The sequence below is a fragment of the Sylvia atricapilla genome, chromosome 6, assembly GCF_009819655.1.
Source record: "Sylvia atricapilla isolate bSylAtr1 chromosome 6, bSylAtr1.pri, whole genome shotgun sequence".
In the NCBI taxonomy this organism is placed as follows: domain Eukaryota; kingdom Metazoa; phylum Chordata; class Aves; order Passeriformes; family Sylviidae; genus Sylvia; species Sylvia atricapilla.
Genome location: NC_089145.1, coordinates 9,477,701 through 9,583,791, shown reverse-complemented (window position 1 = coordinate 9,583,791; position 106,091 = coordinate 9,477,701). Strand labels below are relative to the sequence as shown.

The following is a 106,091-nucleotide window of genomic DNA, read 5'->3' as shown; positions in this document are numbered from 1 at the left end:
GCCAGAAAATAGCTGAAAGCTTTTCTCTGCATAGATAATGGGTTATAGATTCCATCTAAATGGGTGATTTAATCCTGCTTTGTATCTGCTGGATGTGAGCAAGGGGAATCTCCACTCCCCAGCTGGGACTTGGAGCATTCACACAAATGGAGAATGGGAGAAGCAAGGTGCAAATTCACAAAGCTCCTTTCAATGGATATTGTTAAGCAGGATTTTTTATTACTCCTATTTCCATAATGTCTCCTGATGAGTTTGATGTAAATTCTGGTTAAGGAGAATCAGATGTTGTTTAGGGGCTGAGGAGTTGTTTTGGGTGCTGGTTTATTCAGTTATAAATTTCAGCTTGAAGATGCTTTTGAGTTCTCTTCATGGCCCTGAATTTCCTCATCATTCCTGAATTTTCCAGAGCTGCACTGGAGCTCAAGCCCATGTTTGTCACCTGCATTAAGTTGCATCAGTGCTGGGCATGGTCACACCATTTTCTACCCCATCACCTTTTCACCCTGCCCCTGCTGCTGGAGGCAAACCCCATTTTTTTTTTGTTGCAGAGTAGTTAATCAGGTTACTTATTTCATATTCTTCCAGTCCCCAGAACCTTTCAGTGTCCTGTTAAACACCCTCTGCTGCCATCGTGGGGCCACTTTGTCATTCCAACCTCTTCTCTGTTCTCATCCAGAGTCTCAAGGCAACCTGAGCTTCCCCAGAGCTTGGAGGCATTTCAGACCCACTGAGGTTGTTTGAAAAAGAAGAGAAATCACGTTAGTAATTTTTACCTCCCTACATGTTGTTCAGTCTCTTTTGTAAACCTGAACCTGCCACCACCACTGCGGGCAGAAGCAGAAGGCTGCAGCTGGAGAAAGCAGGTACAGAGAGGAGAGAAAAGTGGTTGGGAAATGCCTGGACCAGAGCAGGTCCCAGAGGAGGAAATGGGCTCCCCTGTCCCGGCTCTGACCATGGCATATCTTGGTGCTCCAGCGCTGGAATGGAACCTGGAGTGTCCCTGCTGTTTTCCCCTGTCCCTGTTACAGGGCTCTGGCTACAGCCTGCACTCACAGGCTGGAGGGCTGAGGTTCTGCTCATCAGGCCCTTGGGCATTTTTCCAAGGGAAAGATGATGGGGAAAATATTGTCTCTCCCAGTCTTCTAGTCTTGGGGTCACCTTGTGCTTTTCCAAGGAAGAAGAAAGATAGGTAGTAATACAGCTCCCATTTCTCCACTTGGAAGATTAAAAAAAATATTTATGGTGCTTATTTCTTCCAAGGTACGTTATACCATATAAAGAAGGAGAGAAAGGCTAATCGTATTTTCTTCCTCTGTTTCCATGTCACTTTTAGCTGCAGTATTTGAGACCAAACAAACCCCAGCAATAGCAGGGAATAGATTCAGGATGTTTTCCATGCATGTATAAATATGCTGGGCTCTAGATGCTGTAACAGAATTTGTACTTGGCAGTCCTTTCCCAGTTGAAACCACAGTTCAAAAGGTATTGTCTCCTCATGGAAAAGTCATCCCTGATCCTACTGATCAGGCAATCCTTGCCCTAAAAAAGTGACATGTCGTTCAGCCAAATCAGTGGTACACACAGCGACTCACTGACAGATCCTGGCAATTGCAAACATAGCCCAAGCCAGGATGAAATTACAAGAACAGAAGATTAAGCTCCTATCAAGAGGTAATTAAAGCCAGGAAATAATGATGACAATCATAGTGAATCAATTGCTACAAGGATGTTTGCCCAACAAATGTCATTATAGGCAGAAGCAGGAATTATTATCCATCAGCAGAAATATTCCATCAAATTACTGTGAATGACCCGATCAGGTGATTAAAAGGACATTCCAACCCCGCTGCATTATTTGCTGTTAATCATGATTGCTCATATCCATATCTTTACCCAAATAATTGCTTCTGATAAGGCTGCAGATTTATAGGGGTCCCCAGGAGGAGCAGGCAGTGAAGCATCAGCTGCGAGCTGGGAGCAACCAGGGTTGGTGAGTCCAGCAGGGGTGAGTGGGCTGCACGGGCTGCCTTTGCCCTTCTCTCACTTTTGGGGGTGGATTTCAGACCTCTGTGATGCCTCGCTGAGCTGTTGCTATGAGGCCATCCATGTCCTGAGCAGCAGTGCTGGAATATGGGGGGGTTTCTTACTTAGGGCTCCCAGGCTGGCTCAGAGCATAGTTCTTTCAGCTAAAGGTCCCAGCTGGCCAAAGAGTTTGCAGTCATTTAAAGCCAGCATCAGTGGGGAGGAAATTAAAAGTTTGGAAGTATCCTAAGAAGGTTAAGCAGCCCTTCAGTGATGACACTGGAGATCTACCCACTCCTTGTGGTCTGGCTAATTTAAAAAAACAATGCAATTATTATTGATAGGCAGGAGAAGTTCCTCAACAGCTATCACTGCTCCTGGGAACTTCAGCAAGCAAATATGGTCTACCCAGGGGTGACAAAATTATGTCCAGAAAGAGAAGTTGATCACAGATTAGCAGCTAGAAAGGTTATGAAGAGAGGAGAAACTTTGGAGCCAGGGATGGGGTTTAAAATGGTCTTTTAAATATGGTGCTCCCAGAGAAATGCCAGTCCAGGGGAGGCCAGATGCTGAGGTGAGATCCTGGGATCAAGGGACTGTGTGACAGCTGTTGGGCAGATGGAAGAACTGGCTCAGGATTCAGGTTCCTCTTGCCCAAGGATGCTCTGGGTTTGGTGGCTGTTTTCAGTTCCTCCTGCATCCCAGGACTGTGGAGTCTGCCTTGTTTGGACTCCAGTAAGATGCTAATCTTTGAAATGTCCTTGTTTTACTATTCCATCACCTCAAAGCTGAATCAGGCAGGAAAACACAACACTAAAGCTCAAAGTGTGTGTGAGATTAGGCTTATAGTTCCTTCATCCTCTCATCTGTTTGCCCTGCAACCCCCATTAAATATTTGCCCTGTGGTTTACAGTGAATAAGTTTCTGTATTAATCCCTCACCCTTGTCCTTTCTCCTTGTGCCTCTTTTCATCTTGCAGCACCTTCAGAGCACCAAACAGTCCCAGAAGGGTGGCTAGAAAGTGTTCAGAATTCTTGGACAGTCCTTTCATGTTCTTTGTACTGTTTAGCTTCAGAATAAAGTAAAAACCAAGTGGGAGGACTTTGATTTGGGATTAGCAAAATGCCATCTTGAGAGATTGCAGGACAGCAACGAAGGTTTGTTTCTTTTCAGGAGGAAGGCAAAAATTAAAGGAGTGTATAATAAATTACAGGTAGAGCTGCCGTGGGATCCTTGAGGAAAGGTGAGCACCTGGGAATAAAGGGGGAAACAACCTGGGAATAAAGAGGGGGAAACATGCCGTGCATCTTGATAAACAAAATGTACTTTTCTTTTTATTTCAGTAAGAAAACAAAATAGGAGGGCCTGCTGTGACTGCAAATCTATGTTATTTCATTTTTCCTTCTTGAAGGACAGGTGGATAGGTGGATACGCGCACACACATGAGCCCTTCCTCTTATATGAGAATGAATTTTATTTAGCCCATGTAATTCTTTTTGTCTGAAAGTCCCTTGCAGTTGTCTCCAGGTGTTTATCTCTGCTGGCAGGAAATCCCGCCTTTTTTAGTTACAGTGATGGAGTTTCCACAGCCCTGTATCTGTGAGGCATGTGAACTGCACCAGTCACACACCAAGGTCACTTGTCCTGCTGCTCACAAAACTTCATGCTTTGTTTCAGGATAGAACATGGTTTCCATAATGACAACTCTGTGGCAAGTAATTATTCCCATGATTGTCCTGTCCCACTTCTCAGCATCTTTGCCATCCTGGGAGAGGTAAGCATTTCTTGGGACTCAACTTTCTTTTTCTCCATGGCTTTTGTTCAAAGAGCCTGCTAGCTGAAAATCCAGCCTTTTAGCTGCCTTCCTGAACTTGCATCTGCTTGCTTGTGGATCTCCTTCTTCCCTAAACAGATTTACTTAAATGAATGCAAATACTGTAAATGTTTTTTCTTGTTTAAGAATGGGAATGTTAATTTTATTTAATTCAGGAGAAAATTTGTAGCCCCCAAACAAAACACAGTTACAAAGACACTTCTGAGTCTGTTTTTCTCCTGTGCACTTACACTGGCTGGTAAAGGTGAGAGTTTCTATTTCCAATAGCCTGGTCCCATGAAAACATAATCAGAAATAGCCAACCCTGTAAGTTCACCGAGTTCACCAAGGGAGTCACCTGCAAGGGCTGGTCATTGCTGCTCTTATCTAAGTGTTCTTAAGCTTTGTGTCTCTGCATCTTTGTTTATTACTTCTCCAGCCTCTTCTCCTACTCTTTTGTGCTTAATCAGCAATAACCTCACATTCTCACATCCTTGTGGCAAGGTGCTGACACCAGTAAAAACAAGGGCAGGTCGCTTTCCTGTGTGATGTTTAACAAAGATATTTTTAAAATTCCCTTTCCCCCTCCATTTTTTCTGTGAAACTTTGCCAAAATAGCACGAATTCTTGCCCGTGTGTGTTCAGGACTCTCTTGCCATGAGGCAGCAGCGTTTAATGCCTGTTCTTGTGTGTTTTTCACCCATTCCTTTTGACCCCCTCTTCGCTGTTACAACATGCAGAGTGGAGCGCCATGCAGACGGGCTCTTCCACAGCGAGCTCAGCAAGATGAACGGCAATGCCTACGTGCAGCAGTTGGTCAAAAACCTGGTGGGCCTCAAGGACAGGTGAGGACCAGCCACACCCACCCTCCTGGGGCAGGCAAGTCTCCAGCTGGGACATGGCATCCCCGCCCTAAGGGGCTCCTATGGAGCTGAGCTCTCCAGCTGCAGAGCCAGCCCCAGCACTGCCTGCCCAGGATGATGAGGGGAAGGGGAGAGGTACAGGGAGGAGATGCATGGCTGTGCCTCGTGGTCAGTCCTGCCTGCTGTGGCTGGGAGGTGCAGCTACTGTCCCCTGTTGTCCCCACACAGGACCCAGAGGCACTCGGATGGGCTGTTCACCAGTGAGTACAGCAAGATGAGAGGCAACGCCCAGGTTCAGAAATTCATCCAAAGCCTCATGGGCCGCAAGCGCAGGTGAGAGGAAACCTCTGGTGTCCCAGTCCCCACCCAGGGCGCTCACTGCCACACTGGGCCAGCAGCCCCACTGCGGCCATGACTGTGAGCACAGCAGCAGATACAACACAAGGGGCAAGTGCTGCTCTGCAGTGGTGGTGGTTTGGTTACATAATTGCTGGTTTGGGGTTTAAAATTAATATTAATTTTCTTTATCTAAACCAGCTCTCCTGGCCCAGTCAACACAGATATGCAGGGGAGAGAGGGAGTAAACAACACTGAGGACCTTTGCTTTCTCTGGTTGTACCAGAGCTTTCTGAACAGCAGGTAGGTGGGAGAGATTGGTCACCTCTGTGACTCTGAGCCCCAGAATACTGAAGCCAGAAGAGGACTTTTATGAACAGCCATAGAAAAGTCAGTTGTTAAAAATAGTAAAACCCAGGGAAGCAAAATAATATCTTCTTGGAATAATTTCCTAAGAGTTGTCATTCTGGATTAAAGCCATTATTCATCCCATTAGGAAATGTGATCTAATGGTTAAATTTGAAAGAAAGCCTTTGCCACCCTGTCTGTATTCAGCTGCTGATTGAAACACACACCTCAGGATGGGTTGTCCCAGCACCTGGATATTATCTTTTCCTAATGCCCAACAACTTTCCCTTAGACATGCCACTCTTAAATCACTGTAACTGGGAGGAATAAGCTGGCCCTTAGTACCTCTTGTGTCGACAGTGGGGGTGAAACACCACTGTGCATTTGTAGAGTGCCTGGCAACAGGCAGCCATGATCCCTCGATCATAAACCTGCTCCTTGAACGTCACAAGGTGGCCTTGTCACAGTTCCTGCAGTCCATGCTCCCAGAAATAATGCACTATCCCTGATTTTTCCTTTCCCACAGCCGCTCGGACAGAGATGCCAGGGAGGCTGCTGCCATTACCAGCCAGTACATTTGCCCCTTGTCTAAGCAGCTGGTTGCAGACGTGAAGGAAGATACAGATGGCTCTGAATGAAGATACAGATGGTTCTGAATGAAGGTGAAGGGAAAGAAACAGCCAAGGAGACAGCTTTGCACATGTATGGCCTTGAAAATAAACAGGGAAGCTCTTGCTTAGGAAAAACTCTTGAGATAGGCAAATAAATAAAAATAATCCTGGAAAGCAGTCAAAAGCCAATGAAACCTCTGAGATTATCTGAAGTGAAATGTATGTGGGTGTGTGCTGCTGTCAGTAGATGGAGCCTGGGTGAAGCACATCCCTTCCACTCTGTGTTGGCATCTGGCTGCCTGCTGCTGATCCCGAATAAAAATGGTTAGCTGTGCCTGTGCCTTGGCTGCTCTTTGGGAAGCTGGAATAAGGGTGGTTCCGTTATAACATCTTGGATTATTAGCAATGCAGAGGAGGAGCATTTTGCCAGGATTCCCCTACATGAGGCATGGTGGGACACATGGCTGGGATTGGGCAGTGCCTACAGTGCAGCTGTGCACAGAGGTCAGAGTCAGGGCTCTGTGCAGCAGGAACGAAGCCAGATGTTAGGTCTTATGGCAAAGAAATGGTCTGAGAGCTACACAACAGAGATGCTCACTGTAAAAGGTGTTTCCTCTCCATTTTGCCCCTGGAGCTGGTGGCCCAGTTTTGTCAGAGCCACTAAAGACAAAGCTCCATGAGGAATAATTTCTTCCTACCACTTAATGAGGTTTATGTGCTGTTCCTGTGCCACATGAGCAGATTGCCCGTCTTTGATGGAACAGCCATGCCAGCTTTCCTGTAAAACCAATGGATTTTGGAGAGCAGCTCTAAAATAAGGATCTTGAGCTGCAATGCTGTGCTGTGCAGCCCTGCCCAGCCCATCCTGCTCCAGCAGTTTGCACCATCTATGATGGACCTGACACCTGCAAAAGGAGCTGTTCCCACTCAAATGCACACCTAAGCACCATTCTCTTACTGAGGAGCTGAACAAGCCTTGGTAGTTGTTCATTTTGGTCCATAGGAAGTCTCTGCTAGGAAAGATTCCTTTTGGAATACTTTTGGAAGAAGTGTTGACAGCCTGGATTTCATTAAGCTGCTAATAACCACCTGGTTGAGGTGCAGTGTCTGAGAACTTCCTGAAATCAGAAAGAATTTTAAAATATCAGTGAGACCAGAGGTTCCCTTAAAACTTCAGGAAGCTGCTGAGATTCAAATAGTTGAAGATTTCTTGGTGTGGAATCTCCTGGAAGGAGATTCTGGGAAACATCTCTACAAGGAGCAGCCACCGGTAGAAGGAGATGGGTTTTCCCTACAAAGCTGCTGGGCATTTCCTGGACTGCAGGTGAGCCTTGTCACTCCTGGGATCCACTTGCTCACCCTGTGGGATACAGACCCCATCTCTGGCACATCAGAAACCAAATTTTCCCCCTTCCCTGTGGGAGAGACTTTAGTACACATGCAGCTTCCCAAGAACCAGCCCTTGTCCTTCATGCTCAACTGGGCAAGCGCCTGGCTCTGAGTTCTGAACTGTTTCAAATATATCCTTGTTGCCACAGCGATTTTAGGGTGGGAAAGATCCAGGGAAAAAAGAAGCAGGAAGGATTTATGTGTCATCATGTTCCATGACTGGTAAATCCCTCAATAAGTCATCCAATGGGGCAAAGAGGCAAAGGTTGAACCATGGCAATCCACAGCCAGCCGGTGTTTCTTGATGCCATAAAGTAGTGAACGCAGACAAGGGCACAGGGAGGAACAGGGAGAAGATCAGCTTAGTTGGAAAAAGAGATTTTTCAGCGACTGGCAGCTGACCATGGCTATTCCTCACTGGCTCGTCATGTCTACGCTCTTTCTGCTGCCCCTCTTGGCACAGGTTTCGACGCAGGAACTAGGTAAGTTCTTTCACGAGGTCCATGTCTCTGAGGAATGTCTCCCATGGGAGGGGGTGGCCCTGTTGCAGGTGAGAGGCTGCTACACTCCAAGACACCTTTGCTCCACAGCCTGTGACCACAGCTCTCATCCAGCTCCTTCCCAATGTGAATCCTTGGGCAATTTTGCGTCTTGTTTGTGTGTTTTGCCAGGATGTTCTGTCAATAACAACAGGCCAAGCGTCCCTGAAAATAAGTGTCCTTATGCTGTGACTACTGTCCACGTGCAGCCAGGTTACACCCTAACAATTGATCCCAATTTCCCCGATGGCCAGTACTTCACCATTGAGGGCTCCCAGCTGCAGCTGACAAAGTGTGTGGACTATGAGGTAAGCCTGTAGCTGGCAGGCTGTAAGGATGGGATGGATAATGCTGGGAGGCAGTGAGTTTCAACCTGGACTCTTGGGCTTCCAGGGATTCTTAACCTGTTTCTAAAGGAAATAAGTTATTTGAGTTATATGAGTTTGGGAGCTTACGAAAAAGATGGAGAGAAACCATTTATAATGGCCTAGAATCACAGGATGAGGGGGAGTGACTTCAAACTACCAGAGGGCATGTTTAGATGGGATATTGGGAAGAAATTCTTCCCTGTGAGAGTCATGAGGACCTGGCACAAGTTGCCCAGAGAAACTGTGGGTGTTCCATCCCTGGAAGTGTCCAAGGTCTGGACACTTGGAGCAACCTGGGATAGTGAAAGGTGTCCCCGCTTATGGCAGGGGGCTGGAATGAGATGAGCTTTAAGGCCCTTTCCAACCTGAATCATTCTGGGATTCTGTCATCTTGTGTGAAGCAGAAAGGCAGTGTAAAAGGTCATTGTGTTCACTTAGGTTGCCGCAAAATTATTTTAGCTCCATTGAGTGCTCTGTATACAGCCACAGGCATCCTTAAGCTTCCTTTAAATGTAAAAACCCACTTTTACTTGAGCAAAGAGCAACAACCAGAATTAACACCCCGCAGGTGCCACTGTACTTGCTGCATAGAATGTTTCTGATTTAATCAATTTTAAAAGAAATCTGTTTGAATTCACCTGAGGTGAGAGAGAATGGCAGATTAGCTCTGTCAACATCTTACAGGAATTGCAGGCAGAGTGCCTGGAAGATGGGGCTGCTTTGATATCATCATAAACAAGATTCCAGCATTAAGGAAAGAAAGGAAAATTAGAGATACCTAAAAATAAGATAAAGCCCAGCAACATTTTTGATTCAGCAAAACACAATTTGGCTCATTTGCTTTAGCTGGAGTTTGTATCCTTGGCCTGTTTCTACAGTAGTTGGGTTTGTTTTTCATGCAGGAAGACCCCGTGCTGCTGCTGTACCTGATGTGCAGGGACTCTTCTGGCCAGGTGAGTGCTTTTCCACCGCTGAGCCCTGGGACAAGACACTGCAGGCAGCACCTGCTTCCCTCTGGTCTTCCTAATCCTCACACTGGGATGGGCAGGTGTCCTGCTCTTTGTGGACAGATACACTGTTCTCACAGCCTCTGAGAGAGCCAAGGCTCTGCCAGTGGGGAGGAGGTGGCAGCAAGCCCACAGTCCTGCCCCAGGGTGTGGGCTGGCTGCAAACCCCAGCCCTATCCAGCCCCCATCCTTACACCATCCCCTCTGGCCACTCTGCAAAGCAGGATCAGCCCCAACAGTCTATTTTTGTCTTTGATTCTTTGATTTGCCCATTCTGCAGACCGATTCCTTGGAAATCCTAGTCACCATTCTGAACGAGAACGACAACAGCCCCGTGTTTGCACAGCCAAACCTCACCAGGGAGGTTCCAGAGGTAAGGGGTTTTGGGAAGGGAAGTCCCAAAGCAGTCCCACTGCTCCCTGAGTGCTGTGGGACTGAGGAAGGGTCAGCAGGGAGAGGACTTCAATCCATTTCACACAGACAATAACTACAATAATGTGTTTTTTCAGGATACAGAAGTGAACACGGTCATTGTAGCCCGTGCAGAAGTAAGTGCTAGTGATGCTGACCTGGACACCCTTTACTATGAACTCACTACCACTGTGCAGGTGAGCATCTCTGGGGACAAACAGTAGCTCTGGAGAAGCTGGATTTAGAAGAGCCAGAGTTTTGAGGAGAAGGCCACTGCATTTAGCTCTCCCAACTTTTACAAAACCCAAACATTGATTTGGTTAGCAGAACAGAGTCATCAATGCTGCAGGTATTGAATTTTCTTCTGGATCACACTTCTAATGCACTGTACAGATTAAACTTTCATCTAGGATATTCAGAGCCATAATGACTCAGGGAAGGTTTGTTGACATGATCTGTAAACATATCAGGAGACCTTTGTACCTCAGGGAGCTCAGAATTGCTCTGAGTCTGATGGGGAAAGGAGTCCTCGCCCTAACTGCCAGCAGCAGCAGGAAATGGATTGTGCATACAGTTAAACCACTGCCAGCCTAGAGCAGAAGGGCTGGCTGTAAACTGAAATCAAAAGGGAATTCAAGAGAAAAACCAAATGCATGTTTGCATTTTTGAAAAGCATTGTGGAGAGAGCACACAGTGCCTCTGTTACCTTTATATCCCCATGGAATTTAAGTTTCTGTGAACAGAAACCACCAGTTTTTCAACTCTGGGATCAGACTTTGCATTCACATTGGTGTAAATCCAGAGGTATTTAGAAATTCAGAGGCATAAGATTAAAGGAGAACCAAAACAAGTGCAGAAGGTTATAGAGTAAAATGCAACACATGATACTTCATCTTGGCTTTATAGTTTCTTTCAAAGTCCAGCTATGTTATACTAAGGCAGGTGATCCTGCTAACTCTCAAAGGCTGAGCCATCTTTGGCCTTTTTTGTGCATGGAAGTGAGATTGTTTGGCTATTAGGGATCCAAAATCAAGGATTGTTGGCAGCTTGCTAAATGTTGGAAATAAATGAGATGATAGATTTCATCCAGAAGCTGCTGAGCAGGTGAGCAGTCAAAGTAGGAGGTCTGGGAGAGGAAATGCACAAGAACAAGCCTTTCTGACAAGCCAGACAACTCCAGTGTGCAGTATCAAAGGTTAAGGAGATCAGACATTCTCAAAGTGCTCCTCATCCAGGTCTCCAGGATTAAAGGTCCAGTTGGGATGACAAAGACAGTGATTAGCAGGATTTGGAATGTGTCTGTGATGGAGTCTGCTGTATTTTTCCTTTTCCCTTGCCAGGACACAGATGGTTTTTTTGCCATAAGAGGAGTTAATAACCCAGAAATTTATTTACAAAAGGCATTGGACTTTGACAAATTTAATTCAACAACGTTGCTCTTGTATGCAAGGGTAAGTAGCTTGGGAAGAACAGAATGCTTCGTTTGCATGGTCTCTCTTACCTGAAGGATGAGTCTGGATGGGACATCTCTGAGATAACAGAAGGGAGGGTGGGGACTGGTGGGGGGTGCATTCAGAGCAGCCTTTCCACCTCCATAACTCCAGTGACAGACCTGTAGTCAGCCCACCTTTGTCAGCAGAACAAGATAACCTACTGCTTTAGCTACTCTCACATAAATTGCTAATTAAACAGAATGGAGTGACAATGGCTAAAGGGCCCCGGGCCACTGCTTTTGGCAGATGAGCCCTTGTTTTGGCAGTGAAACTTGTGTCTCACGAGTGTGCTTTGCCTTGGGGGCAGGACAGGCCTGTGACCAGCTCCGACCCCACCAACACGGGTACTGCAACAATAACCATCACCATCCAGCAGAGTGACACCCGGGCACCCTGGTTCCTGCCCTGCACCCGGCTCCACAATGACTCCAGCGTCTGCATCAGCAGCCCCTACTCCGGGAGAGTCAACATCGCCGAGATGTCGGTGAGCAGGACGGCACAGACAGTGCCCTCAGTGCTGTTCCTTATCTGAATCATTTCCATGAGCTTCTGCTGGTCTCCAGTATAATGCAGATAGTTCAGCAGAACAGGCAGCCTTCGTCATTTCCCCACCCCAAGCAGCACATCACAGGAGAGGAAAGAGCTAGAACACCAGCTCAAGGCTGTCTCACCTTCACCCTGTCACAGACACCTCCCAGCAATAAATCCCATTCTGGCCAGGCAGAGCTCCAGTTGCTGATCTGGTCCTGGCTTATGGTGTGTGATTGTTTTCCTTATTGTTGCAGACGGACCCGCTCCTCCTGGAGCCAGGACCCATCTATGCTATTGACCCTGACTACACCATCAGGGAAAGGATCCTGTACAGTATTGTTGGGGGTGAGTAGACCTTGTCACCTTCCACAAGGGACATTGCTCATGTCTCCAGTGGTACCTGCCCTCAAGAGCACTTGAAGGAGGACCTGGGATTTGCCCCTCTGTTTCTGCCACAGAAACATAACTAAAGCCACAGAACATTGTTGACTAAGTAGAAGAAACAGACTGTACAGAGAGGAAGAAAAAAACAGAATTACAGTCCCACAAACCGATCTCAATGAAATCTGTTTCAAAAAGACTTTGGGTTTTTTGTGAGATGAGACATGTTTCATCTTAAAGCTTTTAGATGTGATTTTGTCAATCTAGTCATGCTACTTTCATGCAGTCTTTGAGCTGAACCTAAAATTCCCACATTATCAGTCTAACTTCTATTCATTGCCCAGAATTATGTTTTTATTCCCTCAGCACATTGCCTCTATCTCATCTACCCTGTTTTAGTCTTGATTCCAAAATTATCAAGGCAAAGGTCATATTGGTCAAGAGGAGTGTTCCTCTCCCTTTACCTATTATGCCCCACAGCACCACAGTTATGAATATCTTCCCGATATCAAATGTATTGAAGAACATTAAATTCCACTGGCATTTGGATGGAGTGTGGCTTCCCTCCCCACAGTCAGTGACTCAGATCCTTGTCAACAGAAAGCCCACAGTGTCTCAGGGTGAGGAAGAGAACTAAAAATTCTGCTTATCTTACAACATGTATCCAACATAGGAACTTTTATGATTCCCACACAGATGTAGGAATCAGACTTCTACCTGTACATAAATACAAGGTTTGTATCTAGAGTTCCTTTGTGGTCAGTAGAGAGATATAAGCATTCCCAGTGCAGACTGGATACTGGATGGAGATTTTCAGTCCTAAAATTGCACCAGAGGCTCTAGGCATTTATCATACATTAGACTAGCAATCTGTGGGTCTAGGCACTGGAAAAGCAAAGCTTTGTTGTCCTACCTCGTTTAATTGGGTTCACACACATCTAATGTGTCCCTCTGCATCCCTGGTCAGCACTCTCAGTATTTGGAACAGCCAGACAGGCAAAAAAACCAGCATTTTTTCTTTAGGTAAATGGTATTTACCAAAGGAAAATTCCTTGAGGGTATTTTCACTAAGATGTGGAAGAAGGAGTCTGTGGGCTCCAGGTCACTTTATGAAAGAATCTGGTGGTTGAATGGTCTTTGCATTTTCTCTAGGGAATACAGGCGAAGTGTTCTCCGTGGATGCAGACTCAGGCAATCTAACCATGAACAAGATAGTGACTTCCCCAGATTCCTTTTTGTTGCAAGTTATGGTAAGTGATGTCCCTTACAGCCAGCCACCCAGCACATTCCAGGAAACAACAGCCTGGGTGCAACAGGAGTCAGTTACCTCAAAAATAACTCGGTTACACCCTTTCTTTTGGAAGGCCCAGTGCTTGACCTATGTCTTACACCAACCCAGATGTGAAGCTCCTGCAGCAGTTGAGAGTTTTCCCTCGGGTGGGGGTGGTGACAGCAAAGGAAATTCACCCTGGGCACATTCTGCTGAGTTGAGAATTGCAGCGGGCTTCAGATCGAGCCCGTCCTTTTGTGTCTCATCAAGGACGGGAGAAGTCTGGCATCTCTCTCTCTTTCTCTCCAGGCCACCCAGGTCAACAACATAAGGAAATACTCTGTAGCCACTGTAGAGATCAAGGTCATCAGTAAAAGCAATTTTCCACCCTACTTTGAGAAGAGGGTCTACAACGGGACAGTGTTTGTTGGGCTGCCCCAGAGAAGCTTCGTCTACCAAGCTGGAGATCCTTCCACTCCCCTGATGATAACAGCAATGGATCAGGATTTCCCTGATGTAAGAAACTAAAAGTGCTCTGTGGTCTGTCTTACTGCTTCAGGCTTAAAGCAGGATCAAGAAACACAAGGGAGGGGAGGTGGGGAGAGGCAAACACATGTTGTCCTCTAGTGTTCCATGTTATATTCCCTTGGAAATTCCACAGATACCACAATCACTTACAGTGTGATGTCATGGGGAAAAGCTGCTGGACTCCCCTCTTCCATAGCCAGTCCCACACAGATCACTTGCATAGGTGTATTTGGCTTGGGCAAGTACTGAAGTTGCCAACACAAGCTGGGTTAAGACTTGGGATTTTTTTTTTAATGTTTTTGTGATACTTCTTGGCCTCTGAGCAACAGGGTGAACACAGTTGAGTCCAGCCTTTCTCACCTGCTCAGCTCAGGTTTATTTATTACTCTCCACACCTCCTCGTGTGTTTTGGACAAATCTTGCCATGGGATTATTGGGAAGATGATGTGAAGCACAGTGTACTTTGATCACCCACTCTCTGCCTTTCAGAATGTCAACCCCAACATCGAGTACTATCTCAAAAACAGCACCGATTTCATCGCAACCACAGATGGGCTCATCCTGACCAACGTGGTGCTGCAGTCCCCAGGAACTGTGACCATCCAAGTAGGGCACCTTTCTTGGGTATTTTGTCTTTCTTGGAACATGGAGAGAAGGAGGAATTCAATTCCTCTTTTTGCTTGGGTCAAAGGAAGCAGTCAATAACTTTAGGCTTGTATGAAGTTGGATGTTCCCTTTGTCCACATGCCTGCCTAAGGCTTGCCTGGCACATGTCCTGTGGAGCTGCCTGAACCAGCCTGGTCACAGCACTGCTGGAGCTCCACAGGCAGGCACAGAGATGTGCCAACACCTGCTGCTTCTCCCCCACACTGCCTCAGAACCCATGCTCTGCACTGTGCTGGGAACTGAACACAGAGCAGGCACAGGGTTCAGCTCATCCACTCCCAGGGCAGGGAATCTTCAGAGCTCTGGTTCCCCTGTGACCAGGCTGTCCAGCCACAGTGAACGGCTGTGGTGAGGATAGGGACTAGGTACTTTCTCCTCAAAACCCCCCCACAGACGTTGAGAGTGAGCTGGAGATCTGGAAGTCCCTAAGCCATCTCTTTCCCATGTTCCCATAGGCTGTTGGAAAAGATGTGTTGAGCCTGGAGGAGGCAAGCACCATAATTGTGGTGGAGATCATCCTTGCCACAGGTAGGCTGGGGAGTGGGTCTCTGTTCTCTGCTCTGGGAAGTCTTTTCTATTTCTGTGGCAAACTGGCCATGATGGGTCACCTGCTGAAGTCTGTGGGCCTGGGCTGAGGCCCACCCCAACCCTACAGGTGATTCTGTGGTGACTTTAAGAGGGAAAACCACCCCAACAACATCCTCACAGCGTAGTCACCACATGCCTTGAAAAGTGTCCCAAGACTTTATGTAGTGCTGTGTATTGGAGTTTCTTTTCTTGTTGTTCCAAAGCTAAATCTGGGGTTGGTTCATGCTGGGAAATAACCCAGGATGCCTTACCATGACAGATGAGACCTTAGCACATCATTGCTCATTATTAGCCAAACACAGAGGAAACTGCAGTGTTCTTGCCTGTCTTTGGCAGAGCAGAGGGCAGCTGGCACACCCTAAAGCCAGACCTGCCCGTCAGCCAAAGCATTTCTAGTCAGGTCAGGCCAGGATCTTTTACACCAGGATTTTATGGTTTTACAGGAGAAACAGCCCATGAGTAATAAGAGAGACATGAGGCTTCATACATAACCCTCCAGCTACTGTTTAACCTTGTCAATGTGAAAACAGCTCACACTTCCATACTGCTGAGAAATTACTCTTCAGTTGGTCTTATAAATAAATTAGGATTGGAGTTCATGAAACTTCTTATGCTTTGAATTAAGATGAGCAAATAGCAATGAATTTTTGTCTCAGGATAGGCAGACAATGCCCAGACTCCACTGGATTCTACATGATGATGTGCGATTGAAGTTCCATCACATTACCCTCTCATCACCACCATTGTGAGGTGGGAAAAAAAAGTGGGTTCCCTAAAGGCAGTGTCACTTCACAGCTAAAAACCACTGAAACCCCATTTAAGGGCACATAAAACACAGCATAAAACTAGTCCATGTGTGAGTTACAAATGCTCCAAGCATGTACCAGCATTTCTGGGCAACTTTGAAATGTTGCCCTTACTGATTAAGCCACACAAAGCAATGATGCTCTTGAATGTGCAGATTTACACAGCTCTGTGACACTGTGTGGGCTGTGGCTCCCCAGAAGACAGGATTAAGCAGCAAAACTTCGCTGAGGTCCTAAATCCTTGCCAAGGTGTTAATGATAAACTGAGGGCAGAATCCAACGCAGAGGGAATACTCTCATTCCACTACCATAAACAGGTCAGCAGGAGAACAAAGCCCTTGTTTCATTAATCATTAACGAGAGTCATTTACACTACAAAATGAAGCTGGGAAACTTAAAGAATCCCACCACCACCAAGCAAAGCTGAGAATGGTATTGTCTTTCCAGTCTGCTGTCTCTACCTGACATTGACCAGTGGTTGGAAGCAGAAGCTGCCCCTGAGCAGACTGGGCAATATTGCTACAGCTACAAAAGGGCAGGAAAGGTTTTCTTGTCCTGGGGACTTTCTAATGCTTTTCTTATTTCATATTCTGGTTTTTTGTTTCTTATTTTTCTCGTCTGTTTTGGAGGGGAAGTTTCACATGAAAGGAAGCTTTGCATTTTCAGGCACAGATGTACAATCAAACCTCATTTTTGCATTCAGATGTAAAAGGATGAAGTGGGAAAGTCAAAGAACTAAATAGCTTTACTCCATCTTCTTGCCTGATGCAGTCAGGTATTTATTAACTTCTTTAAATCACGGGGTCAAAGTCACTGTCCTGTAAACGGCTGCTATTTTCATTTCATGGAATTTATTGGAAACGACAATATTCGGTGTAATAATAATAAAAAAAAAGCCTTCTGCTTTTAGGACACCAAAAAAAGATCTTCTATGGTATCATATATATTACTGTTACATTCTGCAGCACAGGATGCTTCTTTGCCTTTCAAAAATTGGTTGGAGCTTCTCCCACAGTGAAGAGTTGCGTTGGAAAACGCTGCCAGTTTTAGGCTTTGTAACACTGGTTTGTTTTCCTCACAGTTGTAACCCCCTCTGACAAGATGTACTCTGCTCAGGACATGGCTATCTTAGGGGGCGTATTAGCAGCACTGCTGTTAATTGCCTTAGTCTTCCTTGGAATGCTGATATGGAAATCCAGTAAATGGTACGGAAAACCTGTCAAGCACCTGATGAAGAAAAAGGTAAGTGCCTTGTTTGTACCTGAACTTCTAAGAGTTAGAAAGTGGGATCTGAGGAAGCTTTGAAGTATAGATGGGCTGCCCAAGTACCACACATTTGTGTGAAGGTGGTGAATCACTCCCAAGACGAAGTTTGCAGAGGTGGCATCACTTTGGTGGTGTTTGCTGCTGCTCTTTCTGTCCCTGAGGCTGGAGCTGTGTGGTGGATGATGAGTAGACATGGTAAGGAGGGCATCACAGCTCCATGGAGCACAAAATCTAGGATAAACATGGCACACATCAGGGGTGGTCTCTGAAAAACACCTGTCTGAGATATAAACCACTGTTGATCCTCCATAGTCAAAGGAAGGGAGAATCCCTTCATATCTGATCCCAAAGCCTAGGCTCAGATACTTGTCTGCACCTGAGCTATTTAATTTTGGACTCCTCAGGTCCCTGGCAGATTGGTCACTGGGACGTTTAGGGTGTAATTTGTCTGACCAGATGCTGGTCTGTGCCATAGGCTGGGCCTGCCAGGAGTCTAGACCTGAGTGCAGAGCACATAGCTCAGGCGGGTAACAAAAGTCCTTCACCCTGAGTGAGGGAAATCCCACTGCAGGGGTGGGTACAAATTACCACTTGTGTGGTGCTGGTGCTCAGCCCTCCTGGAGAACAAGCCCATTTATCTGAGAAAACTCCAGAAACAGAGCCAATTAAAAAATGTTTCTTCCAGGGATCTGCACCTTTCCTTAACTTCAAATTGGTCTAACTGCAAACCAAGCTGAACTTTCCTGAGCAGGAGCTCAGTCACTGCAGCCACCCCTTCCCTCCTGTCCCCCCATTTCTTTTCCTGTCACTACAGTCATGATGTGTCTCTCGTCCTCTAGCTCTCCAAGGAAGTCTCTGGGGGTTACCAGAATGAGTATTACCAGGAAGATGAACAGCCAGATGTGAGCAGCAGGCAGCATGAGACATCAGAAACCAGCAGTGTCCAGGCAGAGACTCCTGTGCCAGAGGAGCCAGCACTTGCCTTTTACTCCTCCATTGCAGAGGAAATGGAGAGTATCCCAAAGGGCTTCATAGCTCCCACTGTCATCTTTGACCAGGAGGAGAAAGAGGAAGAACAGGAAGAAAAGGAAGAAAAGGAGGAAGAGGCTGGACAGGAGAAAGAAGTGAAGTCAATCCTCAAAACAGACAGGCACGTGGCAGATGGCTACAAAGCTGTGTGGTTTAAGACTGATGTGGACCCTGAGGGTGGAGAGAGGGTTGAAGTGATTGAGGACAATGCAGCAGCAGATGATGATGACAGTGACCAAGATCTGCAGAAGAATGAGGAAGAGGAGGAAGAAGGTTCTGACACAGACAGTCACCACCAAGGGCTGGGAGTGTCCTTTGCCTCAGAGAGTTCATCACCCCCAGAAGAGGTGACAGTTGACATATCTCACACGGATGCAGGAACAGAGGACTCCGATTTATAATGGAAATTGGGTACATACCCCCAAAAATGGGGCAATCTCAGCTTCTCTGCTGACATGAAGCCCATCTTTCTGCTCAGGGGGAAAACTGCAATGAAGAAGGGTGAGGTTATCTGTCCTGCTTGTCTGAATGCAGCAAATAAGGCCAGAAGAGATTACAGCTAATTTAACCCTTTAGTGAGACCTTTGAATATCACTTAGGATTTTCAGGGTGCAGTGTTTCATCTTTCCACCTTCCTGCCTGTTCTCCCTGGATCCCTTGACATTGCCTTTCCTAAACTGGCTGCAGGTACAGCAGAGCTGTAGCTGGCCTGGCCCAGCAGCAGTGAGCCCAGCTCACAGGAGCATTTGAGTTGCACAGTCCAGTGTTGCTTGGCTCTCCCCTTTAGGGTGTTGAAGCAGGGTGTCAGCAAGTCCCTCTGAGCCTGCAGGTGCTCCTATGCAGGAGCTGACTTCAGGGCTTGGCTCTGCTCTGTTCTTCCAGCACAAACAGCTGGAATGTGCCACCAGGCCCTTGTCCTGCCAGCCAGGAGGTTCCATGCTCAGAACCTGCTGTTTCCTTTGTTACTGGTAAACAAGGACTGATCACATGTTCTTTACTGAAGGACTTGGTCATCAATTTTCTATGTCATAAACCCATTAATTGTGCAGTACTTTAGCTGTCTACCTGCTATCTGTCAGGCAAAAGAGCTCCTGAGATACTGTCTTCAAGTGCCAAGTCAGCACTCTGTTGCCAGGTAGCAGTGGGAAAGAAATATTTGATGCTCTTGTCTCGGTTTGCACTTCCCATCAACCAGTCTCCTCCCCCCATGTGGCAGCCAAAAGCTGGGCTGGTTTCCACCAGCTGAGAGCATGGCTGTGTGCATTTGCATCTTCTGATCATCAGCACAAGATTAGTGCTGCTCCTGGAGAAAGAAACCCAAGAGTGGCTGCTGGGATCTGTAGGAGCATCAGAGCACATGGTGATTCCCAGGGAGGCTTTCATCCTCTTGGGCCATACATGTCCCTGTCCCAGTTCTCCTGTGCTCGGTCCTGCTCTCCTGTCTATGAGGAATGCTGCCCTGGCCTCCTGGACTTCAGGTGCTGTGTTTGTGCTGAAGATCAAGCCCAGGGCCTGGGAAGCTTTCCCACTTCCTGCAGCAAAGCTGTTTGCCCAGGAATTACAGTGTGGTAATGGAGGGTGGGGAGTGCACCCAGTGTTTGCCATATAAAGAATCCCTCCGGCAGCTTTGGGATATGTCCAGGAAGCATTTCCCACAGGACAATGAGAACTCTCAGGCAGCTGCTCAGTGCTGACCCAACACCTCTGGCCACCAGCAAGGCCGAGGGTCGAGCCTGCCTGCCCCACGTGCTGATGTGGGGAGAAGCTGGAGTGCTCCTCCTCTGCTCTGTTTCCTTGGTGGCTGTGCCACGTGTGGTCCATTCCTCTCAGTGCTCTGCTGTCTGTCTGCTGCTGTGTACTCTGGATTTCTGCTGGCACATTCATTTATGAGCTCTCTGTGACTGCAATCTGTGTTCAGCTCTTGGTGCTTTCCTTCTCCTCCAGTGCGCTTCCCGTGCTCTTGGAATGAGACTGGTCCCATCAAACCAGTCTTTGTTTTCTCCCAGAACTCACCAGTGCATACAGCCACAGGATTTGCTGTTTTTCAGGGTTATGGGTGTTTCATTTCAAAGGAGATGGTGTTTGGCAAATATTGTGTCTGTCGAAGTGGTGTTTGTTGTGAAGAGAAGCACAACAACACAATAATAAAACCTGGCAGCAAGCAGAGCTCAGCTGCTTCCAACTATTGCCTATTAAAGCCTCCAGATCCTGTGTTCTTGACTCCTGTCTTTTTTGGAAATAAATGAAGAAAAATATGTGAGGAACAAGAAGAAAATTTAACTTTTTACTTTCAAGTCCACGTGAGCTTGCACTCCATCTGTTTGTTTTGGTTTGCCTGCTGAGGCTGGGAACAGTGACAGAGTTTTTGCATCCTTGTACAACAATAATGTTAATTCATGAACATCTGCATAAGAAAGAAAAATGTACCGATAGAAATGTTTTTAGAAAATTGGACCAGTTTAAGTGTTTTTTGATGGCAAGTATCTAAGTACCTTGAAGATCTCATCCCTACACTCCAAAAACATTCAAGTGCTTTTGGAAGTTTAACTCTACTGGTCACCCCATCGCCAGCCAAGCTGTGTTTTTATTTCTGTGCCAATTTTTTTTAATATTTGTAATGCAGAACTATAAAAAGCTGGTCAGCAAATCTGCAGGGTGAGAAAGAGCAGTTTCAGTGTGGCCATGGTAAGTGTGGATTGGAGGTTTTACGGGTGGGAGTGGCACAGATGCCAAGGGAGAGGATCCTCGTGGCTTTCCAGCTTTGAGCACCCTCTCCTGATGTAACACAGACCTGGCATGTGCCTGTTTCATCTCCATTTTGACCTCTAGAAGGAAAAGAAACCTCTCAACTGCCAGGGGAAAATCTAAAGCCGAATTGAAACCAGCAGGTGCAAGCAGGGAATTGAAAAAAAATCAAGTAAATACAGGCATTTTGCCTGCAGGAAATAACAGAAAGAGACTGAAAAATTCCAGGTGTCTGAAAATTAATTTCTGCTCAAATTCTGTCCAATTTAGAACTGAATAATCTCACGGATTTCTTCAAGTGTCATTGGTATACTGACAGCAAATTAATCCTTTTGCTTTTTTTTGCTTCTGAGAGAAAAATGCTTCTGGTAAAGGGCTTGCCAGAGTGCAGAGGACACTTGTTAGTTTCATTTTGAAAGGATGGAAGAGAATTGGAGACCTTTGTCTTTGTATGCACAATGATCTAACATTTAAAACTTCTAAATGATAAAGAGTCAGAGATAAAAGACCTGTTTTAACCTGGTCCCCCTTGGATATTGAGCAGCCTTAGCTCCAAAAGGGATTCTTTTTCCTTCAAAAAAAAGAAGTCAATTAGATTTTATTCCAGTTTGTGCAATTTTTTTTTTATGAGTTGGTTGCTGAGTCCTCATGGAAATAAAGCTGACCTTAGCAGCAAATGGATCAGCTCCATCAAACAGGTTTTAAGCAAATTATGGCCTTTCCTTTTTATAAATACATATTTTATACAATCAACAGTAAAAGCAGTTCACCATCAAATTCCAAATTTTGAGCTATAAGCACAACTGAGGCTGCAGGAATGAACCTAGTAGTAGTACTGGGGAAAAAATTGTATTCCTGGGCACTTTTTGCACAGAGAGGTTGCTGTACTGAAGGACAAGGATAGGAGTGTCGGGTTTCCCCTTGGTTTGTGCAAGTTGAGATAAACACTTGTATGATAAGGCTGAATGGAATAGCTGAAATGTGTAAGACACTGTATTATCCTTGTGTTCTGCTCGGATTTATACATCTTTATGGATGTGTTGTGGGTTTTATAGTAGGATGAGTATCCTAACTGTTCAGGTGTAAAAGTAACAGATTTCTTAGGGAGATACAAAGCCATGTATCCCTTCTAGGTCCCTCATGAGCTTCTTGCCCATGCGACGGAGAAACAACCACACATCAACATCATGGCCACAGTTTGTCTCTCCCATGCTTACAAAAGCTTCATGAGCCACAGGCATCACAAAGGCCTTCAGAGTCTGTGGGTTGAGGGCAGTTGTGAAGAAACAAAACATCCCTTTTTGCTCATCTAGTTTTCTTTATGAGAAATATCTCTGTTCCTGATCATATTCCAATAACAGCAGGCAGCTAATGTGTCACTGCAGATTCAAAAAAACCCATTGAAAGGGAGATCATCACTTGTGCTTCCACCACCAGGTGAGACAAGAGATAGTCATATCCCAGGAGCCTGGGTTGGGAATGTTTTATGGAATTGGCCATATTACTTATTTCTTAAGCAGTTACTGCAATTAAGATACACAGTGAGAACAGCACTGCTGCCCTGCTGGATTGGGAAATCCAAGTGCAGTTCCTTGGAGAGATTGAGGGGATGGGGAGCTGAGCCTCAGGCTGGGTTTTGGCAGCGGGAGTTGGGTGAGGAGGGGAGAGGGGAGATCCCCCAAAGCTGGTTAAAGGCTGCTGGGTTTGGGGGCCCCCACCCCAAAAAGGGTCCTGGTTAAAGGGGAATTGAAGCAGCAGGATCGGGGGGCTGTGCTGGAACCCCCAACCCCTGGGCAGGGATGGGGGGCAGTGCCAGGGACACCACAGAGGGGCTGTGCTGGGATCCCCAAATTCCAGCTAGGAACGCTGGGCACTGCCAGACCTTGGGGACACGGGCTGATCCAGAGAGATTTCCCATTCTATTCTCTCAGGCTCAGCACCCGGCAGCTCATTAGAGTCCCACATGTTGCAAATCCCATGAGAGGAGTTGGAATCCCAGCTGATCACACAGGAGCCAGTCCGGGAGAGGAAATGAACTATTCTATGTTTCATAGAATTATTTTTTCCAATGCAATGTTTTTAATTTAAGGCAGACCCCACACACACACCCCAGAGCCCATATCCTTTAGCTTTGGGGTTTCTCCATGAGGGAGCCCTATCTGCTCCCTCAGAGCTTGGGGAGGGTGGACAAGGGTCAGATTCCCCGGTGTGGCCCAGGAGAGCCCTCCACGTGTCCTGTATCCCTCTCCTTTCCCCCTCTCCTCTTTCTCCTGCCCTTATCCTGCTCCTCTGTCTCCCCCTTATCCCTGCTCTCCTATCCCTCCAGTTCCTTTCTCTCTCCCACCCCGCCCTCGCCAGCCTTCTGCACGCTCTCTCCCTGCTACCTTGCACATCCCTGGCCCCTCTCTATTCCCCCTCTATCCCTCCTCTGTCCATCATTCCTCTCCCTCCCACCCAGTCTTTCCCTCCCGCTGCCCCATCCATTTCAACCCCTGTCCGTCCCTGCCCCTGTCCTTCATTCCCCACAGCCGCGGGGCTCGGGGGGAGACTCCTCAGGAGGGTTATGGGAGCAGGTAGTGGGGTGGGGTGGGATAGGTGCTGATCGGACTATGGAATAATGGGGTGACTTGAAAAGGACCACGAAAACTTTCTGGACTCTGTCGTTCCATCGCATGGCAAAGAGCACGTCCAAAACTGCCTCCTCACCCTCATGGAATGGCACTAACTGTTGGGAGCTCTGGCAGGAGCACCTGGAGACCAGGTAAGAGCGGCACTGGGAGTGTTTTGGCTGCTGCTGGATGTGGTTTTCTCTTTTCAAGATGTTCCTCTAATTGATGTTTTCACAATAGTTTGCTAGGGCATGCGTGAAGGTAATTCCACAAATTTTGAAGTAGTTGGCAAAGAATGAGAAAAAAACGTGACCCTGATCCATTTCTAGTAATTCCAAACTTCTCCCACAACACCGTTCTGGGGGAAAGCTGGTTAAAGGATAAAGTTGCAGAGGAACAAGTGTTGTAACCCCCCTGGCTCTCTGACAGAACAAGCCTTCCAGTAATCCCAGTATGTCTCCTTGAGACACTCTGCAATCACAAGGTTTTCCAGGAAAGCAAAACAGGGACAGCGATGAGGGAATAGGCTTCCAATTAATAATGATTTGATGGGTGTAGGAATGATTCTTTGACGCTTCCCTTTTAGTTCCTGGAATAATTTTAAATGATTCCTTTAACAAATCATTTAAATTTGAAAATTTAAATTTGAGAGGAAACAGTGCAAAATAAATGCATGGAGACATCGTGGAATCCCAAGATGGTTTGAGTGAGAAGGGTCCTTAAGGATCATTTCATTCCATCCTCTGCCATTCCATCCACTATTCCAGGGTGCTCCAAGCCCTGTGCAGCCTGGCCTTGGGCACTTCCAGGGATGGAGCAGCCACGATTTCTCTGGGTTTATGGGCACAGGAGAATTTTCCAGCAGGAGCTGAGACGTTTCCTTTGCTCTGTCCAGCCCCACAGAGCTTTGGGAGGCAGAGGATGTGGGAACAGGAGCTTTGCCCACGGCCTCGGGGGAGTCTCTGATGTCCCCAACCCCAGCAGAGGAAACGTTTGTGGGTTAACATCCCGTTAAAAGGAGGTGCCAAGCCAGGAGCAGGAATGGCTGTGGAGCAGGGATGGCACCGGGCAGAGGGGTGACCGTGCAGAGGGTGCCACCAGCCCGTCCCTGCTGCCCAGGTTTGGGATGAGCAGGCTGTGACTGTCCCTGTGTTTGCTCCACAGGGTGAGGAAGATGAGGAGGGGTGGGAGGATGGAGACAGCAGCCGCTGAAGGCTGGGGAAGGCACAGGGCCAGGCAGGAGACGTTGCCTTCCAAGGAGAGGGACTGGTCTGTCCCACTGGAATTTGGGGGCTGTGGCCAGTGGAACAAAGGGTTTGATTCCATTTTCTTACTCGAGACAGGCTGTGCTTAAACAGCCCAAGGTAGCAGACAGCTGGTGCCATTTCCAGCCTGGGACTTCACTTGGAAGCTGCACTCCAAACTTTTGTCCATATTTATTTTATCTCCCACATGGAGATGCGTAAAGAAGCAGAGGTGGGGTGTTTCTAATAAAAGACCATCCAAATTTATCAGCGGTAGAGGGCTTAAAATTAAAGCGTGAGTGGAGGTGCCTTTAGGACACTGCCATTTCTTTACTATATGAATGGAATATAAATGAAGTGTCCAAATCCTGACAAGCTTGTATGAACTCCAAAGCCTCTGCAAGTGTTTTACAGCCAGGGACAGGGACAAGAGTCTGGAGCCTCTCCCCAAAACCTGGCTGCTGGGTTGTTTGACCAGCACAGGAGAAGTTGTGTGTTCCCTGGGGCTGTCCTTGTGGAGAAAGGTTTGTTTATGTGCCCTGGGTTTATTCAGTGTGTCTGCAAAGTGCTGGAAGCTGATTTCATTGAAGTGCCAGAGGTGCCAAATGCTTTCCCCAGCCAGAGCTCAGAGCCAGCCCTGTGGGAAGGGGTTTGATGCCCATTGTCCCAATCCCTCGAGGCAGCAGCACTGGAGCACTTGAGCCAAACGTGTCCAGGGTGCTGAGGGCTGGCAGGAGGCAAATCCAGGGATTGGACCGTGGGAGTTTGCACTGCTCCTGTAATCCCAGACCTGGAGCTGTGCTTCAGAGATCCCAGGAGATGCTGGCTCACTCAAACCTTGTTTAAAGCTCAACATCCTCCCTGCTCCCTTGGAGTTACTGTTGCTTCCCTTGTTGCTCTTTCTCACTAATATGATTATTATTGTAAATTCCCACTCCATGTCTTCCATAGCCCTTTGCTTCCCAGAGGTGGTGATTTAGGAAAGCCACTCCAGACACATTCCCAGTCCCCAGGAGCAGCAGGACCTGTGCTGTCCCCAGCAGCTGAGGCAGAGGTGCCTTTCCTTCCTTCCCTGCTGCACTTTGGATTTTTGAGGGGTCTCTGGGGGAGACCCCAGTCTTTGGAGTCTTTGTCATTCCAGGGCAGAATTAGCCCAGGTCCCACTAAAGGCAGGAGGAATCATTTTATCCTTGTTTTTGGATACACATTTTGTGTTTCCTCTCTGTTGCTGACACCGTGTGGTGAAGCAGCACCTCCCAACTTTTCAGTGCTGCTCCCTGGAATAGTTTTTATTTGTAAAACCATGTATTCCCTGCTGGAATCCCAGTCCCAGCCCCCCAGATCAAAGTGCAGTTTAAGGTCTCACACCCTGACCAGGACAATTTCCTGCCTCTGGACATGGAAAATGGGGAAAACTCAGACTGCACTGGAGGCAGAATCCAGGATGGGGAGTGAGGCAGGGTGCTCAGCCCAGGCTGGGGTTGGCCCAGGGGTGTTCCCTGTTGGATGGCAGCCATGTGGAACAGATTCTTCTCCTCCTTAGTCCAAAATCTGATGGCAAAGGATTGAATAATTCACAAGTGGGGCATGGAATGAAAATAGTTCTGTTAAAATTAGGCAAAGAATGCAGTTCAAAAAAATGGGCATCCTTTTTATGTATGAAAACAGCAGGGGGAAAATGTTGAAAAGGGACACTTTTATTTGGTGTCATCTCTAATATTTTATGAATAGAACCCTACAGTGAGCAATCAGAACAGAAGTGGGAAATCCAGGAGCCTTTGACTTCCACAGTGGACTTAATTTCCATTTTCTCCTCTCTTTCAGGACAGGAAACTTTCAGGACACTTAACTCATCCCATCTTTGCCCAGAGCTTTGGTGTTTGAGCAGCCAGACCCAAGGGGCTCCAGCCCTACCAGCCTGCACTGGAGGGCCCCTGGTGCTGCCCGTGGTGTGGGGTGTCCCCAGCTGTCCCCAGTGTCCCAAACCTAGAGGGCCCTGCCCTGGTTTCAGGCTGTCCTTGCCCTGGCCCCGCAGTCCCCAGAGGCACAGAGAGCCCTGTCCCAAGGGGCCTGTGGCACCTGGTCAGGAATGTGGTGGCAGCCCCGGGAGCAGGTTGGAGGTGAGACCTGGGGCAGTGTTTGGGACTGACCCAGCTCAGGTCAGGGTTCACCTGGGGGCGTTGGCCCCACACGCTGAGTTCACCCAGGATCAGGGTGACAGATGCTGCATTTTGTGCCCCCTGAGAGTTTCTGTCCCCCCGGAGATTTCCTGCTGGGATGTGGCAGGGCAGGAGCAGAATTAAACCTGCCCCTCCCGTGGGCACTGCTGGCCTTTGTCTCTGTGGTGCCATCAGAGCGTGGGAACTGCTGCTGTCACTGTCACTGTCACCCAGCTGGGGGCTGTGTCCTCCTGCAGCCCTGCCCAGCCCCACACAGTGCTCCAGTGGTGCCTCTGTGCCCTGTTGGGAGGGTTTGCTGGGAATGTGCCTCATCCCTGAGAGTGTCCTTTTGTTCCAGAGCAGCTGGACAGAGCTTTTGGGCTCCTCAGCCTCGGAGTTTGATGGGAAACGTCCCTGAAAAGAAGAATGACAGTCAAGTTTGTCAAAGTGATGCTTTCAGACCCCACCTGGCTGTGGTTGCTTTGTGCTGGAGGTTGTTGTGTAGTTGCACTGCAGGGAATGAAAATCCCCTTCCCAGTCCAGCCCAGCAGATCCCAAAGGCTCTTACAGGAATATTTATCCTTTACTTCCCTTCGTGATAACTTCATCTCCACCCTTCCATGAGCCATTCCTTGAGTTCTCCTGGAGAAAAACCTCCTGGCAGAGGCAGTTTGCAGAGGAGCCCAGAGCTGTGTTTGGAGCAGAGAGTGCTGAGAGCTGCCTCTGCCTGTGCTGCCCCAGCCTGGCACCATCCACCTGGAGCAGCCTGGGCAGATGGGATTAGATGGAGCAAAATCCCTTCATGGAGGAGGTTTTCTCCTGTGCAGCTCAGGCAGGGGCCATGCAGGGAACTTTGGAAATGAGCTGATTTCCCCAGAAAGCATCACTCACATCAGCATGAATGACAGGACCTGTGCCCACTGCTCAGGATTCACCCAGCCACAATCAAGAGCAAAGGTTGGTTTGGGTCTGAAAACTTGAAATAACTTTGAAACAGAAGAAATCCCATTTTTCTTCTTCCTTCCTTTCTTTCAGATGCTGGAATTGCCTCTGTGGATGTGCACTGAGCTCTCTGCAGGGGACTGCCAGGCCTTAATGGCTGTGAGTTTGTGTTCTTCTCACTGGGGAATAATTATTAATTATTAATTGCAGAAATGTTTTCTGAAGCCTTTCCCCTTTGCTGGTAGATCTTCTCTTTCTGCCTTTCAATTTACAGCTGTTCCCTGCTGCTGTTTGCCTGAATTCCTTGCAGCTCCTAACAGGGAAAACCTGGGATAACTTAGAGGGGACAGAGGTGACATTTTTAGCTGAAAACCTGGGGCAATTGAGAGGGGACACAAGAACTGTTTGTGTAGGAAAATGTGAGGGGATGTTGAGGGGAGCAAGGTGGCATTTTTGAGGGAAAAGCTGAGGTGAGGTTTAGAGGAGAGAATGCACTTTTTTGGAGTAGAAATGAGTTGATCAATATTGTACCAGAAGGAAAATGTTGGGAGTAAAAATCAACGTAATCTGTAGGGGACAGAATGAGTATTTTGGAGCACCAACACACGGCATCCAGCCTTTCATTCAAGGCCCCAAAATGCAGCACTTAAATCTGTTTTGGTGAAGCCCAAACATGGCTGACTGACCCTGGCTTCAAGACCTCCCAAACACAGAACATGGTCTCTGCTTCAAGACCCTAAAATACAGAACTGGATCTCTCTGAGGTCCCAAATGCTGTCTGAGGGACCCTGGTTTCGAGGGACCCTGGTTTCAAGGCCCCCAAACCAGGACTTAGTGTCTGTTTCTGTACTTGCCCACATGAGCCCAGTTTTAAGCCCCCAAAACGCAGCACTGACTCCCCCTCTATGAGCCCCAAAACTGCTCCAGTCCGTCGGGTTTGGAGCCCCCAGAAGTGCCCTGGGCCATGGCTGGACCCCAGCTGGGACCAGCAGCAGCTCCCTCAGCCCCCAGTGGGACACAGAAGAGACCAGAGACAAAAATCCAACACAAGGGGTGAGATCAGAACAGTTTAATAATGGAAACCAGGACAAATATAATAATTTAATATTAATGACAACACATAGCAGTGGTAGCAACAAAAGCAGTGATAACAATGACAATGAAAAGGAGAGAAGCCACTCCACAGCCCTACTTTAACATTATAAATTCAAAATGTAATCCAGAGCACTACAAACTCCCAGTGTGGGGGATTTCCATATTCCTGTGATTTTTCTCTGTGTTCCATCCTGGAGATCTGTGGACTAAGGGAGGCACTGGCTGCTCCTCTGAGCAAGGGAAAAGCTCTTGTGCTATTCCCAAAAACAGAACACCTGGAATTAGTGCCCTGGGAGCCCAGTCCAGTCTTCCAGTGACTGGGGGTCACCCAGAGGGTCTTTACCTGCATGAAATGAAAATGACATTGTGGTCCGGTGCATTTCCAGCAGGATTGGACACTCTTGGCCAAGGTGACTAGTCCATGAAAATTGGACTGGTGGCCATCCAAAAAGGATTTTAAGTTGGAGACTTAAAATCCAAAACTCCAATTCTTTTCAGCACCTCTTGCTTAAACGTTTCCCTGCTGGAAGAGCTCAATTAGTATTTTTACTGACCAGATTGCAGAAGTGAGGGAAAAGCAACCAGCATTCCCTGAATGCCTCCATCACTTCCACAGCCATCTGCAACCAGTGGCGATGGGCAGGAGCCTGCCCAGAACAGCCTCAAAGGGTGCTATTAACTCCATTATTCCCAAGGTTGGAATGATTCTGGCATTGTCCCATGTCCCTGAGTGTGCCATAAACCCCAGAGCTCCAGGAGCTGCAGCCAGCTGCAGGCAGGTGTTTTTCCTTCTCAGCTTTTCGGGAGTGTGGGTGAAGTTCCCCTTCCCTGTCTGCTCCTGGGAGTTGTCCCTGCCCCAGACCCCACACTGACATTGGGCCCTGTTGGAGCCAATTCCCTTGTCATGGCCCACATCCTACAGGAAAATGGGAAAGTGCCCAGTCAGCCCCAGTTCCAGTCAGGAATGTCTCAAACAGCACTGTCGGCTGTTCCTCTTGCTCTGGAAGGAGACCTGGGATAAGCCCAATGCCCAGGCCTGTGCAGGGGCTCCCTGTGGAACAGCACTTCAGTTTTTCAGTCAAGGCTTTTCCTGGTCCCTTGAGGCACAGGATGATCCATACATTTGTCCCTCCCTTATTTCTCACACACTTTCACAGACTGAGGTCCTGCACTTTCTGCCCTCCCTCAGGGGCTGCAATTGCCAGTGGGATTTCCATTTCCCCCTTTTCAGCAGACCAGGGATCATTCTCCAGTGTCCCCAAGAAATTCCCAGAGCTGACCCATTCCTGAGAACAAAGCTCAGGACAAGGGAAGAACCAGGGTTTTAGCACTTACTATCTTTAATTTTCCTTTCCCATAACTTGCTCTGACTCTTCCCATCTCAGAAGGTTCCTTGTCTTGGTTTCAGCCTCAGAGGATTCTGTGAGGAGATTTCACACCCACAAATCAAGATCCCAAACTCAGAGGATTGTCCATAAAAGTGGAGCAGTGTTGGCTGCTACAGTGAATTTCCTCCATATGCACAACTTAAAAACCATTACACCACTTCATAATTACCTTGAGCTGGTGCTGTAACAACGGAAAACTGATTTTCCATGTCCAGAGGCAAGAGATTGTCCTGGTCAGGCTGTGAGACCTTAAACTGCACATTGATCTGGGGGCTGTGACTGGGATTCCAGCAGGGATTGAGCCCTGTGTGTGTGCAAACCCAGTGTGGGACCAGGCAGGTTTTCACTGGGGGAAGCTCTTGCTTTATTCTTTGGCAGTTTCTCTCTGGAATATTAAACAAAGAGTGAGGCCTTGTCCTTAATCCAATTACCACAGGAACTTACTGTTCCTTGTTTACCAGCTGGGGCAAAACTGGGAGCAGCACTGAAAGTTGGGAGGTGCTGCTTCACCACACGGTGTCAGCAACAGAGAGGAAACACAAAATGTGTATCCAAAAACAAGGATAAAATGATTCCTCCTGCTTTTAGTGGGGCCAGGGCTAATTCTGCCCTGGAGTGACAAAGAACTTCTCCCCCAGAGACCCCTCAAAAAGCCAAAGTGCAGCAGCGAAGGAAGGAAAGGCACCTCTGCCTCAGCTGCCGGGGACAGCACAGGTCCTGCTGCTCCTGGGGACTGGGAATGTGTCTGGAGCCAAAAGCACCTTCCCAGGCTGGAGAGGCTTTCCTAAATCATCACCTCTGGTTCACATCCTGCTGGCTTTGCCCTCCCTTGGGAAAGGAAGGGCTTCATCTAGCTCCTGGAGAAGGAGGACACACGGAGGCCCAGCCCATGGACTGTTCAGATGAGCCATGGGGGGACAGAGGCTATGCAGGGATCTCTGCCCCAGGGCTCACATTCCTTCAAACCCGGTGCAAACTCACTGAAATGACCATTCCACAAATCCCTCCTAAGGCACATGAGAACCCGAGTAAGAGAATGAAATCAAACCCTTTGTTCCACTGGCCACACACCCCAAATTCCAGTGGGACAGACCAGTCCCTCTCCTTGGAAGGCAACGTCTCCTGCCTGGCGCTGTGCCTTCCCCAGCCTTCAGCGGCTGCTGTCTCCATCCTCCCACCCCTCCTCATCTTCCTCACCCTGCGGAGCAAACACAGGGACAGTCACAGCCTGCTCATCCCAAACCTGGGCAGCAGGGACGGGCTGGTGGCACCCTCTGCACGGTCACCCCTCTGCCCGGTGCCATCCCTGCTCCACAGCCATTCCTGCTCCTGGCTTGGCACCTCCTTTTAACGGGATGTTAACCCACAAACGTTTCCTCTGCTGGGGTTGGGGACATCAGAGACTCCCCCGAGGCCGTGGGCAAAGCTCCTGTTCCCACATCCTCTGCCTCCCAAAGCCCTGTGGGGCTGGACAGAGCAAAGGAAACGTCTCAGCTCCTGCTGGAAACTTCCTCCTGTGCCCATAAACCCAGAGAAATCGTGGCTGCTCCATCCCTGGAAGTGCCCAAGGCCAGGCTGGACAGGGCTTGGAGCACCCTGGAATAGTGGATGAAATGGCAGAGGATGGAATGAAATGATCCTTAAGGTCCCTTCTCACTCAAACCATTTTGGGATTCCATGATCTCTCCATGCATTTATTTTGCACTGTTTCCTCTCAAATTTAAATTTTCAAATTTAAATGATTTGTTAAAGGAATCACTTAAAATTATTCCAGGAACTAAAAGGGAAGCGTCAAAGAATCATTCCTACACCCATCAAATCATTATTAATTGGAAGCCTATTCCCTCATCGCTGTCCCTGTTTTGCTTTCCTGGAAAACCTTGTGATTGCAGAGTGTCTCAGGGAGATGTATTGGGATTACTGGAAGGCTTGTTCTGTCAGAGAGCCAGGGGGGGTTACAACACTTGTTCCTCTGCGTCTTGATCCTTTAACCAGCTTTCCCTCTGCTGGCACATCGATCCCTCCCATGGAACTCGAATCCATTCGTCGGGACACAGACTCCCCCCGTTTCCCCCGGTCGCTCCGTCCCCGTTCCCCGCTGGGGCTGTCCCTGTTCCCCGTTCCCCGTTCCCCGCTGGGGCTGTCCCTGTTCCCCGTTCCCCGTTCCCCGCTGAGGCTCTCCCGTTCCGCTGAGGCTGTCCCTGTTCCCCGCTGGGGCAGTCCCTTCCCCGTTCCCCGCTCACCTCCGAGCCCGCGGCAGCCGCCCCCGGTGCCCCCGGCCCGGCCCCGCTGCTCCCGGCTCCGCCACTGCCGCTCCCGGTGCAGCGGCCGCGGTTCCGGACGGGAGCGGCCCCGGCCCAGGGCCCCGCACGGCCCGTCCCCGCCGTTGTCCCGGTGCCGGTCCCGCTCCATGTCCATGTCCCGGTGCCGGTCCAGCTCCGTGTCCCGGTGCCGGTCCAGCCCCATGCCCCGTGTCCCGGTGCCGGTCCCGCTCTGTGTCCCGGTGCCGGTCCCGCTCCATGTCCCGGTGCCGGTCCCGCTCCATGTCCCGGTGCCGGCGCCGGTCCCGGGACGCGCCCGCAGCTGCAGTACCGCCTGTGGCCACAAGGCGGCAGCCCTGAGGCGCCATCGCGCACGCGCAGAGCCTTTAAGCGCCGATGGAGCCGAATTCCGATCCCGTCCCACATCCCGGATTTCGGGTGTTCCAGCGGGAGGAAGGAGACAGAACTCTGCACACACAGAGCTGTTTCTCGGTCCTTCATACAAATCATCTTCTCTTGCCTTTTCCAACCCTTTATTGTTTCATTTATAGGTATGAAACATTGTATTTTTATTTTCAAACCCTATGGATCCATACTAAGAATTCCTTACAGCCTAAAATCCTGTCTGTAACACAGCATATTTATCTGGAAATAAATTAATAGTAATTTTAATACATATAAAAATGAGAATCTTTATCGCAGCATATTTATCTAAAAATAAATTAATAGTAATTTTGATATATATAAAAATAAGAGTATCTACTATATTACTCATAAATGAATTTACAGGCATTTGGGGGCTATAACCTGCCTTTTTGGGGGATGGGGGACCCCGCCTATTCTCCCCTCATTCTCCACTCACCCACTACCCACCACAGACATTGGGGTGTCCCAAATGACACCATCCCCTCCCAAACTCACCCACCTCTCTTTTTCCTCACCCCCAGAGATGGCACAAAACGAGTCCAAGTGCCCTCACCAGCAGCTCAGTGCTTCAAGCATGTGGACATACCCCCAAAAAAGGGGGGGGAAACTGAGGGAGGGCACCCCCCCAAAGTGTTGGAGTCCCCCCAGCTCCTGTCCCACAGACCAGCAGCTGCCCCTGGCACAGGGAGTGTCCCCAAGGATGGTGTCTCATCTTCCCCCTCGGGCTCCACCAGGTTCTCCCTCCCCTCCAGGCAGTGGAGTCTTCAGTTCCAGATGTCTGATCCTTTCCCTAGGCCATGGGAAGGCTGGGCCACAATGGAATCTCTGCTCCCAGAGCCACCCGACAGCTCCGGCCCTTGCACTGCTGCTGGGCATCTGGCCCGGCCAGGGGAGCTGAAATAAAGCTGAAATTTAAAGAGTAAATGGAAACACAGCCCCAAACCTCACTCACTTAATGGTAAAAAGGTGTCTCTGTTTGCACACATCCAGGAAAAACATCCTCTGGAGAAGTCTTGGACTTCCTTTTGCATCAGTTGAACTGGCACAGTGCCAGCTGATGCCATTAAATTCTCCATCCCCAAATGTAGGCAAATCTGTGGACGGCTGGAACAAGGAATTCTGCTAACCTGTATATTCTAGAACATGTGGGTTTATTGCAAGGGTCATGGGTAAAAAGGCCTTGCCTTCAGCCACCAGCCTCGGCTGAAGAGAAGTCCCAAAGAGAGAGGGAGAAAGAACAGCAGGGTGAGAGCTGAGAGAGAAAGGGAGCGAGAGAGCAGAGGGCAGGGGAAGAGAGCAGGAGAGAGCGAGAGTAGGGGGAAGAGGAAGGGTAAGAGTTAAGAGGTAAGAGAGTTAAGAGAGTGAGGTCCTTGTTACAATACATTATATCTCCTTTTGTGATGAATATTCTAATTTACAGTGACCAACCAACACAAGACACAAAATCCTATAGAATTTACATACAGCCTATAAGAATACTATATTACCATACTGTGTTATATTTTAAACTCTAAAAACTACTCTTTAGACTTCTGTTTTGCTACATTGACCTTTGGATCCCTTAGCCAGCAGAAAGGTATTGTTCAATCAAAAGGGATTCTCCTTCAGCTAGCCAGGCCATTGTTTTCAGGTTATATAGTAACTAAGACTCAGTATCCTACAACTCAAAGTCAGCTTTCATTTCTATTTCCATTATAGGTTTCATATTTTCAGAATCTTTGCTAAGCAATTATAAGGTTTCCCTGATTCATCTTCCCCAACACCCAAAGTCCCTGGTTACCCTTGGCTGTGGGGGTTTTGCTGTCACAGTTAGGAGGGACCTCTGGCCAGCTGCACATACCCAGTGTGTGCCGTGGGACTGATGCCATGGGACTGGTGGGAATCTCACCACTGGAAGCAAGGCAGGAATAGGTTAATTCAGAGCACCACCTCAAAATGTTGGGGGAAAAGCTGTAACATTCCACTGCCTCCATGGCACAGTGGGTAGGTTTTAAGTGAGGTGACCCACACAGCCTGAACATCCTAGTGCAGATGAGAATCCCTGCACAAGGGTTTTCCAGCTACTCCAGGGGCTTGAGCCAGCAAGAACTAATGGTGTTTCTGTTATCCCTTCACTCCCCACTCCTGGCATTATCCTGCCCAAAAAACACGGGCACCTATGGTCCCTCTGCCTCCATCACAGCTGTCACTTCAGCCTCCTCCAAGGCAGAAGCGTCCTGCAAAGAGGAACTCAGGAGCAAAACCAGGGGAAGTGAATCCGTCTATATGGAAAGGGTCGCGATTTTCACAGCAGAAACTTCCTTAACTGTTTATTCCCCAAAACTTGCAGCACCTACCTTGTGCTGCTGAAACTGAAGCCCAGCCAGGCGCCAGCTGGGTGGAGCTGGATCATTATCCTCAGTACCTGTGGCCCAGCATTCCCAAGCTTTCCCCAGCTGGTGACACTGCAGACCCTGGGGGAAGGACAGGGGTGGGGCAGGGGAGGCTGCAGGGGGCCCTAATGCAGATGGTGGGGCAGAGGGAGGGACAGACACCTTCCTGCTCCCCACCCCCTGGTCTTGGTTTCCACTCTGTCATTTCTCACATGCCTCAGCTCTCACTTCTCCTTTCCCTTTTGTCAGTTCCCTCAGCCCCCTCATTTTCGCAGCTCCTGTCCCACCGTTCAGACTGGTGAGGGGCCAGCACCGGCTCAGACATGGGCTGGGGGCTCTGGGGGCTCCTGCCCACCTGGGCACTGCTGGCCTGGGTGACAGGGGCTGAGCAGTCCCAGGAACTCTCGTCCTCTTCAGGGTTTGGGATGTGCAGCAAGACTATGAAGCTCACACGCCTGGAAGTTCTGCCGGGGGGAGGCTGGGATAACCTCAGGAATTTGGATATGGGCAGAGTCATCAACCTGGGCTACTCGCGGTGTAAGACCACAGAAGATGGATCTTACCTCATTCCAGACGAGATCTTCACTATCCCCCGCAAGCAGAGCAACCTGGACATCAACTCCGAGATCATCGAGTCCTGGAAGGATTACCAGAGCATCACCTCTGCCTCCATCAACCTGGAGCTGTCCCTCTTCTCTGCCATCAACGGCAAATTCTCCTATGACTTCCACCGCACCAAAACCAACCACGTGAGAAACCAGGCTGTCACCACCCGGGTGCAAGTCAGGAACCTGGTTTACACTGCCAAGATCAACCCCGAGGCGGCCCTGGATAAGGCCTTCAAGAAGCAGCTGCTTACCATCGCCAGCCACCTGGAGAACAACCAGACCCAGATGGCCGATTTTCTGGCCGAGCTGCTGGTGCTCAACTACGGCACCCACACCATCACCTCCGTGGACGCGGGAGCCACCCTGGTGCAGGAGGACCAGATCAAGGCTACCTTCCTGAAGGACAGCTGGGCCACACGGAGCACTGTCACCGCCTCGGCCGGCGTGGCCTTCCACAACATCGTCAACATAGGAACCAAGGAATCCCTGGACGCCAGCTCTGGCTTCACCAAGCAGTACCTGGAGAACCGCACCAACTCCAGGGTGGAGAGCATCGGCGGGATCCCCTTTTACCCAGGCATCACACTGAAGACTTGGCAGGAGAAGATTCAAAACCAGCTGGTGGCCCTGGACCGCTCGGGACTGCCCCTGTACCACTTCATCAAGCCGAGCGCGGTGCCGGAGCTGCCGGCGCCCACGGTGCGGAGGGTGGCCCGGCGGGTGGAGCTTGCCATCCGCCGCTACTACACCTTCAACACCGCCCCGGGCTGCACTGACGCCTCCTCGCCCAATTTCAACTTCCACGCCAACACCGACGACGGCTCCTGCGAGGGCGCCATGACCAACTTCACCTTCGGGGGAGTCTTCCAGGAGTGCGTCGGCCTGGGCGGGCCCGACACCGGCGCGCTGTGCCGGGCGCTGGAGCAGAGGAACCCCCTCACCGGGGCCTTCTCCTGCCCCGCCAACTACACCCCGGTGCTGCTGGGTGTGCAGGAGCGGGAGGAGGGTCACAGCCACCTCGAGTGCCACAACAAGTGCATCCTGGGCATCTTCTGCCACCGCGAGTGCCAGGACGTCTTCTGGCTCTCCCGGGTGCAGTTCAGTGCTTACTGGTGCGCCGCGAGCGGGCCGGTGGCTCCGAACTCGGGATACCTCTTTGGGGGGCTGTTCAGCACCCACAGCGCCAACCCCATCACCGGAGCCCAGTCCTGTCCCTCGGGGTACGTCCCACTGAAGCTCTTCGGCGAGCTCAGAGTGTGTGTGAGCCAGGATTATGAGGCGGGGGCCAAGTATGCAGTGCCCTTTGGGGGCTTCTTCAGCTGCCAGGCAGGGAACCCCCTGGCTAGGCAGCACCAGGGCACGGCTGAGGACCCCCACGCCAAGGGCTGTCCCCCGGGCTTCAGCCAGCACCTGGCACTCATCAGCGACAGCTGCCAGGTGCAGTTCTGCGTCCAGGCCGGGCTCTTCACTGGGGGCTCGCTGCCGCCCGCCCGCCTGCCCCCCTTCACCCGGTTCCCCGCCAACCTGCCGGCCGTGGACACCCTGCTGGTGCGGGACGGGGACAGCACCTGGGTGAGGGACGGCCAGAGCCACATGTGGCGGCTGGCACGGCCGGAGGAGGTCCAGCGGGTGGCTGAAATGGTCAGGGGCCGGGGGCTGTCAGGGGGAGAGGTGGCTGGAGTCACCGTGGCCGTGCTGGCGGGGCTGGCCACCGGCCTGGGGACAGCCTGGTACGGCCACCGGCGCTACAGGGCCAGGGGGTACCAGGCGCTGGGTGCAGGGGACAGCCCGGCCCCCACCAGCCCCGAGCCCAGCACGGTGCTGGACGTGGGCGAGGGGTACCAGCAAGAGCCAGAGGGGACAGTGGCTTGAGTGCCCCCTCCCCTTATACCCCAAATCTCCAAACCCACAGGAATAGGAGGGAGTGGAGGGGGGCCCATGGAGGGTTTTCTCCCAAATCCTGCATGCTGCAAGCTGCAAACCCCATCTCCATGTATATCTATCGGGATAGATATACACACGCATGCAGAGAGGCACGGAGCAGTTTTATTTCAGCCAGCAACTCATCGTGTAGTCAACAGAGCATTAAAAAAAGGAAAAAAAAGTCACGTTGTGGAAAGACTTACTCACAGTAAGAGCCATCGGGCTGGCACTGCGGTGGGTGGGGGATCCTCCCCCTTCTCGCCCAGAGGGTTTTGCATAGCTCCAGACAAGCTTTGTCTGCACTGGGGAAAACCCAGGGCGTGCGTGGAGGAGAAATCACACGGCTGAGAGCCACCCAAACAGGGGCGTGTGCCTGGGGAAAGAGGGTTTCTCCCTTGAGGTAGAAGATAAGAACCCACGCTGAGGGCGGCTGGGCACACAGATCGGTGCAAAGGGACATCAGGGGGACTCGGGGTGCCTGGCCCTGCTCACAGTGCCCCTGGCTCGCCTGGCCACACAGATGACTGACAGAAGACAATGGAGAGGCCAGGCCATGCAGGGACCGCCAGAGTCCCCTGCCATCCGCTTTATTGACCCCCAGCCCCTCCACCGGGTGGCCGTGGGGGTAATGAACCCTCCAGGCCATGGAGAGGAAAAACAGCAACGACAACAGAACGATGCACAGCAGGATGGGCCCCCCTCCCACCAGCACAGAGGGCCAGGGACTCCCCAGCACGTGGCACAGGTGGTTCCAAAAAGCCCCAAGAATCCCTGGTTTGGGATGGAAGGGAACCCACAGACTCATTCCTAACCCCTGCCCTGGGCAGAGACATTCTAGCCCAGGGCACTCCAAGGCCCAGTCACCCCAGGGGGCTGACAGGGACCCCCAGAGCCTTGCAACACACTTCCCCCACCCCCATCTCCCACACTCTCCTACCCACACCACCCTCCTGGCCCAGCCCAAGCCAACCCCTCACCAGCCACCTTCACCTCCAGAACCTCCCAAGGCCTCTCCAGGGGCAGGAAGGGGGATACTTCTCACCCCACCTGCACCTGGCCCCATGGGGACCCACAGGTGACAGCCCTCCTGTGGGGCAGAGCTCTGTTGGGGTGGGGGGCCCCACAGCCCCTGTCCCAACCCCAAGCAGCACTGTGCCCAGCCCCAGCCCGGCCGCAGCACCACGTTCTCCCAGGCTGTCCCCCCAAATGCCCCCCCTATATGTACATATATACGACAAAACCCCAAAACACGAGGTATATAGAAATTCCAACGTGGGGACGGCCCCATACGAACAGTTCAAGGAACCCACTGTGGGGGGAGTGGGATGCCACTGTCCCCCCACACACTTCATACCACCCACCAGCCCCTCCCTGGCATGCAGAGGCAGGGGCAGCCCAGACAAGGGGACCCTGCAGGGCACAGCTCAGACACAGCCAAGAGGAGCAGGGGGCGCAGGGCTGGGGGGAGCTGAGGCAGCCCAGGGCCCCCCAAGCTCCACAGACACAGGAGACCAGTGGGGAGGTACCGGACAGAACAAACAAACAAACAAACAAACGTCAGAGGGACGAGGCAGAGCAAGGGGGACTCCCGTGGCCCCAGCTCCCATCCCAAGCCAGGTCCCAGCACCCAGGCAGGGGTGTTGAGTCAGGCTGGGACTGGCACGGATGAAGACAGAGGGCAGCCTGGCACCCCCCAAGCCTTCAGCACAGTGGCAGCGAGGACGGGACACCATCCAGAGGGGTGGCCAAGCCAGCCTGAAGCCCCGCAGCTGTGTGTGGGGATGTTCCTGCCCTGCAGGAGTGAAGGGGATGGCCAAAAGGACCTTCTCCCACATTCCCAGCCAGCCTGGGGCACTGCGTGGCTGCCACTGGGAGCAGGGGGCTCCAGGTGTGCCCTGAAAAGCCCCCAGGCAGGCATCTCCAGCAGCTTTATCCTGGTGGGTGCCGGCACAGGCAACCCTTTCCTTGCCTCCTCGCCATGGTCTCAGTCCTTCTCCTGCGCCAGGCTCTCCTCCGTGATGCCCTGGGCTGCCAGCTCAGCCAGGACATTGTCCAGGTAGTTGATGTCGGGGTAGCCGTGGCCAGTGAGATTGGAGCCAAACTCTGTCTTGTGGTGGATCTCATTCCAGATCACCGTGTCCGACTCGCCCGTGGTGCTGGAGGTTCCGATGGCGAAGATCAGGCGCCGGTCCCAGGCCACCAGCAGCAACTTCAGTACCTGCGGGGGCCAGGAATGGGGCAGGCAGCAAAGCAAGCAGGGCAACACGGGCAGGCAAACCCTCCTGGAGCGTCCCAGCACAGCCTCCTGCCCCAGCCAAAACAGAGGGACCAGGCTGCCAAGCCTGCATGGGAAGGTCACAGGACTCCTGCAGAGCCTGCTGGATGGGCTGTGGGGAAAACCTCCACCCACATTCCCTTGCTTAAGCCGTGTTTGCTTTTCCCACCCTGGCATGCCTCGGCCAGCTCACCTTCCTGCCCTTCTCGCTGTCTGGCAGGTAGCAGTGCCGGGGGAAGCCACGGGCCGTGAAGCTCTTCCCAGGGTTTGGATGCTCTGGTCCCTGCAATGTGGGAAGTGGGAGAAGAAAACCCTTCTGGAGCTCAAAAGGATGCTCTGGGCACAGGGCAAACCCCCAAGTCTTGGTGGGCACTAATGGCCACGGTCCCCCCGCCACCAAGCAGACGGGGACAGCACTTTCATGCAGACACAGCCCAGACTTCCCACAACATCCTTATGGACAAGCAGCTCCCGAGTCAAGGCACGAGCTGCAGTGGGACCTGGGGGTGACACAGCAGTGACAAGGGCCCCCCCAGACCCACCTGCACCCCCGGGGGGATGTTGTAGATGATGCGGATGGTTTTGCAGTCGGCGTGGCCGGGCAGCGCGTGGGGGATGATGTGATATTCCATCTTCCCGGGAGGCTGTGTCCCCGTCTTCACCCCATAGATGGTTTTGCAGGTGGGACACTGCAGACTGCCATCCTGAGAGTGGAAAAAGAGGGACACAGTGAAACCAGTATCTCCAGCACAGAGCCACGCCAGGCACTGAGTCCCTGAGCAGCACTGAACACTGGTTTAATAGAGAAAAACGTCATTTTAAAAACTCTCAGGAACCTGGGATAGGGCTGGAAGAATTCATTACCCAACTTCAACCAAAAACCTGAGGTCTGCATTTCTCTTCCCCATCAGTTTTCCAGTCTTCATTGCTTCCCCTAGCTCTGAATTCGTGGTTTGCATTGCTTTGGTTTTTTTTAAAGAAGGAAATACAATAAATATTGAAAATCTCTAAACAATGCATTTTGCAGGGAATGTCAAGCACGAGGGGTATTTGCAAAAACCCTCCCGTGGCTGGAGAAGCACTGCCTGGCACCAAATTCCAGGTAGCTCTGCTCAAACACACAGGGATCAAAGTCCACTCTAGCAAGCAAAACAAGCACAGAAAACTGGGCATAGTGGGAGGAAAACAAATCCACACAACCCTGAGGTCTGATTTAGCAGTCCCCAAATGCTTGCTGCTGATGAAAATTAAACTCTGACTCAGGGTGGGAGCTCAGAGTCCTCCAGGGCAGCCGGGCTGGAGCTCTGTCCTATGGAGAGCCCGTAGAGCTCAGCAGAGGCGGCTGATGGGGCTCCCCTGTTGCCTCTCACCTTGTTGCCGTTGTTGTACATGGCCACCAGGCAGTGGAGGTGGAAGACGTGGCTGCACTTGACCAGCTTCCCCACGAGGTCAGGCTTGACGGCCGGCTGGGGCCCCTTGTAGCCAGAGGGGGCCGAGAGCCGCTCCATGCAAATGGTGCAGTCCTGTGCCAAAAGGAAGGACAGGAATCAGAGGGATGAGCGCTGATGAGCTGCCCTGCTCTCACCCAGGGACCAGCACCCAGCCCTGGGCCGGGCTGTCACCCTGCAGGGGTGCATGCAGCACACAGCCCCTCTCTGGGGACAGGGCAGAGCCACGCAGGGCGCTGGGATATCCCTGCACGTGGCACTGCCTGCGGCCCCAGCCGCTCATCCCAGGGCAAAGCCCCCCGGCACAGCCCTGCCGCTCGCACCTCATCCGGCGGATGCCGCACCTTCTGCAGGTACTTCTTCAGCACCTCCTCCGGGGTTTTACCTGCAGGAGAGTGAGAGTCAAAGGAGGGGGGAAACCCACTGCCAGGAGCAGCAGAAGGGATGGGGGGCACAGGGGAACCAGGAAGGGCAGGGGGGACAGTCTCCCTTACCCTTCTTGGCCTGTTTCTTGGTGGTCTTGCGGCAGGAGTGGGAGATGCCAGGGATGGACTGGATCTCGCTCTTGCTGACGGGCGGGGGGTGCAGCACCAGCTTGGGGGGCCGGGTCAGGCACACGGGCAGCCCGGCCGCACTCATGAGGATCCCCGTGATCCCTGCACAGGGCAAAATGCACAAATGGCACTGGGGAAAACCAGCAACACCCTGAAACACAGATGCTCCCCAAAACCTGCCCCACTGGGGCTGTCTGTCCCCCCACCCTGGGGTGACCAGCACCCACTGCGGCCCCATCCTCACCTGCCAGTGCTGGGTTGACGGGGCTGGAGCCAGTGAGGTTCTTCACAGGGACGGTGGGGACCCTGAGGGGAGCCAGCAGAGACCACGTCAGGGGACAGGCAGGAGGCACCCACGTCCCCCACAGGGCCCAGGGGCCACACAACAGTTGCCTGAGCAACTGCACAGGCCCTGGCTGGAAACAGAGAATCCCCCGATGGGGCAACGTGCCCCTCCCTGCCCCACCACCGCCTTTTCTCTGGCGCTTTAGAAACCCTGACTGCATCTCCATTCATGGCCCCTTTTTGTCATGGCTCCCCGGGCCAGTCTGTTGTTTCTTTTCCTCTTTTCTCCTACGGCCACGTCACTGCCACAGCTCTTTTCCCCCTCCCCTTGGGGCTCTCTTCCATGGGAAAGTTTCCCGGCAGGTCAGGAGCAGAGGGAAGGGGGAGGATGAAGAGGGAGAGGAAAGGGGCCAGGCTGCGACAGAAGGCTGACAGCAGAGCCAGACAAAGGGGAGAAACGGGCCCATTAAATGTCCACCCCGTCACAAAAAAATGTCTTTGGAGGGTGGGGGTCTGGAGGGACCCCTTCTCATGGGGCCTGAATGGCTTTTCTTTGGGCCTTTCGCAGTCCCCCACCCAACCCCTGACTCCAAGAGAAAGAGCAGTCTCAGCCTCTTCATTGAGATGCAGGAGCCACCCCATCCCTGCTCCAGTCCCCGGGCATCTGCGGGGAAGGCAAGGGGCCCAGCAGAACCCACTACCCTCCACGGAGGGAGGCAGGGGACCACCGAGGTGTCTCCCACCACACTCAGGGCTGACAGACCCCTGCAGCGGCGGCTGCAGCCCCTCTGTGCCCCGGGGAGGGAGAAAAGTCTCCTGTCCCTTTCTCTGCCCAGGCAGCCCGCGGGGCTCACCCGGAGGCGATGAGCACACGGGACTGGGCGATGGCCAGGCGCTGCAGGTGGCTGCGGTTCAGGGTGCCGAGGCTGGCCCGGGAGCCTTTGCCGCCGCCCACACCCGGGGGGCTGCCGGAGGCGCCGGCCGAGCTCAGGGCGGGCGTGCTGGCCGCCTGCCGCCGGCCTCCCTGCGCCGCCAGCGGCTTCAGCGAGCCGCGCACCACGGGCACGCCGTCCGGAGCCTTCGGGCCCGCCGCGGGCGGCGGGGGCTTGGCGGCGGCCGGCGGCGCGGCTTTGCGGGGCTGCAGGGTGGCGGGGCCCGGGCCGGCGGCGGCTTTGACGCTCATGACCAGGAGGCACTGCGGACAGGTGCAGGCGGGGACCGGCGGGGCCGCCGCCGCCCCGGGGCTGGCCGGCCACGACTGCGACTTGGGCAGGGCGCCCGACACCAGCGGGTAGACCATGTCGAGGCGGCGGCGGACGCGGCGCTTGCGCTGGGTCTGCCGATTGATCTGGCCCATGGTGGCGAAATCGATGACGTAGCAGAAGCCGATGGCGCTCAGGTCCACCCAGGGGTGCTGCTTCTCGTAGGCGTGCTGGATGGTGATGCCCACGTCCATGTCGTAGGGCGTCCACGTCCCGCTGTCATTCTCCCACTCCCAGACGACTCCCTTGCCCGGCGCCGAGGACGGGTCGTAGTAGCTGCGCCGGACAGGCCGGATGGTGCCTGAGGGAGGGTGACAGATGCCGTCAGACCCTGGCGCCGGCACCCACCCATAAGCAGGCGGCAAAACCACCCCAACCTGCCCCACCGGCACCATTCCACGCAGGGACAGCACCGCTTTCCGGCTCCGCCGCTGTCCCCACCCTGCCAGGGGACTGGTGTGCCTCTGTTTCCCCAGAGGGCAGGGAGCCCCACAGCCCGGAGGTGCATCCCCAGTGCAACTGGGCTGAAGGGAAGGGCAGAGTTCACTCCCACTGGCCCACAGGCCCAGCACGGAGCCACTCAGCCCTGATGGGGAAACACAGAACCACAAGCTCGACTGCTCCAGCCTGCTCCCGGGGACCTCCCGTGGGAACCTGATGAAACCAGGCATTAGGGCACCCGAGTCCTGCACTGCCTGTCTCCCTCCCAGCTCTTGGCTGGATGAGGTGAATGAAAGATTTGAGGGGCAGCTCCGAGCCCCCAGCAGTGACACACACCGTGTGTTGTGTGGCTCCACAGGCCCTCACACACATAGGGGAGCAGGGCTTGTGCCAGCCTTACCATCTGCAGCTGCCAAACCGGCCCGCGATGAAAACCCCAACTGTGGCACAGGGAAAATCCCTGAGAGCCCAAATTAAGGAGTTTGAGAGGGGCCCTGTGCCCAGATCCCCCTGCCCCATCAGCAAGTGTTAGAAATGGAATGAGAGCACAAAGTACCAAGGCTTTGTGCCTTGCATCCTTATTTTGGCTAGGCATTTCCTTTCCCACCACTCCCAGTCAACTAGGATGCATTCGAAGCATGGACACAAATTTTGGAAACTCCTACAATGAGGAGAAAGCCTTCCTCTTTGGGATGTCTCACAGCAGGGCAGGGCAGGCTGTGCACAGCTGTGCTGGCTCCCGGGGTCCCATCCTGAGTGTGTCACTAATGCCCAGAGGTGTCTGGGAACAGGTGGGACAAGCATCACCACCTCCAGGTCCTTCTGCAGATCCCCATGGCTCAGCCCAGCGTAAGGAACAAGAAAAGCACTCAAAGAGAAGCAATAACAAGTCTGCTGCTTCGGCTTTTCACCACGTGTCCTGCAAAGCTTCCAAGAATTTCAGTCCCTTCTCACCCCCACCTCTCTGCGGAGAGCAGCCGCCACCGCAGGTCCCACAGGGACACGAGTGGGATAAGAAGGAAAAGGCGTTTATCAGCACCCTGCTAAAGGGGCATGGGGTGCAGCTACACCCCAGCCAGGCCAAGCCACCCGCCCTGTCCTGCCAAGGGGCACCCCGGGGCAGAAAAGCCGAGGGGAGCGGGGCAGTGATTTATCCTAATCCGGCGGCGGCATGCGGCATCTGGCGGTCCCCAGGCAGCAGTGTGGGAATGCTGTGTGTTCCCCCAGCCCCGCGCCGCCAGCCGGCCTCCCATTCAACAGGGGAAGAAAGGGAACAATAGCTATTCAGGGCCTGCCAGGGTCGCGACCCCCCCAAATCAGAGCTGTTTAATGACCCAAAATACCAACATCCCCAGCAACCCAGGGAGAGACAGAACAATCTCCCTTTCAGTCCTCCACCCTGAGCAACAATAGCCCTCAGAAGCTGGCCCCCAGCCACCCTGCTCGCAGAGGTCCCTTGTCCCCACACCCACGGGCAGGGGAGGGTCGCCGCCAGCCCCCAGGGCTGCTGGGGAAAGAGGGACAAAGGAGGGTGTCTGGCACTCTGCTGCACCCCAGGGACAAAGCCCACTGGCCATCACGGGGGTGCTGGGGAGTCACAACCCCCCACGCTAATGCCCTGCCAGGGGTGCTTGTGCCCCACATCCCAGGCAACCCCAGGAGGTGGGGGACAGGCAAGCCCATCACGCCGGGGACCCACCCACCTGCCCGTGCCCTCCCTGAGCATCTCTCCACCTGCTCGCGTCCCTGTCCCGGGGCTGCCATCCCCCAGGGCACGAGCTGTCACCCAAGTGCCATTCAGATCGAGGTCGATGGCGGCTCAGAGCTAGCACAGAGGGAGCCGGGCACGGCCCTGCGAAGGGTGTGCAGGAGACCGGCTCTCCTGAAGGGAGAAGGAAAGGCCACGGGGTGGGTGCAACAGGGCCCGGGGCGCTGCAGCACCGAGGAGGGCGGGCAGCACGACCCCGGGGGGGGGTCAGGGATGCGTGGGCAGGAGCGGGCAGCGAGGGCAGGGCGACGACCTGGGATCAGCTGGGAGGACATCGGGCGAGCGGCATCGCGGCCGGGCGGTGCGGGATGGGGCACGGCGGGATCGGGCGGTGCGGGATCGGGCGGTGCGGGATCGGGCGGTGCGGGATCGGGCACGGCGGGATCGGGTACGGCGGGATCGGGCACGGCGGGATCGGGCACGGCGGGATGGGGCGGTGCGGGATCGGGCGGTGCGGGATCGGGTACGGCGGGATCGGGCACGGCGGGATCGGGCACGGCGGGGCCCCGCAGCGGCGGACACCGGGAGCCCCCCGCCCGCCCGTGCCGCCGCGCGGTGCCGCTGCGGGCGGGAGCGCCGAGCACGGCCGGGCCGCGGGGCCGACTCACCGGTGTCCTGGCGGAACTGGTGCATGGACTGCAGGTCGATGATGTAGGGCGCCAGGCGGCTGTCGGCCTGGCCCAGCACCACGCTGCCGCCCGCCCGCGGCCCGGCGCGGGCCACCGCCTCGATGTGGTGGCTGACGGCCGGGCTGTAGGGCCGCCAGCGCCCGTGCTCGTTCAGCCATTCCCACACCACCACGGCCGAGGCCAGCAGCATGGCTCCGCCGCCCCGGCCGCGGCCCCGGCTGGCTGCGCCGCTGCCGCCCGCCCCGGCGGCTCTCGCATGCTCGGCGCGGCGCAGGGCTCTGCCCGCCCCCGGCCGGGGCCGGAGCCGCGCACGGCCGGGCCGCCCCTCGCCCCTGCGCGCACCCGCGGCGCCGCTCCCGGCCCGCGCCGCCCGGCCCCGCCCGCACCGAGCGCCCCGGGCCGGGGGCGGGACCGCGCCGCGTCACCGAGCCCTGCCCCGCCCCGGTGGCGCCGAGCGACCCGCGGGGGGCGAGGGACCCGGCCCGCATCTGTCCCTGTACCCCCATCCTGCGCCCCGGCATCTCCCACTGTCGCCGTGTCTCTGTGCCGCATCCCGGGTCTCCACTGTTCCCGTATCCCCTGCGTCCCCACCCCGCAGCCCCAAGACCCCCCCGCAGCCCTAACGAGGTGTGCAGCCCAGGGAGCCTCTGGTGTGCACCCAACCTTGTGGGGAGCCTCCAGTGCCACCGGTGGGACTCAGGGTGCTGGTGGGTCACAGGGAAACCGCTCCACGTGCTGCGACAGAAAAATACGGTCCAAGAGATTCTTCAGGAAGCGGCACCCTGAACTGCCCTTGCCTGTGGCCCATGACACACAAAAATGGTTTCAAAGCCCAAAATTGCCTCATGTCTGAGGGGCAGGTGGGCTGTAAGCCCAGCTCCTGCACCCCAGCTCTCCCAGCTGCCTGCCCCTGATGTAACGTGGGCACCCCCTGTACTAAGGCAGCCCTCGGACTGGACCCGCCAGGGCTGCCCCTTCCCTGCAGGCCAGAAGAACCTTCCTGAGCTTGTTCTTCCACGGAGTCCCATGAGCAGCTTCCCAGAGCAGCCCTGAATGGCAGGATACTGGTGACAGACTGGTCTCACCTCCTTTTGTGCTCCTGTGCTCAGACACACCTAACACTGATTTCCTTGTGTATTAAACACCCAGACTTTCCTGGTTTGGGAGAACTGTACAAATTGCCCCTGTGTCCCAGGCTTGGCAGCACAGAAAATCCCCCAGTCCATGGTCCACCTCAGCTTGGAGGCAATTCATCCCCAGGGAGGTGGTGAAGCTCCCATCCTGAGAAACCTGTTTGCCAGGCACTGCCCATCCTGCTGAGTGCCTGCCAGTGGTGCTTGTGGTGAGAAACCATTAGACAAGATTCAAAAGAGAGGAAAACACGAAGAGGAGAAAAAGGGGGAAGGAACAGGTGGGGACTAATTGCGGTGATGCCAGCTGGCGGGCGCTGTGGTGAGAGAGGATGAGGTGAACCTCCAGGTCACACTTGGAGAGATGTGGGGCTATGCTTGAGGCACATTTTCCTGCAAGAAGGGAGGTTTCCTGGCCCTTCCCAGGAAAGCAGCACAGCCACAGAGAGCCACTCCTCTGAGTTTTCACCTGTTCCTTTGAGGCAGACAAGTGCAGCTGAGGCTATGACGGGGAAACCCAGGGAAATCCTTTCTACTGACTCAGACAGGAGGAAAAGGCTTTCCTGCTATTAAAAAAGGAAAGTGTTGGTGAACATCCACCCACCCCAGCTCCAGCTCAGGATCAAGAAGTCAGAAGCCAGCACTGCAGTGCTGGCGTGGGACTGTGAGTGAACAGTGGGATCAGCACAGCTGGATCCCACTGACCTCTGGTGCACTGTGGGCAAGGACAAATCCATTCTCACCTAGCTCCAAGGCCTGAGGTCAGGGAGCAGCCTCAATCAGCTTGAAACCTTTCCAACTCCACAAAGCGTGCCCAGCCACATGTTAAGACCTAAAAACATTTATTATTTTGAAATTAAACACGTCCATGTGTTGCTTTTTTGCAGGCTCCATCCCTGCTGCAATCTGGGAGTGCAGCTCTCCCTCTCCCCCTGCCATGTTCCTATTCCCAGTAGCACTGCAAATGCCTTCTCTCTTCCCAAAGCACACAGTTGGATGGTTTTGGTGGGTTCTCAGTTTGCAGGAGGCCATTGCAGGGGTCCTCAGTAGCATTAGCCACACGGGTACGACTGTCTTCCCCTCAAACTCCTAATTTCTGATTCCAAAATGAACAGCTTCAGTTGCCTTCAGCCACCCGGATCGACTTCACTTCAATCCATGGCAAAGCAAATCCAAGGGCCTCCTGGCACCACGGGAGCTCAGCTGTCGGGCGTCCCTGTCCTCGCCAAATCACTTCACTGGTGATTCCCTCAGGGCTGCAGCTGAAAAATAGCATTAAATCCCAGCCAGCTCAGACGTCACCGCCTCTGCACGGCTTGGTGGGGGCTGGCTGGCAAGGAAAGGCCGGGAGCTGGAGCCTCTCGCTCAGCCAAAGCGTGGAGGTTTGGATTAATGGACTGCTTTTTCCCATTGTTTCTGGTTAGGGTGGCCATTCCCAAGCATGGTGGTTGCTCCACAAATGTAGGTGCACCCAGCTGGCAAGGTAACAGGGAAGGAATAAGGAAGGTTGTAAAAGCTCAGGGAAATCCCTGAGGCAACACCATCGTCCACCTTGGGTCTCCATTGCTGCTTTCACCCTGGAGTGCAAGTGCAGCACGGAGCTCAGCTCTCTGCCAGCAGCTGATGTGGGAGGATCGGATTGCAGCCCTGGCCGGCTCCCTGGGATCTGAAGGTCACCTCGTACCCGGCCTGTGCTGCAGGTGAAGAGAGTTCTGTTCCCACCTGGTCGGGTGGTGAGGTTCAAGGACACAGTCCAGAGGTCCCTGCCCACCCCCGGGAAGGTGAGGAGGGTGTGAGCACTCAGCCACTGCTGAGCTGGAGGGTGCAAGGGGAGAAGAGCAAGGTGGCTTCAAGCACACAGCAGCGGGCAAGAAAAATACTTGTCAGAAAAGGGACTTGCCTTGTCTAATCCTGAAAAAAAAATAATGGCTAATAAATTGTTATTCCTGAGTGCAGGGAAGCATAAAGATTGAAATAATCCAGTCTGAGCTGCAAAGTTGAGGGCAGGCAGTAATTGGCAATGAAGAAGTTGTATGTTCTTCCTCTCAGGCATCACCCAGAAAAAACCAGACCCCATCAAAGCACCCTCGCCCCACCCCTGTGGCCCATTGTGGTCGGTGGGGTGGGCAGGATGGCACTGGGAGCTCAACCCCGGGCTGCTCTTTGTGCTCCCAGAGCCCCTGTGCCTCTGCAGACACTGCTGGTGCTGGGGCAGGCGCTGTGCCCGGTGCTGTCCCAACCTGCCACCACAAAGCTGCTTTGTGCAGAGCTGGCCAGGCACATCCCCACCCTCCTCCCTGCTCTGTGGCCCCGGTCTCCCCTCATGCTGCCGGTCCTCCCACAGGCCAGGGAAGAAGGCAGGGCCACACCAGGACAGGGCACAACCCCAGTGACCCACCATCTCCTTCATCCCCAGCTCCTTTGTCTTCCCCGTGACCTCCGAGTGGGTCGCATCCCCCCAAACCTCTCACCCCACTGGGGTGGATCTTTCCCTGGAGTAGGAACTGGGCAGCCCAGGGTCTCTGGTGAGGTGACTGCCCCACCTCCCACAAGAAGTACATCACCCTGGTAGATCTCCCAGCCCTTTTATTCACTCGGCAGCCAGCAACCATCACATCCAGTCGACAGGAGAACCGTGGCCCAGGAAGCTGTGAAATATCCCAGCACTCCACAGGGTGAACGATGTGGTTGGGGCTGTTAGATTCTCCCATGTCGTTCCCAGTCCTAAAATAAGCCCTACAGGCACTAACCTCCTTGCAGAGGGGCTTCTGAATCACAGCTAAAAGATCCCCTTTCAGTTAAAAGATCCTCTCCATTATCATGCCTAAGCAGTTAAGAATTCCCCTCCCCAAAAAGCCCCGAAGCAGTTAGAGCAGAAATTCAGTGAGCAGCCAACCCAGCTGGGCAGAAGGAGAGTCCACGTGCAGGAAGCCAAGCCTTGTGCCTTGTAGCTGGCCGGCAGGTCTCAAGACTCCTTTCACCAGGTGATGCTTTTCTGTCCCTTTGCTCCTGCCCTGCATCCGCAAGAGCCCCAAGGCAGCATCTGCCTGCCGTAGGCAGCGTCCAAACTCCAAAGACAAGGGCAGTGCCGCTGGTCATGGCCTCTAGGCCCCGGGGCGAGCAGCAAAGCTGCTTCCTTGGGGACAATTCAACTGCCCAGCAGGAAGAGCCCAAGGACCGCTGAGGATCCCTGCTCCCTCCAGGGCAGACTGCAGGCTGTGCCTCAGTTTCCCCGCGGGGGAGCAGCAGTAAAAGCACGGGGATTAATGACACGGTCCCTCCCCTCCCCGTCCCCTCCATTGCCGTCACTGCCCTCTGAGAGGGCGGGCAAAGAGCCCCGGCGGCACCCCAGCCCCCCCACCCCGTGCTGGCCCTCAGGGGCTGTCGGCCAGGCCGGGGGCTGTGCCGGGGGCCGGGCTGGGCTTGGCCAGCTGCCGCAGGTCCCGCACGGACCTCAGGGCCCACTGCGCCAGCTCCCGCAGCACGCCCAGGCCCCGCAGCTTCTGCTCGAAGAGGCTGAGGCGCGGCAGGGGCGGCGGCCCGTCCTCCTCCTCCTCCTCCTCCTCGCCGGGGATCCCGCGGCTCTCCAGCCGCAGCAGCTCCTCGAGGTGGTAGGCAAAGGCCGAGACCTGGAGCAGGACAGCGGCCAGCGCCCGGCCCAGGCCCGCGTCGGCCTCGCCCAGCTGCTCCCGCTGCTCCTCCAGCATCTGGGCCAGCAGGGCACGGAAGGCCCGGTAGGCCGCCAGGTTCTCCAGCAGCCGCTGGGTGCCCGTCTGCTCGTCCCAGCGCTCCACCGCCGCCAGCGGCACCCCGTCCATTGCCGCCACGCTGGCCGAGGGGTCCAGGCCCTGCTGCTCCACCTGCAGGGCGAGACCCGCCGGGGATCAGCGGAGGCAGGACAAACGCGGGGGGATCCCCAGCCCTGAGCCCTGCAGGTGTCGGGGCAGCGCAAGCTTGCCCAGGTGTCAGCAGGCCCAGATCCAGCAGGACTCCGTGCCCCGTTCCTGCCGTGGGTCAGAGTCCTCGCACCCCAGCACAGCGGCCCAGATCCCACCAGTGCTCCCAGCCCCGCGGCAGCCAGAAGGAGCAGGGCAGACTCACGTAGGCGTCCAGGAGGTCAGCGACATCCGCACGCATCTTGCCGGCCAGGCGGATGCCGCGGCTGCAGAGGTCGCGCCGGAGGGCGGCGGAGGGGCTGTCTGCGGCCGCCATGGTCCGGGCAGCTGTCACGGCCACCAGGCTCCGGGCGCAGCACCCGCCCGGCCCGGCGAGGACAATCCCTTGCTGAGCTGGTGCATTCCAGCCGGGAGCTCCGCTCACACGTCTGCTGGCCTGGTTCTCCCCCTCTTCCGTGCCTGGGGCCTGGCACCACGCTGCAAATTCCCGCCTCTGGGATCAACAGCGACAGATTATTTCCCTAATTCCCCCACGCATCGCTACTCCAAGAGCCTTGCCCAGAACTGTCTGGCCCGGCAGCAACAGGCTCCCAGCCCCGGCTGACCCACTCCTCCCTCCCAGCCGCACAGTGAGATTAGCAGCACGCTAATCCCTCGGCTCATTCCAGAGCGCGGGAAACCGCTGCCGGGAAGAGGTGAGCAAAGCCCGGACATTGCTCAACACCTCAGCCCGGGCAGCCGGCTGGAGCCTGAGCAGGGCCGAGCAATGCTTGAGGGCAGCCCCCAGGCTGGAAATCCCGCAGCAGCCCCGAGCCAAACCGCAACCCAAACCCTGGCAGAAGGATCTGTGCCAGAGGCTTCTAGCCCCCCTTTCCCAGAGGGGTCCTGTCCTAAAGAGGGGCTGCAGATAAGAAAAGGTATCTCAGCCACCCCGGAAAACACAGGCCATCCCACAGGTGAGCTGTACACACCAAGACAAAAACAGCCCTTCGGGTTGGGTTGGTTTTTCCTCAGTATGTTTATTTTGGTTATGCATTACCCAGATCAAGAGTGAAAAAAAACCCAGGAGTTGAAAAGCTTCCCATGAATACCACAGTGTGCCTGGCTGGGGGTCCCTGGGCTAGGGGGTCCCCATGAGCCCAGCAGCTTCCTTGTCATGCCATGGCTACTGCAGAAGCTGCTGAGCTTGGGGAGCCCCCAGCCACAGCAGCCCCCAGCCCCAGCCTGGTGGCCCAGGGCCTCCATAGTACTGCCTGTGCCAAAGGGCCTCGTGCCCCTCCGATCCCTCCCCGGGAGGAGAAGAAAAAATAAATACAGGGGAAAAAAATACAAAAAAGTTTATTGCAAACTACTACAATAATTTATTGAAGCAAACTGCATGCGAGTGAAGGAGAGACATCGAGGGGAGGAGGAGCTGCAGGAGGGCTGTGTCAGTTTTAGGACTTTAGAGGGGCGTGGGAAGGGAGCTACACATCTCTCCTGCACCAGGGACGAGCAGGCTGTGGTTAGAGGACAGACAGGCACCTGGCCATGGCCAGAAAATTAAAAGGGAGAGCTACAAGAGGTGTCATGGAAGGACAAGGCAGGGAGCGGCAGGGATCAGAGGCGTCCAGGCTGGGAAGCAAAGGAAATGTTTGATTTTGCATCCCAGAAGTGCAGCCAGGGGCAAACCCTGCTCCACTGGGGCGGACATGGGACAACAAAGCCTCTCCCAGCCCGGTGCCAAGTGCTGGGTCACCAGAGGTGAGCAAGCCCTTGGCCCAAAGGCATTTTAGTCCCACCCCTCGACCAACAAACCCCTGAGCTCTCCTTTAGTGTTCTGTGCAAGGCTCTGCCCACCCCGCACCTCCCACAGGCACAGGGGCCGGCAGAGACACAGCTCCAGCAGCACCATGTCACAAGGACACAGCCAACCTGCCCCAAGGGCCACCAAGTGTCCCCAGAGAGAAGCCCCAGACTGCCGGGGGTGAAACCATCAGAGGTGGGCTGAACTGCTGGCCTCAGTGTGCTGCCCCTCTCTAGCCTGCCACCCAGAAAGTTTCCTGCTGGAAACCACACTAAAGCAACCCAAGCAAGACACTGGATCATCTCAACTGAAGGAACTGGTTTAGTTTAAGACCATTCCACCACAGACCTGCCACCAGGTGTGCTGGGCCCTCACATGAGCCAGGCTGCTGCCACAGCCTGAGGACATGGGATGCCCACACCCAGGGCACGAGACACCCAACAGCTCAGCCTCCGTCCACCCCAACACCAGGAAGTGCTTCGACTTGCTCTGACAAAAGTATCAGTCTAAGGGGGTAGGGAGAAAGGGGGAAAACCAGGACAAACAGCCTGAGAAAAGCCAGTGTATTTGGGCCACAGCTGGATTTCCAGGCATCACAGGGGACAGAGTGGGTGTTCAGAGACAGTTTCCTGTTAATCCAATTAAATTCCACATTTTATTGTGGTTTTCTAGACGCCAGGTACCTGATTTCAACAAGCTGCTGTGTGCTACAGGCCAATTCAGCTGATCCTGCACTCAGACAAGATACTTCAGCTCTGCTCCCAACCCCAGAAACCCAACCAAAAAACAAGCAAACAAACAAAAAATCAGGTTATTCTTCACCTCTTCCAAAACTGCTACGAATTCAAGGCCACTGAATCTCCACACAAAGTTTCAGAGAAGAGCAAAAAAAAAAAAAAAATCCAAGTCTCCATAGCAGACACTTCTTATCCTATGTAAACTTTTCCAAGGGCTCAAAGCTGCCCTAACTACACCAGCAGGCAACACCTGACCTGCCACGTTTCAGGGAAAGCTGGGGTGTCTGTGCAGAAAAGAGAAGCTTCCAGAACACAGCTACACAATCCCCCCCCCCCAAAAAATGAGGGCAGTGAGAAAAGCTGACAGCCCCGTAGTCCCACATCAATCTATTGCCTTGGATAAACAAGCCTGAGAAAACCATATCCAGTCCCTGCTAACTGTGTCTTTGTCTAGACCTGGAAAGGAGAGGCAGAGTTGGATGAGGAGCACCATATCCCCCAGCAGCAAGTCTCGAGTCACAAGAACAAGTTCCTGGCTAACAACATCCTTCCCCGAAAGGCTGGAGGCAAAACAGGCATTTAATGCAAGGAGCTCACCCAGAGCTGGGAGGGAGGGAGAGACAGCCCATCACTCACCTCATCCTCCTGCTACCACGCTGCTGCAGAGACTCCCACTGCACACAGGCTCTTCTCCAGGGGTTCTCCCTCTACTCTGGAAAAGCTGCGAGACACATCTGACTCCAGAGCGCTGCCTTCACCTCGGCTCTCCCAACTGCTGGCACGATGGCACTGGAGCTCCCTGCACTGGAGCCTACTGGGAAACAGCCTGAACCCCTTCCACGCCCGCCCCCTAAGAACAGAACTAAAAAATACCGACCCTTTTTTAAACAATAAATAAGGAATCTTGTTACCACAACACAAAAACGAAGCATGTTCAAAGTGCAAATTACTGTCGTCAAACTGGGATGCTCCTCCTTGCCTCTCCCACGCAGGGCTCCTGTAGCCCCCGGGCCTCTCCAAGCAAACATGATCTATGAGCCAGGGCGTTCCCTCCCTCCACTTCCTGCCAGGGCTGGAGCAGGGGAGCGCGGTGGGAGCAGGACGCACACTGCTGCTTCACAGCTCACCCTGCCGAGGGGCTAAGGTGCCCAACTCCCAGCCCCGGCAAGGAAGGAGGAGACTGCAAGGACCAGAGTGCAGTGGTGCATAGAAGTTGGGACCAGGGGCAGAGGGAGTCCTAAGGAACTTCTCCAGAGCATGTCCAACGCTTTTTAGTTTGCCGGTGGGGCCACGCCAAGGAGCCAGAAAGGCAACTGCTTTGGGGTAGAGCGAAGGGTTTCAGCAGCGCCCCTTCCCTTGGAGAAATCCACCACTCAATCCAACTTGCTCTGGCCGATGGCAGCACGTGCCCCTTTCCACAAAGGGGCCATGGGAGAGAGAGAAGTGGTTGGGAGAAAGAGGATGTGCTGTGATCCGCGCTGGAGGGGAGCAGACCCTTCAGTTATTTACTAGTATTGTAAGTTTTGTTTAACTTTCCTCTCTTTCGGTAAGTGCCTCCTCCTTTCTTTTTTTTTTTTTTCCTTTTCCTTTTAAATACAGAGTCCCAACTGTCCCAGCACCCAGGTGCTCCCCTGCCACTAGGGTCCAGTGGAGTCTGAATCTTCAATGAGCACCTCCGTGCTGGCTCCCAGCATCTCTGTGTTCATGACCAGCCCCTCTGGGTTCGCGCTGCTGCCGCTGCCCACGAAGAGCTTGCCGTCAGCCACCAGGCTCACGCGCTCTGCCCCGCCACAGTAGGGCTTTGGCATCCCCTCTGGGCTCAGCAGCAGGCAATCTGCTGGGGGAGCACTGCCCAGGGGGTCGGGGAGCAGCGGGAGGCCCTGGCCATCTGTGGGCGGCACAATGGCCTCGGGATTAGTGCCCAGGATATCGGTGCTGGTGATCAGGGCACCCGCGTTGGCAGCCAATGCTTCAGCAATGAGCACTTCCGGGTGACTCTTGGCTTTGTGGGCAACGACGCTGTCCTTCTTCTCGAATTTCTTGCCACAAATATTGCAGGAGAACTGGTAGAAGGAGTCTGCATCATGCTTCTTCATGTGCCAGTTGAGGGAAGCCTTCTGCCGACAGGTGAATCCACAGATCTCGCACCTGGGAGGGGACAACGAGGTCACAACAAAGGGACATCCACACACGCTCAGAGGGACAGTAGTAGTGAGGTGACAACCCAGGAAAACAGCAGGGGCTCATTAGTGTCACTGCAGCTCCAGCTCTGATTTTATTTACTGAGGGCTTATGTATCCTCGATCTGCACCAAGGCACTGCCCCCGAGGAGCAGGTGACACAAGTGTGCGTTCAAAGAGAGCTGGGACACCAGGAACAGGCTCCAACCCCGACTTCAGAGCTGCTCTGAAATGGGTGTTTTGGGGGTCCCTCAGAGCAGGAGGGTGAGGCACAGGCAAAGGTACTCACTGCAAAGGCTTCTCGCCCGTGTGGATCATCCGGTGCACTGCCAAGTTGTGGGAGCTCTTGAAGGCCCGGGCGCAGTACTCGCAGATGTAATCCCTTTGATCTGAAAGGCAACAGCAGTTGCAGCATTGCTCTCCCACAGACCTGCTCCCTTTCCCAACTCTCAGGTGGTGCAGGTAAAGCTACCCAAGAGGGAGCAGAACTACAAGTTCTGGGAGGAGGAGGTGTCCCACAGCCGCTGATCTGGAGAGGCGAGGCATGATTAAGACTCTCCTAAGAGCTAATTATCCACTCGGACCAATACTGAAAGACTGGCAAACTGGGATGTATCAGACTTTACCTGCAGAGGTTTATTCCTCTACAGAGCCCCTGAGTGATGCTTGCCAGAAGGAGAATTAAAACCTCTATAGTCCATTTCTTCCATTTATTTAAAAGATGGTAATCCAGAAGACAGTAATACCCTGCTGCTGCTGCTGCAAATCTATGCCACCTGACTTGGCTTCACTCTCCCCAGAAGTCTCAGAGGCTTTTTCATTTTCCCCCTGCCTGTTCACTGACCCGAAGTGGAGTTTGTACCTATCTCCCACTCCTCTGTACCTGTGTGATGTTTGGCATGCCGCAGGAGCTGCTTCTGGAGCCGGAAGAGCCGACCACAGGAGGGATGAGGACACACGTATTTTTTCTTCAGTAAGTGCTGATATTTTATGTGATGCTGGAAAGAAAGAGTGGAAATTTGCAGACTGTTCATGGCTGAGTGAACAGCAGACATTCACTCAAATTTAGATCTCCACTGGAAAATAAAACACACATGGACAGCCATCAACCTGACAGACACTCACACACACAGCTACAACAGGCCACAATGAAGTCTTCCAAAATGACCACGTCAGGAAGGGGTGTGAGTGCCAGTGGAGGCTTAGCTGCCTGTTCCAAGCACGCCTTCCCTGCCCTCCCACGTGCCACAGAGGAAGTGAACACTGCCACCAACCTGCAGGTACCGCGGGTGAGCCAGGACCGTGCCGCAGCCTTCCATCTCACAGCGGACATACTGGATCGGAGGCTTCTTCCTGGGGAAGCAGCAAGGAGAGGGGCAGAGTGCTTGGCTGCTTCTATAATCAGGTGATTCTATAGATAAAGATTCTATATATATTCTATTTAGAATCACAATTCTCTGTGTCTGATGTGTCTCATGCCACAAATAAAAAGTGCAAGAATAGCAAAGCACTGCTGCTCCACCTCTTCTCCTGCCACTACTTGAGACCTCTCCCTAGAGCTGGGAAAACCTCAGGAGACCCAGAATCCCCAGAACCTTATGGCTGGGCAATGCCATGGGAGGGATCAACTGAGAAGTTGGGAGGGGGCTGGTTCATGTAGCAGAAATCAAAGTCACACCTACAGGGGAGGGAAGAGTGGGAAGACAAAGCATGCTGCTATTTTTGTGTTTTATTTCCTTTAAGGTAGAGAAATGGCTTTCGGACAATCCTTGTCTGCATGTAGGACACAAGGGAATCAAGTCTGCAGAACAGAACTGTACTGAGAGGATCACTTACCTTCTCTTGGGCAGCCTTGGACTCTTGTCATCCTTTCTCCTCCTTCCTCTTCTGTAATAAGGATATAAAAACAGAACTGAGAGAAGCTTCTTTACATTAGCAGTGGGCAGAGACTTTGAAGTGTATGCTGTATTGCCTCATTAACAGCATAGTCTAGAAACAAAACTGAGTGCAAGCTGGAGACAGATTCAGAGGATGGAGAATTCCAGAGAAATAAATGTTTCACCTGGTTTGCTCTCTCAATACCTCCCATTTCCTAATGCATTTTTTATAAACATGTCACTTCACCAACACAGACTAGAACTGACAGTACACCCTATTTCCTCTGCTCTGTTGGGGAACATTCCACACCATGGGAACACATCCACCTGCCTAATCAGGAAGAATGGGATTAATGATCCAGCAGCTATTTTACAGGCCTCTGAATTAGCCACAGCAGCTTCTGTACCTGTCAAGACAAAAATCTAGGCTCTGTCTGAGCAGATCTGTGCTCACATGTAAACTGCAGCCTCCCAGGCCACAGCTCTGCCCAGCTCTGCCTGCCTGATCCCATTGCTGCAGAGACACTTGGAGCAGATTGATGGAAGTATTTTCTAGACTCAGCTGAGACATCTGTATTGATGGCAAGCCAGGAACACACTGAACACACACTCAGCATTCAAGCCAAGCCCTCAGAAGAGCCACAGGTTTTATTACGCACAAAAAGCAGTGCTCTGATTCAAACAACAAAACCTCTAGCCTCAGAAAGCAGTCTCCAACAGACAAAAATGTTCTCAAAATATCAGCCTCCTCACTCCTCTCCACTGTGAATCAGCAGCAGCTCAGGAACAACAAGAGAAATTTCACTACCAGTGTGCAGCAGGTCAGCAGAGGGAGCCCGGGCTGTTCCAACCACTCAGAGAGGAGCTGAGGTACAAAACCAGCTCCTTTTTCTTTTTTTTCCCTTCACACTATCCCAAAGAATGGCTTTGACACAGTCACATAAACCGATCTCCCTCTACTGCCAGGAGTAATGCTTCAGCCATGAGTTCCAGTGACAGCACACTTGAAGGTGTCAGGCCACCAGCGACTGACTGGGTGGCAAAAGTTTGTTGTTTCATTTCTCAAAGGCAAGGGGAAAACAGCTGATTTTCTTGAGCTCTGGTAAAGTCCCAGCTGTACAAAAAGGACAGTTACTACACACACAAGGTATTCCAGTGACAAGATATCCCAGTGTGCCCTCAGCACACAGCAGGAATGCTGCCCTCTCCCACTGGCTTTCAGAATCCACTTGAGGCATCACAACGAACCCATTGTAATGACACCCTGAAGTATTTCTCACTGTGTGGTCACACCCTGGGAGGCTGACTAACCACAGGATGATGAAAAACCCCTCCACTTAAGCTAAACTCTGATTTTTTTGTGGCTGAACCCAGGCAAGATGTGATGGCACAAGATAAACAGTGCTGCCCCATCAGCTCTCAGGCCCAGAGGAGGAAGAGGGGGATGGGGGAACCAACAACAATTAAGCACTGTTGTACACCAGCAAGAATGCAAAACACACAGCACACACTGGCATGTCTAACTGCAGAGTTTACTCACTTCCTTGGTGGTTCTTCATCCTCCTGAAACTCATTCTCTTCTTTCACTTCCACTTTAATATCTTTCTGCCTTTCTTTTTCCTCCTTCCCCTTGCTAGCTTTTCTCCTTTGCTTTGGTGCTTCTCTACAAAGATACAAATACAAGACATTACTCCAATACTCTTCCCACGGCTTGCTTTTTTACAAACATTTAAACTAAATCTGGACCCAAGTTCAAGTCTATTCTTCAAGTCCCACTTTCAAGCAGAAGTAAGAACCAGGCTTAGAGAAGCACCCAGCAAGGCATTAAAGGCATCAGTCCCCAAGAGAAGAACAGTTCTGGCCAATGCAGGCAGTGTTTAGAACCATTCCACCAGATCAACTAGCACAGGTGCTTTGGGGCATATTAAGCTAATTCAGGTAACATGCCCATGTATTTTTTGGTCTAAACCCCCAGTAAGTACATAATCCAATATACTTCTCTAGGTGAGGCTTGTAGGTCTCATCTCTGGGATCATCTTTGAAGGGAACTTCTTCCTCACTGATGAGCATTTCCTCATCATCATCACTGCAGGGAGAAAAGAGAGGACTTTGGCAGCAACAGCTTGGCCACTACTGCAAGAATATCTGTGCACCATCTCCCAGCATGGGAAGGACTCTATTACACAGCACTTCCCCATCCAGCAAGACTGGGAAAAGCTAACAGCTTGCACTGACCAAGGAGCACAATGACAACCAAAACAAGCAGTGCTGTGTCCTCTCCTGAATCCACCCACCCACAGCAACAAAGCTACCAGGTGGAATGCCCAGATTAAATCTTGCTATATCCATTTCTCCACAATATCACCTGACATCTGTGCACAGTGGAACTGCAAAGGCGAGGGGCCAAAGGAGACAGAGCCACTGTCAGTCCCACGGAACATTTCGCACAAGCATTTATTTTCCAGCAACTCAGGCCCACCTTGAGACACGGAACAGGAAGAAACACCACAAAATAACATGTCCTACCTGACTCCATCTGGAGACTGATGCTCATCTGTGACCACTGAAAGGAAAAGTCACCATTAGGTTTCAAAGTGTGTTCGCTGCAGTGAGCTCATCTGTCTCACGGTACCTCCGTCGACATTCAGAGCGGGGAGTGCTGGTGGCAGAAGGCACCCGTGACAAGCAGCACCACGCCAGCACCAGCCACACGCCCAGAGTGACACCCACGGCCGGCTCCCTGACTGTGCCCGGGCCTTCCATGCCACGTACCGTATTCCAGCTGGTCGGCGTTGGGCTCCGACTTGCAGATGAGCTGCAGGGAGCTCGCCTTGGATCGGGAGGCGCGGGAATTCTCGGAGTCGCGCTGGCGAGCGGCGGCCGCCGTCCGGCTGCTGCGCCAGCTCCGGCCGGGCCGGGCCGTGCCCACGGGAGAGCCATGGCTGAGCACGCTGGACACCTCCTCCTCTTCCTTCTCTTCTTTGGGAGCTGAAACAGCCGTTGCAGTCTCTTTTGTCATAGTACAAAATGCCTAAAGCCCGTCATTAAATCGCACCTTAAATCAGCCCTGCCCGCTGTACGAACCTGCTCGGCCCTCTCTGCTGAGCCAGGATGCTCCCCAGGCCCTCACCTCAGCAAACCTTCCCTTAAAACTCTCCTCACACTCCCTCTAAGGAAAGACACTAATGTTTAAAAACAGCTTATATTTCCCCTTGGATAAAGGCTTCTAAGACGATCTCCTGCTTCTAAGCACAACAAAAGAGACGCTCATAAAGCTGAGCAAGTGCTTTATGAAAGGCCAGCTTCAAAGTTGGGCCTTGTGAAAAGTCATGTTTAGAGAATCCCCCAAACATATACTTCACTGGAATTGTACACCTGGCAATATCCCTGAGGGATCTGAGCCGGATGTTTCTGGTGCTGTGCTACAGCAAAAAGCATCACAAATGCTGTTAGCCTGAGGTCTCCACACTTATTTACAGCTTGTACAGGTGGTTTCCTTTCAGCTCATGGCTGATCTCCAAACATGCTTTGGCAAGGTAACAGAACTGGCTGAAATGTCTGGTAAGCAAATGAATCCCTTAAAAACTAAAATTCCCAACTGCAGTTCGTTTGATCTCACTTTTTGGTGCCTGCTGTGACACTGGGCCTTCATGAACTCAGTGTCTTTTGGAATGTTACAGATGATCACAGAATGGTTTGGGTTGGAAGGAACCTTAAATCTCATCTCATTCCATCCCCTGCCATGGGCAGCAACACCTTCCACTAGTTCAGGTTGCTCCAAGCCCTGTCCAACCTGGCCTTGGACACTTCCAGGGATGAGGAATCCACAGCTTCTCTGATTCCTCCCAGCCTGCAATCTCCAGTTTTGCATCAAGCCTTCTGAACCGAATGATCCTTTTTCTCTGAGCATGTAGTTTGCTTTGCATTAATCACTGTCTGATCCTTGATTAACAGGGTCAGAATAAGCAACATTTGGCTGGAAAGGCCTGACTGGAATCCCGGATGTGAGGCATCACACTGTGCTGTAAACCATCGAGCTGCTGTCTTGCACGTATAAACTTCACCATCAGAGCATAAACTGCACCTTCTTGGCTTTCTTTAGCAGATCCCAAGGTGACTACTGCATGTTCTCAGTCCTCATGGTGAACATCTCAGGTTTTTGAATGCTAAATCAAACCCAAAACCACTTGAAACCATCCTCTAGAAATTCCCCCCTCACGCACTACCGTGTTGCCAGGGATAGCACACCCTGCTGCTCTGGAAGAGCTGTGTTCCCCTGGGAGATCGGGCATTCAGCTGATTATTCATCATTTTAAAAATCAGCCTCAGAGCCGAAGCAGACCTGCCTGAGAACACACCTGGACAGAGCACACTCCTCACCCAGCAGCTCTGCCTCCTTCCTCTAAGTGAAGGTGTTTGATAAGCCTTTTACCAGGATTTCTCCTTCCTACTTCCACTGCTTCAGCACAGCTGTCTAACAGCATCAGGGCATTTTTACATGCTGAGAATACACAGGTACCTCCCAAACCCCACCTTTAGGAGATGTATCAAGTATTTACTTTGCCACAGAACTCACACTGATACAAAATATAAAAAACCTTCTAATTCTAGACCCTCCCAACATGGTCCCTGGTCCCTATCCAAGGGTCAGGGCTGCACCAGGAAACTTGTGTCTGCCAACTGTTCAGCTGAAGGAACAGCTGGAACCAGCAATCACCAAGGCCTTGCCCAAAACACGGGAAGTCCTAGATTTGGAATAAATTTTTGTCTCTTTTTCCTTCATAAAAAATAGCTTAAGATTTTTGACTGGACGCCAGTCCCTGGGAGAAGGGACAAGAAAAGGAAACCTGGAAGGACACTCGTACTGAAGTTGTGGCTTTGTTCAGACAACCAAAAGACAAGACTCTGGGCACTGCTTGGCTTTTCAACAGAGCTGAACTTTGATTTATAAGGCATTTGAAAGCTTCTACTGACCCTGCAGACAATTTCAGAAAATACACATGTGCAATTAAGTGAAAGGAAAATAAACTATTAATTGCTAAGTTAAAAAGCTGTTATAAAAATAAATGCACCACAACATATGCACACCACTGAAATTTAAGGCAGTAATCACACAACGGATAAGGCACCAAACACCCCGTTTTATAATGGAATGGACAAAAATTAAATTCAGGAAAAATATCCAAGTGCAAAGCTCCATCCAAGGGGCTCTTCCCCACCACAGCACTGTGGAACTGTACAGATGGGACACAGGAAAATCCTTGGAGGGTTTGGGCAGTCTAAGCTATTTAAATTCAGTGCATTTTATAAGGTTTGGTTTTAAGTAATGACATTTCTCTCTGCAAACACTGACAAAGCCTTAAGGGAAAGCAGTCACTCCCAAAAGGAGCATGAAGCATTAAGAATAAAACTCCTAGGTATTATGTACAGAGTCCTCTCTGTACAAACCCATTTGGTACTACCTGAGCCTCGAAGTTTTCCATCTCTTTTTAAATCTGCCAAGCCTGTTTTCTTAGCAAAACCCCTGGATTTGAGAATAGGCTTCCAGGGAGGCGACTCTCCTGACCAAAACAAAATTATTCCCAGAAGGATACAGAGTGCTGTAGGAAGTCAGATGTAAATTCTACCACATAGAGACTGTAACTACACAAATTCATTTGTAAGCCGAGATTAAATGTTCTACTTATGCATCCAATATTCCTGCAGGCACACGTTGGGAAATCCTGCGACTGCATGACTAAGCAGGCGACAGGGAATAGCCAGGGAACACAGGCTGACACTGCAGCTGCCCCCCTGCACGCCGCTGTGGTGACAGTCACGCCCAGGCTGTGACACAACACACACACCTTCGGCTCTCAGCTCCCTCTAAACTCCCTGTCAGACCACAGCCAGAACTCCCATGGGGATGTTGGAGAAGCCTGATCCCATGTCCCAGGGAATATTCCAAACTGGATTTAGAGGCTGACAGTAGAGGCTAATACTGCAATGCAATGCAAAAAAAAAAATCAGTTCCATGTCAGGGAACACTAGCACAGAATTCCAGGCCTTCACTAGAACCACTCAGCACCTTATTCCAGCTCCATCCAGGGTGAAAGGACAAATGGGATTGTGCCTTCCAGGCTCACAAGGGACTCCTGGCTGACAAAACCCCTGTTGTGCAAGGAAAGCTGCTGCTTGCTTACACTGGTCTGCCTCCTTCAAAAACTTCTGCTAAAGCCCAACAGGAGGAGGAGGGAAAAGCCCCTCTCCTGCTCCTGCACAAACTGTCCAAGGAAGACACTCCTCAGCGTGTTTCCAGGTCCTCTCCAACCAGCACAAGGTGCACGAGGGCTCCATCCAGTGTGCAGCCAAGACACAGGAGTGTAGCTTCCTCACTTCTGTGCTTCTGTAGACTAAAAAGCAAACCAGAAACAAACAACCTCCGCCCCCCACGGCACAGATTTCCTCTGGCCCAGAAGAAGTCAGCACTTCCCAGTGCCAATTTCCACGCAACTATTCCTACTATCGTTTTGGCTGGAAATCTAATTGGGGAAAAAAAGAGCCCCAGAAGTTTAACAAATACTTTTTCCACCTTCAAGCAAAGCTGAAACTCTCAGAGTCCAAGTTAAAGGTTCAAATGGTTTGAGTGTAGAGAGCCCCCAAACCTGGAAATTTCAGTCTGACAACTTTTACTTCCTGGGGTAAAAATGGGAATATTCTGCCTGTTTTCTACTACTACCAATAAATATTTCTCCTTAAACCAAAAAACTAAGCATGACCATTAAAGTCTTAACTCCATCACATATGAAGCTAAACTTTTTTAGACATTTCAGCAACTATGCTTTGATGTAAAAGGCTGAAGCTCTGACATTACACTGCCCACCCTTCACACAGTGAGTGGTAAAATACACACAAGCAAGATCTGGGCTCAACACACAGCAGTTAATTCTGCTTCAGTCTGTAAAAACACACCTTGCCAACTGAACTGCGATGGACTTCCATACTCAAATGGAATAAAGACTTGTAGGAGGAAAGCTAAAGAGTTACCAAAACAGGAGAGTAACAACAGCCTCGGAGACAGAACTGCTGGTAAACAAACCCAGACAGCTCCAGCAGAAAGGGGAATTCATCTGCACAGGTGTGTGACCTCCTTTCCTCAGTGCTTCATTCTGCCACAGTTCTCTGGTGGCAGATCAAAAACAACACTACACAAAGCCCTTTACTTGGACCTGTTTCAGAAGTCATCACCAGGTAAGGAGCAAAGCCCTCTAACTTTTTTTTTCTTTTTGCGGTTGTTGTTTTTGTTTTTTTAACAAAAAATTGTTAAATAGGTGCACAAAGTTCAGTGTGAACTGGAAAACAAAAGTTCTGCTCCAGGTTGCAGATCCTCACAGCTAGGGCTTTTGTGTTGAGACCTCAGTTCTGAATCATTTTCTCTTTCACCCCTGAAGACATCAGCCTAAAAAATCATAATCTGCCAAAGCTAGTAAAGAACAAGTGTGAATATCTGAATACTCTGATTTCCACACAACTTTCCCAGGTGTCTTGAGGATCTTCTATGTTTCTGAGCAGAAGTGAACTTGGGATTTGCCAACTACTTGGGACTGCTGTGCAACAAGAGCAGTCAAACCATGGAGCAGCCCAGCCTCACACTCCAACAGCCATGGAAAGCCCGAGCGCTTTTTGCGACAGTAAGATTTTGCAGGTTGGGCACATGCCAACAGCAGCAGCAGCAGCTTATCACAGCTCCACAGTCTTGAGAGAGATTCAGAAAGAAACTGCACATCACCCAGCACTAAAACACTCTCTAAAAGGAAGAGCCAAAAGGAGGATTGGGCTAAGCTGTGGGACAGCCCAGACTTTCTAAAATAGAACACAACACCAGGAGTAAGTAATTCAGCTCTTACCTTTACCAGCGACTTTATCTGTGCACCTGAAAAAAACACAAAAGCAAGTGTAAGAGCCAGACTCTATGGGATGGGGGAAGCAACAAGGAACTGAATGACGTGGAGATGAGCCTCTGTTCCTCAAAGTCCCCGTGCCTCTCTATCGGATCATTATTTTCAACCCCTCATGCCAAGGTGGACTGTTTCACCCACAGGAAGCTGAGGGGAACTATAGGAATATCCAGCAGCAAAGGCCCAGCCATGCCCAGGGTAGTTACGACCGACCCAGGTCGATTTTGTGCTTAGACCGGGGCAGAGCAGCTGCACTTCTAAAGGCTCCAGTGTCCTGCTCAGGATCGAAGGTGCAGCGAATGCAGCACCTCCTCCCGGGAATGTAGACCCCACCGCCGCCCTGACCCAGACTTTTGGCAGACGGGCCCAGACCGCGCTGGCGCCGCGGGGCACCGGGACAGCGGCCGCTGCCCGAGGGCGCTGCGCAGCCGGCGATTCCCGGGACACTGCCCTTCCTGGGAAGGGACCGGCGGGGCCGGCCCAGCCCGGCCGGAACAAAGGGGCGGCGGCGCGGGGCACCCCGCGGCCGGAGGCGGCCCCGAAGCCTGGGCCCGTCGGCGCGGGTCGGGCCGCAGCCCCCCGCCCGCGGCCGCGATCCCCGGAAGGTGCGGGCGGAGCCCGGCGCTGCAGGGACTCACCCGGCCCGGGGGGCCTTCCTGGCCGCGGGCGGCGTCTCGGCGGCGGGCTGCTCGGCGGCGGGCCGCGCCCCAGGGCTGCTCCGCCGGCGTCGGGGATACTCGGCCTTACGGCGGCGGGACGCGGCGGCGGCGGCGGCTCCCCCCGCGGCCGAAGCGGCGCGGCCGCGCTCCCGGCCGCCCCTCAGCACCCGGCTGCCGCCGGACTCCTCCCCCTGATCGGCGGCGGGCGGCGGCGGACGGCGGCGGCCCGAAGCCGGCGGCCTGTCTGCGGCGGACGGCGGTCCCGGAGCGGGCGGCGGCTCGGCGGCGGCGGCCCCCGGCTGCTCGGTGCCCGCCGGCATCGGGGCGGCGGCGGCGGCGGGGCCGGGACGGCCGCGCTCCACCCTCGGCCGGGCACGCCCGCCCCCGCCGCCCGGGGCCAATCGGCGCTCGCCGCCCGCCTTCACGCGCGGCCCCTGCGTCCCGCCCCCTGCCCGCGATCACCAATCGGCAGCGGGACGCGGGGGACGGACCTGCCCCTCAGGCCCGAGTCTCCCCGCCCGTCGCGCTCACGCCTTTCCCCGCCGCTCGCGCGCCGCCTTGGCCAATGGGCAGCCCAGCCGGGCCGGGGCCCGCCCCCCCACCGCCGAGCGACCAATCAGCGCGCTGCTCCCGCGCGCGCCCCGGACTCGCGCCGCCTGTCGCGCAGGCGCCGCCGCGGCCGCTGCGCTCGCGCTCCCGCTCCCCCCCCGGCCGGCCCCGCTCGGCGCCCACTCGAGCGCGGCCCCCGCGGCCGCCGCCCCGCAGGCCCCGCCGCCCGGACCGCCCGTCCGCCGCCCGTCCGCCGCGCGGCCGCCGCCCGGCCCCCGGCACCGCCGGGCTCCCTACCGCCGCCGCTGCCTGCGCCCCTCCGCCTGCCCCCGGGCCCCTTTGCCCCTCGGGCGAGGCCTGGCAGGGGAAGCCGTTCGCCGCCCCGCCCCACGCGGCCGCTCCGTGCCGCGGGGCTGCGGCGCCGCCCGCGGTACCGGCGGGGCCTGGCGGTCGGGCCGCTTTTGGCTACCGCTTCTCCTTTAAGAAAAAAAAAAAACGCCCCGTCGGGCGGCGGGTGAAAGTCGGTGACAAAATGGTGGCCGGCGCAAGGGGGGCGGGGCACACAGCCCTGGCCCCGCCCGCTTCCGTTCCGCGGCCGCGCATGCGCGGTGCCTGCCGGGAGTTGTAGTTCCACCGGAGCGGAGGCCGCGTCGGTTCCCCGTTCCCGGCTTGTCCCCGCCCCTGGGCAGGAATCCCGGGAGCGGCTGTCCTGGGCGGTGCGCGCCCGGACTCTTCAAGGCCCGAGTCGTTCCCCAGAACAACCTCTATAGCGTCTGATTCTCCCACGGGCACTGCACTTAATACATTAAACCCACACAACATCCCAAATCTTCGACCCCACGGATGCAGAAGGCGCCACCCGGAAGCGGGTTTTGTAACGATCGCCACTCTGTTCCCTTCCCTGCTGTCTCAGCCGCCTCACTGTCCAGGCTCTTGGACCTGGACTGATCCTGCCACAGTATTCCCTTGCCTTGGCTGCAGTAGGATGTGACACCAGGGCTGAGGGCTGGGATTGGGGAGGAGGACTGGGGTATGTTTGCTCTGGAGAGGAGCGTTTGGCTGATCTTACCCACCGTTTTAGGACAGGAGAACAAAGGGTAACTCGTCCCCGGAACAAGGTGCTCCTCATCCTCCCTCGGGAGACAGCAAAAATCACAAAGGTTCAAAGGGCCCATAGCGTTCAAGCTGGAAAATCCTGTTTGCTGAACTGGTTCCCACCAGTGAGAGTGCCTGGTGCTTCCTTCTGCTTCTGCATTCCAACTCCTCTCTGCTTCTGCATTTCAAGTCCTGAGTTCTGGTATGTTCCTAAAAAACAAAAGTGTCTCCAACAAGTTCCTGAGAGAGTGCTAATAAACCCCCTCACTGTGGAGAACGACGTTCCTCTGATCCAGACACTGGGAAGGAGGAGAATATCCTTTCACAAAAGTTAAAGAAAACCTCGGGATCCTTGCTTAGAGTCTCCTCCTGTCTCTGTTTTTTGTCAGCCCCATGGCAATCTGTCCCTGTCATTGTCCTGACTGATTTCCCCTCTGCAGGAAAGGCTGGGGTCACTTAATTCTTGTTAGAACAGGGGTGCAGGGCTCAGGGCCTGGCTCAGCTCAGCATTTGGCCCCTGGGTTCTGTAAGGACAAGTTTTAAGAAGTTCCAGCGTCAGATGCTCGTGTGCACTCGGGCTCTCGCAACACTAAATCACTGAGAGAGCTAAAAATAGCCCGAAACCTTCCGCAGGCAGGAAGGTTCTGCTGTGGGCAGAAAGGGAAGCGTCTGACACAGCGATGCCATCGCCAAGCAGCCCTGAGGGGTGACACCAGCAGCGCCTCCTCTCTGCTTTGGGTGGCTCTCAGCATTCCTGTCCTGAAGCACAGCTGGATGCAGCGGATGGTGGCCAGGGGACCTTTTCCTGAGTCAGGGCTGGGCTGGACACCCCTGCTGTGAGCAGGCAACAAAAAGGTGTCAGGAATGAAGTGACCCCTGAGGTGGCAGCTGGAAGGGCTCAGCTCCAGCCTGCCCCACCCATGAGGGCTCAGCAGTGCCCGGAGCAGGGCCAAGGCAGTGCCAGCCTGACCCTTGTGGGTGCTGGTGTCTCCCCACAGAAAGGATAGAGTCTGTGGCTCTCAAGCTTTGCTCCCAAGGTTTTTCTGGCTGGAGTAAAGAGGAACCAATCCAGGACATGGTGAAGCTTTGGCAGGGCTGGTGGCCAAGGTGACAGAGATTTTGGTGACCTACAGATACTGCCTCCTCCAAACACCCAGACAAGAGCCTAAACAACACACCAAGCCACGTGCATCCACCTCTGGCATTAACATTCCCCCAGTCCCTTGGAGCTGTTTCCACATCCACTGCCTGCTCCCAGCAGTGCCAGGAGATTTCTCTGCCAAAAAGGGATTTGCTGGTACCTGGAAATCGATGACAAAGCTCCAGAAGTGTCCCACAAAGGCAAGGTTCTGCTGCAGTGTGACGGCACTGCTCCATCATGCTGCCACAAATCCATTTCCACCCAGCACGCAGACACCATCCCATGTCACACATGGCCAGTAGCTTCTGGAAAGGGCCTGGCTCAGCAGGACATCCACGTCTTGGCTTCTGGAGCTCCTTGGCCAACCCATTGGCCAGCTTCTCCCCTGTGCAGCCCCAGCCTGGGCTGTGTGTGGCTCCCTGTGCCCCAGCTGTGCCCGTCACACGTGGTGTGAGGCTCGCAGCCCACAGAGGAAACCCTGGGTGACAAACCCCGGCACGGGGGGTGGAGGCGAGACCGGAACACAGCCGGCGCAGCCTGGATTGCCATCTCAGCACCTCAGGCTGCTGCCCCTGCCCTGGGACCCCCACGCCAAGGCAGGATGGAGGATTTGGGTAAGTTGGGCCTCTCCGGAGCTGATCCTACAGCCCGCCTTGGCTTGGGGTCACATTTTTGGCACTTCAAGGGAGCCTTTTCCTTCCTGTACCTCAGGGCCGGGAGGGGATGCTGCTGAGGGGCAGCTGTGGAGCCCTGCTCCCTCCTGTGCCTCCCCCATCCCAAGGGACTCATGGGGCTGTTGGTCGAGCTAGCACTAGGCCAAAACTGGAGCAAGCTTGAGAACAGGAAATGGGCTGCGGCAGTGCCACAACCCGGGCCCAGCGGAAGCTGGGAGCCATACCTGGCCCGGGGTGGGGGAGCTGGGGTCAGGGAAGAAGCCACACTGCTGGGGGGCATTCCCTGTTTCCCAATGTGAGGGACAGCCAAGGCAGAGAGGCAAAAGCAGAAAAGAAAATTGCTCAGCCCACCTTGGGGGAAGTGATGCTCTGGACACGCAGGATGGGCCCAGAGTGAGCTTTTCCCTGCCAGGGCTTGTGCTGGGGTCAAGTTGAGGACTGGCAGAGGTTTCTTTGCTGGCCAGGGATGGTGTGTGGGGGCAGGACCCGTTGCCTCACTCTTTCGGAAGGTGGGCATATCCTGCACTGGGATGGGGCACTCAGGAAGGATGCTCAGGGTCTCTCAGGGCACTCGCAGCTGGCCAGCAGGACGTGCTGTGGCATTCCTTTTGCTCCTGAGATTTTGGGAATGGTACAAGACTGCAGGGTGGGCAGCTAGTGACTCTGGGGCCTGACCCGGGTGTCTCCGTGCAGATGCTTTGCTGGCAGAACTGGAGCAGAGCTCCTGCCTGGCCTCCAATGACCATGCACTGCAGGGACCAAGCTCCTGCCAGGATGCCCAGAACGGTACCCTGAAGGTAATGCCTGGGCACAGAGACCCCTCAGCTCATGATGGGGTGGTGGAGCTGGGCAGGAGAAGCTGCCAGGGGAGCATCCTGAGGGCTCTGTCATAAGGGCTTGTCCTTCCAGGTGCCACTGCCACCTCGAGCTCAGCCTCCAGGAGAAGGTTTGGATTCACTGTATAGGTAAAAATGGCCATGGGAGGGCAAAGCCATCTAGGGCTGTCCGTTCCTTGCTGGGATCTGCCATCCAGGGTCACCTGGGACAGATTGTATCCTGCATACCTGCCGTATTCCCTGCGGCGGCCTGTGGGAAAGGGCTGTGTTGGCAGGGGTGGAGGGGTCTTGGTCCCTGCCTTGGGGTGGACACCATACATCTCCCCTCTCTGCCACGTCCAGCACCCCTGTGCCAGTCCCAAAGCCGCTGCTCCCCTCGCCCCCACCCACGGAGGCCACCTGGCAGCTGGATGAGCTCCTGGCCGACCTGGGCCACACACAGAGCAAGGTGAGCCTTGGCCCTGGGGCAGCAGGCTGGGGTGCTTAGCCCTCACCCAGACCTCACCATCCTCCTCCCCAGCAGCTGGCAGCTGCAGGGAAGGGAGCTGGGGTGCCCACGGAGTCCTTGCTGGACAACATGCTGGACAGCCTCACGCGGGACCTGCAGGAGCTGGGCATCACAGCTGCGCCCGCCGGCATCTGCGCCGCCTGCCGCAAGCCCATCGCTGGCAAGGTGAGCCCCTGCCGCCACCCCGGCACCCCTGGGCATCCCCCGGAGCTGCCCTCGCAGCCTCCATGCCTCCTCCTCTTCCTCCAAGGTGCTCACCGCCCTGGGCAAAACCTGGCACCCCGAGCACTTCACCTGTGCCCGCTGCGGGAAGGAGCTGGACAAGGGGCCCTTCTTCGAGCAAGGCGGGCGGGCGTTCTGTGAGGAGGATTATCACCAGGCTTTCTCCCCGCGCTGTGCCTACTGCGCCGGCCCCATCCGCGAGGTGAGTGCGTCACGCCCCGGCCACCCCCCGCCACCAGCAGCCCCCTCAGCTCAGCTTTTCCTGCAGAAAGTCCTCACGGCCCTGGAGCAGACCTGGCACCCCGAGCATTTCTTCTGTGCCCACTGCGGGAAGGTGTTTGGAGATGAGGGTATGTCCCAAGGAAGAGGCGGGACTGTTCCCTACTCTTGCACTTACCTTACAGCTCCCCATGGTCTCTTCTAGCCACCTGAGTACTGCTGTGTCCATGTCCCACTGTCCCCAGCATGAGCCATCCCCAAGTGCATGCCCATCCCAATCCCCTCCCCACAGGGTTCATGGAGCGCAATGGGAAGCCATACTGCCACCAAGACTTCCTGGCCATGTTTGCCCCAAAATGCCAAGGCTGTGAGCGCCCTGTCCTGGACAACTACCTGTCAGCCCTGGATGGTGTCTGGCACACCGAGTGCTTCGTGTGCACGGTGAGTAGAATGGCGGGGATGCACGTAATGGGAGTGTTCCCAGGGCTGTGCCAGCCTTCCCCTCTCCTTCCCCCAGGAGTGCCTGAGTGCTTTCACCAGCGGGTCCTTCTTTGAGCTGGAGGGGCGGCCCTACTGCGAGCTGCACTTCCACCAGCGGCAGGGCACCATCTGCCACGGCTGCGGCCGCCCTGTCAGCGGGCGCTGCATCACGGCCATGGGGCGCAGGTACCACCCCGAGCACTTCATCTGCACCTACTGCCTGGGCCGGCTGCACAAGGGCACCGTCCGCGAGCGCGGCGACAAGATGTACTGCCAGGCCTGCTATGACAAGCTCTTTGTCTGAGCCCCAGGCACCCAGCCTCCCTGCCTGGATGTGCCCAGCATCGTCCCCACCAGCAACACGCCTGGCACTGTCCCTGCTGACCCGAACACACCTCATACCCCGCCCATCAACATCCCTGGCACTGGTCCTGTTCAGCCAACCGTCCCCAGCGTTGTTGCTGCCAAGCCAGGCATCGTTTTCCCCCTAGCTGGAAGACATCCCTGGCATTGCCCCTTGGACCTGAAGCAATAAAATACCTAGTCCTGCCTTTTCTCTGCTTACTGGTGGCTTTGGGGACAAGTGTGCAAGGCAAGGTGGGAGGGCTGGGGAATACCACATGGTTTGTCACACCATGTGGTGTGACACCACTGGGAGCCAGAGACCAGAACCACTCCTGGAAAAGGCACCTGGCCAGCAGTGAAGCAGCAAAACCAAAGAGGCAGGCACACATCACACTTTAAAAACTTTATTTATATAAAAAAATCATTTTGTTTTAAAAGCGTTACAAGAGTGTGCACAGGAATCAGACAAGGAACAGCTTGGCGCTTCCCCCTCCTCACCTCCTTGGCCCCCCCCTCTCCACCAGGACCAAGGAGGAGAGAAGGGGGACGCTGTCTTTTTGGTTCATTTGGAATTAAAAATTAAAAAAGGAATTAGTGTTTTACATATTCAAAGGAAAAGAGAAGAGTTAGACCCCAGAACAAAACCCAACCGAGCTGAGGTGGGGCTGGAAGCAGGGCAGGCCCAGCCAGAGCTGGGGGGGGAATTGGGACAGGAGCAAGGCACCAGCTCTACCCCGCCACCTCCCCGTGCCCTGAGAGCCCGCCCTGGGGGGAGCCCCGGGCTGGGAGGGCTCCTGCTCCAGTTCACAGCCTCCTACAGAGGCTTCCAGTTGCATAGGGAGCCCCAGGGGCCCCCAAAAGATCACAGCACATGGATGTGCCGCAGCACCACAGCCAAGAGGAGGAGGAGGAGGAGGAGCACATCCCAACTCCTGCGGCAGCCCCGGCCAGGACACAGATGAGCACCCTGCACCCTCTGAGCGAGGGCAGGGGGGTTGGGTTCCCCCCAAAACAGGCTCCCAGCCCCACTGCAGACAGTAAGGCTCCCAGCAGGGAAGGGAAGAGCTCAGCCCTGCCGGAAGCCCAGGAAACTCCCCTTTCCCAGGGAAGCAGCTGGACAGTACGATTCAAAGAGCTATTTCACAGTGGCAAAAGAAAGGCACGTGTCAAGAGAAAGTCAGCGGGGCAGCGCCGCGGGATCCCGGCTCCAGGTGCCCGGCACAGTGTGCCCCGAGCCGCCCGCTCTCCCCAAAACCCTGCCGCATCTCCTCCCTCCATGGGGACCGACCCTGGCCCATGCCCCAGCACTGACCCCCTTCCTCACAGAAGGATCCTCCTCACACAGGCAGTGGGTGGGAGCCAGGGTCCCCATCCAGACCGCTCTACAGGATCCAGAGCTGGATCCTCCTTCCCATGCCTCCGAAGCCTCATCTAGAGCAAAGCAAGAGACGTTATTGCTGGTTTTTCTTCCCCTGGCCCCCATGCCTCCAGCTCATGGACTCTGGTCCTGTAGCCCTCAGGGAGGAGGAGGGATGCTTCTGTTGTCTCCGTGGCCCTGGTTGAAGAGTGGTCCTGCACAAAAAAATATATCCTATAGGCAACAAAACCAAACCAAAAACAAGGCGGCAGCGAGTGAGGTCCCAGTCCCTGTCCTTGCAAGACACCTCGGAGCAGGGGGAAGGCGTGGGAGAGAAGGCAGCTCCTAGTCAAGGCAGAGATCTGAGTCCTTGTGTGCAGCATCCACGCCGGCTGATCCGGCAGAGTCAGGCAGGAAGGTTTTACTCTCAGGAGGAAGGAGGTGGTGGAGGATGGGAGGAGGAGTTCTCAGTGGTGGTATCCCAGAACAGGGAGGTGCGGCGGCCCAGAAGAGACCGAGTGGCCCGGGCTGCCCTGGGGACCTGGCCCAGGCGTTTGGCTGGATGGTTGGCACAGAGAGTCCAGCAAAATTCCAACAATAAGACAAGGTAAAAGTCGGTCCATTCCACCATGAAGAGTTATATATTTATATATATATTATCAACCCAAACGGAGCAGAGGCAGGGAAGGCCAGCTAGATCTTCTGCTGTGGAGAGAGAGAGGGGGAACAGGTGTTAAGGCTGGAGCAGGAGTGAGGGCAGAGGCAGGATCACAGCACCAGTGATTGCAGCAGCAGTGATTGGAGCAAGGATTTGGCTGGCGAAGCACCCCTAAGAGCACAGCAGCATCTGTCACCAGATTGGGCAGGACACCGTGGGACATACCGACATGGGGGAGGGCACAGCAGCATCTTCCTCCACCTCCTCTACCTCAGGCTGCGACTCCTGCCCCTCCTCCTGCTGTTCCTGCCCCTCCTCCTGCTGCTCCTGCCCCTCCTCCTGCTGCAGATACATGCGGTTAGTAGGGGGCATGGTATGGGGGGGTGTTAGTAACGGGAGCCCAGCTCTCCTCTCCTCCGCCAGACAGGACAGTGATGTGGCATCTCCTGCACCCATCCCACTCTTCCCGAGTTAAAGAGAGCTGCTTACCATCAAAGGCGCTGCCTTCACTGGATCCATCTCTCCAAGGTCACCGGATCGGTCCAGTGTCCTGCTGTGGTCCCTCTCGTTGAGTGTGGAATAGTTGTCTGGAGCAGGAGAGGGGACAGTCAGTCAGTCGTGTCACCTCCATGGGGGGCTGCATCACCCCCCAGGGAGATGTGAACTCTGCCCTGCTCCCCACATACCGAGGGGGACTCCCTCTCCTACCTGGTCCCATGTTGCTCATCTGGATCTCCTCCCTGGAGGATTTCTTGTCTACAAGCATGAGAGAGCACATCAGGGACAGCTTCTGCAGTCAGGAGCCACAGAGGAACTGCTCCCTGCCCAGCTGGGGGAACCCAGGCTCAGGCTGCACTGCAGCTGTGACCCAAGGACACCACAGGACCTACAGTGCCAGCCCCATCTAAGGCCCAAATGAATGGTTCTGATGGCCAGGAAAGCCACCCAAGGCCCATACTAATGGCCCTGTGTGAGCAGCTGTGGCTGCCAGGGAAGCCAAAGCTGAAGAGCAGGAAGGGGACAAACACCATTTTCCCTGAGTACTCACAAGGCAGAGGGATAATGGTGGGCACAGGTGCTGAAGGCAAGTACATACCTGTTTTTTGGTTCCTGTCGATAAGAGGCAAGGTGCTGTCATCAAAGGAGTTGCCTCCCTGGGTCCGAGAGGCATTGCTCAGGTTCACCTACAGCAACAGACAGTGACCACTCAAACCCTGGACCTAGAGGTTCCTTCCTCACCAGCATATCCCACCCCTCCAGCACCAGCACACACCCAGGAACCCTCCCACAGCCCTTGAGTAAGGGGCCCAAAGTAACCAGAAGGTGCTGAAGCCCCCACTGCACCCCCATCAGAATAGGGGGGAGGCTGCCTGGACCAGGGCAGTGCCTGGCCCTCCAGAAGCAAGGGCAGGTCCTGCTTTTGGGAAGGAAACTGAGCCTGGAAGAGCCCGGTTCTTTAACACTGCCACAGCAGCACTTAAGAGTAACAAAATTCCTGCCTCATACTCATGTGGGACACATGCTGAGTGTTCCTAGCAGAGACTTCCTGCAGGCCACTGGCTTAGAAACAGCACAGGGACAGTTCTGTGGGTGCCCAGTGCCACCAGGAAGGTGAAGAGCTGCAGGCCAGTATTGCCAAGCTCCAGGAACACCCTCCTCTCTGCTGCAGGACCCCACCTACCGCCCTGGCCACCACAGGGCATCCCCACACCTGGAAATCTGACTTCTTCCAGCCTTCTTTCTCAAGAGGCTTCCGCAGCTCCTTATAGCCCCAGATTGTCTGCAAGACAAGGGCAGCTGCCCGGACTTCTCTCTCTGAGCGGTTCCTAGAAAGAGGCAAAGGAAGTGATGTTTGGAAACCCAGAGAGAGTGAAGGTCCTTTCCAGCCCTGGCATCATCCTTTGAGCAGAGCCTACCCAGATTTGTTGATCAGTACAAGCTTCTCGATCCCCTGCGTTTCCCGGAGCTTTTTGGCCGCCTCGAGGTTGTCCACAATCACTTCATTGATGGTGTTGAGGATTGACACCACCGTATCCTCAGAGAGGTTTTTGGCAGGGGTCTGTTGGCCTCCGGGCAGGTTCTTAACTAGGTTGGGGATGGCATGTTTGCCTGGGAAGGATAAAGAGCTGCGGGTGAGCAAGCAGGGAACAGGACGGATGGGAAAACCACTGACAGGTGACCTGTTCTGCTGTCCCTCTCTGCAGCGCTCAGTACCCTCCACTCTAGGTGAGGGCAGCAGACAGAGGCTGCGCTGACGCTGTGCCCACACACTTCCCCAGCAGCCAAGAGGAGAAGGGAGAAGCTCCTGCCTAGCCTGCAGGGATACAGGGAGCGCGCCGTCCTCACCGATCAGCTCCTTGTTGCGCAGGTCCACGGCCAGGTTGCGCAGGGCCCCGGACGCCGCCTTCACCACGCGCTCGCTGTCGTGGGTCAGGAGGTCTGCGATGGCGGAGAGCCCCTTCTCCTGGCGCAGGGCTGAGCGGATGCACCGGCCGTACTGCGGGGAGGGCACAGGGCCACCGTGTCACCCGGGGCTGGGGACACCGCTGCCAGCCCCCACGGGTGGTGCTCCCCTGTTCCACCGCAAGCTTCGTGGGCACTCACCGTCCAGCTGCCAGCACACAGGTTCTGGATGGCTCCTGCTGAAGCCTCCAGGATGGCTGGAGTCTTGCTTTCCTTCAGGAGGGAGATGTATATCCGCACCACCTCTGGCTGGAAGAGGAGCTCGTAACCTGCCAAGGAGGACAGGAGATGTTTATCCAAGGGCTCTGCTAGTGTTTGCCTGACCCAGAGAGACACTGCTAGGCAGATGAAGCTGCAAGCTTCTACCCAGGCATTCAGGGGGTAGGATCCTTGGCACAGGCTGCCCCAGAGTACCAGAAACCCCAGCCACTGTTTGGTCAGGGACTGTGATTCACATGCAGTGAGACATTTGTCCCCAGAAGCTTCTGGGAATGACCCTTCCTCATTCTCATGGCTGGGGAAAACTTTAAGGCAGAGATTTTATATCTAAATCATGCCTGCTCTTCATGCCCAGGAGAGAAGAGCAGGGAAGAGGGCAACTGTGCTGGCAAGATTGAGATCACCACAGAGGGCTGTGTCACTGTGCTGTCCCTCAGCCCCTGGGGCAGTATATGCCTTTGAAGACTGTCCTGAAGCAGCACTGACCTCATCCATGCACAAGATCCTCACAACTACTGTCAGAGCTCATTTTTTAACAGGCCCTTGGGCATTCCCAGCTTCTGCCCATTGGAGAGGCTCACTTCAGTGGGAAATACCTTCTCTAACTCGCTCCTCTCCCAGGCTGCTGTGGCAAAAGCTGCCCTGACACCCAATCATAATCCTGCATAATCACTCAAGGAGCATACCTTTGGCTGGAGTTGTTCTTTTGGGAAAATCCACTGTGTCAGCACCAGGGTCTTCTGGGAGCTTTTTACCTTTGAAGGGCAAGTGGAGAGGCGTGAGACTTCTCCTCTCCCTACTCACCTTGGCCCAACAGCTCTTTGCCACTTGCAGGAACAAGCCCAGAGGCGAGCTGAAGCCAAGCAACCAGCGTGTCACAGGAGGGGACACTGGGGGCATTAGCCACACGGCAGGCAGAATGTGCCCAGCTGGGGAGGGGGGCAAAGAGAACTGGAGAAAGCACCCAATTAAACCATAGAAAAAGTACAAGAGCGCACTCACCTCTGGAGAACCACTCGTCTATTGGTGAGGTGGAGAGGAGGACAGGAGAGAGGGGAGGCAGGAGGAGAGAAGTGCCGACAGCATCATGGGGCAAATCATTTGGCAAGAAAGCAAAGGGAAGGGGAAGGGGCAACACAGGAGAAAAGGGAAGGCGTGGAATTAGTGGACATGTACCCGTCACCATCCCGCCACCAGACACCCGCCACAGCTTGTATCAAGTGCTTTGGGCAAGCCAAGCAACAGCTCCCAGAGCAGGGAAGCAGGGACCACTGCACCTCCAGAGAAAGCTGCCCTTCAGGCTTCACATGAGATGCCCAAGTAGGAGCACAAAGACCCCAGACCACCCTCAAGACCTGTCTCTGCTCCCCTCCCTCCCTTCCCTTCCCTGCTGCTGGCACACAAACCTTTGCCTTTCTTCGCCCCGAAGCAGCTGGCATTGTGGGGTGCAGTGTTGTTGGTGGGGACAAGGGGTGTCTCCTGGTAGCGCTCGGCGTGGGGGATCTCACGGTGGACTTGGTAAGACAGGTTCCTCAGCAGGCACACACAGTTCTCCACCAGCTGGGGAGAGAACCGGGGTGTCTGACTGAGAGACTGGGAGCAGCACTCCAGGTCTGCGAGTGAGGGCCTGGCCCAGCCTTCAGCTTAAAGCTCAAGGGAAATTCAAGCCAAGACCTTATTCAGACTGATCCAGAAGGCCTGACCCAGGGGACAGTGTTGTGGGGATGAGTGACACAACCAGGCCTCTGTTGGGGGACCAACATTCCTACTCCAAACTGCAGGCTGAGTGCCAGACACCTCCTGGTCTAGAAGTGCCAGGTGCACCCCACACAGGCTCTCCCTTTCCCAAGACCAGTCCCACTGTGGTACCTTGCTGTCCGAGTCCTTCTGGCCGATCTCAGACTGCACAATGTAGATCAGGGCGTCCACAAGCCCATCACATTCCCGCAGCTTCCGACGGGCCTCACTCCGCTCCGAGCTCACATTCCTGGCAGGCAGGAGAGAACCATCATGGGAGAGACAGCTGAGGGCAGGCGAAGGGCAGCCCACACCCCGCAGAGCTCAAGAGAGGAAACAGCTCCTGTAGCTCCCCTCACTGAGGGTAAATGCCTCCAAACTCAAGGTCTGCACCACCAGCAGCTGTCTTACAAGAGCAGCTGCTCCACAGTCCTCTAAAAGTGCCAGGAGCAGCCCAGAAGAAGCGCTGCAGCCCGAGCCCAAGCCAGTGCTCTTCCAGATCCATACCTAAGGCAGCCAGCGGTGTTGGTGAGCACCGACTCCCACTCTATATGGCGGGGTTTGGAATCCTCGTTGGGCTCCCGCTCCCAGCCGGAGCGGGGAATGACCACCTCATCGGTCAGGGCATGTAGCGCATGATCCACGATGGCCATCTTGATGGAGTCGTGCGAGGACAGGTTCCACAGTGTCCCTGCAATGCCACAAGTGGAAGATGAGCACCTGGACCCTGACCACAGACCCCACCCCAGGGGCCAGCCTGTCCTGCCCTCCCTGGAGCCACTACCTGTGATGACCTCGGTGAGGTCCATGTCGTGGGCCTTGCGCAGCAGGCGCACCAGTGCGGGCACCCCGTCGCAGTTCTTGATGGCGATCTTGTTATCCTGGTCCTTGCCGAAGGAGATGTTCTTGAGAGCTCCACAGGCACCGTAGTGCACCTCCTTCTTGGGGTGATCCAGCAGCCCCACGAGCACGGGGATGCCCTTCAGCCGGCGCACCTCCGTCTTCACCTTGTCGTTGCGGTAGCACAGGTGCTGCAGGTAGGCGGCCGCGTTGGACTTGACGGCGTCCAGCCGGAAGCTCAGCATGGCTATGACCTCCGGCAGCTCCGGCTGGCGCCAGTTCCCCGGGGCCGGGCCGCCTTTCCGCAGGCTGTCCAGGCTGGCCAGGCTGCCCCGCTCGTGCTGGGCCAGCGGGGCCCAGTAGTACCGGTCAGGGGCCACTTCATCCACCAGCATGTCTTCATAACTCCTAGGAGAGAAGGCAGAGGGCATCTGAGCACAATCCTGGATCTGGGAGAGGCAGTGCCCCTTCCAGCCCACCAGAAGAGATGAAGCTGGATCTTGGTCTCTGACCCCTGCAGAGGCAGGAGCCAGCCCCACGGGCAAGGTGTGGTGCTGCCCTGAGGACAGGCAGAGTTGGGCACCAAGAGACACACAGGCTCGAAGGATCAACCTCGTGGCTCCTGGGGCAGGCCTGGGGAAGAGCCATGGTCTCAGATCCCTGCCCTGGCCAGGAACAGCTCATCCACAGACTGGCAGCCCTGGGAGTGAGCCCAAACAAGCACACAGAAGTTTAAAGTGTAACTATTGCCCCGTATGCCAAAGTGACATTTCACACCCCCACAACATACGCCTCTTAAATCCCAGATTCTCCCATTTTTGCAGTCACTGGCACTATAATCCTTCCCCCACCCAGGCAGGGGAATCCAGCAATTTCCAACAGAAAGAGATGGGAGGGAACAGCTCAGTCACCCCCTGCTGTGCCAGGACACTAAGGACATTCAAACAAGACCCAAGGAGAGGCTTCTACCTCCACTCCCACTCATACCTGCCCCAGGAGCTACTCAGTCACCTCCGGAGTCCCTGGATCAGGAACAGGCAGTGCCTGCCCCAGAGTATCCTGACAAGGATGGTGGCAGATCCTGCCGCTGCCACCACTTCCCTTCCTACAGCCTCTGGTACAGGACTTGCCCAAGCCACCAGCCTTAGAGCCTCTTCCACAGCCACACAACCCCCAGGCACTGTGGCACTGCCGTGGTGTGGCGGCAGGCTGCCAGGCTGGCTTCCAGCAGGTCTCAGTGGGGACATGCCTCATGCCTGCCTGCTCAGAGGTGCTGAGGAGCAGCAGCATGAGGCTGGAGTGAGACGCAGCACTGACACTTGCCAACATGGCTGGCAGCTGATCCCACTCCTGTGCCAAGATCTGCGCTCCCTGAAAGGGAGCTCCCAGCCCACCGTGGTGCTGCATCCCACCCTGCAATTGTGGAGGATCCCAACACCTGTGGTGCCAAATCCCCTCCAGGCAAGATGGGGTTGGCAGGGAATGGGAAGGACCCCCTTCCCTCTTTCTCTGCAGAGGGAAGCTCTGACAAGAGCCCCAGAGCAGAGGCCGGAGCTCTCTGCAGCCAATGGCAGCCAGCACGCAGCTCGAGGTGCTCCTTTGACTCGGAGTGCCTGGCGAGCTGCCTCCCCGAAGGAAGTCGTTAACAGCCAGGCTCCTGCTCAAGACAAACATCTCTGAGGCAGGAGACGCTGCCCTCCCTGTTCCCATTCCTGTGAGCTGGGCAGCCAGTGTGGACGGTAACTGAGAAGGTGGGGGACAAGCCAAGTTCAACAGCGCCTGGATTCCACAGATTGCTGTGATCTTTATCACTCTGCCCGGGGAGAGGGAGAGCTGGCTCAGGGGCCCACCAACCCATCTTTCACACCCTGAGCCATTCCTGCAACTCCAACAGAGCTGACCGTCTCCCTCTATGGGATCCACAACCCCCACCCAGTCTCCTATCTGGCTGCAGCTCCTGCACTTGAATCCTGTAATCCTCTTCCTCCAAGGCTTGGAGGAGCAGGAGCACAGACACCTTTCTGCGCAGCAGAGAGGGCTCACAGTCTCAAAGGCCACCCAGGACACAGCCCAGGGAATGTACACAAGCCACAGTCTCTGTCTGGACAAGCAGCCAGGGGTTGGACACACCTGTGTAACCCCTTCTGCCCAAGATGCTCCCTGGGGGACACCTGATGGCCATGTGCTCAAAACTGCCAACACTGGCTTGTCCTGGATTGCCCAAGGAGGGAGAAGCCTGGAGCAGCCCTGCCTGCCCTCCTCTGGCCAGCACAAGCTGCACAAAGCAAGGAGGCTGAGCAAATCCATCTGGGTGAGCAACTGCCCCAACTGGTTCACCAAAGCTCAGAAGCACTTGTGCTGGCACCAGCCACAAGGACAGACAAAGCTGCTCCTTCAGTTCCTCTGGCAGCCAAGGGCTACCATGGATTTACAGCATGCACCTGGATCAGGCAGATCTCCACAGGGGCTGGGAAGAGCCTCCTCTCCCCCAGGTCTCTCCCTGTTGCCTCTGTCTTATGTTCCAGGAGCTTAGGCTGCCTTTGCTGAGCCTTACCTGTCTGCCTGGGCCCACTCTGGAGCACTCAGGAGGCACTCACACAGTCCCTTCCCCATCTCCAGGACTCTGGCTCAGTCCCTCACTCCATTGCTACCTCACCACCCTAAAGCCATACTGCAGCACCTGGCCAAAGCCCTGCTGGAGCAGAGCCAGCCAGGAGCAGAGCAGGAAGCAGCACTTGGGCAGGGACAGCTGACACAAGAGACCAATGGGCAGGAGTCATAGCCTGAGGCAGTTGATATCCTGAATTCCTGACAGGGCAGGAAGGACCACCAGGACAATGCTCTGGCCTCCAAGGGCTGCATAGCCCAGCAGGCTGGAGGAGTCACCACAGACACACAAGGGGGAGAAGCTGCTGCTGCTGCCAAACAGGTTGAGCAGCTTCTCCCTCCCTGCCCTGCGGCAGGGTCGGGCTGTGCAGGAACGCTCCTGGGGCACTGTGGGGCCGAGCCCTGCTCACCCCAGCCTGGGCTAAGCTCCTCTTCCCGGGGCTGCTCTTGGCTCAGGGATAGCACAATCATGGGACTGCAGCTGCCCATGACACACAACCCACACAGGCACCGCTCCCAGAGGGATGTGCCATGCTGGGGCACACACAGCCCTGGTGGCACAGAGGTAAGGGCCTGGAGCTACATCCAGCTGCCCACTGGATCTCCTGGCTGCAGGATGACTGGCTCAATTAGCACCCAGCTTTAACCACCAATTAAGTAGACAATTAGAAGCGGATGCAAGTTTTCTCCTGTGTGAGCTGCGTGTGACTCAGCTCACAGTGTGGTGTCCACGGTCCTCCTTCTTCCAAGGACAGTAAAGTTCAAGGGACCCCAGAGCACCCCAGAACCTCCTGCCACATACCTGAGCCGCCGCCGAGCATCAGATGGGGTGCCCGCCCTCCTGGCTGTGCCATAGTCAGACATGAGCCCGTAGTCCACATCTTCAAAGCCCACACTGCGCTGGTCATCCTCCAGGCCATAGGGCTCGGGGTGAAAATGGTTGAGGTCCATGTTGCTGCCCCCAACACGCACCTGGGGCTGGGGGCCATAGATGTCCTGGCGGCTGGGGGCCCGGTAGGTGTCCATGGAGGGGCGGTAGCGCTCGTCAATGCGGGTGACGCGGGACAGGCTGCCGTAGCTGTGGTCGCTGCCCGGGTACCCGTCCTCGTAGGGGCGGCCGTAGCCGTCGGGGTAGTGGTAGTTGCGAGGGAGGGTGGCCGTGCCCGCCTGGCCCAGGTAGCTGCCGGGGCCCCCGTTGCCGTTCTTGCGGAAGTTCCTGTCCATGGTCTGGACGTAGTTGCTGGGGACGGGGGACGTTTCCAAAGGCAGCCCGTCAGGACCCACTGGCACCTGCTGCACCGTCCGTGTGGTCACAGTCTTCACCACTTTCTTCACCTGGGTGACACACGTGCAGGGCACGCTCACATCAGGAAACCCACCACGCGCCTGCATCCCCCAGATTCCAGCCCAGCACTTTACTTCAGGAACATTTCACACCGTTTCAGCTCATGGCAGAGCACCCAGCCGCCAGGGCCCCCCACCACGCCCTGTCCCTCCATGGTGTCCCCAGGCCCATACCGTGGTCTCTGTACGCCGAGTTGTCCCATCATCTGATGTCTCCACAGACACGACTGACATGGCCCCTTCAGGGTCCTCCTCCATGGTGTACGTCTCCTCCACGATCTGGCCCGGGTCCTGCATCCTGGGGATTGTGCTGTACAAGAGGTGGCTGTGGTCCTGATGGGAGAAAGCAACAGGCGGTCAGGCCCTGTCACCAATCTGTGCGTTCTGTAACCTGGACAAGAGATCTTTCTTCACAGAGAGCCCTGATATCTTTTGGAGGAAGGTACCTTTAAGTCAGGGTGGCTGCATGAGGAGCCCAAATCACCCTCTCCCAGTTGGAATGAGGACACAGGGGCACTGTCCTACACCCTCCCACAGGAAGGAGGCTGCCCACAGCCAGAGGGCTGAGCTCCCCCTACCTGTGGCCCGTTGAGCTTCAGATCTGAATACTTCTGCCTTTCCAGGTCAGCATCGCCCAGGAAACGTCCGTTCTGAAACACAGCAGGGCAGCAGGCATGTTACTACACTGATCTCCCATGTACTCATCCTCACTTCCCTTCAGGGCCCTGAGCAGCCCATCTCATGCACCAGACAGACACCCACCACGCATTCCATGGGAGCCCCCAGCAGAGGAACACACTCCTCAGGGGTCTGTGCCACATGCAGCAAATCTCCTCTAGGTCAGCCTGAGCAAGAGTCACAGGAGACACCCCGACATCCCAGCTCTCCTGCATGCCCCTGATGGAATGGCCACGACCCTTCCCTGCCCCCGGCAGGGCCCTGGACACCTTCCACATCTGACACAGGAGCCACCAGCGACCCCAGAGGCCCCCCTGGGCCTGAGAGAACCGCGTGGTGGCCGATCGCAGTGCTGCTGTTTGACACTTGAACTCTTCCTCTGTCCACCCTGCCCTGCCTCACAGGTCCCTCCTGGCACCACCACCTTCCACAGCTGGAAAGGCACCTGGCTCCTGCACACCACCACGCACCAGCCCTCTGAGCACCCCTCTCCAAGATTGAGCCTGAAAAAGTGAGGAGATGCCTCAAGCCAAGGCAAGTGAAACCACATTTACAGCCCTGTAAAGAAGATCTCTCCCAGCCCTGGTTTGGCCACGTGGGGACAGACAGACTCCAGGCATTTGCCTTTTGTCACGCAGACGGAGACACACGCATCGCAGTCTCAGCATCTCAGCTGCCCTCCAAGCAGCGGAGCGGGATGGGGAGCAGAAATACCTTGGAACCAAGGAGAGCCAACCTCTAACCTTCCCAAAACCAGAGCAGAGCCAACCTGGTAGCAAGACTCTCCAGGCTGGCTTCTCTCCTGAAGCCTCTGTCTGCCAAGGGAGGTTTGCACACCCCCAGACCAACTCCAGTACACCAGTGCCACAAGAACAGCTGGGCCCTCCTCTACCTCCTGTATCCAAGGAGGGCTGAGAGGAGGCAGCTCCGGGGGCTCCAGGAGCCTGTGCACGCCCCTCTGCCGAGGGGGTGTTTTACCTGGTGCCGCCGGGTGAGCGTGCCGTTGGCCAAGCCCGGGCCGGCGTCCTGTGGGGAGACCCGGACTCGCTCCAGCTGGGCTGAGACATGGCGCCGTTCCTCCTCCAGGGCCCGGGTCAGCTTCTCGAACTGTGCCTCCTGCTCCTTGACAGAGGCAAGGATGCTGGCGGTCGACTCCACTTCCGAGTCGTCCATGGGTGACGGGTGCCCAGGGTGGGCAGGGCGGGGGGCACGGGGAGGCACAGGCAGAGGCGGCTTGGTGTCAAGGTGAGGGTGGGAAAAATGACCCAGAAGGGCAGGAGCCCCTCGTTTCACTGCACATGATTTTGGGGGAGGAAAGGAGGAGAGAAGAGCGGTCAGAAGAGACTGATTTCATTAAGACAGATTTTCAGAACAGGGGGGGAAATAAAAACCAAAACCTTATGGCATTATCACCCACTCCCACCCATCACCAGAGAGCTGGCAAGAGGCTCCTGCAGCAGGACTCAGATGCAAACTGTCCCAGCATTAAAAGCTTGGAAAACTGGTACTGTGGGGACAGAAGGTCCCCCCAGTCTGGCAAACAGCTGGGGCTGAGCCAGGTTTAGAAGAGCTGCTGTGGGCTGAGGGAGAACCTCATGGGCAAGGAAAAGCTGTGGGCAGACAGTGCAGGGGAGGAGGGCACATCCCCTGGAGTGGGGCAGGGTACACTCCTGAAGAATGAGAAGTGACCCACATCCTACTGCTTTCTCCAGGGAAGGGTGGAGGGAGAGGGCCATGTCATTTATCTGCTCCCTCCTCCCCAGTGCAGTTAGAGATGAGGAGGCAGCCCTGGCCCCACACCTCCTTCCTAGATGGGAGAGAGGATGGAATGTGATGGGATCCCCCTAGAGGGGATCCCATGAGCCCCTTTGATTGCTGCCAAAACTCACCACCCTCCAGGTATTTACCAGGGCTCTCCTTCCAGGGATCCTCAGCCCACAGACCTGGGGATGGGCTTCAGCCTGAACCCCCTCCAACACTCCCACCCAAAGGAGAACAGCAAGTGAGGCACAATCAACATTTTGGTACAGAAAGGCAATATTCTTCCATACAGACCTGTCAGAGGAGGAAGCTCAGGTTTGATTGGCAAAGGCACGGGACAGCCAGGTCTAGACGCAGAGAGTCATGGGGGAAACAGCCCAGCCACCACAGTGAGGAAGCAGGAGGGAAGAGAGCTGCAGGGACAGCGGGAGCAGGTCAAAATCACACAAGAACCCCTAAACAGGAGGTGGAGCAGGCATGGAACTGGGAAACGGGCGCCTCTCTCCCACCCCCTCCCCTTCGAGGGATGGGTCTGGAAGAGCTGGTGGGGTGGCAAACATGTCGCTGCTCCCACAACAGCCCCTCAGCTCCAGGGAGACTCCTGCACCCCTCACTGTTCCCACCGACAGGAGAAACAGCAGAGGCGGAGAGGAGCGGCCAGGGCTCAGCCCTCCACCCCTCCCACACAGCCCTGCCTAGTCCCTGCAAGCCCGAGAGGTTTTCCCAAAGCTGTGCAGTCATGGCAGGCATGTGGGGACTCGCTCGAGCCGGGCAGGCAGCACAGAGGCTGCTTTCCCACGGTCTCCAACCCCGGCTCTGCCTACTCCACTCCCCGGTGCCACCGCCCCAGAGGGCCGAGAAGGACAACCCGGAGCTGAGAGCTCATGCAGGCAGCATCCCTGTTCCCACCACCTCCTGCAGCCCCTCCAGGACTCCTCCTGCAGCACATGCTGGTGCACAGCAGCTCAGTAAAGTCTTCTGAGATCTGTTAAACCTCTCCTCACTCCTCCTGTGGCTCTGCTCCGCAAAGCCTCCCTCAGGTATAGGCGCATCAGCTACAGTGGCACCACTGCAACAGAGCCCAGCCATGCAGGGTGGATGTTTTCCAAGTGCTTTGGAGGGCACCTACAGCACCTTCCACAATCTGGTCACTGCCACTCTCATCTGCCTTCATCAATAAAAAAATCCAGTTGCCCTGCTCGTGCCCATGTGGTGCCTGGCAGGAGAAGGAGCCATGGCACACCTGGCTCAGCCACACACTCCAGGAAGAACACAGCCCACCATCCTCTGGAGCCCAAGCAAGCTTTTGGAGGCTCCCAGACATGACTCCTGGCTCATGCACGCAGCTTTCCACCCCTCCCACCTTGCAACAGGTACTCCCTGAGGCTTTTCCAACACATCGGCTCCCCGAGCCTTGTATGGAAATGCAGGCATGGCTCTGACCCTTGCTGCTCACCTGCCCTGCAGATTTGCAGGATTCTCCAAAGGAGAGGCTTGGTGCCTCCCAGAACAGTGCTGACGCATCCCAACTCTCATCCCTGAGTAACACTCCCTATCTCTGGTGGGCTATCACCCCCTTTAAGCAGGGACACAGATCCTCAGCCTTTCCAGGGCTCCCTGATGAGAGGGGATTACGTCCTTGCCACATCCCAGTGTTGTCCAGCAAGACACAGAGCAGTCCTATCACCCCAGACAATGCAACGCAGCATCCAAAATCCCAGCCAGCAGTCCCCCGGCTTGCTGGGATTTGCTTCCAGAATGGCATTTCAGCAAATCCTTTAAGAGGGGGAACAGCCCCCTGTGGAGAAGCGATTCTCCACAACATGGCCTTGTCCAGCAGCTGTGCTCCCTGGCTGGCCCTCAACAGTCCCAACGCAGAAGAGGCCAATTTTTAGGGCGCAGGAGGGCAGAGGCAGCTCCCTGACTCCAAGAAGAGACTTGGCTGGTCTGGTCTCATGAAGAGGATCATGCCTGCAGCAAGTGCAGACTAGCAGGGTCTGGCTCTGTGGGAAGCATGGACAGGAGAGACAGGAAGAAGACCAGAAGATCCCTTTGGTCCCACATGGCTGCCAGAGTGGGTCCACACAGCCCACAAGGACACCCCAGCCCCAAATCCCCACCTCTGCTCCTTCCCTGGCAATGAGGCTGGGAAACATGGACGCTAACAATGAAAGTTGCAGGGCTGTTAGGGCCCTAGATAAGGGGCCAGAGCAGCTGTGAGGCTGTTTCCTTCCTGCCCCTTCCACAGGGAGTAAACACAACAGCAGGGGAAGGAACAGGACAGGTCCCGCACCCTGCGGCTCCAGTGGATGTTCAAGGAGGGGCCACCTGAGGGTCTCCCAGCAGGATCAGGCCATGTTAAGCACAGAGATTGAGTGTTGGGGGGCTGCAGTGCCTACACAGTTCATGCCTGCCCTGAGCACTGGACACAGCTCCATGATGTGCCAGAAGTGCCAGCAGAACAGGGTCTCTCCCCGTTTTCCTCCACCACCAGGACAGACCCGCTCCCTCCACCCTCATTCCAGCCATTGTCTTCATTGATCTGGGATTAAAGACATAATTACAGAGAGGCAGTGCCAGGTCCAGGGAGGTCAGCAAAAGCTGTCCCTGCAGACACAGCCAGCACCATCCCAGCTGGAGCACGGCCATTCCCTGGGTTTGGCACACCCCCCCAAACTCAGCCCTACATCCCCCAGCTGTAAGGAACCTGCCCCACATTCAGGGATAGGACCCCTTGACACATCCCGATGCTGTCTGGGGCACTCAGTGGCCATCTCTGGAATGAGACAGGGAGGGCAGGAAGGGGAGAGCCTCAGCTATGCATCCTGCTCCCTCTAGCCAATGAGCTACTCGTGACAGTGCAAAGCCAAGTACACAGGAACCCGCAAGGGTGAAATTCCAGGGATCGCTTTGCACCCATTCCCCCCCTCTTCCCACCCAGCCTCTGAAGATCCAACTACAGAGCATTCTTCCAGAGCCAGACCCTGACCAGCTCTGAGGATGGCTCATGAAAGCCTTTTCATCATGAGAGAGGCACTTGCTGACACACCCGTTACTTAAAAACCCCAGCAAGCCAAAAATATTTCAGCTGGCTCAGTTCAGGGCAAACCAAAAAGCCTAAGGAAAAGCACACCCTGAGCAGCTTCACCCCAGGGGCAGAATCCTCTCTGTCCCCCCAGCAATCAGTAGGAGGGGGCCCCAGGAGACAATGCAGTGACCCAAGAAGTTTTACACCTAAAGCCTCCTGGCCTTACCTCCCAACTTCCTGGCACCAACCCCACCCCGCGCAGTGCCCACGGGTCCCAAAGCCAAAGCAGGTCCACTGGAGAGACGCCACAGAGCCCTGGGAGCAGAGCCCATTTGCTGGCCAAGAGGCACCTGCCAGCTCACCTGTGTGCATGGAGCTTCCCCACTACGATCTTCCCACCTGGATAAAGGCTTGGACACAGCTGGACAGGCACCCCAAACCCTGAACCCTCCACAGCTCTTCTGCTGCGGCCAAGTGTGACATGGCAGGTTCTTCCAAAACCTCTTACCCCACCTTCTCCAGCAGAACTGCCTTCCCACAGAAAAAAATCCTTTGCCTGGAAAAACAAATTTCCAGGGCCAAACCACAGGCATACCCACCTAGAATTCACCTGCACCCTCCTCTGCCAGGGGACGGAGTCCAGGCCTTGAAGGCTCCTGACAAGGAGTGTTTTCCTGGAGTCTGCCACGGAAAGATTAACCCCAGGGCCCAGACCAAGCCAGCAGATGGGGAATCATACTCCACGGGCCAGGGAAAATGGACAAGATCCAGCAGATAAGACTTAGGCTGGAGGCTTGACAGGCAGCACTACTGCAGGACAGGGGATCTCTGGCACAGTCCTCTACGTGGCTTCTTCCAACAACCTGCTCCAGCCCTGCTCCATGCTCTGAATCCCTGGAGAGCTGTCACCCAAAGGTCTTGGGATCCCTGGGGCTAAGGCTGCTGCCTCAGCAAAGAACACTTTGGGCAAAGTTCAACCCAAGTACCTACAAAGTCAGAATGTCCTCTGCCACATCATCTCTGGCTCAGCACCCTGCTAAGGGACACACCAGGTGCTCACTGCCACCGTCCTGCTGTCACCAGGGAGGCGGAACAGAACTGCATCAGCTCTCTCTGCCATGTCCCAGCCCTTCATACAGCTTCACTGCTTGTCTGTGACCCCCAGACACCTGTCCAGCACATGGCAAGCTTTGTCACCATGGCCAGACGCTCTTGACAGCCCCCCACACCAGGAAGCACAAGGAAAGCCCTTCTCCAGCTCCATCACAGCCAGGACAGACACAGCCCCTCATCCACGCTGGCTGATCCCCTGTGGGGCTCCTGGGCCAGACCCACCTGCCAGGCTGACAAAGAAGGATGAGCTTCCTGAGGAATTCTGCAACACACTCCCCAACTCCACTCCACTGGCCTTTTTCTCTCAGCCCAGGGGCTTGAGGATAGCCAGCTGGCTGCCTGCTCTCTGAAAGCTCTCAGCACCCAGACCCCATCCGAGAGAGAGAGGGGGAGAAAGCAACAAATTCTCCTGGTTCCAGCTGCCTATCATGATGCACTTAGGAAAACCAGAAACTCCATCAATAATTCAAGCCTGCAATTGTCCAAGTGCTTGCAGTGCACTTGCTCTGCACAGGCCCACAGCCCTGCTAATTCACCACAGGTTTCTGGTCAGTCTCAATTACCTAAAAAATAAATGAGCCAGCATCCTTGGCATCTTTCCCCATGCCAAGCACAGGGTCCAGGCTCACACATCAACCCTCAGACCTCAGCCTGGCTGAAGCAGCAGGGCATGGGAGGGGAGACCATGGGCCCAGGCTCACCTGCTCCTGTGTCCAGCTCAGAGCACTCATGGCCCTCAGGCCATGGAGAAGGACAGCTGATGGTGAGCAGTAGATCTCACATCCCTGTGCAGGTAAAGGAGTTTTGGCTGTGGCTGTTTCTCTCCCAATCCCAGAGGCAAGAAGGTGCCCACAGCCATCACCTCAGAGCAGCCCACCCTTGAGAGACCCCTGCCCAGGTTGACACATCTTTGCTGCCAGGCCGTGTGAGGCCCCTTGCTCTCACTCCCCAGCCTACCCTGGCCTCCCTGGCTCCCAGGAGGGCTCTTCCTGCCGGCAGGTCACAGAGCACAGTGGACTTCGGAAAGGCTGGCAGGTGCCCAGGAAAGGGCTGTGCCGGCAGCAGGTTGGACACCGCCTTGGGCGCCTGCCTGCCCCGGCCCAGCCCCACCTTCCCCAGGGGGAGCGGTGCCTGGGGTGCCAGTCAGGGCAGGAGCCCGGCGGGTTAACACCCAGGAGCGGCACCGCGGGCAGGGACAGGCAGGGAGCCGTTCCTCCTCCGCCCTTCACACCCAACTGGTTGAACTGGCAGTGGGATCGCCACCTGACCTACCTCACCTGCCGCCCCCAGTGCCAGGGATGACGGCCACGTAGCCGGGATGGGTTGGGAAAGCCTTCCTTGGGAGAGGGGAGTCACCTGGAGATGCAGCCCCAGCGAAGATCGCACCTTATAAGGCAGCGGGCCGGCAGCCAGGGAGCAGGATGAGGAGGGAGCGATAAGGGCAGGGTGGGGCTGGAGGGGAGGAAGTAGGAGGGAGCTGGAGCATGGTTCCTTCAGCCAGGGCAGGGGGCTGAGAACGGAGATACCCATCGGGTCTGCAGGACGGGTCTGGACACAGCGGATGGTTGTGAAACACGGGCAATCCCCTGGGGAACTGATCTGTCCTTGGCTGCGCTGAGGTCACCGGGCTGGTGCCACCGCAGCAGGGCGAAGAGCGAGGCAGCTGAGAGCGGAGCAATGCACAGTCGGCTGCGGAGAGCTGGGATTGTTCTGCTGGAATGCCAGCAATCCTGCGGCAGGGCAGCTGTCCTCCCAGGCACGCCTGAGGCCACTCGCTCCTCTCCAAGCACAGCCAGGACACAGCATGCCAGGAGCTCCTTCCCTCCAGGAGAGCCGGGAAGCTGCCGACCCTCTGCCCCACCTGGACAGAGCACCATGGCGAAAGGAAGGGAGACGAGCTTCCCTTGGCATTTGCAGGGAGGAGAGGGCCGCAGGAGGGCAGCCAAGCCGCTGGGCTCCAGGCAGAGACTCTGTCCACCCACAGCCCCCAAGCGGCACGGCCACAGGGCCAGAGCCTTCCTGCCAGCCACATCCTGGCTGCATCCCACTGCCCACGGACACCTCACCAGCACTGCTGCCACGGGGCACTGCTGCGAGGGTCCCCACCCTGGGGACAGCAGCAAGCAGGGTCCCTGCCACCCCTCTGCACCAGCCCCACGGCTCACACCCCCAGGCCCAGGAGATTCACATGTTGAGAGCCCTGCAGCAGCACAAAGGCAGCTCTCTCCTCGCTGTGGGAATTCGCAGCTGAGCGCTCGGCAGGGACAAAGGGATTTCACAGGCACATCCCCAGCCGGCGGCCGGCCTCCCTCCCCCCGGCGTCCCCGCTTCCTGTCACAGTAGCACCAGACCTCGGGGGCGCAGCAGCAAACAAACGCCCAGCGCCGGATTCTGGGAATGGGGCCAGAGCATTCCTGGGGCAGGCCACGCTCCGGCTCCTGCTTCACCCCAGCAGCTCCCGGGCAGGGGGAGGCAGCAGCCCCCCGGCTCTGCCACCACGGCCCGAGGCGAGCAGGTGGGATCGCAGGGCAGCCCCCTGCTCCACCCAAGAACAGTGGCCACCTCGAAGGGGGGACATGAGCTGTCCCCACGGCCACAAAGCTCAGTGGACGCTGGCACTGAGCTGAAGGTCAACGTGGCCCCTCCAGGCTCCAGCCACGCCAATGTCCCTGCCCTTCACCCGTCCCCCCACCCTCTGCTGGGCTGAATTTTCCCATTCAGCTGCCTCTCTCCCGCAGCGAAAACAAACACACCAGAGATAAGGGCCATATTGGCAGAGTACAGGGAGCAAAGTCCTCTCAAGTGAGACCCGAGGCTGCCTGCCCAAGCCGAGGGCACAGCAGATGGGGGAAACTGCTCCCTCGGGCTCCCCATCCCAGGGGCACATGAGCTACTCCAGAGCTCAAAAGCGCTGCTGACTGTGCCCAAGCAGAGAGGCCACAGTCTGGTGGCCAGTATTCCCAGCAGGATTAGGGACAGCCTCCCTTCTTCAGGCCATGGGCACAAGCACCTGCAGCTACCTGTGCCAGCCCAGCACCTGGATCTGTGACCCTTCTCAGGCACAGAGCCCTTCCCACAGCCCTCTTCCCAAGGAGCCACTTGAGATCATTTCCTGTCCCGCACCTGGATCCCCAGGAACTGCTCCTGGCTTCCAGGCCCTGCTCCAATCAGTGGAAAAAGGAGCAGGGTCTGGAAGCACAAGGGAATCTCACTGGCACCAGCACAGGACGTGCACCACTGGGGGCAGCCAGCACTATCTGCCTTTCCAGCAAGAGCAAATCACTAAGGAACCGCGACCAGGAGTGGGGAGAAGGGCAGGAGACAGGGCCCTCCAGCCCTCCCAGCAACCCCACGTGGGGTCTCCCCATCCAGAGGGTATCCAGGCACCCCTGAGGCAGAGAGGGAACCCTTCTCTCTTCCAGAGGAAACACCCTCCGCTCCCTACACTGAGCAAACAGGTGAAGTAGCATTTGGTGAGGGAGTGGCCAGCAGGGAATTGCCGAGATTAAGCCAAGCTGGCCTGAGGGAGCAGCCCAGGAGGAGTGGGACCCTGTGACCCCCCTCGCCCCAGCCAGCCCGGACTCCCTGAGCAGGTAGGGCAGCCACGGGCTGAGTCAGAGCACAAACCACACGGGGCTGGGCTGAAAGCCCCGGCTCCGCTGGCTCGGAATGACCTCATCAGGTGCCCGGCTCTCTAATTGCACGCGTGCATCTGCTGGAGATGGTTCTGAGGGCCCTGCCAAGAACAGTAATGAATGGGTGAAGGAAAGCCACTGGAGAAGCATCAGGCAGGAGCCAGGGAGTGAATCACGGCTGGAGGTGGGGAAAGGGGGTGCTGCAGCAGGGTGACAGCAAGCCCCCCAGAGTACTCCAAGGGCCCTCAAGATGCACACACAGGCTAGCAGGAGCCACGCTCATACAGAGCAGCAAGGCACAAACAGGGCAGTGGACCAGCAAGACTCCATCCTACCCCAGCCCCCTGCCCAAACTGTATGCAACCTAACTCTCTCACTGAGAAGGACCTTCCCAGGCTCCTGTGCGAGCCAAAGGGAAGGAAACCTGCGCTTCCTGGTCAGACGGGAGATGACATCGTGGCTTCCCTTTCCTGCAAGTTTCTAAACACGACGTCCTGCCAAGGGCCACTCCCCACTGCCCCTGGCCTGCAGCAGACTATCTGGAACCAGGCTGGGAATGCCAGGCACAGGCACTACCACCAGCCCAGCTTCAGCTGGCTGTGCCAGCCAGGAGGTCAGCATGGCCCACCTAGGAGACCAGAAGCCTGGCCTTACAGCTTGCTGGAAGCAGTGTGCCTCCAGGGAACACATCTGAGGGCTCCTCACCCTTAGTGCTATCACATTCCTGTCCAGGGCTGGAAGCATCCAATGAGGAGAGGCTGGAAGATGTTGTTTTCCAACCCCATGAGGCTCAGACTGTGCCTGCCATGCTCCAGAGATGGGTTGGTCACCTGCAGAGCTATGGCAGCTCCAACACTATAACCCCAGCACAATATCTGCCCCCTAAGCCAGCTCTCCAGCCTCCCTCCCACACCTCATCTCCCCATCTGCACAACTTCCTCAGAGCTCGCTGACACTGTGGGGCTGCCAAGGCTCCTGAAGGGCACCCTTGGGAAGACGAGCAGGAGTCCCTGCAGAGCTCTCGTTGCTGTCAGAGCTTTGCTCTGCAGGCCGATCCACCTGCCCTTCACAGAGCAGCTCCTCTTGCTCCCGGAAGGAGAATAGAGAAGGGAAGTGAGTGGTCTTCCACCGCAGCCAGCTGCTGCAGACAGACCCTGGGCAGAGATCAGGGGAGAGCAGGTGGCTCTGCCACACCAGTGCGTTCTGGAGCTAAAAACGGGCAAAAAAGAGAAGAGCGAGGATGGCACAAAGCCAACCTGGAGAAGGCAGGCTCCCCACATCAGAGAGGACTTCTCCCAGAAACACCCTGGGCTCTCCACCTCCTCCCCCTCAGACCCCAGTGAGCAGGAGGGGGACAACATCTCTCCCCCTGGAGCGAGCCGGCCCGCCCGAAGCCAAGCCAAGCATGGCAAGCAGCAGCCCTGCATGCAGCAACACGCTCACAGGAATGTGTTACTCCACTGGGCAAGGGGCCTGCCAGCAGCATGCAAACAGCCCCAGTGACCCACCCTTCCAGGTCGGAAAAACTCGTCTTTGCAGTTCCACACACTCCCTCCCACCCACAGCGGATACCCACACACAGCCCAGCACCACCGCCTCCCCTTTCCGACTGGGCCGGGACCGGGGCTGGGAGCACCGGGAAGCAGCTGAGAGAGCCGGGGCTCTTCTCGGAATAGACCAGCCCCAGCGCCACACGAGATGGGGGTGAGAGGAAAACGTATCGTCTGGGGACAGCGAGACGCCTTCCTCCTTCTGGACAGGGCGGGAACCAGTTCCCCACATTCATCCAGTCCAAGGCCATTCAACTCACACACGGAGCCACCTTGCTCCCTCTCCCAGGTAACCACTCTCCTATGCAGGAGGTGCTTTCACAGCTGCAAAACTGCAAAAGCTGAGACAAGGGGAGAAGAGAGAGCTGCCCTCCCATTGCCCACTCCTGCATGCTCCATCTGCTTTCTCCTCACGCCTGGTGCCCACAGCCCAGCCCTCGGGGACCCAGCAGTGGCAGGTACAGCTCAGGTGTGCCCAGGAGGGCCAGTGAACTTTGAGCAGCATTTGCTGTGACCAAGGCCAACGCCCAGAGGAACGGGAGCAGTCGGGGCCAGGACGGAGGTACGGAAACAGGTCCTGTGCTCACACACGAGCCCAGCACACTGCTGCCACCAGCCCCAGCCCACCCAGGGGCATCTCATACAAGCCCTGGCGCTGCAGACGCTTCCAGAGCACCGCCACCCTGGCCAGGTTATGGAAGAGCTCTTCCAAGGCCTTGGCCCCTATCCCAGTTTGCCTGGACCCTTCCCTGTTTGTGCTGGAAAGCCAGGCACACCTGGAAAAGCACCCCATCAAGACTGGTACCACAGCAGAAATACCCCATCCCAGCAGCAAATATCTGGACACAGACCTGCTAAAATCAAGCACGGGGTAAGCCTGGCTCAGGTCCTCAGGCTTGCACAGGCACAAGCATTCTTGCAGAGGCTAAGAGTGATGCAGTGCAAAGTCACTATGGACCTGCAGCATGAAGTTACAGACACTGGCACAAGTTTCTGGGCACCCACCACTCCCGTCAGCACTCCCTGGCAGGGAAGCACATCTTCCTCAAGGCAGCAGGAGCCAAGCGTGGAGGGCTGGGCAGCAGGGACCAGTCATTCCCACCTCAGTCCAAGGTCTGTACACAGCAGATGTTCCACTGCCAACCTCTGACCAGCAGCTGCTCCAGGCTGGGAAGAGCAGACGAAAGCAAAGGTGACAGGCACCCTGGTTAAGGGTTGGCCCATCCTGGCACCACCCCTGTCAACTTGTGCTCCTTAGTCACTGGTTTGCCCCCACACCCAGCAGAGCCAGCTCATCTCACCCCTCCTTGCACAGGCCACCACAAGGAAGCAGTATTCCTCATAAGGAAACGTTGCTTCCTCCACAGGCAAAGGGAAATAGGATCACACATACTGGCAACCACTGCCACCCAAAAGCCCCCAAACGGGCTGAGGGCACACGGGAACACAACAGAGCACATTAATCCAGAGGGTGAGCCCTGCATGCAGGAGTCACCAGACAAGGCAGAGGGACAGGCACTCCTGTGCTAAACCAACACCAGCAGCCTTCCTGGAGGGAAGGAAGGCGGATTAGCAAAAAGCACAAGGCAGGCAGGAGCTGGACAGACTCATCAGCCTACTGCCGGGGGTTTCCAGAACAAGAACTGGCTCTAAGAAACCATTTCCTCCCCCAGACAGCCTCCTCAGATGATATAAAGCAAAGAGAAAGTTGTAGCCACCTCAGAGAACTCGAGGACTTTGGTCGAGAGCCCGTAAATCCAACCCCTTTCCGACAGCCTAGCGCTGAGGCACATTCCTGAACTCCGTGCCAGAGGACAACCTCCTCCGCTGGCCAAGCCCTGTGTCACACAAGGAGTGCCTGAATTGCCCAGGTTCGGATTTTGTCATCACACTCAGGCAACACCTGTTGTCTTCTATTGACCCAAACCAGCTCCGGGTTCCGCTTCTCTCTGTCAGCGAGGGACACAGCCACGGTGCTGCAGATTCATGGGTGTTCAGAGCCAGGAGAGCTCGGTACTTCCCTGGAGACAGCATCACCACAGTCTTGGGAAAGGGCTCTGTCCTTGCCAGCAGTAAATGAGAGACAGTTATGAGGGGTTGTTGGGAAGAGAAACCAAGAGCTTTACCCAGCACTCTCCCCCTAAGGCCATAGACACTGGTAAACTATTTTGAGAAGCCAACAGCCTTCCAGGCACGATCCAAGCCACACTATTATTTTCTGGATGTCCTAAAGCCACCTCCACTGCAGATACAATGGGCCAAGGTCTTATCTCCGTGCCAGAGGCTGGAGGAGGGAAGAGATGAGAGGCAATCCAGGGACAGACGCCGGCTCCGCGGTCTGGGCTGGACCATTCATCTGACTCCCAGCCCATCTTTAGGGAAGGGATGGCCTCAAGGGCTCCTCAACCACAACGATCAGGCCCTGACCTCTGCGTCGGAAGGGAGGAGGCTCACCCCTCTGCGGCAGCCCAGGCAAGCCCAGCATGCTCCACTGAGCGAGCGCTTTCATCCTCCCACCGCTTCCAGGAAGGTTCTGTGTGAGATTCCAGCAACGCTGCACATGGCAAAGGACAGTCTGCACACTCAAGAGTCTGGCTAAACTCAGCCAAGTGGAAGAGCAGATCCTTAAAAACTGTCTTTTTGCTGTTGACAGAGCACGACCAGACATCAACAGGTAAAGAACCTGCCTCAAGAAAACCCTGGGAGCAGGACGGAGCAGACAAGGTAACTCTGGGGAAGGTGACTAACAATCTTCCTGCCTAGGCTCTTCCTACCGACCTGGTGGACACTGCCCTGCTCCACTGGCAGGAGCCCCAGCAGAGGCAGGAGCCTGGGAGTCACCAGTCACCTGCTGACCCCACCTTGCCACATCCAGGAGAGAGAGCACAGAGTTGGCAACTTCACAAACAAGCTGTGAGCGTGGCTTACAGGATCCCAGCACGCCTGCAAAGCTGAGGACAAGCTCAGTTCTCCAAACCAAAGACCTGGACAGTCAAGTCCAAAAGCATCTGTGCAAGGCAGGGAGGGCATCAGTGAAACCACAGATAGCTGCAGTTCAATTCCATCACAAGGCTCCTTGTGCCCACATGCTCCTCTCTGGCTCGCCGGGAGCTGAGCAGAAGCCTGAGTGCCACAACCCTGGGAGAGGAGCCTGCAGCTTCTGCCGGTCACAGGACAACCCAGGCCCCCCAGATAACACCCTGTGATCCCCAATCGTCACCGGCTCTTGTAAGGGCAAGGGCATCAAGCCCTTGGAGAGGGAGGGAGGCACTCCAGGAGGTCCACCCCTCTCTCCAACAATCAGAGGAAGCTTTGTTGTCCAGGCTCTCTCGCCCAAAGCCCTGGGCCATAACGGAGGTGCCCCACCTCCTTTCTGCCAGCCCGCGGGTGCCTCGCAGATGCCAGCAGCCCTCATGACTGAGAGGCACCCAAAACTTTCTCACACCAAGCTATGCAACGCTCCGAGGAGGCATGGGAATGCCCATGGTGCAGGGGAAAGCGATGCCGAGGAAGGTCGCCGGAGAAGGCACGATGAGCGCTGGGTAGGGGGAAGGCAGCCGGGCTGTCGCTAAATGACAGTGTGGCCAAAGGAGACTCAGAACGAACCGGCGGCTGAGCAGACCCCCAAGGCCGGCTCCGGCACCGTCCTGCCTCCTCAGGAAGCGTTTCGGTGTCGCTTGTGAGCTAGGGCGGACGGGTCTGTCGGGCTGTTTTGAAGCTCAGAGCGATTCCATTAGGAGGAGCCGCAGCCCCACCCGCACACTTGACCCCCCCGGGCACACCGGCCCCTTCACCGCCAGAACAAAGGCGCAGGCGAACGACAACACCGGGCGATGAGCCCCTGCGCAGACCGGCAGAGCCGACCTGGGGGCCGGACGCACAGCCAGAGAGCCGGGCCGTGCCTCGGCCGAGACCCCGAGGAGGGACCCAGACCTGATCCCCGCCCGAGGGGGCCCGCCGGTGCCGGCCGCGGGAAGCTGGCACACGGGCCGCCTTTGTTCCGGGCAGGGCGAGCGGCGGCGGCCCCGGGCGGGGAGCGGGGCGGCCGCCCAGCCCAGCCGCCTTTGTGTCGCTCCCCGCGGGCTCCCGGGCGCCGCCAGCGCCCCCGCCAGGGCCGGGCCCCGCCGCCCCACCGGTCCCGCGGGGCGCGGTCGCGCCTGGCACGGGCTCCCGGGCAGGACGGGGCTCCCGGGGCCCGGTACCGACCGGCCCCGGCGTGAGAGCGCGGCCGAGCCCCGATCCGGCCCCGCCGGGCGACGACCGGCCCGGCCCGCCCCGCCGCCGCCGCGGGGGCGTGCGGCGCCCGGCAGGGCGCCGGCCCGCACCGGCTCTGCTCCCTCCCCTCCGCCCCCTGAGCGGCGGCACGGACGCCGCGATCGGAACTCACCGTGGCCGGGCTCCTCGGCGGACGGGCGAGGGGGGGCGGTCCCGCCCCGCGGCGGCGGCGGCGGCACGGCCGCCCGGCCCGCTCCGCTCCGCGGGTCCCGCCGCGGCGGCGAGGCGAGAAGAGAGGCGGGCGCCCGGTGCGGCGGCGGCGCGGGTCAGGCCGGGTCCCGCCGGGTCCCGCCGGGCGGCGCGGGGCGGTGTGTGCGGAGCGCGGGGTCGCTCGAATCCCGCCGTGCGCCCGCGCCGCTCCCGCACCTAAAATGGAAGTTGGTCCGGCGGGGCGGGGCGGGGCGGGCGCGGGGCCGCCCCCGGCGTCAGCAGCCGCGACAAGGACGGGCGGGACCGGGGCGGGGCCGGGGCGGCTGTCCCGGTGGGGTGTGTCCCAAGGAGCGTGTGTCCCCCGCGTGCTCTACCCCGGGGGGACCTGCCCCAGCGGTCCATGTTCTCCAAACCGGAGTCTACCTTCGGCTGGGCTCCACCTCGGGGCCACGCCGCCTGGGAGCAGAACAGCTCCTCCTCAAGGTCCGGGTCTGCCCCGCTTAGTGCGGCAAGGGGCTCTCTGGGACATCCCCGGAGTAGAGCCTCTCCCGTCTGTCCCTCTGGAGCGGCGGGAAAACAGGTTACCCTGTCCCGGGTGGAACTTGCCCAGAAGCAAGGTTCCATGGTAGGACGGCCTGCAGTACGCCCCCGGTCCCCTTTGGCTCTTAGGGAGCAGGTGCTGGCGGGACCCCAACCACAGCTCATCCTCAGCGGTGGAGGGATTCCCCCTCCCTGGGAGGAAAGGAAGGAACGCCGGGCCGGCCCCATGCCGTGTTCCGGGCTGCTCACCTGGGCGAAGTCCAGGTCCCCCGAAGGCGGCAGGTTTCTGCCTCGTCCCTGGTCAGGCACCGGGGAGAACCCCGCCTGCTCTTAACAGCCAACCTCCTAGTGAGATAATGATAGAGGAAAAGAGTTGAGGACGGTTTTGGGTGGGACAGGTGATTCCTGGGGTAAATACGCACTGGGAGGCAGGGAGGATGAGATAACAGCCTGCGGATGGAGGTGCGAGAGAGGTGATCCCGAGCTGGGTAGGGGTTGCTAAAGGTGGTGCAGAAAGGTGCAAGGAGGCAAAGTGGGATTTGATGCATACAAAGGGCACATCAAGAGAGATGATCAGGGCGTGGGACCTCCAAACCCTCCCTGAAGTTTGGTTTGTAAAACAGGCCATCCAAGCAGCTGGCAGCAGAGGGACAGCTGGTCTTTCCCCTCCCGGGGAGGAGAGGGTCTCTCCATTCCACAGCAGGCAAGTGGGACCTTGTCTCTGCATCCCTTCATCCTCATTGTCACCCAAAACGAGCAAGCTGGGTCCCCTCTCAGCATTGTGCCTTGAGTGTGAACTACTCCCAGGTTAGAAATAATCCCCATCTGCCCTCCCTTCCTCTTGGCCCACACAAGGAGGAAGGTGGATGCATCCCCTGAGTCTCAGGAACAAGGAGGGAGAAGAGGTGCTCTCAAAATTTCTTCTGGGAGGAAGAGTTTTTGCTTACTTGACACCTCCCAAGGGACAGTTCTCCCTCAGGAAAAAGGCATCAGAAACACTTTGCTCCTCCATCACAGCACCATTGACGCATCCTTGAGGCCTCTGCCTAGGCAGTTGGGGCAGCAGAGTCTTGGAGGTTCATGCCTGGTCCCGGCACAGTCACACCCTCCCTCTGTCCTCTTCAAAGACTAAAGGTGCTCTTGCAAACACGGCTCTGACGCTGGGCAAGTGCCTCCTGTCCCCAGGATGGAGCTGCACAGCGTTTATCCAGGCACTGGCCCTGCCCCAGCCCTGCCCCTGCAGCACGTACTTACTTTGGAAAGCAGGCTGGACTCCGATCCTCCAGCTTCGGCTCACTGCAGCAGGGCACGCTCTTGTTTGACTATAACACCCGGGGCAGAGGAGTCTGTCCCACTGCGTCCTGGGAAGAGGAGAGATGTGTTACTAGCATGGGAAAGTTTCCCCTCTTTTACAGTAATCGCTTGTAATAACATCTTGCACGTCCCCTTTCATCCTACAGCTGATGCCTTTCCCAGATGAGACGCCCAGAAGTGCAGCTGCCACCGGAACAGAGCAAGACAATTTGTTTACAAGGCAGGCTCGTGCTCTCGGCGGCCGAGGGCAGGAGGAAGGGGAGGCTGCCGTCTCCGTGTCCACACAGGCAGCTCAAGGGGATGGCCTGCATTGTTCCAGGTCAGGATAACAAGGCCCTTCCGCAGCCCCTTTCCTATGGGAATCCCGACAGGTTGTTGTCCCTCCCCGTAGGAAGGGAAGTGCCGGCACCAGGGGGGTGAAGCGACTCATCCATCCAACAGCAGTGCTGAAGGGGGTGAAGGAGGGAAGTGGAGCCTGACAGAACTTTCCAGCTCCAGTTGGAAGACACCAGGCCACAAAGCAAGCCCAGAGCCCACCCTGACACCTTCCCAGTGCAGCTGCACGTGCTTGGTGCTGTCCCTGCTTCCCACTAGCCTCCCACCGTGCTTGGGCTCTCCCATGCCCACAGACCATCCTGCTTTCAGCCTGGCTGCATCCCATCGTGCCCACAGGCTGTCGAATTCCTGGTACATCTTTTGCCCAAATGTGCAGGTGACTGAAGCATGCACAGAAATCTCCTTCCTTCCCAGCTCCATAAGGATCTATTGCCACTTAGAGTCTCTCCTTCCTCTCTCCTTACTCAGCTCCTTTCCCAGCCTCAGATCTCGCCTTCATCCATCCCTTTTGCCACTGCACAGGTTCCAAGATCCCTCTGGAGAGCAGAGACTCAGAGGCAGGTCCTGCCCTGCAACACAGGCAAAGGGGACATAGCTGAAAATGATCCTCACTATGAGACTTGAGACGGGAATTTCCTTTCTCTTATAGAAACTGCCTCAGAAACTGCTGATTTGAGGGCTTGGGAGACACTGGAAATATGAGATTTTGTTCTTGTGAGGAGGCCTCTCTTCCTATCAATAGCAGAGAGAGCCTGAACAGCCTGCACAGTTTGGGCCTTGCCTTCCCCTCTGCAGTGAATCCCACCAGGAGATAAGTCCCACCGGACATTCCCAACCCTTTGAGTCACCCAGGGCTGTGCCCAGCCACATGCCAAGGGCCAAGGACACCAGCTGTGCTGGAGGTCTGCAGCCTCTGAGCACCTGAAGGTGGACAGAAAGATTCAGGGTCTGACACATTTCGCAGTGAAAACTGCAATCCTCTATTTTTTTCCCAGGAAAATCTGGCAGCATAAATGGAGTATAGAGAGAGAGGTCAATGGGAAAAAAGGCTGCTGGTGATTTTTCAACTCTATGTTATTTGACTTTGGATACTAGTAAAAACGACACTCATAAAAGGCCTCTTGTGTACCTGGAAGTGGTTGCTGGGGTGCCAGTTCGAGTACCAGTGAATTCTAAGGGTAGACAAGGCCACTGGGGGAAGAGCAGCCCTGCAGCTGCTGGGGTACAGTGGAGTGGGGGCTTTGCCTCACAGGGATTAGTGCTGAAACGTTAAAACCCCAGCACCTCAGTCCTGCTCACTGGAATGTGGCTGCTCCCTGTCCCACTGTGGTCCCACTCACTGTCACAGGGCACTCCATGGCATCTGGATCCACGCGCTCCCAGTGAGGTCAGGCTTTCCAGGCAACAGCTCTGATCATTGTAATTCCAAAGGATTGCAAGGAGTGGGGGAGGAAACATCTCTATTTTCCTTCTATTTTTATGAGCATATGATAGCACTTTGATATGAAATTACTTGTTTTGCTACATCCCTCGGTATTCCAGGCTGGGCTCCAAGCCACCCGAGGGCAGTGACAGACTGCCAGTGACCTCAAAGGCCCAACACCAGCCACTTTTTTCCTTGGTTTGTGTCCATTTTGCACACAGAAAAAACAGAGAAGAAAAACCACCCTCACATGTCCGACCAGATGAAAATCCCTCTGCAAGACCACATTTGAAGACTTTGTAGAGTTAAACTCTACAGTGACATTCAGGCTCCTGTCCTTCTGCAGCTCCTGAAATTTCCACCCACTTAGGTTGTTTGTAGGAACAGCCACTGTCTCCAGGCGATGGGGATGGATTATAATCTTTGTTCATGTATGTGGAGTGACTGACGCAGATGTTTGTACAATGGGTGCTTTATAAACTGACAAAATACTTTCAAACTAAGTGGGCAGCATCGCTTGCTTGAACGACGGCTTCCAAAGTACCATCAGTCCTCCCCTTCAGAAGCTTGGGACACGAAAACACTGTTTCTCACATGCAAGGGCACAGTGGAGTCTGAAAATCCAAACCAAGGTGCATCGTGGGGCCCTGAGCTCTTGAACCCAGAGCTGCTCCAGACTGCAGGAGCTCCAGGCACCACCTTCCCCATTATCGACCTCGTGTTCTTCAGTGCCACCACTGCAGTGACCACGGCCTGGTTGTCGTGTCCGTGGCCCGATGAAGATGATGGAGGGATGAGGGGCAGCCCCTGCTGCGCCACAGGCCGTGGCCGCACCCAGGGCTGCCCTCAGCGCAGCCGCCATCACACGACAAAACACGGGCCGTGCCCCCAGCGCCTGGACAGAGCAGCGGCCCCGCGGCTGGGGGAGGGCTGCGGGAAGGGGTCGGTCACAGCAGGCAGGTCCGCGCCCAGCACCGCTCCCGGTGCCCTCCGGTGCCGCCCCCTGCTCCCGCCGCCATCCCGGCGGGCCGGGCCGTTCCCGCCGCCATTGGCTGCCGGGGCGCGCCCGGCGGCGGGACGGGGCAATGGGCGGGGCGAGGCCGCCGCGCCACGTGAGGCCGCGGGCGCGAGGCGAGGGCGGGCAGGGCCCCGATCTCGGTCACCGCTCCCCGCGTCCGCTCCGCGGGTTCGGGACGCGCCCCCGGGGCGCTTCGGCGGCGGCCCGCGCCCCTCTCGGCAGGTACGCGGCCAGCCCGGGGCGGGCGGCGGGGGCCGGGCCGGGGGGCGCCTCAGGCTGCGGGCGCCTCACAGCGCCCGCTGGGGCGCCCCCTGCCGGACGCGCTGAGGCCGGGGCCGGTGCGGAGTCAGGCGGACACCGGGACAGTGCGGGGGCAGCGCGGGGCTCTGCAGACGTCGGCCCCACCACATCGCAGCCCCAAACCGTAGGGGACGGGCCGAAGGGGGCAGGCAGGCAGGCGCGGGTCCCCGAGTCCCCAGCACGACGCTGTCTGTCCCTGCAGGACGCCCATGGGTTCTCCCACGGCCACCCCGCAGCTGCTGTACCGCAGCACCCGCCTGCTGCGCACGGCCTTCCAGCACCTCCACCAGCAGCAGCAGCGAGCCGACGTCTTCTGTGATGTGGTCCTGTGGGCTGAAGGTGAGCGGGCAGCATTGCTGAGGGAGGGGCCAGTGCGCCTGGGGAGCTGCGGGCAGGGTCTCTGCAACCCCCTAGGAAGGACTGGGGTGAGCAGGAAGGGCTGCAGGGCAGTGACAGCCACTGTTGCTTTGCAGGCGAGGCAGTGGTGGCCCACTGCAGTGTCCTCTCCGTCTGCAGCCCCTTCTTCATGGAGCAGCTGGGCCGGGAGCTGCCCCCCCAGGGTTGCAGGGTGGTGCTGGAGCTGGCGGGGCTGAAGATTGGGGTGCTGCGCAAGCTGGTGCGCTTCTTCTACACTGCCGAGCTGGAGGTCACGCAGGAGGAGGTGCACGAGGTGCTGGCAGCCGCCCGCCGCCTCCGTGTCACCGAGCTCGAGTCGCTGCAGCTCTGGGGAGGACGCCTGGTGAGGCTGGGACCCCAGCGGCAGCTCGACCGCTCC

The 106,091-nt window shown here is 55.4% G+C and overlaps 8 protein-coding genes and 3 long non-coding RNA genes across 17 annotated transcripts; 5 read left to right on the top strand and 6 right to left on the bottom strand.

The window, feature by feature from the left end:
* The first annotated feature begins 3,699 nt into the window (after nt 1-3,699).
* Nucleotides 3,700-6,463, top strand: SCT (secretin). 2 transcript variants are annotated; one of them, XM_066320651.1, is made up of 5 exons: nt 3,700-3,796; nt 4,576-4,680; nt 4,927-5,031; nt 5,236-5,337; nt 5,909-6,463. In XM_066320651.1, the coding sequence occupies exons 1-5, from the start codon at nt 3,708-3,710 to the stop codon at nt 6,018-6,020; spliced, it is 513 nt and encodes a 170-aa protein (XP_066176748.1). In that variant the 5' UTR covers nt 3,700-3,707; the 3' UTR covers nt 6,021-6,463. The 2 variants fall into 2 exon arrangements, with proteins under 2 accessions (XP_066176748.1, XP_066176747.1); XM_066320650.1 differs by lacking the exon at nt 5,236-5,337 and having other exon boundaries at nt 3,704-3,796.
* A 1,322-nt stretch (nt 6,464-7,785) lies between these two features.
* CDHR5 (cadherin related family member 5) lies at nt 7,786-19,978 on the top strand. Its single transcript, XM_066322251.1, has 14 exons — nt 7,786-7,864; nt 8,054-8,229; nt 9,192-9,242; nt 9,577-9,669; nt 9,806-9,904; nt 11,048-11,158; nt 11,508-11,684; nt 11,986-12,076; nt 13,265-13,362; nt 13,692-13,898; nt 14,400-14,516; nt 15,032-15,104; nt 17,052-17,212; nt 18,076-19,978. The coding sequence occupies exons 1-14, from the start codon at nt 7,786-7,788 to the stop codon at nt 18,664-18,666; spliced, it is 2,124 nt and encodes a 707-aa protein (XP_066178348.1). The 3' UTR covers nt 18,667-19,978.
* A 6,450-nt stretch (nt 19,979-26,428) lies between these two features.
* Nucleotides 26,429-28,188, top strand: LOC136362272 (uncharacterized). Of its 2 annotated transcripts, XR_010743764.1 has the most exons (3): nt 26,429-26,821; nt 27,648-27,979; nt 28,058-28,188. It is a non-coding gene; the product is annotated as an uncharacterized lncRNA (long non-coding RNA). The 2 variants fall into 2 exon arrangements; XR_010743763.1 differs by lacking the exon at nt 27,648-27,979 and having other exon boundaries at nt 26,429-26,819.
* An 830-nt stretch (nt 28,189-29,018) lies between these two features.
* On the bottom strand, nt 29,019-30,878 carry LOC136362271 (uncharacterized). Of its 2 annotated transcripts, none has more exons than XR_010743762.1 (2): nt 30,395-30,878; nt 29,019-29,582 (listed from the first exon to the last, which is right to left on the bottom strand). It is a non-coding gene; the product is annotated as an uncharacterized lncRNA (long non-coding RNA). The 2 variants fall into 2 exon arrangements; XR_010743761.1 differs by having other exon boundaries at nt 29,019-29,579.
* Nucleotides 30,879-35,748: 4,870 nt separating this feature from the next.
* MPEG1 (macrophage expressed 1) lies at nt 35,749-38,056 on the top strand. Its single transcript, XM_066320648.1, has one exon. The coding sequence runs from the start codon at nt 35,830-35,832 to the stop codon at nt 37,984-37,986; it is 2,157 nt and encodes a 718-aa protein (XP_066176745.1). The 5' UTR covers nt 35,749-35,829; the 3' UTR covers nt 37,987-38,056.
* An 84-nt stretch (nt 38,057-38,140) lies between these two features.
* On the bottom strand, nt 38,141-47,031 carry DTX4 (deltex E3 ubiquitin ligase 4). Its single transcript, XM_066320649.1, has 9 exons — nt 46,679-47,031; nt 43,454-44,162; nt 42,559-42,620; nt 42,255-42,416; nt 42,084-42,145; nt 41,683-41,835; nt 40,855-41,016; nt 40,506-40,595; nt 38,141-40,255 (listed from the first exon to the last, which is right to left on the bottom strand). Exons 1-9 carry the CDS (start codon nt 46,887-46,889, stop codon nt 40,022-40,024), a joined length of 1,845 nt encoding a protein of 614 aa, XP_066176746.1. The 5' UTR covers nt 46,890-47,031; the 3' UTR covers nt 38,141-40,021.
* A 1,814-nt stretch (nt 47,032-48,845) lies between these two features.
* LOC136362268 (uncharacterized) lies at nt 48,846-51,106 on the bottom strand. The gene is made up of 2 exons (XR_010743760.1): nt 49,381-51,106; nt 48,846-49,091 (listed from the first exon to the last, which is right to left on the bottom strand). It is a non-coding gene; the product is annotated as an uncharacterized lncRNA (long non-coding RNA).
* An 84-nt stretch (nt 51,107-51,190) lies between these two features.
* CNTF (ciliary neurotrophic factor) lies at nt 51,191-52,937 on the bottom strand. The gene is made up of 2 exons (XM_066320647.1): nt 51,931-52,937; nt 51,191-51,689 (listed from the first exon to the last, which is right to left on the bottom strand). The coding sequence occupies exons 1-2, from the start codon at nt 52,039-52,041 to the stop codon at nt 51,204-51,206; spliced, it is 597 nt and encodes a 198-aa protein (XP_066176744.1). The 5' UTR covers nt 52,042-52,937; the 3' UTR covers nt 51,191-51,203.
* Nucleotides 52,938-53,045: 108 nt separating this feature from the next.
* ZFP91 (ZFP91 zinc finger protein, atypical E3 ubiquitin ligase) lies at nt 53,046-67,342 on the bottom strand. Of its 2 annotated transcripts, none has more exons than XM_066320643.1 (11): nt 66,881-67,342; nt 66,192-66,217; nt 61,078-61,314; nt 60,832-60,868; nt 60,302-60,391; nt 59,846-59,968; nt 58,265-58,315; nt 57,703-57,781; nt 57,312-57,426; nt 56,718-56,817; nt 53,046-56,396 (listed from the first exon to the last, which is right to left on the bottom strand). In XM_066320643.1, exons 1-11 carry the CDS (start codon nt 67,219-67,221, stop codon nt 55,886-55,888), a joined length of 1,710 nt encoding a protein of 569 aa, XP_066176740.1. In that variant the 5' UTR covers nt 67,222-67,342; the 3' UTR covers nt 53,046-55,885. The 2 variants fall into 2 exon arrangements, with proteins under 2 accessions (XP_066176740.1, XP_066176739.1); XM_066320642.1 differs by having other exon boundaries at nt 61,078-61,293; nt 66,881-67,236.
* Nucleotides 67,343-68,017: 675 nt separating this feature from the next.
* On the top strand, nt 68,018-73,176 carry LPXN (leupaxin). 2 transcript variants are annotated; one of them, XM_066320645.1, is made up of 9 exons: nt 68,018-70,300; nt 71,054-71,157; nt 71,270-71,325; nt 71,539-71,644; nt 71,720-71,869; nt 71,955-72,128; nt 72,195-72,276; nt 72,438-72,586; nt 72,663-73,176. In XM_066320645.1, exons 1-9 carry the CDS (start codon nt 70,288-70,290, stop codon nt 72,927-72,929), a joined length of 1,101 nt encoding a protein of 366 aa, XP_066176742.1. In that variant the 5' UTR covers nt 68,018-70,287; the 3' UTR covers nt 72,930-73,176. The 2 variants fall into 2 exon arrangements, with proteins under 2 accessions (XP_066176742.1, XP_066176741.1); XM_066320644.1 differs by having other exon boundaries at nt 71,955-72,276.
* A 182-nt stretch (nt 73,177-73,358) lies between these two features.
* On the bottom strand, nt 73,359-100,487 carry CTNND1 (catenin delta 1). Of its 2 annotated transcripts, XM_066320640.1 has the most exons (21): nt 100,348-100,487; nt 86,929-87,047; nt 85,852-86,165; nt 84,774-84,845; nt 84,370-84,528; nt 83,654-84,186; nt 80,189-80,652; nt 79,912-80,095; nt 79,537-79,654; nt 79,074-79,227; nt 78,670-78,687; nt 78,354-78,422; nt 77,590-77,717; nt 77,332-77,482; nt 76,902-77,094; nt 76,697-76,811; nt 76,082-76,169; nt 75,694-75,741; nt 75,475-75,572; nt 75,211-75,306; nt 73,359-75,032 (listed from the first exon to the last, which is right to left on the bottom strand). In XM_066320640.1, the coding sequence occupies exons 3-21, from the start codon at nt 86,044-86,046 to the stop codon at nt 75,021-75,023; spliced, it is 2,895 nt and encodes a 964-aa protein (XP_066176737.1). In that variant the 5' UTR covers nt 86,047-86,165; nt 86,929-87,047; nt 100,348-100,487; the 3' UTR covers nt 73,359-75,020. The 2 variants fall into 2 exon arrangements, with proteins under 2 accessions (XP_066176737.1, XP_066176738.1); XM_066320641.1 differs by lacking the exon at nt 78,670-78,687 and having other exon boundaries at nt 75,211-75,285.
* Between the last annotated feature and the right edge of the window lie 5,604 nt (nt 100,488-106,091).

Excerpts from the sequence above, each read along its gene's own strand:
- SCT (XM_066320651.1), top strand. The coding sequence starts at position 3,708 with ATGGTTTCCATAATGACAACTCTGTGGCAAGTAATTATTCCCATGATT. Across the intron at positions 4,681-4,926 it reads CTGGTGGGCCTCAAGGACAG|GACCCAGAGGCACTCGGATG; the intron begins GTGAGGACCAGC and ends GTCCCCACACAG. Across the intron at positions 5,338-5,908 it reads CAGAGCTTTCTGAACAGCAG|CCGCTCGGACAGAGATGCCA; the intron begins GTAGGTGGGAGA and ends CCTTTCCCACAG.
- CDHR5 (XM_066322251.1), top strand. The coding sequence starts at position 7,786 with ATGGCTATTCCTCACTGGCTCGTCATGTCTACGCTCTTTCTGCTGCCC. Across the intron at positions 8,230-9,191 it reads CAAAGTGTGTGGACTATGAG|GAAGACCCCGTGCTGCTGCT; the intron begins GTAAGCCTGTAG and ends TTTTTCATGCAG. Across the intron at positions 9,243-9,576 it reads GCAGGGACTCTTCTGGCCAG|ACCGATTCCTTGGAAATCCT; the intron begins GTGAGTGCTTTT and ends CCCATTCTGCAG.
- MPEG1 (XM_066320648.1), top strand. The coding sequence starts at position 35,830 with ATGGGCTGGGGGCTCTGGGGGCTCCTGCCCACCTGGGCACTGCTGGCC.
- DTX4 (XM_066320649.1), bottom strand. The coding sequence starts at position 46,889 with ATGCTGCTGGCCTCGGCCGTGGTGGTGTGGGAATGGCTGAACGAGCAC. Across the intron at positions 44,163-46,678 it reads CCAGTTCCGCCAGGACACCG|GCACCATCCGGCCTGTCCGG; the intron begins GTGAGTCGGCCC and ends ACCCTCCCTCAG. Across the intron at positions 42,417-42,558 it reads CGTCAACCCAGCACTGGCAG|GGATCACGGGGATCCTCATG; the intron begins GTGAGGATGGGG and ends TGCCCTGTGCAG.
- CNTF (XM_066320647.1), bottom strand. The coding sequence starts at position 52,041 with ATGGCGGCCGCAGACAGCCCCTCCGCCGCCCTCCGGCGCGACCTCTGC. Across the intron at positions 51,690-51,930 it reads CTGACCTCCTGGACGCCTAC|GTGGAGCAGCAGGGCCTGGA; the intron begins GTGAGTCTGCCC and ends CTCGCCCTGCAG.
- ZFP91 (XM_066320643.1), bottom strand. The coding sequence starts at position 67,221 with ATGCCGGCGGGCACCGAGCAGCCGGGGGCCGCCGCCGCCGAGCCGCCG. Across the intron at positions 57,427-57,702 it reads CTCACCCGCGGTACCTGCAG|CATCACATAAAATATCAGCA; the intron begins GTTGGTGGCAGT and ends CTTTCTTTCCAG. Across the intron at positions 56,397-56,717 it reads ACGGGCGAGAAGCCTTTGCA|GTGCGAGATCTGTGGATTCA; the intron begins GTGAGTACCTTT and ends GTCCCCTCCCAG.
- LPXN (XM_066320644.1), top strand. Across the intron at positions 71,645-71,719 it reads TGGGCCACACACAGAGCAAG|CTGGCAGCTGCAGGGAAGGG; the intron begins GTGAGCCTTGGC and ends CCTCCCCAGCAG. Across the intron at positions 71,870-71,954 it reads GCAAGCCCATCGCTGGCAAG|GTGCTCACCGCCCTGGGCAA; the intron begins GTGAGCCCCTGC and ends TCTTCCTCCAAG.
- CTNND1 (XM_066320640.1), bottom strand. The coding sequence starts at position 86,046 with ATGGACGACTCGGAAGTGGAGTCGACCGCCAGCATCCTTGCCTCTGTC. Across the intron at positions 80,653-83,653 it reads GATGCTCGGCGGCGGCTCAG|GAGTTATGAAGACATGCTGG; the intron begins GTATGTGGCAGG and ends CTTCTCTCCTAG. Across the intron at positions 75,742-76,081 it reads CGACAGGAACCAAAAAACAG|ACAAGAAATCCTCCAGGGAG; the intron begins GTATGTACTTGC and ends TCATGCTTGTAG.